Source organism: Anabrus simplex, chromosome 3 (genome assembly GCF_040414725.1).
Source record: "Anabrus simplex isolate iqAnaSimp1 chromosome 3, ASM4041472v1, whole genome shotgun sequence".
In the NCBI taxonomy this organism is placed as follows: Eukaryota; Metazoa; Arthropoda; class Insecta; order Orthoptera; family Tettigoniidae; genus Anabrus; species Anabrus simplex.
Genome location: NC_090267.1, coordinates 93,478,165 through 93,622,343, shown reverse-complemented (window position 1 = coordinate 93,622,343; position 144,179 = coordinate 93,478,165).

The window sequence follows — 144,179 nt, the reverse complement described above, 5'->3', positions numbered from 1 at the left end:
TGCTTTAGCAAAAAATATTCGTTCTTACGCTTACAGATTAACTTGAGTTAAATATTTTCCTACACTTCTCACAATTACTATCTTTAATACAGCTAAAAGCAGTGCTTCCTCTAATAACTTCTCGTTGCTTAAGTCAACACTATTCGTAGCTAAAGAGGGTGGAATAAATAAATAAATAAGTAAATAAATAAATAAATAAATAAATAAATAAATAAATAAATAAAGGATAAAGGATTTGGATATTTCTCCCCAAAACACTAACTTCCTCTCGTAAAAACCGTACCTACCTCACATTCGACTCGAATCACAGCATATAAAACCATTCCAACTTATTATAGACCACGTGTGTTCCCGTTTTAAATGCCCAACAAACTTTCCATACACCCTGTATGTTTCACTTATGAAATTTATACTAGCGTTTCATATTAGCTATGTGCATTACTTGCGATAGCCATTTAAGTTGACTACTCGGCCTGAAGACTGGTTGAAACCTCAATAACCGAGCTCGATAGCTGCAGTCGCTTAAGTGCGGCCAGTATCCAGTAATCGGGAGATAGTGGGTTCGAGCCCCACTGTCGGCAGCCGTGAAGATGGTTTTCCGTGGTTTCCCATTTTCACACCAGGCATATGCCGGGACTGTACCTTAATTAAGGCCACGGCCGCTTCCTTCCACTTCCTAGACCTTTCCTATCCCATCGTCGCCATAAGACATATCTGTGTCGGTGCGACGTAAAGCAAATAGAAAAAGAAAAAAAGAAAAGTAAAGGAACCTCAATAGCTCCTCAGTCAACTGTCATAGATGGCCTAGGTATCACTGAAGAAGTGTATCGAGCAAGCAAGCAAGAAAACAAGCAAGCAAGCAATGAATGAATAAATCAATCAATCAATCAATCAATCAATCAATCAATCAATCAATCAATCAATCAATCAATCAATCAATAAATGATCTGCATATAGGGCAGTCGCCCAGGTTGCAGATTCCAATTTTTTACCTCGTATGTATAATTGTTTATTTGGCTTTTTCTGAAACATTTTCAACGAACTTTGAAATGTCCCGAACATTTCCCGTGATAATTTATTCCAATCCATTTTTCCTCGTCCTATAAATGAATATTTGCCCGAGTTTGTCATCTTCAATTCCAACCTTATCTTCAGATAATGATCTTTCCTACCTTTAAAAGCTCCACTCAAGCTTATTCCTCTACTTATATCATTCCACGCCATGGTTCCACTGACAGCTCGAAACGTACCACATAGTCGAGCATAACATCTCCTTAATCCCAAGTCTTCCCAGCCTAAAATTTGCAACATTTTAAACACTAGTTCTTCGAAGAAAATCATCCAGAACAAATCCTGTTTCTTTTTGATTTTTTTCCAGTTCTTGTATCAAGTAGTCCTGGTGAGGGTCCCATACATTGGAGCCATACTCTAACTGCGGTCTTACCAGAGACTTATACGCCCTTTCCTTTACATCCTTACTAAAACCCCAAAATACTCTCATAACCATGTGAAGAGATCTGTAACCTATCTAAACTGCCTCGTTAATAGGATTATCCCAATGAAGATAATTCCTTATACGAACACCTAGGTACTTACGTTGTTCCGCATGAAGTAGTATCACCCCATCAACACAATAATTAAAACTGAGAGGACATTCCCTATTGGTGAAATTTACAACTCGACTTTTCATCCCATTTAAATTCATACTATTGGCTGCTGCGCGTCTCACTACGTTGTTTAATTTCCCCTGCACTCGCTCACAGTCCTGCTACTCATTCACTACTGTATACAGTATTAGCAGATACCCGAGCGAGTTGGCTACGCAGTATGTGTTTCCGCGGTTTCTGATTTTCGCACTAGGCAAATGATAGAAGATGTACGTTAGCTGTATTCATATTTTGTAAATTAACGTTTACATTCATAACGATCAAGTCCAAACATGCATAACTGTGATATCGTCATCGCTGCAGGTTAAAAACACGTGCTCACTCTAGCCTTATGCATACGATCGCGTCGTTATAGTAATGCATGCTTAAACTTAATTGATAGAGATATAAAGCTCTGCCTTGACAGAGCAGGAAGAGGAGGAGGGGGTGGAGGAGGTCATAATAGCCTATGTATAGACGCTATCCTGCACAAGCTGTTCAGTATTCTAGTCTTGTTACCATCGCAGTAGGCGATATTTTTTCTCTGTTCGAATCCATCTTCTTAGGACGAAGGACGAAGGACTGCTAAGCAGTACAACATATTAATTTGTGTTCTGAAGACAATTACAGTTCTAAACACCTGTTGTACGTAACACCATCGACTAGCACGTGGTTAAAGATAGCGGCTGTTATCTTGACACATATTTAAGAAAAAGCATGTAAAATGATTTAGCTACCTCAAAATGACAGCACTGAAGTTTGCGATAGTCTGTTGTTTAAAGATGGCAGCTGACAACTGTCAATAAACACGTGGCTTTTTTTACAGATTCAAATTTCGCGCGCGCCGAATTCAATTTTCCGCGCTGCTGATGTCAGCAGTCACGTGACCCACTCCACGGCCTCTGATTGACTCGTATTTAGAACCATCAGTGCTCCTCTACTCGCAAGATATGCTTGAAATTCTATAGCCATATCTATAGAATGGAGAGCGACAGACTCATCAAAAGATTATTTGAAGTTATAATCTGAAAGAAGGTCAACATAAACTGGCTAGAAGAAACTAAGGTGGACCTCCAAGTAATGAATATCACGGACGTGAAGCCTTTAGTACAATAGTAGCCAAGCACAAATTCGTGGAGAAGCCTAAAAAGAAAACTGATGGGATGTGATCCACAGAACGCAAGATGCAACTCATTGCGTTCATAAATAGATTTTGGGAGAATAAGAAGGCGTAAACCATCAGGCCAAGGAACAAGCTCAAACGCACTCTTTGAATGGGCATAACGAAAAATAAGAAGAATAGGAAGAAGTAATATTCAGTTGAGGGTTTACCATTCAGACAGTCGACGCCATCCATGAGAGAATCTATATCATTCAAGATTCAGTGGAAGGAAGGAAGGAAGGAAGGAAGGAAGGAAGGAAGGATTTATTGATTTATTTATTTCTGTGGTATGTTTTTAAGTTGATAGAAATCTACTGCGGAAACTAACTACTATACATTGTCGCGAAGTTCCACTTTCCACACATGAAATTCCAAATGATACGGAATAAAATAATCTTGGTACACATTCCCAACGTTGCACCTTCGATCACTGAGTTCACTTGTCGAGTTCGTCGGCGTTGCGTGACATTGATGGATGGACCGGATCCCACGACATCGATCGAGTGAATTTTGTCAATGTTTGTTTCTGTTTAAATCGTGATGGAATAACGAACAAGGAGTAGGCACTGGTTCGCTCTCCTGGAATGATTGCGGCTTGCACGTGCGACCTGTCTTCCCCAGACTCGAGAACATTTGCATACGGGCTTGTCGCAGTTAAATTGTACAACTTGGTCGTGGTAGCCCAGCTAATTTAGAATGCTGTACCTCTTCGGCTTCAATTTCCATCGCTAAGTGTGAAACTCTCTTAGGATATTCTATTCCTACAGATTTCAGCAGGGAGACAGAAGTTCTCTTTCTTCACTGTATCTTGTTACGGTATTGATATTTTGTATTAGCCCTAAATGGCTCATCTGAAAACCATTGGGTGGTGCGTCAGAATGAACATACAGTGGAAATCTGTTATAACAATTCCGAAGGGACCGCAAATCAAGGTCGTTATAGCCGATTGTCGCACAAACTGTGTTTGCTTTTATGTTTTCCTAAAAATGTCATATCTGTAAGTTTTAGGCTGCACACATATGATACATGGTTAATTAACACAATATTAAGTTAAAACTACAAAAAATATATCTGAAATAAGTACTGTATCTATAGTACAGTATTTGTGGAGTGGAACTAAGAGGAATTTCACTGGCTTTCGCTTGAAGAATAGGTTTATTGATCAGCACATTTTTTTCTAAGTAAAGATTCTTCAGTATCTTTGTACTCAGATGATGCGGCCCGCTTGATTTATTAAAGATTTTTCTTCGAAAAGTGACTTCTCTCTATCCTTACAAATTGTATAGATCGTTCAGTATGATGCACCTAATTCCTTCGTGTTGCTGATGTTTGTTTTCCCATTTGCCGGGCTGAGTGGCTCAGACGGTTAAGGCGCTGGCCTTCTAACCCCTACTTGGCAGGTTCGATCCTGGCTCAGTCCGGTGGTATTTGAAGGTGCTCCAATACGACAGCCCCGTGTCGGTAGATTTATCGGCACGTTAAAGAACTCCTGCGGGACTAAATTCCGGCACCTCGGCGTCTCCGAAGACCTTAAAAAGTAGTTAGTGGGACGTAAAACAAATAACATTATTATTATTATTATTATTATTATTATTATTATTATTATTATTATTATTATTATTATTATTATTATTATTATTATTGTTTTCCCATTTTCTAATCACCACTTTGTTTGACTTTTCTTCAGTATTGACCATTTGCATTTTCTTTTACGACATCTTCACATGGATGTTTGCCTTGACTGTTTAATAGCCCGATTTGAAATGTACAATCACTTTTTTAGTTTTTTAACAGGATTTAATATATATTTTTGATATATTTTTAATTATTTTTCTAATTCTCTTAGTTTTTCTTGTATTTTCTTTAAGGACGACCCACACACAGTCTACGGGCCAGTGGAAAGCACTAATTAAGGTTAAAATCCTCGATTCGGCTGCGAATCCAACCCGGGGGCCCCTTGAACCCAAGGCCACCACGGAGTCGGACGCATAATAAGCGTTACATTGTTGTCAGCGATCCCCAAACACGAAACACACAAACATCAATACTGGACCTTAAAGGAAACATTTTAATCCGAAAATGTGTTCAAATACGTCGTCTTATACTGAATGTCGTAATAAGCGACGTTGTACTAAACGATTTTTAAATGCACTGTTTACTTAGGGTTTAGACGGGCCGAAAGATTTCACCGTTATAACCAATATGTTAAAAGCGATCTCGCTATAAACGGTCTCGACTGTATATCAAGCGAGTTGGATATGCATTTAGAGTCGCTCAGCTGTGTCCCAGCATTTGAGAGATAGTGGGTTCGATCCCCACTGAAGATGGTTTCCCATTTTCTCACCAGGAAAATTCTGGGGTTATGTCTTCATTAAGGCCGTGGTCGCTACGTTCCTAGTCCTAGCCCTTTCCCCTTCCTCTCCGATGTGTTAGTGCTACGTTAAGCAAGTAGAGATAAGAGAGAATTTCTAAATTTAAAACAAGCTTATAGAATTGCATGGAACAGTTAAAACAAAAAAGTGAAAACTTTATGCATGAAACTCAATGTTGAAAACATTCTATGGATATGAGCTAAGAATTTTAGGTAAATAAAATGTAATCAAGCATGAGAATATATTTTTATTTATTCCTAAATATTACAATCCCTTTCTTAATTATCATTTTCCGATCGGTTAGATCAGCAGTTTACCTTTTTTTTACCACTACGAGCGCTAATTTGAGTCATTGCAGAGTTTCACTTAAGCCCTTATAACTACAATCGGTATGAACATTTTTCAAAAATCAAAAAACCTCAGTGTATTGAACCAAGGATCACACTGCAGAAAAAAATATTTGGCTAAAATTCGAATCATAAGAAAACTGTCGGGCTGAGTGGTTCAGACGGTTGAGGCACTGGCCTTCTGACACCAACTTGGCAAGTTCGATCCTAGCTCAGTCCGGTGGTATTTAAAGGATGCTCAGATACGTCAGCCGCGTGTTGGTACATTTAATGGCACGTAAAAATCTTAGGGGACTAAATTACGGCACCTCGGTGTCTCGGAAAACCATAAAAAGTAGTTAGTGGGACCTAAAGTCATTGGTAAGAAGTAAACGAGTAAGGAAACGAGCGATTTTAGGCTATTTCTTCGGAACTGCACTTAGGCCGGAAGTGATTTTCTAAATTTATCTGTTTACTTTGATGAAGCTATCCAAGACTCATAATTTGAAACCTTTAGCTCTTCATCTTTCGGTACAATTGAGGAAATTGCTTAAATTTACGTTTCTCGTAGTGTCAATATCGCGGAACACTAAATTAAAATACTATAACACGATAATTAAGCCTGAAGCATTATACGCATCAGAAACCCTGATAGTCGGAGGCAGTTGACTAATTAAGAATTTAAATAAACAAGAAATTAAATGCTTTCGGAAAAATCTTCGTCCTAGTATGCATTAGAATGTGGATGAGGGAGGAGGCGCTCTCATGAGTCATACCAGCGTTGTGAGAAAATATCAGACGGGAAGCTGTGAAATATAGATCAAAAGACGGATTGTTCTAGGTAGAGCTGCAATGGTTAAACTCGCTATGATCTGGCAGAAACTGCGAAGATGCACTTGGTGGAATCACTAGTGTTCTCAGTCTTTTTGTACGGCTGAGAGATCTGGACCGTGAATGCTAGAGACAAAAGTCGAATTGATGCCTTTGAGATATGGTGTTGGCGGAGAATGCTGCATGTACACTGGACGGAAAGAAGAACCCGTGTTTCCATTCTGAATGAACTGAGCATCAAGAAGCATCCTGCGTGAGGGAGTGTTACCTCCAGTTCCTTGGGCACATTTTCAGAAGAGAAGGGATGAACTTGGAAAAGACCATTTTGCAAGGTAAAGTTGAAGGCAGTAGACCACGAGGAAGATCAGAAAGTAGATGTTTGATCAGAATACTGAAAAAGAAGACCTGAGAGATTAATCCAGATGAGCCTGGCAAACACACTACAGTCTTTCAAGCGGAAGTGGTAGCTATCACAACATGACTTGAAAAAAAAAAATCTGAAAATGAACTATTGGAGTAAGAACATTTTCACTTTTACGGACAACCAAGCGGCCATTAAGGCACTAGAAGCAGTCCGGATAATATCCAGAATTGTCTGGTATTGCCATTCACTCCTCCTGAAGCTCTCAAAGTACAACTTTGTCAAAATAATATGGGCATGCATGTATAGAAAAAAAAATGAAAAGGCAGATAAACTGGCCAAAAGAAGGAGGCAGAAACACATTTTGTAGACCGAGAACCTGTATGCGGGATTTCCTATGGACAAGCCCGACACTACATAGGAAAATGGGTACAAAAGAATCAAATGAAGAACTGGAAAAATACACCTGGATGCAGGCTTTCAAAGGAATTGATAAAAGGACCAAACAAAAAAAAAAATACCAAAGAACTGTTGAAACTCAGCAGAGAAAATATAAGATGGGTAGTAGGACTGTCGACAGGACACTGCCATCTGAAAAGACACCTAAGTAGAATTGGAGTAATAAGAGACAATCTCTGTAGGAAATGCAATGAAGCAGAGGAATCAGCTGAACACATACTTTTGGAATGTGAGGTGCTGGGTAGAATCATTCTCTCCACTCTCTAGGACTACCAGGTAAAGAGAGAGAAAAAATCCAAGGAGAAAGTATGTCTAGGTGGAAATGAAGGAAAAACATGGTAGCAAAAGATCTTTGAGGTCAACGCTAATTAGAAACTAATATTTAGAGGGAAGAAGAAGAAGATGAAGATGATGAAGATGATGATGATGATGATGATGAAGGTTGATCAGGTGAACATCACTGGCCTACCTCTTCAGATCATGTTACGCAAAGCTGAAAACCGCTCTGGATGGAGTCTTCTCGTCAAGGTTGCAACGCAGAAATGAGAGAGTTATGAGGTCTCGACTCTCAGCAATGAGCAAAACGACTTACGGGAATTAGATATATACAATTGGAATTTTTCGGCCGTATTCGATGATAATTTAAATGATATTCAATCAAACCTCCTCACTAAAAGTCAAGAAAAATTAGAAAATGGAAATTGAAATTGAAGAAGTTCTTCACGAAATCAACATAACAGACGAAATTATATGGGGCAGGCCTAGCTTTAGAACGTTGGGGGACAAATATCTTTGCTGGAAGACGTAAACCAACAATGCATGGACGTAAGAATGAAAGAAAAATCATAGTAAGGGGATGAAGAGATTTTGGGATAATAATAATAATAATAATAATAATAATAATAATAATAATAATAATAATAATAATAATAATAATAATCATGTAGCCTTTATTGAAGGTTTCGCGTTTAGCTGGTGGAATTGACAATTTCTAACCATGTGTGGCTCATCTGGTAACGTCTTGAAAGTAGACATAAACGAACGTAACTCTATTTCTGGACATTAGAATGTGCGCGTGGAACCGCTCCCTCAAAAGCATCACCGCCACAAACACCTGGAGTATAACACACACGACATTGAAAGAACTGGTCGTTCATATCGTTCCACTGAATGCCCAAACTGAGCAACTAAAACTGGCCCGCAAAGCAGTTTCACCTTGTATTTCTCGACAGATTGAAAACTAATTTGATGATTAACAGAGGAGTTCCTCAAGGCAGAATTATTGTACCTTCGTGTTTTCTTATACATATCCCCACTGCGCTTGCAAAAACCGCTGTATAAAAATATTTCTGCTTAGAACTTTGGTTGGTAAGTATCTGTTATCTAAGTTTCTAAATTGTGCCGGGTGGGTCAGTATTTCTCCAATACATAGCGGTCCTGCAGCGGTTCTTGCAGACGCAGCGATGATATAAATGATAATGAGTAAGAACTGGAATAAGAGATAACGCTTTTGGATAAATTGACAGGATTGTGAACGCCTGCAAAAGGCCCTGTACAATGTTGTGAGATGGACATCAGACAGTGGCATGATAGTGAACGGGGTGAGAAGTCAGGTTTTCAGTTTAACCAAGAGGAAAATTCCTTTTTTTTTAAAGTCGCACCGACACAGATAGGTCTTATGGTGGCGATGGAATAGGAAAGGCCTAGGAGTGGGAAGGAAGTATAGACCCGCATTTTCCCGGTGTGGAAATACGAAACCACGGAAAACCATCTTCAGGGCTGCCAACAGTGCGGCTCGAACCCACTATCTCCCGGATGTAACCTCTCCGTTTTAATTACTGTGTCGATGGGGTGAAAGTACTTCATGGGGATCACTGTAAGTATTTAGATGTTCATATAAGGGAAGATCTTCATTGGGGTAATCAAACTTAAATCAGGATTATAAATAAAGTTTACAGATATCTTCATATGGTTATGAGAGTATTTAGGAGGTGTAATAGGGATGTAAAAGAGAGGGCATATGAGTCACTGGTAAGACTCCAACTAGAGTATGGTTCCAGTGCATTGGGACCCTCGAGAACTGGAAGAAAAACCCAAAGAAATGCAGCTATATTTATTCTCAGTGACATCCGACAACAGAGTAGTGTTACGAAAATGTTGCAAATTTTGGACTGGGAAAACTTGGGAGTAAGGAGACAAGCTGCTCGACTATGTGGTATGTTCCGAGCTGTCATTGGAGAGATGGTGTGGAATGACAATAGTAGACGAATAAGTTTGAGTGGTGTTTTTAAAAGTATCAAAGAGCATAATATCAAGTTGAAATTCGAGAGGACTAATTGGGGCAAATATTCGTTTATGGGAAGAGGAATCAGGGATTGGAATAATTTACGAAGGGAGATGCTCGATTTATTTCTAAACGCAGATTGAAATTGAACTGAAAGTTACGGGTCTTTCTTCGTGAAGGAACAGCTTATTTTAAGGGAGATATCGCTTGTTAACTCTCCGTTTAGCGCTAGAGAAAAGGGAAGAGATCCAACCTTTCGAATGAATTGTTGATAAAAGGGAAGCGTCACGAAGGCCGTGAAAATGAAAGATGGCGAGAAGTGCTGACCAAAGAAGGTCGGACAAGGAAGAGCCATGAGTAGACTCACAGGAAATGCTACTCTGTGGTATAAACACTTCAATTGCTGTCTCGAACTCCCATGAGAAAATGTCCTCGGTATCGTAGTCGCCTCTTACAACGAACGGAGATACCTTCGATGTATACTGTCCTTAAAGTCACAGAGGTTGCGTTTATACTAACATCACCGAACTCAATAGCTGCAGTCGATTAACTGCGGCCTGTATCCAGTGTTTGTGAGATAGTGGGTTCTAACCCCACTGTCGGCAGCCCTGAAGATGGTTTTCCGTGGTTTTCCATTTTCACATCAGAAAATTTGACATTCATTTATCATAAGAGTAGCCCAAATTCATATCAAGAGCTAACCGCGATATATTGGGAAGAAGAAAAAGAATATTTGTCGTAAGAACGTCGTGGAGGTGTGCTCTTAGGCATGATTTTACTCAAACATTATTTATTTGTATAGTGTTTTCGCGATGTTTATATTTCATACGGTATAATCTGTCATTGCAACTATTCTGTGTTGCTGTCTCTTGTTTTAAATGTATCCAACACGGGTATGATATAGAGTACGATATAGTTCATCCAGTTTTCTCATCCCCTTTTGAGACTATAGCTTTTCTGGAAATTAATTATAAAATAGCATTAGGAAGTGAGGTTAGTTGAGCTGATGCCACTCAGGACATTCAGGAACTTTTGCTTTCTATAGGCGTAGTGAATCAGTGAACCAGGCTCTGCGGCTAACTGGTCAGCAAGCTGGCGTTTGATCTAAAGGGAGTCGGGGTACGATTGCCGGCCCGGTCGAGAATTGTCTTCAGCGACAGATTTCGTCCTACATCCTCTTACATGTACAGGCCGCCCATAATTGTCAACTCAAAAGCTGCAGCAGGGCCTATCCGGACGTTGAAGATATAGTTTTTCTTAGTCTTCACTACGATTTTTCCATAATTTACTGGTAATAACATACTTTCTTCCCTGGCCTTTTCCAAATCATCTGGGTACTGCATGAATTGAATTAAGCCCTTCCTGACGCCAACCTTGTATGGAGAGATATATTCACTATTGCATGTTTCGTGTTGGTTAGTAATGTGATGTGCTGCGTGTAGATGTCTATTGACACGATCACAAACGCCCAGCGGTTTAATCCACGGCCCCGTCAGGAATAGAACACAGGGCCCATGGGATCAAAGACCATTCAGGCAAGGAGCTGAATAATCCACTGTTGATAAGCTGATCAGCAATTATTTACATAGCCACATGAGAAAGAGAGCCAATAACCTGAGATGTAAGGCGTGGATCCAAACTATGGCTGCCAAGAGAAGCCCTTGTCTTGCATTGGAACGTACGGAATAGTTAGTGTGAAGCACCGCAGTCACACTGAGCAGATGGAATTTTCCCCATTTGTACAGTGATTTTACTCAGATTCCATGACCGACCTGATTCCCGTTGTTTGATATATCAAAACTACGCTCAGATACGCTTCTCCTTGGATAGGACCAAAGCTGAGAATTGGTGTAAAGATCCATTCTCCCCTCCACTTAATTTAATTTTGAAAACATCTCTTAGCAGACAAAATAGGGGTCCCCAATACAACCCCTACAGTTAAATTAAGCAATTTCCTCAACTCTGCCGAAAGTTGAAGGGCTAAAGGGCTCGGAAGGGTTTCAAATTGTGAGTATCTGATAGCCCTATCAAATAAATTTCGAAAATCACTCCTGGCGTAAATGTAGTTCCGGAAAATTAGTCTAAAATCGCTTGCTTATTTACTCGTTTTTTTATTCAAATCATAGTCAAATTAACTTGTTTACATAAATCCTTCTAAACTATGTTTCTTGGTTCAATACGCTCAGGTTTTTCTTTCATTTTTTGAAAAATGCCCACAACCAGTGTAGTTATAAGGAATTAAGTGAAACTCTGCATTGACTCACATTAGCGCTTGTAGTGGTACAAATAGGCAAACTGCTAATCTAATCGAACGAATAGAGATGATTAAGGAAAGGATTGTAATTTTTAGGATCAAATAAAGAATATATTCTCATACTTTATAATATTTTAATGCCAGAGTGGGCAAGGACAACATTGTATGGAATGGTATCATTGGCAAGGATGTAATTGGCAGTGGAAACTCTAATGGTATTAGACTCCTCTCAAAGTGTGCTGAATATGATTTAACAATCATTAGCACCATTTTTCATCAAAATAATCGCTTGTAAACATAATGGCAGTAGGGGGGGGGGTCATTATTATATGTTACTTCCTACTTCGTTTCGTGAGAACGTACTACTGCATATTGTACACGTGTGTAGTCCCACCTCCGAGTGGGTGCAATTGTGTTTTTCTAGATCAACAATTCGCGAAAACGTATTATTACATTCTTGACACTCTACTCTTGACATTCTCGATTTTATCCACTTCTAATTAAGGACAGGCAACAGACAAGAAAATATGCAATATGTAATGTAACGTTCAGTGGATGCATGATAATGGATTAAGTTTAATTCCTTTTTATATTAGGAAATGGTCAGAGTCCAGCTCTGACTCCTGGCTAACCACAATATGTAGTGGTTTGCCGGATTCAAGCCTTTGGAGACAGCCAGTGTTGAGGAGCTTTGGGGTAATCCAACAGCCACCCGAGCTGTTAGTGTTGAGCGGTAATCTAATGGGCCAGATCGCATTCCGAGCACCTGCCGAGCCAGGTATGTTCTAAATGTCCATTATATGCAGGACGTTACGGGAACTGTGAACCACAACGAAATGACGATGATGATGTTGAAGAGGAGTATGGGGGATTTCCAAGTATATTATATGGTTATTGTCCCTAATAATAAAAATATAACCATTTAAGGTTTATTTATAACCGCATGATTTCAAAACTTAATATAAATACACAAATTAAAGACTTGAGAACTGGTAGGAAGATTACGAAAACAGGGAGGACGTTATAAAGACGGTTACGGACTTACCGTGGAGCACAGAGGTGAAGAAGTTGCGGGCGTGAACGGGTGGACAGGGAAGAGATCAAAATTTAAAACTCGAAAATTTGAAATTTTATTTCTTTCCTTGTTTTTTTCTCAATTCCAATATAAATGAACAACACCAAATAACAATTGGATAGACATAAGGCGAGCTCGTTAGCTCTAGAAGCAATAGTTATTTGAAACCTAAGAATAATCAGGTATAATAGACTTAACGATTTTTAAGAGATGAGTATGGTAGCTCAAACGTTACATTATTACAAATTAGTCAATTACAAGTTACGAGATGGGGCTCCAAAATTTACAACATTCCAGCCTCTCCAAGGCCCAGTTCTCTATTTTTACATTACATTAAATATAAACAGTTTTCACTATCTTACTCGCCCGACAGCCTAAGTCACATTTAAATATGGATAGCTAACCTCTAACTGGGGCAACAAGTGCCCATTCTACAGTACATGGCCTTAGTGAAAAAAGAAAATGATTAAATATCAGCCTTAAACCAAAATGCTGGGTGGCGAACACTTGCACTCGTTTGGAATTACATACTGAAACTCGAGGAACCCTATGTGGGCTTATGGCTCGAAGTTACAGAGGCAGCCTATACTACAGAGGTGACTAGATGGAGAGAAAACTTAAAATTACATAAGGAAGAGATGAATTTTAAAGTTTACGAGATCGTAGCCACCAATACCAAGTTGAATGGGAATTAAAGAAGGGTTCATACTCTTTACTCCCTTAGAATAAAGTCTTTAGACTGGTTTGAAAGTTTACATTGAAAGCTTGAATTTTACATTAAAAAGCATTTTGAAACCTTCCCCTCAAGTTAGCTTTCTGAGACTATTATATAATTAAAAATCTCTTCCATTACCTTGAGCTGGTGGGCCTTCCGGTGATGGGCAAGGCTTGTCCCTGCCTCCTCTAAGAACACAATCTAAACCTCTTGACTGGAGCGATCGAAAGATAACATGGCCCAAAATGTCCTAGTTTTTATGTTGTCTGGGCCGAAGCCCAGTACACACCCCCAATTGTGATTAATGTAATAAATATCCCAAAATTTTGACTGGCTAACATTCTAAGAAGGAGGGAAGAGGTAGAGGTGCTAGTAACCTTAGAACACCTAAAACAATCCACAAAGAATTCAGTTTAGAAAACTTATAAATTCCAAAATTCTCTTGAAAATTATTTGTCCATCCTCCCACCAGAGGGGACACATAAGTCGACAGTGGACACATCTGAAGACAATGTCCGAAACGTCTTCGGAGATGTTTTGGCATTCTAAAAGACGCTGACATTAATGAATGGAGTAGGTGTACCTTCCCGGTCGACAGCGCGGTGACAACACAGGAATGCCCACACTTCGCAGTTCAGGTCCGTGCTTAGAACGTGTATTAAGTGTTGAACTGTCGCTTCGACTCTTCTCAAGTTTTAAAGTGTTAATTCGGGCTATAATTCTCATAATGCCTCCACAGGGAAGACGTTAGGTGATTTTAACAATTTCTAGGTGTACGCTCTGCACGTAGAGACCGTGCCGAAACTCGTAAACAAATTGAGAGTAACTTGTTCTTCATTCTATAAGAAGCGAAATGTTAAAAAACGTGTACTTAAGGAGGAAGAAAGTAAATGAAATCGCAGAAACATTAGAACATACTCCTACGAAATCCCTAAGACGACTTGGACAAGAATCTGGGGTTTCGAAGAGCTCAGCATGACAGGCTATGAAAATGTTAAAGTTGAAACCAAACGTTGGACGTACTGAAAGCACATATCCGGAGAGATATAGCCTCAGTTACGGGAGACGAAGAAATTAAGCGTGTGAATCGTAGTTTCCTAAGACGATGCCAGAAATGTGTGGATGCAGGAGGAGAATATTTCTAACACTGGTATCATAAGGTACGAGCTTATTCTCTTAATTCTTGATTACTAATTTTCTTAATTGTTATCTCATGTCACGCACGTATAAAGTGAGCGAAGTGCTGTCCTTTTTGCTATGCCTCGGAGCGGGGAGTGATGAGTCAACGGGAGGCAGATAAGCTGGGCGCGCCTTCCGGCCAACCGATGAAACTCGCTATATCAGTTGTTAATAATAATAATAATAATAATAATAATAATAATAATAATAATAATAATAATAATAATAATAATAATAATAATAATAATAATAAATTTGTTAATATACCTGCAATTTTCATAGAACTTCTTATACACCAGGGTATCCTGCAGATGTTCTTTATTTTTGCAATTTGTTTTACGTCGCACCGAGGCAGATAGGTCTTATGGCGACAATGGGATAGGAAAGGGTTAGGAGTGGGAAGGAAGCTGCCGTAGCCTTAATTAAGGTACAGCCCCAGCATTTACCTGGTGTGAAAATGGGGAACCACGGAAAAGCATCTTCAGGGCTGCCGACAGTGGGGCTCGAACCCACTATCTCCCGGATGCAAACTCACAGCTGCGCGCTCCTAACCGCACGGACAACTCGCCCGGTCAGTAGTTCATTAAAGTACCACAAACAAAGAGACAGAGCTACCGTGTTTAAACATCCTCGTATGCTACTGATCAGGGCCATGATCAAATTTCGCTATCCTAGAAACGGAAGGGAAACGTCTAGCCAACTACGCCACTGAAAAATCGATGCGTGCCACCAACAAATGGCATGACCAAAGCCTGTTTTTATAAGTAAGATTAGAAAGAAAATGTATGCATGCGAATACCAAGTAAATTCTAGTCAGCACGACGGTTCTGCAATGAGATTTGCATAAATATTAGGTGTACCATCAATCAGATCCCCTACAGTTTATGCGTCCCCCACTACATAATCTTTTGTTATTCACGAAGCACGAATCAAAATTCGTACGATAGTTCTTAAATTCTACTGGTGAATATCGGCAATCTGTGTGGCAATATTACATCAAGTGAAGTGAAATGGGGAACCGTTTCTGTAGACTACTTTTCTGTTAAGAAACTTTCTATGACTGGAACAAGCTTTAGAAATTCTTTACCGCTGTGCTCTCACAGCATTCGCCGTCAGCTGTATGACGTCACGCTACTGTTCTCTCGAACTCCGTAACACCCGTAAAGCATATAGAGGCTGAGAGTGAGTTTAATATTGATCCTGCAGTGACGCCGATGAGGTTCAGCGTTAAGTATCCCTTAGAGGTTCGCTCAAGAATGCATGACCTCGGCTGCCGTGTGCAGGTATTTTAACTTGACGCCATTTAGCTGTCTCTATGTCAATTTCGACGTTCCGTTTACTCGACTAGAGGGGAGAGTAAACCGAATTTCTATTGAGAGATCTATGACTGATATTTCATTGATTTTATTGGGTAAAACGCAAATGCGTCGCGAGAGATGCTGTATATGCTGACATTATACGATACGAAGTGTGGAATGGACATTTTTTCGCCCTTAAAATATCCGACCACTTTTACCGGTCTTGAACCTGCGTCTTGGGATCCAGACGCCGACACTACTAATTATTCGTGGAAGGAACTACTCTGAAAGTTTTATATGATAGATTAAAATGCATTCCTTTTGCAGCCACTGTAATGTTTCTGATTTCATTCGTAATGTTTTCAGTGTGTAAGGGTTTGTTCGATACAATTTTTCTTTCACTTTACCCCACATGTAGAAATCACACACTGTTAGATCTACAGAACGAAGCCTAAATAGACCGTCACCGATCACTCTGTCTGCAAATACTTCGGAGATTGTACACTGACTGACAGTGACAATGCAACACCAAGGAGGAGTGGTTCGAAAGGGATGAAAGTTGGGGATAAAACAGAGACGGCACGGACGAATAATTGATGTTTATTTCAAACCGATATGCAGGTTACACAATGCGCACGGCATCGACTCAGTAGGATGTAGGACCACCGCGAGCGGCGATGCACGCAGAAACATGTCGAGGTACAGAGTCAATAAGAGTGCGGATGGTGTCCTGAGGGATGGTTCTCCATTCCCTGTCAACCATTTGCCACAGTTGGTCGTCCGTACGAGGCTGGGGCAGAGTTTGCAAACGGCGTCCAATGAGATCCCACACGTGTTCGATTGGTGAGAGATCCGGAGAGTACGCTGGCCACGCAAGCATCTGTACACCTCGTAGAGCCTGTTGGGAGATGCGAGCAGTGTGTGGGCGGGCATTATCCTGCTGAAACAGAGCATTGGGCAGCACCTGAAGGTACGGGAGTGCCACCGGCCGCAGCACATGCTGCACGTAGTGGTGAGCATTTAACGTGCCTTGAATACGCACTAGAGGTGACGTGGAATCATACGCAATAGCGCCCCAAACCATGATGCCGCGTTGTCTAGCGGTAGGGCGCTCCACAGTTACTGTCGGATTTGACCTTTCTCCACGCCGACGCCACACTCGTCTGCGGTGACTATCACTGACAGAACAGAAGCGTGACTCATCGGGGAACACGACGTTCCACCATTCCCTCATCCACGTCCCTCTAGCCCGGCACCATGCCAGGCGTGCACGTCTATGCTGTGGAGTCAATGGTAGTCTTCTGAGCAGACGCCGGGAGTGCAGGCCTCCTTCAACCAATCGACGGGAAATAGTTCTGGTCGATATTGGAACAGCCAGGGTGTCTTGCACATGCTGAAGAATGGCGGTTGACGTGGCGTGCGGGGCTGCCACCGCTTGGCGGCGGATGCGCCGATCCTCGCGTGCTGACGTCTCTCGGGCTGCGTCTGGACCCCTCGCACGTGCCACATGTCCCTGCGCCAACCATCTTCGCCACAGGCGCTGCACCGTGGACACATCCCTATGGGTATCGGCTGCGATTTGACGAAGCGACCAACCTGCCCTTCTCAGCCCGATCACCATACCCCTCGTAAAGTCGTCTGTCTGCTGGAAATGCCTCCGTTGACGGCGGCCTGGCATTCTTAGCTATACACGTGTCCTGTGGCACACGACAACACGTTCTACAATGACTGTCGGCTGAGAAATCACGGTACGAAGTGGGCCATTCGCCAACGCCGTGTCCCATTTATCGTTCGCTACGTGCGCAGCACAGCGGCGCATTTCACATCATGAGCATACCTCAGTGACGCCAGTCTACCCTGCAATTGGCATAAAGTTCTGACCACTCCTTCTTGGTGTTGCATTTGCTCTGTCAGTCAGTGTAAGAAGGGAATCTTCATCTGTACGAGCAGGGGATGAATCTTGTTGAAACTATCCACGCAATTTTTCTTCTTCCGTTATCTCATCGAAGATCGGCTTCAAAATGTCGTCTTGCTACCTCTCTTCGTTTACTGTCGTCTCGAAAAAAATAGGCCCAGTTATTCGTCTTGCAATAACAGTACACCAAACACCAATCTCCCTATCATAATGAGGGACTTCATGAACACCATTAGGATTTTGTACACACCAATAGCGAGAGTTATGACTGTTCACACGACCATTAAGATGAAACCAGAACTTCCACATACGAAAATACTGTGTTGCAATGATAACTGTCTCACTATGTTAACAGCGAGATTCAAACTGGCGACTAATGCTTGCTAGATCGAACACCTGCAGGCTGCTTGCAAGGTCAAGAACTATTCGTGAGCCTCCCATACTGCAGCGGCCGTAGCCTAGAGTACAGGCACTGTGCGTTCGGTCTGGGTTTATATAAGAGTTGTTGAGGAAGATGAGAAGAAACCAACACGACGTACTTGATCGGAGGAACAGAAATTACAACAATCGATGAAAATGAAGAGCTATTGGCAAGGAAGAAAACTCAATGATGATTTCGCGTGTTCCTGATTGACTCATTCGCGCAGAATAATATTGTTTTTTATGTGCCACTAACTATTTTTGACGGTTTTCGGAGACGCCGTGGTGCCGAAATTTAGACCCACAGGATTTTTTAAGTGTTAGTAAATCTATAGACACGACGCTGACGTACTTGAGTACATTCAAATACCAGCTGACTGAGCCAGGATTCAACCTGCCAGATTGGGGCCAGACGGCCAGCTCCTCAACCATCTGAGCCAATCAGCCCGGCTTTTCCAGTAATCACAATGTTTATAAAATAGCAGTTCTTTGGAACAGATTTTTCGTGTTGAAGACAAGGAGATATTGAAGGGAATGCCACTCTTACTCTCCACACAATCAGAAGAGAACGCAGTTACGGATATAACTAGGAAAGATGAGGAGAAACCCGTTTTTCCTTAATGAAACTAGGCGTCTATCGAGGCGTTTGCCTTATTACGTGCTTTGCAGACCGAAGTAAATAAGGGGAACCTACCAGAGTTTATGTAATCATTTTAGCATGTTCTTTCAATTTAAAATGAATATAAAATAAATTTAGTCGTTCCGGGCGAGTTGTCCGTGCGCGTAGAGGCGCGCGGCTGTGAGCATGCATCCGGGAGATAGTAGGTTCGAATCCCACTATCGGCAGCCCTGAAAATGGTTTTCCGTGGTTTCCCATTTTCACACCAGGCAAATGCTGGGGCTGTACCTTAATTAAGGCCACGGCCGCTTCCTTCCAACTCCTAGGCCTTTCCTATCCCATCGTCGCCATAAGACCTATCTGTGTCGGTGCGACGTAAAGCCCCTAGCAAAAAAAAATATAGTCGTAAGAATAGATAACACTACATCCATACTTTTCCAGAACAATTAATTCGACTACCGTTATGCGATCAGCCAGATCTATTTGGTTGCTAAGGGTTAATGAACAGTATTAAAGACGACGATATTCATAAATATGGGAAAGATCTTCATTTCGAAGAAGAACGTAGACTGTAGAGTCTTGCATGACTGGGTGTGGAAATCATACTGTAGATTGAAAGAGAGTAGTCTGACGCCAGGTCATGTAGGCAAACCGCCAAACGTTTCTGTGAAGCAGTATTGCATACAACAGACTGCTGCGAAATATCCCGCTAATCTGTTTGTATTCGGTCTTTCCTGTTCGTGTTAAGTGTGTCCTTTGAGGCTTTTCCTTTATTTCCCGCTGAGTTGTACCACCATCATAAACAACAACAACAACAACAACAACAACAACTACTACTACTACTACTACTACTACTACTACTACTACTACTACTACTACTCAATCATAGAGTATGGTGGTCTTGCTGCTTTGTCATTAAGTGTGCGATAATAATTTGCTTCTGTTATCGTATGTTGTTGTTGTCTGGTCGAGTCTTCAGTCCAGAGACGTGTTTAATGCAGCCCTCCATGCCATCCTATCCTGTACTAATCGTTACATTTTTACGTAGATACTACATGCTACATCTGCTCTAATTTGCTTGTCATGTTCATACCCTGGTCTACCGTTACCGTTCTTACCGCCTACACTCCCCTCAAAGCCAACTTAACAATTCCTACTAGTCCTTGATATAAAACCGAGTGAGTTGGTCGCACGGTTAGGGTTACGTAGTTGTGGGCTTGCATTCCGAGATGGTGGGTTCGAATTCCATCGTCACCAGCCCTGAATATGGTTTTCCGTAGTTCCCATTTTTCACATCAGGCAATTGCTGGGGTTGTATCTTAACTAAGGCCACGGCCGCTACCTTTCCAATTCTAGCCTATTTACGCACACTTTTGTCGTCGAAAACCTTCTGTGTTAGTGTGACGTTCAGTCGCTATCAAAACCAAATTAATATACATATAAATTAATATAAATATGTTTCTTAATACAATGAGAATACAAAATGAGCAATATTTAGATAATTTTGTCAGAACCCTCTACCTGATCTGATAAATCAGATATAACTCACTATAAGACATACACATACACAGCACACCTACCTGCGTAAAAGAAACCAATAAGGTTGAGGAAATTGAGATACCAGAATTAGAACTACTACATAAAGAAAAATCCTCGTCAGACATGTCACTCCAGAATTGTTCAAAGGATACCTTAGTGAAATATCTTGTCGGTAAAATTAGGAAACAAAGCGTTACTAATGACAAGAGTGATTGAAACCATGCGCTTTTACACGAGGTCAGGCCGCAGAGCGATAACGGTCATTTATGTAACCACTTAGAACAAACATGCAATTAATTCGTGACTGTCAACTGCTAAAATGTGCACTGGCTGTGCGAATAACCACTGTTCCTTCCAAGAATATCTTCAAGTGCATAAGAGACACTTTCATTGCAGATTAAGTGTAAATATGACCTTACGACCAGGTAGTTATTTAAGTGATAACCAAACTATATGAAATGGCGTGTGGCTTTTAGTGCCGGGAGTGTCCGAGGATATGCTCGGCTCGCCAGGTCTTTTGATTTGATGCCCATAGCTTACCTGCGCGTCGTGATAAGGGTGAAATGACGACACATACACCCAGCCCCCGTGCCAGCGGAATTAACCATTGATGGTTAAAATTCCCGACCCTGCCTGGTTAGTCACATGATAAAACCACAATATTCTAAACAGCCGTCGGAAGACCTTTTTTTTAGATACTTCGGTCAATGTTTGGATGTTAATACCCAAAACCGTAATATTCACCTTCATTCCAGACTCAGTATATTGACGATTGATGTCGCTAGGTTTATCATGATCAGCACGGTTTCATCACAACACTGAGTACAGTTATTTATTTGCGATCGTGTGGCTTAATCTTCTCTTTAGATAGTAAATTTTGTTTGAAAACCAAGGAAGGAATATCACAGAATTTGTGTGTACCTGCCATAGCTCTTAGTGCTATACTCGTATTTGTTCTAGGAAACATTCAACACAATATCGCTCAAACTCCAGACAGAATGGGATTCAGCTCGACATTCATACAAAAATATTTGTTTTAATTCCACGTCAAGCCAGAGGGCAGAAACTCATTTCCTCGCTGACAGCCTTATATTTGCGACTTACAGAAGACAACTCACTGAACTCATAAAAATGTCTTCCAGTGGGCAAGAAGAAAGTGGAAAAGTTTTTATCTGAGGTTTCCGTGCCACAAGTCTGCATTACCACCTGACACTGGGAAACGAGCTCTCCCGGTATATTCCGTTCATTACTTGAAGCCATACAATATTCACAATGAGAGAACGGATATGGAGAGATTGAGTACGAACCGCGCTTGTTGAGAAGAATGACGTCTGCGAATGGGATTTATGAAATAAATACACCTCATGGTTTAATCTTTCACCTTTATTAACTAGCTAAATACAGACAGGTGAACACTCCTGTTTTCATCAATACATATCTCCCTTTAGAATGCGTCACAAATATCTTGCTCAGCGTCATAAGTAGGTGGGCTTCAAATTGAAATTAAAATCTTAAATCGTGGTAGGCTATGCTTTCTCAAGGTTTCGAGAGCAGTATCAGTTGGAAATTAATTCTAAGGTAACAGAATATAGTCAAGCAAAGATAATAATTAGCCAAGTAATTCTCCCCTATGTTTAAGATAGCAAAATTAATAAAAATCGCCCTATAAATCTTCAATCATACTGCTGCCGCTAATGGAGATGGTAGTTTCCTCTCCAGGTCTAAAAATGATGTAATTTTTTTCCAGTTTACTATACATGACATACGGTTTTGTAAATTACCTCCTGATTACATGAGCTAAGGTACGAAAATTGCCTTCGCTTCTAATATGTATTCAATTCCATAATTCGCACTAATTACTCGTAAGGTTCACACGTATCCCACTGCATTGCGCTTTAGTTGGTTACTCATTTTGTGTATAAATAAGGTTTGCTTATTAGGCCTTTCATGTGTTATTGATCGGTCATTTTTCTCCAATTACACAATTGCTAATTAATTTTTAAGAATCACATGACTTTGTACTCTTCCTGCTTAACGATACATCACCTGGTGGAAACTAAACTTGTATGCGTCGATGATGAACTGCGTACCCTTTTCACTCAGCGTAGATTCCCTCACCATTTCCACCGAAAATATAACACACACTGAGTGATGAGCATGTACACCTTCGTATTAATACTAAAGATAAGAAACGGAGCGAGTACTAGACCGGTGTTTCGGGTTATATTGGCACGTAAAGCCAGCTGTTGGTGCAGGAGTAACCCTGTCTACTTCTTGTGAGTCTTGCGGCGCGTTGAGGCCGCGAGTTTGGGGAGTTTGATCCAAATGTACCCGTCAGACCCCGGTGGAGGTACATAGGTTATGACGGCAGTGGATATTAAACTACTACGTGTTTGTGAGAGTTTATTCCGGAATATCATACGAAAGTACAATGTTTGTATCGAAATGGTAAGTCGCCACGTCGAGCCGTTCTTGTAAGTGTACGCAGAAGAACTGCAAGAACTATATACGTACTCCGCTCCATTCATTAACGCAGCAGACGCGATACAATAAAACGAGCTCACACGAACTCCAAAACTTTCACCTGCTCAACACCTGAACTCCGCAACTTGCGCAAAACTGTCCTTACCACCAGTACACGAACTCCACAACTAGCAGCAGACCTGATCTTCTCTTGGCCACTCCCCACGACATACCAGTATGGCATAGGCCTATAATAACGAGCTTCAATTGCAAGTAGGATACTTTTATTCAGAAGATATTTTTAAGCTAATGACAAAACACAATTCAAAAACTGTAATATTGTGACGTACCGACTCTTACACACGGATTTGTGACAAATGTGTGACGTGGCGGGTCACCTTAATGTTAATATAAATAACATATCATTGTTTCTCCATAAACAATATCTCATGGGCGCCAGCCTTCAATCTTATGGCTTGAAAACGATAGTTGATAATTAATAATGATAATAATAATACGCAATGAGACTAAAAACTCCCAGGGGTGGGGTGACGGAACACTAACCATTAAGTACACTAACTTGTAAGTTAAGGATCATTAATAAGAATTTCCGAAAACACAAATTACAATAACTATTTATTAGGATGAAAAACGTGACCTAACGGCGTTTTAACGAAATCTGAACTTACGGAAGCAACAGAAAAATTGAATGGAAATAAACTCCAAGAAAATGAACTGTTACGCGGAGACTTGCAGTAATGTATGCCATTAGCTCACCATTTGTAGACTCTGTTATCTGGATACAATCTATGTAGCAGCTGATGTTTGATGGATCTCTCGTACCGGTGGCTTCACCTCTTGTTGTGGATTCCAGTCCTACTTCTGCTTTGTGCATAGTACACTAGCTGTACTACGACTTTCCTGCCTTTAACACTTCCTACTGTACTCCTTACATAATGTAGTAATGAATCCTAATTTTAATAGCAAAACCACCATGGGTTACGTTCATGGAGAGAATACATTTGTATTCTTCCGTATTACGGAACAGTAGCGTAACTAAATTCATAACAAAATCTCTCCTGCCTTATACCAGTCAAAACCAGTCTCCCGTTGACTTTAACTCTCGTCATTGAGACAACAGGTCCCAATGAGAATAAATTTTGAGTAGTACACTACTCAGATGCAAAGTGAACTAAGTTAATATCTCCGATGTCAAGACGTACAGCCCTCCTCCGAGGATAGATTAGAATCGTGCTTCTAAGTAGTTGTGTCCTTCCAAGTAAGAGTGTCCTCTCCAGCTCTTGTCGTCAAAGTATATAGGTTCCAAAGTCTCCCTCCATCAACTATATCACATGATCCAGTAAGATTTGATGTTTTATCCCTTCTCCTATCCATTGCTGTGAATACATCATGTTGCTTCATTACGTCCGTTCACATAGGTTGAACTTTCCTGCGGAAACAAAGCGTCAGATAGCGAACTTCGAAAAGTAGGCGTTAACAAGGTTTTAACTGTCTCTTCAGAGTGTGGAGAGGGTAAGGTCTCTCGTAAGCTTGATGACGTACATTTCCTGATAATGGGTTGAAATTAGCCTGCTGACTCCGGTCCCCTGACTTTGGCTGTTGGAAAATTTACTGCAAGCTATTAATACGAATGTTGTTGAAATACTTCACTCAATAAGTCGTTCGTTCAGAATACGTTATAGCCGCGATTCAAAGAAATGAAATTATGATGAGTAATGGATGATTAGAACCCTATATATATATATAATATTTTAAAAATGGCCTACCAGTGATTAAATATATACATCTTATCAATTAATTACACAGTTCAATAATTTAGTATATGTTGTGATGTGCCAAACATCACAATATATCCATTTTACCATTTTGTCACTACACAATTTTCTTCTGGATGTCTTTCTTTGGTTTTCTTGTCACTTTTTGGTACGGGACCAGAGCCAACACTATTTAGCCGAATGTAACTCTCTGTTTGTACTCTTATCAATATCGATCATGCGTGAGATTTCTCACGCGCCCGGACAAAACATGATCACTCCCCAGTGTTAAAACTTTGCAATTACAGTTCTCCTTCTTCGAGTATCTCCATCCCTGATCAGCAGTAGATTTCACTTTCCTATAATGTCGAATGTAAAGTTTAAAAAATAAAAACTAGGATTGTCCGACCCCTTTCACTATACATTGCATTTACACTTTTCCATCTTCAGTACTACTATCCTAAACGTCCAACAGCATTTTTCAGTACCGGTACCTTACTTTCTCGGTGCTATGTTCCCCGCTACTAATGCTTTTCTCTGCCGCCAGGTACAAGCTAGCCGGACGCACCTATTTTCCTACCTGAAAGGAAAGTTGCGGAATTAGGGTACGGCGATTAGTGGACACTTCCTTAACCTTTTCTGAATTGCGGAGTTCGTGTCAGTCCATTTAAACATTGGAGGTGTTTTGCTTCTAGCGGTGAAACTGTACGTTTTCAGACGTGTGTTTCTGTTCAAAATATTATCTACTTAATTATCTGTACAATTCCTCAAGTGTTGAATAGGACTTCAGATACAGCCTTTGCAGTATATAGTATTTTTGTTTTTGAGGAAGATCTTGAGTCACTTTTGGGAAAGGGTCAGTGATATTTGTTTTCGTAGTTGGTAAACCTACTTTACATACTCCCTCTGCACTATAATCGTTACACGAGTTGCAATCAAAGTTTAACCCCTACGTGGCTCTGCTACAGTGAATACTGCCGCCACTGTGAGGTCCAAGTTAACAAAGTTACTTCCCACCCAGTTGTTCCGGTTGGTTTTCCGACTTGCCTCGGAATTTAGACTCGTTTGAGTGGATGGAGAAGTCCTTGGGTACTTAATAGTGAAGTGACGGTAATAGTGGTTAAAAAATTTTCTCAGTCATCCTAGAAAAACGAATTATGAATTATCTGAGATTTCCTTCGTCGACACCAAAAGAATGTTGCAATAACACTTCTATACCACTGCTTCTCCAATATCTCAGTTACAAATAACGTAGACATAATCACAATTCAGATTGATATTATTAGATATAAGGGTCTCTTGACCGTGACATCCCATGTTTCTTACATGGAAGAATAACAAGGTTTTGGTTTAAGAGAAGTAGTGTCGTTTCCAACAAGGTCTGCTGTGTACGTATTCCTTTAAATGTCTTGAAATTAAGCCTCAAAACATCTCTAACTAAAATTATGTTGCTAAACTCGCATTTTCGGTATCAAAGGGTCATGAAGCGACAAGATCCGTCTAATACCGGCGGTATATTTTTTTGGTGGAATAAAATAGTCTAAATCGGTTATAACGACCACGAAGGCCCCGCCATTCAAGGTAGTTATAATCGATAGTCGCATAAACCGGCTTTTTTTGTAATAAATGTGTCATATCTGTAAGGTTTAGGCTTCACAGTTACATGGCTAATTAAAAGAATTAAGCTGAAACAACAAAAACGCAACTCAACTCAGTACTGTATTTACAGCCTGGTAGAATATTTGTGGAGTGGGACTGCGATGAATTTCATTGGATTTCGCTAGAAGAGTAGGTGCATTGTTTGGCACATTATTTGTTCTTTGCTGCTTAAATCATCTAAGTAAAGATTCTTCAATATCTTCATGTTAAGATGATCTGGCTTGCTTGGCTTAAGATCTTCGAAAAGAGACTTCATTTCCCTGTGTCCTTCCAAATTGTAGAAATCGTTCAGTGTGATACACACAGTTCCTTCCCGATGCTCACATGTCTGTCTGTCAGGTCAACAGCCCAGAGGCTGGTTGGATCCTCAAATAGCACCACCAAAGGTTATGCGGTTATAAGGAAACCCCAAAAACCAATAGCAGCACCAAAATGAGGTGTACTAGGCAAGATGAGGAGTGAGGTAGTTTGCCAATGCTTTCCTCACTGGGTCAGAGTACTATTGCACCACGACTGACCCTGTGAGCAGCACGTTTCATAACACTCAGATGCACTAGTTGTGCTCTGAATGTCATTACTCAGCACTACCCATACCCCAGAAGCTTCCATATTGTCACAGCCATGGATGTTGACTGGGACTTTGGTGGAAGCCACACTTTACTCTGGCCTGTGCCAAGAGATGGATGCAAAAGTACTGTATCCATGAAGAAATGACAGCAGGCAGTGATGCTCACATATGAATCCCCATTTTCTAATCGCCATATTATGTGTGAGTTTTCTTCATTTTTAAATACTTTCCTTTTATTTTGAGTCATCTTCACAGGAATGCCTGCCTTGATTATTTAACAGACAGGCTGATTTGAAATCTACAATAATACGCGTTATATTGTCGTCCGCAATCCCCAAATACATAAACAAATTCAACACCGGATGTTACACCCAATACATTTATCCGAATATGTGATCAAAATACGTCGTTTTAGACGATATGTCGTGATAAGCGATGTCGTACTAAGCGAGTTTTTAAAACACGGGACCGATTAGATTTCGCCGTTATATCCAGTACGACGTTAAAAGCAATTTCGCAGTAAACGGTTTCGACTGTGTTTATTTCGTTCGATGTGATGATTTTCTTTGTTTTACGAGGGTTAAGTCTTACGGAGCAGAGTGGCAGCGCGTGTTAATGCGCTACGGCTATGAAGCCAAGCTCTGAATTCGGGAGACAAGTCTGTTACACCCCACCATCGGCTGTACCGATAATGGTTTTCTGTTTTCCATTTTCACCACCAGGCATACGCCGGGACAATTCCTCTTCATATACCTTCCTTCCACCTCCTTATCCAATTTCATTCACAATCATTCATTTTATCCTCTATTGCATGAATTATCTTATGTTCGCGTTTGGTGATATATTAAAGATTTAATGTCCAACTTGATTTCAGTGTCTTAAATTTATTAATAGTTCTTAACTGAAGCTAATATCATTAAACACTCGCATGTGATGTTGTTTTCCATGCAATTTTATCTCGCTTTATCCTCGATCCGTCGTCGAGAATATGGACTAAGTGGTAGACATACACGAGGGTTAAGACTTTCTCTTGATTTCCCGGCTAGACGCAGTACTTCCTCGTTGCGACATGGTCTACCCATGGAATCTTTATCATCCTGAGAAACTTTCACATTTCAAAGGCCTACAGTCACTTCATTGACAAAGCCTTTAGTGTCCTTCCCTCGACACCGTAAAACAGCACAATAACTCATAACAATTCACGAAACAACGAGTTTCCTCACAGTTGAAAAAATATTTATTTACACTGGCGGAAAAAGTATCCAAACACCATGAAACAAGGAATTTAGAATACGGAAATGTTGGCAATATATTTGTCGAGGTAGCATACTTAATTGATTAAAGGTACAAGACTACAGGTTAATATCCGCGCGAGAAGAGCCATACTGGTCCATTAATGACCGGTGTAATCGCCTGACTGTTGAATGCAGGCATGCATTGTGTCGGATGTCAGCTTGTGGGATGGAGTTCCATGGCTTTTGCACTTGGTCGGTCAATACAGGGACGGTGAATGCCGATTGTGTATGATGTTGGGGTTGTCGTCCAGTGATATCGCATGCGTGCTCGATTGGGGACAGTTTGGGGGATCGAACAGGCCAAGGCAACATTTCGACACTCTGTAGAGCACGTTGGGTTACAACAGCGGCATGGGGGCTTGCATTCTCCTGTTGGAAAACACTCCCGGGAATACTCTTCATGAATGGCAGCACAACAGGTCGAATCACCAGATGAGCATTCACATCTGCAGTCAGGGTGTGTGGGATAACCACGAGAGTGCTCTGCTCTCGTAGGAAATTGCTCCCCAGACCAGAACTCCCGATGTAGGTCCAGTGTGTCGACGCCGCAGACAGGTGGATTGCAGGCGCTCACCTGGCCTCCTCCTAACCAACGCACGGCCATCACTGGCGCCAAGGCAGAACCGGATTTCACCGGAAAACACAACGGATCTCCACTCCATCCTCGAACGAGTTCTCGCTTGACACCACTGAAGTCACAGATGGCCGCGGTTTGGCTTAAGTGGAATTCACACCGCAGGGCGTCTGGCTTGGTGCTGTCCTTCAAGTAACCGATTTCGAACGGTTCGTTGCGTCACTGTGGTGCCAACTACCGCTCGAAATGCTGCTGCAGACGCAGTCCACTACGCCACAGCCATACGCCGAATACGGCGGTCCTCCCACTTGGTGGTGCCACGGAGACGTCCGGAGCTCGGTCTTCTTGCGACCGTACCTTCTGATGACCACTACTGCCAGCACGCATGCACAGTGGAGATTTTCCTGCCAAGTCGTTCTGCAATAGCGCGGAAGGTAAATCCACCTTCACGTAGCCCTATTATACGGCCTCGTTCAACTGCAGTGAGCTGTTGATACTGGCCTCGTCGTCGTCATAAAAGCATTCTTTACCGACTCACAGAAGGCAAACCTGATGTGCAACGTCATGGGGCCACTACATGCGCCACGCTAATGCGATTTGCGGGAAATTTGTACACCTGAAAGATGAAGTTCATTCAACCACGCCTACCAATGTTCGTTAATCTAGCACAACCCCTTCTTTGTGTTCGGATATATTTTCCGCCAGTGTATTTATTTATTTGTTTGTTTGTTTGTTTGTTTGTTTGTTTGTTTGTTTGTTTGTTTATCTGTTTGTTTATTTATTTGTTTATTTTATTTATTTATTTATTAGTGGCGAAGTTAGGGCCCGTAAATTACGAGATAATACGTATAAAAGAGATGTACTATTCTATTATAAAATCAATGATGACTAAACTATAACTGATATGGAGAACATATAATAAATAAATAAATAATAATAAATAATAAATGAAATCCAGGAAAGAAAGATAATGAGGAAGATACTGGGGCCAGTCAAGGAAGGGGACAGTTATAAAAGACGGCCTAACCAAGAGCTCTACAAGTACTGTGAAAGAATAACGAATGTAGCAAGGAAGAGACGCCTAGCATTCTATGGGCACGTCTACAGGATGCATCCTACCAGGTTGACCAACCGGATTCTCAGCTACTGGCAAAATAGGAAGACCAAGTCACCATGGTTGATGGAAGTGAATAAAGATCTACAGGAACTGGGAATAACAGAAAGAATCTTAAAGGATCGTACAGCACTCAGGAAGATGCTTAAACATAAGAAGTTCCAGGACAGATTATCAACAAAGAAGACTGGCGCCCTTTGGACAAAGGAGAGGAAGGAGCAACACAGCCTGAGGATGCGCAACTACTGGGCAAACATCAAAGCCCATTCCAAAATGCAATAGTTGAATGTCGTGGTCCTTAGCTGGCCTATACGAAACAAGAAGAAGAAATGAAAGTAAAGGCCAACAAATAAAAATAAAATACATCCGGAGCATAAAAGTAAACAAAGAAAGGGAAAACGTCATACTGAAAACGTTACAAACTGGAAAATATAAGCAATGCATAGACAAAACACAATACATAATAAAGTAACGGAAATACAAATATGGCCGTAACCAGTAATCTATGTACATGAGTTAACAGCAAAATATTATGTACGTTTATACTATAACAATAACCTAAACTTTATTAAGAATCAACAGTGTCAACTGTGCAGTAAAATTGCAATGTTACTAGCCTACCTACCACAATCACACAACCTATACGTCACCAATCACACGAAACAATCAGTGGTTTTCAACAGATAATCTCTGCATGCAGTTTTAAATTTTGATATTGACTTAAGAGTTCCTGGCAGCAACTGGAAGTGAATTCCAAAGTAGTGACCCGTTGCGCCGTTGCGTCTGAAAACACCACTATGCAAAATATTTTAGCTTAGAACTTTGCCCGGTAAGGTTCTATCATCGAAGGTTCAGTACTGTGCGAATATTGACAGGGAATTCTCGCTCTTCATAATATATGTGCTGCGGGTTAGCATTTCTCCAGGAGTATTGTCACATAGCGGTTTTCGCAGGCGCAACGACGATATACTTTAATTTTAGATATTATAAACTACTAATAGTGCCTCCGTGGCTCTGTCAGCAGCGCGTCGGCCTCTCACCGTTGAGTGCCGTGGTTTAAATCCCGGTTACTCCATGTGAGATTTGTGCAGGACAAAGTGGAGGCGGTACAGGTTTTTCTCCGGGTACTCCGGTTTTCCCTGTCATATTTCATTCCAGCATCACTCTCCAATATCATTTCATTTCATCTGTCAGCCATTAATCAGAGGAGTGCGACAGGCTTCGGCAGCCGGCACAATTCCTATCCTTGCCGCTGGATGGGGGGCTACATTCATTCCATTCCTGACCCGGTCGAATGACTGGAAACAGGCTGAGGATTTTCATAAACTGCAAATGCATAATTAACCCTAGAACTGCAGACTGCCTTCCAGGGAGATGGTGTGCTGCTTCACCAAGTGCGATTGTCTCTCTGAGAGACGGTGTCCGAATTCAAACTTAGATGTATTGTAAATCACCAGATAGCATTAATGTCAAGTAATGCTGGTTCTCGATAGCTTTATCCTTCATTTTGAAAGCCTTTTTGAAATAAAGGCTGTTACTTGGGTGCAGAAGTGGAAGTACATTCATGTTGACATTGAGGTTGTATTGAACAAAATGGCAGCCAACGCGATGTTTTTCTGTAACTTACGGAAATTGAACAGAAAGAATTGTAAACGGTTGTTGAGTAACGAGGGCGCCCATAGGATAGTTTGTAGGGGGGGGGGGGGGAGAGGGGCTAGACCTGAGCTATGTAGTATTGTTAATATTTTGGAAGATGAATGGCGACTTGTATTCCACGGTAGAATACCGCACACTGTATCCCCTACAACTTGTACCTAATACAGATTTTAAATCATTTTCTTGAAAGAAAAACACGTGATTATATTAGGTTTTTCCTTTCCCTGAAAGCGCGTCCCCTCCTTGCCCCAGACATGGGCGCCCATGTTGAGTAATGAAAAGCACACTTTGAATTTTGCCAGTATCATGTTTTTGAGACAAACTTTGTGTGAAAATACCCTGTTTTAGTGTAAGAAAATCAATTTTTATGAAAATGTTATAAAAATCCTTTTTTCATGCTTAACTCAAGAAATGATACTGATTTCGTTATTTTTATCAAAATGATATAGCTCAGTCCTTCGGATCTATATTGATGAATGAGGAGGTTAATGTATGATTACAGAATGCTTGCAGACACTTTTTTTTATTCTATGCATTGTTGAAAATTACTGCAGCATTTGAGAGATAAATCTCAAGCAGTTCTGGGATTAAAGGTTATTCTCGATATTCACAATCCTGCTGAGTTGGCGATTACGTCCAGTTTAACTTTGTGTTCAGTACGAAGGTAGTTCTTGTGGTTGTTTGCTCTTTCTTCCTTAACTTGAGTGCGGTTAATGTTGGAAGAGGTTCCGCATGTTCAGCTCGCTGTGTTGTTGCTGTATATTTCATAAGCAATATAAATATTAATTAAGCCTGTCTGACTTCGCCAACGTCTTAGACATAGCTCCTCACCTGGGTGTTTCCTGTTAATACTCGCACTACTTCTGAATTCAAATGAACTAATTAATATAACAGTCAGGACTGTATTGTTTTAACATTGATAATCTGGTCTCAGTGTACTCTAGTGGTATCTTATTCGCTTGCATATGATATAATATGCATTATTCTCTTTCTGTTTTAGGTAAGTACGTGCTTTGCAGAGCTAATTGGAGATGGGTAAGTTCTTGTCATTCCGTCGGATAGGTTCCTGTGATATCTATTGATCATGTTGTTAAGAAATGACATACAAGCAAACGATCGTTGGTTTTAACTCGGCAGTGGACATTGCCAGTTTAATCGAACTTGAAAGCAAAATTGTCAGGTAGGTATCTGCCTGTACAAAGTGTTTCCAAAATACGTCAAATTTATCTATGGGAACGTCAAATGATAATAAGTATGTCTTATGTCTCTCGGTCATGGCCATCCAACACCGGTTGCTAATTTCAGATAACCGCCCGCCATAAGATATAGACTGCACGGTTGCTAGGTAACATTATCCGTCCGTCCGTCCGTCCGTCCCTACCTCCCTCCCTCCCTCCCTCCCTCCCTCCTTCCCATCCATCCATTCCACTCCATCCAACAGGTATATAAAAATGTTTTTGGTCCTTTTTAATGTTTTATTTCGAAATCCACTCATACACATATATTTGTTTTCAGTAGCAGTGTATAGTACAGTAGTAATTGTTGCATTAATAATATTCGTATATATATATCGCTGCTAGGTAATTTAACACCACTCACGAGAAAACCATGTTTTTCCATCTGTCTTGTGAAGGCTTGCTGCGTTGCTTGAGGAGGGGACAGAAGACTCCGTGGTCGAATAATTGGGCTGTCATTAAGCAGTGAAAATTTGAAAATGCCAGGAACAGCTCACAGGCCATTGCTGACCGCTCAGTTTTGGACCTCTTCTCTAATCTTTACTCCGTAGGAGTTACGAGGTTTCCTCAGTCCAGCGACGATATACATACAAAACGTTATTGTTATTATTGCAGAACGGTGGTGTAGTGGTTTAGCTGCTTGCCTGTATTCGGACGATCATGGTGTTGCTGGGGTGTCCAGTGGTGTCAGGAACGACATGCAACCTTAAATCCCCGGCCACAACTCTTTCATGCCTCACTGCGTGCAGGGACCCTGAGCGAGCGGGATAAGCTAAGGGAGAATAAGAACAAGAAGAACAAGAAGAGGAAGATTATTTGGCATCCAGCAATAATAATTTGTTATTTCTGGTATAATGGCAATATACTCGTACTTTGGGGTATGAAGGTAAAACGATTGGATTTTGTGGGTACGCCAACCAGAAAGTTTGAATACCATTGCTTTACACCACAGCCTGCTGAGGGAAAGAAGAAGAGGTCGACACTTCGAACAATGAAGGTATCGGAAAAAGTAAGGGAAGAGTCACGAAGAGTGAAAATGAGTGACTCGCTAGACCTCGCAAACCTAATACTTTTGGGATCGGAAGAGGTTGAGAGTTGTCCAAGGAAGGTCGGAAACAATACCAGGCCCAGGTAGAGGCTGTATCGTCACCAACTCATGATCTCAAGCTAGAGTATGAACCCCTGTGGTTTCCCCTTCTAGTCACATCTTACGACAGGATATATTTACGCTTTCACTTTATTTCCTTGGTGTCCTATTGTAAGCAGAAATTGTCATCGGTACATCTCTCCGTTCCAGTGTATTGGCTAGTGCGCTTGCCTGGCTGAATTGTCAGTGTAAAAATAATAACCTTCGGTTCACAGGTCCCTAGGTTCGATTCACCGCCGGACGGTGTTCGTTCATTCCTCTAGCTCGGGAGCTAGGTGTTCGTGATCGTCGTAAGACGATTGGGGAAGCACAATCTTGACAGTGTTAATTTGTTAGAAAAGATATTCCAATTTTTCAGGAACTATTAAGGTTAAAGTTTTGTTCTTTTACCACGGACAATTACAGCTTTCCTCTAGGTACTAGACTAGAATGAAGTGGATTGAGTGAACAGCTGTAGATTTTTTTCCATATTTTAGAAGAAAAATATCATTAAAACTGCTCTAAATTAGAAACCATTCAAGGAAAATACTTTTTCTAGTTCAGTAGCGCATTAAGGCACAAAATACCTCGCTGAGAATAATTATATCCTTAGCTTGTTTACTTCATGAGATAATGGGTCAGACATGTGAAAAAAGTCAATTTTCAGAAACTGAGTTCAAAGTAAGACAGAATATTCACTCACACATTTACTCTTGTCAGCAAGAAGTCAGAAATAGGTAATGCCGACGTTGTAAAATTTGTCACTTGTCGTGTGTTGTTCCAACACATTAACATAAGGTTCCTTAGTTTTAGAAAAATACTTTGATATTTTACATCAATATTATAGGAGATTAGATAAAATTGTAGAATATAATTTAGATATAGGTTTCACCATGTTAATTGTAGCTTACCTGTCGTAGTTGCCACTGTAATTGGGACACTAAGTTCTGTAGTGTGCAATAAATAAATAAATAAATTAATTAATAATTTAGAACAGGGCCTCTCAGGGTGCATGCGCCTGGTGCAAGTACTGTGCACGGTGCAAAAGACTACTTCGCTTGGTTGACCAGAGTGCAACCCCCACTCCTCGATTTGGAGCAATAGCGCTTACTCTTCCTTTCCTCACGCCTGTCTCCTTCGCTCCTCCTATCTCCCTCTTCCACACTATGCTCCGCAGCGCTCCATATCCGAGCCGAGCTTAGCCGAGTAGCCCAGAGACGAAGCGTTGGTCCGAGCCAAGCCGAGCGGGACCGATGCACAGTGCACGGAACTCGTGCGCCTCGATTTGCACGCGTGAGATTTTGGGCGTTTGAGAGGCCCTGATCTAGAATATGTTTTGAAGTCTTTATGGGTGGCGTATTATAATACATTATACACCTTTTCATTCAACAGAGTCAGAATAATTTTATGAGACAATTTTTGGGAAAAGTAACTTAAAAATGTTTTCCCACTCCCCTTAAAAATATATTCCGTTTTATGCCACACAGTACATTGCCAACCACCACAGAAGTTCACAATAGTGAATGTGTCCCTCCACATACGGTTGGCATCAGGAAAGGCCGTAAACACTGGGCTTTATCTATATTAGTGCTGACCCCAGATAATAAGGAAAAGAGATGGGAAAGAAGGAGAAAAACTAGGAGAGGAAGCAATTATTCGGTGTGTATGTATGTTGGGTATTCAGCCCGAAGGCTGGTTTGATCCTCCCCCCCACCCCATCCGCCAACAGCTGTCATGGATGACCTAGGCGTCACTGAAGAGGCATACTAGGTAAATGAGGAATGAGGTAGTTTTCAGTTGCTTTCCTCACCGAGCCATGTTGCTGTTATACATCAGTCTGCCAAGCCCACTGAAATGCACGGACCAACCGACCGCATGAGCAATATTTTCATACCATTCATAACAGGGACTGGCTGCATAAGGAATGGTATTACTAGCATCGCTCATACCTCGGTCACTTTCATATTGTCAAAGCTAAGGATGTGACAGACACAGATCAATGAAAGTAACATATTTATTTTAGCCCATACCAGAAGACACTACATCTCGCCAGCAAGGGCAGATTCATTGGGTAATAGTAATATAAAATGGCAGAAATTTGCTTTAAGAATTGTAACTTTCGATAGGTCTTGCGTTAGTAAGTCCTGATTTAGTTATTGAATTTTTAATATGCCACATTCACAAATACCGTCAAGGGACCTCAAATCTCTCATGCGCTTGGCTCGATCGCTTTCCATATCGATAAAACTAGAATAGGAACGTTAATGGTATACTCTGATGTTCATGTATTATACATAAATATAAACTGTATAAGCATATTTTACGTTTTAATTTTACTGTCAGTACCAGCTTCATTTGAATATTGTTAACAGCGCTGCATTCAGTAAGCGAGGTAGCAATATGTGCACCCCCTTCCCCTTCTCACTCTCTCTCGTGTTTTCGATATTGGATTTTCTCAGTAGTAACGCCTTCCATGTAACCTTCCCGAGTATACTACATTCAGCGTTGCCAACCTCCAAAAATTGAATAACCCTACAGAAATTATAAATAACCGTACAGTGCTGATTTTCACCCAAATACACTAAAATTCATAGAATGCGTGCAATAATAGCAAACAGGAATAGGAAGTGCCTCGATGGTTATTGTTGTATGTCCGGCGCTCCCTTCTCGCTCCGCCAGCCAGCTACACGCGCGCCAAGTGTCATTCTTCTAGCCTCGACGCGCAGCCCTCAGTGCGCGTGCCTGAACCATCGTATGTGTACTATAAAGAGGAACTCCCAGCCTGTCCTGATGCCCACTTGCCCCGGTGTCCAGCTCCAGAATACACCCTACGTCGAGCACGGAGGCTACTCCTCTTGAAAATGTGCTTCGGCCAGGTGGACTAAATTTCTGGCAGTACGAGGTCTCACCTCTGGTCACCGCTCCTCTTCCGCTGCCCATATCCAGTCATTCTATTACATATTTCCCTAATTAATGCAAGCTCCCTTGGTTTCGCCAAGTAAGAATTCTTCCAACATTGAACTTGCCTTTATGAACTCAACAAGGAAGGACTTTCCAAAACATTTATGTCAGTACTTCTGATAGTTTTCGACTATCGACTTTTCATATCAAGGACTATCTTTTCGAGATAGAAGTGGATATAAATACTGTAAACTTGTATATAGTGTACAAAAGATAGACTCTTTCTCAAGATTCCTAATTCATTTGCTTCAAGTTAAATTTCATTTTTATTTGTGTAAATAGTGTATTTTGCATTTGAAGCGAATAATAAAGTTGTGTTTTGTAAATCTCAACCTTGGTTACAACAGTTATAAACAGTAAATTGTGTTCCGCGAAAAAACCGAGTTTTATTTGTGCACTATGTGCTAATTTCTGAACACTTACTACGTTACTCCCTTTGTTGAAAACAGCCTTGAAATTGCTCTGACGGGGTAACGGATACAGCTTTCATGCTTTTAATGTGTTTTCGCTTTTGTTGTATTTTTTACTATTACTTAATTCTGAGACAAATGTCACGTTACAAATCTTACACTTTGCCCTGTCCTCACATGTTGCATCAAGACGCAACCATTTGTTATTCTCTTCTATACTCTTCCACAACTGCCTGTACTTTTGTTTCCTTGTGGGTGTTTTAACAGAAAGTTTTATTTTCTGGGTGTCGAAGGACCTGCTTCACTTTCGGAATCAGGAATGAACACCATCTTTATTTATTTAACATAATTTATTTACATAATTAGTAAAAGGTAAGCTTACCCACACGAAACTGAAGCACCAGGCGAGTTGGCCGTGCGGTTAGGAGATAGTGGGTTCGAACCCCACTGTTGTCAGCCCTAAAGATGGTTTTACATGGTTTCCCATGTTCACACCAGGCAAATGCTGGGGCTGTACCTTAATTGAGGCCACGGCGGCTTCCTTCCCATTCCCAGGCCTTTCCTGTCCCATCGTCGCCGTAAGACCTATCTGTGTCGGTGCGACTTAAAGCAAATAGCAAAAAAAGAAAGAAAAAAAGAAACTGAAGCATTGCGCTGTCACGTAAAATAATTTGGAAGTACATCACAATATTATTCATAGGAACGACAAAATGCTGCACTGCTACCCGTTTCATCTTACACCACTCTTCATACTGTCAATGGTGGGGTTAAAAAAACAATTGACGGAGATCGGTGTGAGGTGATTCAAGACTGTGACTGGCAACACAGTATATAGGGCTAAGAGATCCACAGTTGGTAAAGTTTGAGGTAAGGTAATCCCGGCAGCAGAGTGAGACAGAAATCCCACATGTCAGATTATACACACGCATCATTGGATAATCTGAAACCATCTCACAGATGAAACAAAACATTCACAGCTTGGGAGTCCCCTAGAGAAACGGAGGCCACCTCATACACGTCCAGGAAATGAGGTATATACAGAGCTCGATAGCTGCAGTCGCTTAAGTGCGGCCAGTATCCAATATTCAGGTGATAGTAGGTTCGAACCCCACTATCGGCAGCCCTGAAGATGGTTTTCTGTGGTTTCCCATTTTCACACCAGGCAAATTCTGGGGCTGTACCTTAATTAAGGCCACGGCCGCTTCCTTCCCACTCCTAGTCCTTTCCTGTCCCATCGTCGCCGTAAGACGTATCTGTGTCGGTGCGAGGTAAAGCAACTAGCAAAAAAAAATGTATGTTCAAACAGGAGAAAAACATTTGCATAAAAATCTCAGTTTCCAATAATAAAAAATGTTCAATTCAAACCTTCGCAGAACCGTATATAACGCGTACGGTTTTGACATTCGAGCCGTACACCGTACGTAGAAAACTGAAAACTGTAAATGTCGATTCAAGTCGTACGGTTGGCAACGTTGCATAGACGTACAGTAACCCAGTTACTCTCGACATTCTAAGCTGTGAAAATAACAGATTATTTCATTTAATGTTCACAACATGTTAGGAGGGCTGTAAATAAAGTGGAGTCGACCCCGTGGTGTAGGGGTTCGATTCCCGGCCAGGTCAGGAATTTTTACCTAGACCTGAGGGCTAGTTCGAGGTCCATTCAGCCTACATGATTAGAATTGAGGAGCTATCTGACTGTGAGATAGCAGCCTCGGTCTAGAAAGCCAAAAGTAACAGCCGAGAGAATTCGTTGTGCTGACCACACAACACTTTGTAATCTGCAGGCCATCGGGATGAGCAGCGGTCACTTGGTAGGCCAAGGCCCTTCAAGGGTTGTAGTGCCATGGGGTTTGGGGGTAAATAAAGTGGTGGCAACGTAGTCCAGACACTCGCAGGAGATTGGAGATGTATGGATAGGGTATGAGGGCAGTCAGTTGGCACTGTTGTCGATGTGTAAGTGTGCATTTGACGGGCATTCAGTTTGGAGTGGTGTTGCTGAGTGGCGTTGAAGTTCATCGCTCTAAAGCAGGTTTTCAAAAGGTGATCAGCGCTCGTGGACTACGAGGTAGTAGTCCGTGGCAAAAATACATCAGAATGTTAGCAAGGATTACATGAAGCCTGTGACCAGAATGCATTACCGTATAGAACGGTTGAACAGTGGGTCAAGGCGTTTCGTGCGGGTCGGAATGGGACCGCGGATTGGCACCGCTCAGGTCGGCCGTCCATTCCTCAAGATCAGATTGACATCATGAATGTGGTCTCGTTTCCGTAGACCATCTATGGACTGTCCGCGAATTATCCGTAGAGGTTGGTCTCAGTCATCAAACGGTGTGGCATATACTGACGAAATGTGCAAAATTGCGTCCCGCTGGGTTCCATATCAACTCACCGACGTACAGAAAGTATACCGGTATACACTGGTTGGAATCCTCCTGGACAGGTACCGCTACGAAAGAGACTCATTTCTACAGCGTATTGTCGCCATTGATGAGACGTGTGCACGAACCTACGGGCCTGAATTAAAGCGTCAATTGAATGAATGGCGTCACCCAGGTTCGTCACGTCCACAGAGATTTCGACAGGAATCCAGTCGGGTGAAACATGCTGATTGTGGCATATGACTGTGAGGGTGTTATTCTTACGCAAAGGGTGCATGAGGGACAACCTAACAGTGACTACTCTTGCCGATTTCTAGAGCGACATCTGCGTTGTCATGTCGCAGACAATGTCAAGTTCTTAATGCAACGGTGGCATAGGGAGGTCTTATAACCCAGTCCGTACTCACCAGACACGAGTCCTTGTGACTTCAACCTGTTTCTGAAGTTGAAGGAACCCCTTCGACGCCGCCGATTTCCTAACGTGGCATCTGTACTCCGCGTAGTACGGCGCTCCGTCGCTGTCATCAACAGAGAACACCTTGCCGACGCTAACGGCATCCCGACACTTGGCAAAAAGTAATAGACCTTGCTGGTGACTACACTGAAGGAGTGTAATGCAATTGTACTTGTTAGTTCATTATTTCCAGCCCTCGTATTAGATACTGGCTAGCTGAACGCCCGCTCTTCTCACGGGACATTGCATTATTTTGGGATAAAGGGAGGAATATTTGTTCGAAGGTAAATAGCATGGTTCTTAGCCCTACGCGAGGAACATCGTGAGGAAGTAACTATGGATCGTTTCGCATGGCGATTTTTATTTTAGACAGGTCCCCTTGCCCTCTGCCTGGGGAGGATATTTTGGACAGGCTTCTTGCCTATTACCGTTTTCGTTTAGCAGCTTAATAGCATGGCGCTTAGCGCTACTCGAGAAACACTGCGAAGAGATGACTGTGTATCGTTTCTCACAGGGAGTTCGTTCCCCGCTCAAGGTGTTCAAATATGTTACCCTGGTGTAAGTGGATTTATTAGGCACAGTATATATATGTTTACAATTGGCTTTGCGTCGCACCGACACAGATCGTATGGCGACGATGGGATAAAAAAAGGGGCTAGGAGTTGCCTTAATTAAGCTACATCCGCAGCATTTCCATGATGTGAAAATTGGAAACCACGAAAAACCATCTTTAGGGCTGCCGATAGTGGGGTCCGAATCCACTATCTCCCGAATGAAATATCACAGCTACGCTCCTCTAACCGCATGGCCAACTCGCTCCCTTGGGCACAATATAAGCGAATACCTATCTGTCATAAGAAGGGGAAGGAAATCTCTACGTAGTGCATTACGTTGGCCGCCTGGTGTAGTGATTCATTCGACTATATCACTTACGAACACAACTTGTTTGATAAACTTCAAGATTCATCCCTCTTCAGGTTTGAGAACAGATTCTCTACCCCGTTGTCTAAATGCGGCTCATTCTTAGCATATTTATAAGTAACGGAGCATGCCTCTCTCAGGACGATTGTCAAAGAACACTGTCGTCGTGATCGAAATCACTCGGCATCGCTTCCGAAACATCTCGTGCTGTGTGCAATGTTCATCGCTAAACAGGTCGATATTTTCAGTAGGAGACTTGTGCGGTATTCTGGAAAGCTCTTTCGTAAATATTGCAAAGGAAAGCAAACTCGCCTCCACCGTGGCCCTGGAGGCCCATTTGAGAAAGAGATAGTAATGGCTTCCCCTGCTCTTAACCTCGGTACAAAGTGGGTTAGTCTCGTCCTGTCAGTCCTCGGCTGCCTCTACTCTCAGGGATTATATTGACACTCATTTCTGTTCTGCGCAGTTCGTTTATCGTACCGTCCTGTACTCAAGGTTGCAGGCTCGAATACCATCTCTATTGGTTAATAATAATAATAATAATAATAATAATAATAATAATAATAATAATAATAATAATAATAATAATAATAATAATAAACCTGCAAGGAGAGATTGAAGATTGACATGACTTATAAACCTACATAACACCTTTATAACAAACTATCGATATTGTTCCAGGCAAAAATCAGGCTCTGGTCATCTGTAATTAAACCAGAGGTATTATACGGATCAGAATGTTTATCGTTAAAGAGGTGAACAAGACTAACTGTGAAAGAAAGGAAAATGCCTAAGGGAATTTTTGGTCCCCAAGAGATTGAAGATATTTGGATGAAAAGAAAACATGAATACCTCTATTGAAATATAGAGAAAATTATACCCACAAATAAAAGACGAAGACTACACTTTTATGGTCACCTTCACAGAATTAACAACCACAGGCTAACTAAGATTATTGTTATTACATCTCCAAATTAGAACGCACCACCGGTTGGCTGAAAGAGATACGATGAGATATGTTGTAGGTTACAGTAGTCTTGGCAGACAAATGAAATAGCACCTTCTGGCACGGTGAGGAGCGCAATAAAGAATTCTTTCTCTTCACTTCTCTCGCACCATCACAGGCAAAGGAAACTTTTTTCTCCTCTCCGCAGTGCAGAGATTTCTAGTTTTTGAATAGACTTTTCAACCGTCGCTTCGTTATCTCGTCGAGTATGGGTCCGGGTGATGAATGCGCCATTAGCTTGGAATGAAACTATACTTTTAATAGTTTGCCTCTTTTGGTTGCAAACTATCCCATGATTTTGAAAATGTGCTAAAACGATTAATGAACGAAAATCATTTTCGAATTTAGGAAAAATCTGATTTTCATTACGTTGTTTATACTTTTCTCTTTTAGGAAAGAAGGGATAAGAATATTTATTTTGGCAGTATGCCTGCCCAATTAGCAGAAGACGACCTGAACTTCTCTGAGCAATCGTTGTGTTGCTGTACAATAACGCCAGACCATAGCACCCGTGAATTGTTACGGATCTTCCTGGCAAAGGTACCGGATCCTTCCTACAGCCCCGATCTGCCATGTAGTGATTTCCATCTCTTCGGACCGTTGAAGAAGCACCCGTATGTTAAGGGATTCGACGATGATACGGCCGTCATGAGATGGCTTCAGAGAATGGACACTGACTTCTTCCATGTCAGTGTACAGTTCTTACAAGTGCTTGGACAATAATGGTGATTATGTTGAACATTAATGCGTATCAGTGCCCTGATGCTTTACTATGTATCTCCTGTGAAATTACTCTTGTCCGTGCGAGCTCTTTTTACCCTACTTTCTGAAGCGCTTTTGAAATTATCAGTAGGGGGCGGATGTTGTTGAAATGTCGTTTTGTTTCCTCTGCATTAGAAGGTAATAACACGTATTTGTTTTGCATTTTTTTGCATTTCCGCATTCATCCCAAATGGGCAAAAATGCAGAAAAATAAAATAAAAACGTGTTCATTATAGTTTGTTACATCGCAGAATGAATTTCTACACAACTGAGCAACGTCCTAATAAAAAGGGAAAAGAAATGACTTTTCATGAACATCCACCCCCCTGGTTATTAGATACAATTGCAGTACAGGAAAGGTAGTAGATTGGACCTCACATGTTGGCTTCGTTATTTTCCTCATAACCTCCCGAATCAAGAGTGGTCCGCCTCGACAGCGTAACGGTTAGTGCTATTAACTGCCGGCAGGTTCAATTTGCGGTACTGTCAAAAATTTGAGTGACAGGAAAGCTAGTATGGTACATGAAGTTCCTCTCACAGATTCAGATTTACACGATGCCTGAGCGATGGCAAGAGTAGTGACTGATGTCAGTCATGGCGTGTATTTAGCTGTTTATACTAAAGTGCAGTATATTGAGAAGTGACAGGAGAAAGGATTCTGCAACATGTGCTACAAACTTCCAATCTATCGAATGATGAAATGGCGAGTAGTCACGACGTCATAGAAGAGCCTGTACCGACCACGTTTGAAGCTTTCAAAATGTTAAGAAGTTGAAGCTCAATCAAATGTTTATGATGACTCGTTACAAGCTTTAAATGAACTATAATATGTTGTCTCCTATGTAAAACTAAAGTAACCCGATAAACACAAACCACTAAGCTTTTTAAGTGAGAAATGGACTTTATGTATTGTTACATGCGCTAAATTGTGTGTGTATACTGTAAATGCTGTTGTTTTAATAGTGTTTATACAGTATATTTTCGTGTGAAAACTTGCGTCTACATGACAGACAGCATGGTAGCTGACAATGTACGGTAGAATGCATAACGTCCGCCTCTGTGGTGTAGTGGTTAATGTGATTAGCTGCCTCACCTGGAGGCTCGGATTCGATTCCCGGCTCTGCCACGAAATTTGAAAAGTGGTACGAGGGCTGGAACGGGGCCCCACTCAACCTCGGAAGTTCATCTGAGTAGAGGGGTTTCGATTCCTACCTCAGCCATCCTCGGAGTGCTTTTCCGTGGTTTCCCACTTCTCCTCCCGGCAAATGCCGGGATGGTAACTAACTTAAGGCCACGGCCGCTTCCTTTCTCTTCCTTGTCTACCACTTCCGATCTTCCCATTCCCTCCCCCACAAGGCCCCTGTTCAGCATAGCAGGTGAGGCCACCTGGGCGAGGTACTAGCCCTCCTTCCCAGTTGTATACACGACACAGAGAGTCCAACCCTGGACGGTAAGAATGCATAATACTGTAATAATTATTCATTATAATAAATTTATTAAATGCTGTGTATTTATACAGTACTGTACTATAATTTCGTTAAACTATTCGTTCTTGGTTAATTCGAATTTTGGATAACTCGAACTTTTTTCTGATTCCTTCTGGAGTTCATGTTGAAAAGAGTCCACTGTGTTGAAGCTATGGACAATTCTTTATAGACAATCACAATTATTGCTCTATTTTACAGCTTGGATTATATTGTTTGATAACGAAGATCCTGTGGTCCCAGTAAAATATATACCTCGGTCATTTTAGTTATTATTTTAATGCCCCCTCTTAAATCTTTACTGTGTACACCCGCTCAGGCTTAAAAGTCTTTAATGGATAACGTCTGGTTGTGACAGCACCTTATGTTAAAAAATCGGCATTCCTTCGCTCCATTGACTTCGAAGGGAAGGAAAGAAAAATGAACTACATGTTGTTATTGAATATCGGAGATTAAAATGTATGGGCGAACTATAACCGCTACTAAACATAATTTGTAGGTTCATTTCCCACGTATTCAATTAATATTTCATCGTAAATTTGTAAGCATATGCATGGTTAATATCCATAGCAAATCCTACATTTGATGTCATAGAAAGTTTATATATCACTGAAGAGGCGCGCAGCCCAGGAGCAAGAAGAAGAAGAAGAAGAAGAAGAAGAAGAAGAAGGGCCGGCTGAGCAGTTCGGATAGTAGAGCGCTGGTCTTCTTCCTGAGTCCAGCGGTATTTCAAGGTGCTTAAATACGTCAGTCTCGTGTTGATGGATTTATCGACATGAAAAAAAAAAAAACGTAAAACCAATAACCTTTATTAATTATAAATAGCAATAACAAAAATAAATAATATTATTAATTCATTACATGTTAGGCCACCGAGCTCGATAGCTGCAGTCGTTTAAGTGCGGCCAGTATCCAGTAATCGGGAGATAGTTGGTTCGAACCCCACTGTCGGCAGCCCTGTATATAGTTTTCCGTGGTTTCCCATTTTCACGCCAGGCAAATTCTGGGACTGTACCTTAAGGCTACGGTCGCTTCCTTCCCATTCCTAGGCCTTTCCTATCTCATCGTCGCCATACGACCTATCTTTGTCGGTGCGACGTAAAGCAATTAAATGTTAGGCTGCTTTAAACAAAGAAGCATCATCATAATCAATAATAAAGCATTTAGGTTATTGAGGTTGTAAGCAACAGACGATGGGTGCATAACTTCCTGGTATCGATATTGCATGCATTTTTAAGGCTGCATTACAATGAATTACTTACTGGTTTTCGTATCCTCGCAATTGTGGGGTTGACAGTTTTATCAGAAGGTTTCTGTGGTGTCCGAGAAGAACCTGACCTTAAAAGCACAAAGCATGATTGTAGGTTTACGTGACTGTCGATATCGTTATTACAACAATCGGACCTCTGTTTATGCACGATCAGGGCCATTGGAATGAGACTTTTCATTTCTAAAATTCCACATGATTGGACTTGATTCGAGCCGTGGTTACCCTTGTGAGAAGGCAGTGACTAACCCACTCAGCCAAACGATTACAATTGTTGATAATCACAAAGACTTAGCAGTGCATTTTGACAGTAATTTGTTGTTTGTCTCGCGCATAAACAGGGTCACCTCACGTGCTATGTTACTCCTTGATATACTCCACAGGTTTTCTGACATCGCAGACGTAAATGTCCTCAGAGCATTCTACGTTTCCTGTATCTTACCGATTGTTGGATACGCCTCTCCTGTCTGGTCCATTTCTGCTTCTTCAAATTTCAGCCACCTTAACCGTGTACAATCTTTCTTCTGTGCTATCGCCAGGGGCAGGGTCCCTGCCTGTCGCAACTTACTCACTAATCAAGTGTTTGGGACATTAAAACTCAAAACTCTTTCTGCTCAGAAGAAAGTAGCTGACCTTCAGCTGCTATACAGACCAGCTAATGGTTTATTTAGGTCATCAGAATTAGTCTCCTTATTCCCCCTCCACGTCCCATCCCGTAGTACCAGAATGAAGACCCTCTTCCATATTACCTACTTCGGGCTTATTCTCACCCAAAGGTCTTCTGTTCGTCATCCAACAATGTTTAATCCCTTGTCTATCTATGTATCTATCTGTCTGTCTATCTATCTATCTAGATGTCTTCCTATCGTATCCTTTCTTCTGTAATGATATTTCTCAAATAACTTAATTTTCCTTCTGGCTCTTTCCTGTCTCTTCTTTTGTATTTAAGTGTGTTTTCCTTTATTTATGTCGTTGTTTATGTCAATATGTAATATATAGGATTGTACAGTTTTTATTGTGTATATTTGTGTCCGTATTAAATATGTGTAGCCTATATCTTTCATTTTAGATTAATAACTTCTGTACATATCTCGGAACTTTGTAATTCGGCGTTTTGCTGTTGCTGATCCTGAATGAATAAATGAATCACGACCTTGACCTTAGAACCTCAGCGGCAATCCGATTTGTGCCTGTGTAAATCTACCAACCGCAGATATAACTGGAATAAGCTGGACATCCTACTTAATGCCCGTGAGAATTAATGCTGCTGGCTTTCGATAAGCTCTTGTACTAGTTGGTGTCATTTCATTTCATCAAATATATGTAAGTCAGTCTTGGTTGTGTACATTCTCATTTGTTACGGTTTCCATATACCAATTACAATGAATTAAGTAAAATGACAGTAGTATTTATTGAATCCCAAAAATCGCTCATCAGTAATGAGATTAGAGCTTTACTCTCGACAGAGCTAATTCAGTGTAATTATACGCAGTAATACGTAACAGTTGAGGCAGTAATGTGTTCTAGTAATTGGTGACTGGATAGGAACTCACACACTGGCATTTACAGATAGGAGGATTGTTCCGTCAGATCTAGGTCACTGCAAATACACTGAGCGATCACCTGCGAAATACCTGCATGTATCCATATCACACCATTGTAACGTGGCATTGATTTAACAGCATTATTGTATCTTGGGCAAGCAGATTCAGCGTAATACTGGATTCAATTCTATAATTATAAGAAGTTCCTTAAAATAATCTTCCCCGAGCTCGATAGCTGCAGTCGCTTAAGTGCGGCCAGTATCCAGTATTCGGGAGATAGTAGGTTCGAACCCCACTGTCGGCAGCCCTGAAGATGGTTTTCCGTGGTTTCCCATTTTCACACCAGGCAAATGCTGGGGCTGTACCTTAATTAAGGCCACGGCCGCTTCCTTCCCACTCCTAACCCTTCCCTGTCCCATCGTCGCCATAAGACCTATCTGTGTCAGTGGGACGTAAAGCAACTAGCAAAATAATAATAATAATAATAATAATAATAATAATAATAATCTTCGATGTTAAGGTCGAGTGAGTTTGGAGGCCAGTAAGATGGTTGCGATCGTGGCCAGATGTTTACTGAGTTAGTTTTGCGTATTCAAGGTTAAAGTATTTTTACCTCTTCTGTACCAAGTCTTATATACCCTTATGCATGCCCGTTCTTGGCATTTCTGGATTTTTTTAGCAATGTCTGAAATGGGCTAAGTAATTGAAAAAGTAGTACGAAGTTACTGAACAATCATGTAAGGAAACCATTGACAATTGCCTCTTTCACCGGAACTGAACAGTTCCTACAAATGCATTCACTGCAGTCTCGTTTTCACTATCGTCGTGAAAGTCACACGTGCCATCATTCCCGATAATATCTATACTCCACCTTGCTTTTACTACGCCTGGAGTAGAGGATCCATATTTCGCCCCCTTAGCAAATTTGGACTTGTAGAAATTCAGGACCGAGTTCGATAGCTGCAGTCGCTTAAGTGCGGCCAGTATCCAGTAATCGGGAGATAGTGGGTTCGAGCCCCACTGTCGGCAGCCCTGAAGATGGTTTTCCGTGGTTTCCCATTTTCATACCAGGCAAATGCCGGGGCTGTACCTTAATTAAGGCCACGGCCGCTTCCTTCCACTTCCTAGGCCTTTCCTATCCCATCGTCGCCAAAAGACCTATCTGTGTCGGTGCGACGTAAAACAAATAGCAAAAAAAAAAAAAAAAAAATCAGGAATACCATGGACAGGGCTAGAAATATATTCTGCACTTACGGCCTGGTTACGATGAGACTGTTATAACGTAAGGTAGTCAACATTTGACATAAACACTACAAAAACTAAACTACCAAAAATATGTTCGTAATTTATTCCCCCACCAAATTTATGAAAAGTAAAATTAATTTTCTTTCTAACCTTACCAAACACTTTCCCTATAATGAATTACTTGAAGTTCGTCCGGCTCCATGGCTAAATGGTTAGCGTGCTGGCCTTTGGTCACAGGGTTCCCGGGTTTGATTCCCGGCACGCTTGGGAATTTTAACCATCATTGGTTAATTTTGCTGGCACGGGGGCTGGGTGTATGTGTTGTCTTCATCATTATTTCATCGTCATCGCGACGCGCAGGTTGCCGACGGGAGTCAAATCGAAAGACCTGCATCTGGGGAGCCGAAGTTGTCCTCGGACACTCCCGGCACTAAAAGCCATACGCCATTTAATTTTTTAAATTTCACTTGAAGGCCATTTGTGAAAAATATTTTCTTGATATTCATTTTAAAGCAGTCTTTTGGCGTTGCTCGTGGGATTTTAAACTCTTTACTTGCATGTTTGTAACCCAGTATCTTGTCCCTCACTGACTCAATAGCCTTTCTCATAGCCTCTTTATCTCACTGCTTGGATTCTCCCACCTGAAAATAATAATAAATAAACAAGAAATAAAATTGAAGGAGACGAAGTTAACAACATTCCCTGATTTATTATAATGGCCGCTAAAGTAACTCACGCCAACCACCTCAATGCAGCGACTACACGCCAGAAACTACACCACAGACTGAAATACAGTCCAGTATTTCCCACACATATCAGTGCTTACTCTAGGAAAAACGGGCTCTTAATGCGGCATTGGTTCAGCTCAGCATGAAAAAATAATCCTCCTTGTACACGGAAACTCAACGTGGGGCACACAACCAACTCTCACAAGAAGACAACGGGATGAGGCTACGCGTGTGCGCGCGGCTAAACATTAGGTACCAACCGTGCAAACTGGAAATCTCTAGGGGGGCGTAATTTACCCCCCCGCCCACAAACTTGTAGGAAGACTGAACACATTCGCCAACGTTGATCACAATGCATGGAATTATGATAAGAATATTGTGAAGTTATGAATCTAACAAACTTGTCTTAACAGGGTGCTGCCCAGCTACGTGGCTAATGATTAGCATGCTGGCGTTATGGCAAGGGGCCCGGGTTCGAATCTCAGCAGGGTCGGGGATTTTTAACATTCATGAGTTAATTTACCTGAGTCGTGGACTCGGTGTTTTTGCCACCTTCAGTATTCGATTTCATTGCAAGTAGGGCTCAATCGTTACAGACGTGCAGGTCGACCATAGGCGTAAACTAGAAAGAATCATCACCGGGCCTCTCCGGAGACCACACACCATGATTATTATTATTATTATTATTATTATTATTATTATTATTATTATTATTATTATTATTATTATTATTATTATTTATAAGGCACCCCTCGTGTTGAACAATGAAGGTTAAGTACTAGAAAATCCGTAGTTCAGCACCCAAAGGAATGTTGGTATACGTACAAAGTAGTCACGCGACAAAAATTACTACACTAGATGTTCCAATCCCAAATCATAAAGTTCGGAACAATACTTGGAGTCTTGACTCTGCCGTTAATTATGTCAACGTGCTCTCTTCAGGAACTCAGTATATCCAATGTGACGTACTTGTTGCTTATAGGGCACTCTAAAAACTAGGTATGCTCGCCCGCCATTATGGTTCATTCCTGCAGTACGTTGGTAAGGCAGTTGACCGCCCCAGCCTTGTATATCTCTCTTTCTTACTGTTCTCCGCGCTAGAAAATAGTGGTAAACTAGCATACTATAAAAATACTCATTCTCAGTATTACTCAAACAGTTACTCAACATAAATATTAGTATATTTCTTATATTATTGCGAAATTTTTACTCGAGATTGTGATTGTAAAAGCAAGGTCGTTGATAATTTGCCTTTCAACAAACAAACTCGGCATGTACTCTCACTGGAGAAATATTAGAAAAAATAGCTTACTAATTAATCTGTTTATTATTATTATTATTATTATTATTATTATTATTATTATTATTATTATTAAGTAGAATAGGTTATTCGTAAGCTATGCACCGCAGTACCGTCAAATGAAATGAGGGACACCGTGGTATTGATATAGGCTACTGTCTTTCTAAAATCGTGGAATTTGGCGTGGTAATCGGTCAGTGTCGAATATATATAAATTGTGATAGAATATTTTGGTACCATGTGATCTCAGTCGGTATTTCATACTTGCGTGAAACTGATTCAGCGCTATTTTCAATGTTGTCGAAATAATAAGAAAAATATTCTTCGAACAAAAATAACGCTGAAATGTAATGTACGAAGACGAACACACCCAAGTAACTGGGAGTCTTTATATCTTTCTTCTAAAATTTAGACCCTTTCCTTATTTACCAGTATTAAAAAAATACATTATATGTGCAAAAGAAACTTAATTTTTGGTAAGTGTTATGAATCTCATCATCTTATGCAGTTATGATGAACAGAGGATTTTAGTTTATTCAACTGAACATTCATGAAACAAATGTTATGTTATTATAAATTACATTCAGGAAGAAAATAGGAATAGAGTAACTACTAACAATTTTCTTCATTTAAATTACTGAAAGTCGGAGAACATTTACTGGTATATTTATCACTTAAAATTTTCTCCATTACAAGTCCCTATAGAAGACCTCACAGTTACAAATTAATTTCATAACTTCACAATTTTGTTTCTTTAGACCACCACATTTAAAAAAAAAAACGAGTGTTTCAGAACTTGAGTCAGAAAGCTCATAGTTTAAAACCTGTCTGTATATAGGCCTAACAGATCTTGGTTTTCAATAATTCCATTATTGTTGTACTAGGTAAAATGAAATGGCGTATGGCTTTTAGTGCCGGGAGTGTCCGAGGACATGTTCGGCTCGCCAGGTGCAGGTCTTTTGATTTGACGCTCGTAGGCGACCTGTGCGTCATGATGGGGATGAAATTATGATGAAGACGGCACACACACACACCCAGTCCCCGTGCCAGCGGAATTAACCAATGATGGTTAAAATTCCCGATCCTAGCGGGAATCTAACCCGGGACCCCTGTGACCAAAGGCCAGCACGCTAACCATTTAGCCATGGAGCCGGACGTTGTACTAGGTACTACCAGTGTTAAACAAAATTATTTCTGTCATATTAAGTTAGTTTTGACAAATATTGTAACTGTGGTGTTTGGATGTTGAACTCCTGTTGCCGGACTTAGGAGGGGGCAGAACTGACTAGTGAATGATCGATGTTACTGAGTTAAGGGGTGTAGTAATGTCAGTGGGAGCTGGGTGCTGGATTAAGTCAGTAGTTGAAGTAGAAGGTGTAGCAGAGAGAGTGGAGGCATAATGCAGATCAGAAGGGAACCTAAACAACCTGTATCCTGAAGTAGACACATTACTAAAATTAGGTGCTGAACAACCCGCCATTATGTAATAAATATCCACACAAAAATATAGCACTATTCTGTCCATGCAAGCGGTGATTAAAACAGTATATTCGAAGTGACGAAGCGAGCGCTCGTAGGAGAAACTAGAGTTTGATCACACAGCCCATTGCGCATGTATGAACCAAAATGGCGGCTAAGCATACCCATCTTATAGAGCCTTAGTTGCTTAATTAGCATCAAACCGAAAGCTTGGGAGAGACGTGGTTACGAATACCTTACAATCTTCTAACGATCTAACCGGACTTTCATGCATAAAACGTGACCCAGTGGTGTCTCAGACATTCGGGAATGAATGTTACATGCTTATATGCCCCGAATTATCCACAATTATGTCATGGCAGACGAGGACTATAATACGTTCATCCACATTTACGAAAGCTACAAGGGCTACCAGTTGAAGCATGCACTGGAGAGTGTCGGCGGGATGAAAGATGACGGGGAAAACCGGAGTACCCGACGGGAAACCTGTCGCAGCACAAATATCACATGGAGTGATCCGGATTTTGAACCACGGAATCCAGCGGGGAGAGGCCGGCGCGTTGCCGCCTGAGTCACGGAGGTTCTAAAATTCATCCTTGTTCTATGATTACCGTATTAAAAAATGTCATACATTATTTCTGAATCACTCACAAATGTTTATTTATTACTTCAGCATCTCATTCCTGCCGAAAACTGCGATATAACCTGTAACTAAACACCTCGGAGATAGGTGGCAAACAGTTTGCCTACCGTGTCAAACGACAACTGCCTCTTTGTTTGAAACATGAAGGTTGAATGCAATAAAGGGAGATCAGCTTGACAAGATGGAAAAGAGGGCTGAGAACAGGATTAAGTTAGCAGTTGAAGTACTAACCCAATACGTGAGAGGCCGCCCGCTAGCAAACGTCCAAGTTGAACACAAAGTTAGGAACAAGACAGCAGTTTAGAACTTGTAAGGGAACAAAGCTGCTAGTTACGTTTCTTTCAACTCAAACCATCCATCACTTGTTCTGTAAGGCCAGTCATCGCCGACGTACAAAAGTGGTACTGTGGAAACATCGAACAACATGCTACGATGTTAGTAACTTTACAACAAATTGTGTTATCTGAAGCCATCTCTTTTCATTCTCGACCGAGTTCATTTATAACTGTTAGGCTCTTCAATTTGCTGAAGCTTTGATAAATACGTTTATAAACTACAATCGAAATCGTCGGAAATCGAACCCGGGGCCCCTTTGACCAAAGACCAGCACGCTAACCATTTAGCCATGGATCCGGTCACTATATCTACTGAACACGGCCAAATGCCTTGAAAGTTTATTTCAAGTATAATGCGGTCATGAAAATTAAATATTAATTTTGCTTGGTATCGCGCTTGCAAATATCACCACCCCTAAGCATAGGCCATTGGTCTGGAGAAGGGGAAGAGTCAGATAAATTATCTAAGATTTCGTGGCACTGTATGTTAATTCAGTGTGAGGGTAATAGCTGTGCATGATGTAAGGTCAGGTTGTCTGAGCAGCTCCATACAGCCCACTGAACTCTTTGAGCAGTCGTAACAAGCTGAGATGAAAGTGTCGGTAGTTTCCAGCGCGGTGGACCGTACTCGGGTGCAGCGGACAGCCACTCTCTATCCAGCTGCCTGTTCCATTTTGAGATTAACTTTATCCTAATCAATACGATTATATTTAGTGTTTAATAGCTGACCTAATATAACCATTCGAACCTTGAATGGCCAGCGTCATCTGTTACCAGTTAGTCTACGCAGCTCATGTCACAACTGGTAGGGAGAGTTCTTTTAATTTCAAAATCATTTTCTAAAACAGCTGGAAAAAATATTCGTCTACTGCTGAATAAGAAAACTCTTAATATTGTATGAAATTACTCTTTTTATTGTTATTTTACAATTTGCTTTCGCACCGACATAAATAGATGTAATGGCGACGATGGCATAGAAAAGGCCTAGCAGTGGGGAAAAAAGCGGTCGTGGCCATAAGGTACAGTCCCAGCATTTACCTGGTGTGAAAATGCGAAACCATTTTCAGGGCTGCCGACAGTGTGGTTCGAACCCACTATCTCCCGGATGCAAGCTCACAGCTGCGCGCTCCTAACCGCACGTCAATTTCCCCAGGTAAGCTCATAATAATACCAAAAAATGTTTCACGAAACTAGAACATTGCTGCTACACTTGCAATAATAATAATAATAATAATAATAATAATAATAATAATATGTCGTAGGTACGACATCGTAACCGGTGAAATACCTTCAATTATTATGTTTAATGTATTTTAATTATAGTTTATTTAATGCTAAATTATCTTTTATTAAATGTTAAACATGACTAGTACACGGTTTCCCTGTAAATATGTATTATAAACTTTGTATAACCTCAAATACGTATTGTGTATAAGCTTAACCTCAAAATCTATACAGTCGAAAGCGGTAGAACATTCCATAATGTTCGTATGTTAGACTTATTGTACTATAATTTGGTATATATGAAGGGTTCTGGAAACTTACTGTAAGGTTTTATTATCCAGATACATGTAGAGACATCACGAATGTTATAGAGATTTCCATGTGTACTGGTAAACAGTGAACGAAAGTTAGAGTACGCATTCGACTACCTGGTCTATCAATGTTTCGAGTGTGTTCCATTAGATTGTTGTAAGAACTCTTCCAAAAATCGATAATTGTAGATGGTTGATCGGATAATATATATATCGAGCTGTCAGTCAGTGAGAAGTCAGTTCTTAGGACTCAGTCAAGTGTTGGACTCGGAGTCAGGTTGGACTCGAAGGCAAGTGATGGACTGCGAGTGACTGTTGGGCTCCGAAGTGGAGTCGGTGAGTTCTAGAGAGTGGATGTTATAATGCGCGAGTCAGTGTTCTTGATATCTGTACTTGTCAGAATCGACTTCAGGGTACTCCGGTATTAAGTGTTGTAGTGTCATTTGCTACTGTGTATAATTGTGTGTTGTGACTTACCGTGTTCTTCTTCTTTTTCTACCGCTTATCCCACACCTGTGGGGTCGCGGGTGCGAACTGTGTCGCACATGTGGATTTGGCCCTGTTTTACGGCCGGATGCCCTTCCTGACGCCAACCCTATATGAAGGGATGTAATCACTATTGCGTGTTTCTGTGGTGGTTGGTAGTGTAGTGTGTTGTGTGAATATGAAGAGGAAAGTGTTGGTACAAACACAAACACCCAGTCCCCGGGCTAGAAGAATTAATCAGGGACTATTAAAATCCCCGACCCGACCGGGAATCGAACCCGGGACCCTCTGAACCGAAGGCCAGTACGCTGACTATTCAGCCAACGAGTCGGACTGTGACTTACCGTGTTAATAAAGTAATTTATAAAAGGAAGTGAACGTGTTCTCGTGTGATATTTATTTACGTAAAATAAAATCGCATCGCAGAACGATAAATAATATTACTGTATTTTGCACTAACGTTTACGTACCCTGCCCAGACACCCCGGGTTTGATTGCCGGCCAGGCCTGAGATGTTTACCTCGATCTGGGGTTTGGTTCGATGTCCACTCAGCCAACATGAGAACAATTGGAGGACCTGTCTGGCGGTAAAATTGGTGCACCGGTCTAGAAAGCTACGAATAACCACTTCGTCGCGCTGACGCCGCAACACCTAGTAAACTGCAGGTCTTCTGGCTGGGCAGCGTTCGCTCGGTATACTAAGGTCTGGTAGAGCTGAAGTGCCTCGGGGTTTGGTTCGCTGTGTACGTATTGTTGATCGGTTAGTTTTGTAATTACAGTAGTAATTACCCTCGCGGTGCGGCTAGAGAGGAAAGTTTCTCGTGTCCCGTTCCAGAAGCCCACAACGAAACCAAAAGAAAGCACAATACTAGGAAAGGCCGGCCATGCCCTCTTTTTTTTTTTTTTTTTTTTTTTTGCTAGGGGCTTTACGTCGCACCGACACAGATAGGTCTTATGGCGACGATGGGATAGGAAAGGCCTAGGAGTTGGAAGGAAGCGGCCGTGGCCTTAATTAAGGTACAGCCCCAGCATTTGCCTGGTGTGAAAATGGGAAACCACGGAAAACCATTTTCAGGGCTGCCGATAGTGGGATTCGAACCTACTATCTCCCGGATGCAAGCTCACAGCCGCGCGCCTCTACGCGCACGGCCAACTCGCCCGGTACCATGCCCTCTAGGCCGGCTGTGAACTCCCCGGTCTGACTCACTAATCCCTTCTAGGAAGTACCAGTAAGGGCTACGGCGGGGGTGGCACGTAACAAAATGTACAATCTAAAACCAGCCTAATTACGTTTTGCTCTGTTTTTCACCTCACTCGACTGAGAGCATAAATCTCGGTTACGACACGTTTATAACGACACATGTCCTTTTGAATATCGTTATAACTATACCTCGGATTTTTAGGTGGTAATAGGTTAGAATGCAAGGTAATTTGGTTTGTAGGAAGTGTCATGCAACCTGTTGTACCACAATGTAGGAAGAGTAGCATAAATTCCAGGAGTTTCATAGGCTGCACTCCTAATATATATGCAAATCTCACAGCATAACCGTTGTACAGTGTAGGGTATACTTGTTACTGGCTAAAGCATGTTTGCATTCTAACCTATCAGTACCTAATAATCCGGACTCTAGTTATAACCAAGTTCTACTGTTAATTACCTACATGCATAAAGAAGTTAGTGTAGGAATACAGTTGCATATTTTGGAAGAGAAATTGAGTTAAGATTTATACGGCTGAGTGCAGCTGACAGTGGTACGTAAAAATTAAAAAACACCTACGATTTATCGCGTAGGGTATGTATTTTATGAGCGTTTCTCTTTCGATATAGACTCGTCTGTATTATCTCTCCGCAAGGATGGAACGCTACTTTATGATAGTAAATTCACACGAGCCTTGACCTGCGCCTTCTCCCTGTGTCTGATTTACGATTGACTACAGAACGAATTGGGATGATATTCAATTCTGCCGAGTACACGTATTACTAATGCATACACTTTTATTCCCAATTCTCTCCGGCTTCCCGCCATCGATGATCCCAATTCTGACATGAATATTAAGAATTGAGGGACCTTTCTTTAAACTTTCGTTGTGTTCTTTGATTTGACTAAATTTGAAGGAAGAGTGGGTGAAAAGCTCACTGTCGGCTATCTAGATGTTGTCTTTAATTTTCCCAATTCATATTGAAATGAAAAGCCACAGCCTGTTTCCAGTCATTTCGCTGGGTCAGGAATGGAATGAATGAAGCCCCCATCTAGCGGCGAGGATAGGAAATGTGCCGGCTGCCGAGGCCTGTCGCACTCCTCTGGGGCAATGATAAATGACTGACAGATGAAATTTTAATGGAGAGTGTCGCTGGAATGAAAGATGACAGGGAAAACAGGAGTACCCGGAGAAAAACATGTCTCGCCTCCGCTTTGTCCAGCACAAATTTCACATGGAGTGACCGGGATTTCAACCACGGTATTCAGAGGTGAGAGACCGGCGCGCTGCCGCCTGAGCCACGGAGGCTCAACGGAATTAATTATACGTACGTGTTTAAAACAGTTATTTATGTGCTTCTTTTTGCTGAGTTAAAATATGAAAAATTGATCATTTCTAAAAGGAATGGAAAAACGGTGAGAGTGAAAATAATTTAATAGGACCAATAATGTAATTTTTCAAATAATTCCTGTAATTATTCATATGTTCTTAAAAACTACCACAAAAAATTTGAAAGTAAAAAGTGAAAAAAGTCATACGAAAGGGATGTTTGTAAATTATTAAAATTACTTTTATAAAATGCGTATAAATCTGAAACTGTGTACCCAAACTGTTCTACATTTTAGAATAAGCTTAATTTTAGGATTGAAAAAACATGGTGAATATCGGATGAGGATTGCAAGACTTACAAAACTCAGTTGCCTCCTCCCTTTCATTTTCCCGAAAAGCCGTATTTCTTAATGGTAGTTTTCTCAGATAAGTACACTGGTGGAAAAAGGAAAAAACCTGCTATTCACAAGCGATGTTACACGTAGTTCACCATTGATTGCAACAGAATATGATTACAAATTCAGACCAAATGAAACACATGTCACAGTAAAGGGTGCCCAAACAGTCGTATCAATACACAATGTACCCTCCTCTGACGGCAATTCAGGTGTGTATTTAGGTATGCAAACGATCATAAAAGTGTCGATTGGCATCCTGCGGTAGATTGTTCCAAGTATCCTGCACTTTTTGATGCAATTCGGCAATGGTTCTTGCAGGCTCTGAAGTTTCTACGGTACTGCCTGGCCGAGGCGGTAAAGGCGTGCTCAGTTCGCCCGGAAAGACGTGGGTTCGAATCCCCGTCAGGAAGTCGTAAAATTTAAGGAACAAGATTTCCACTTCCGGAGGTGCATATGGCCCTGAGGTTCACTCAGCCTGTAACAAAAAGGAGTACCAGGTTAATTCCTGGGGGCAAAGGTGGCCGGGCGTAAAGCTTACCACTCTACCCCATTATGTGCCGAGGTTGACAATGGTGGGGAAGCCTTTACCTTCCACTCATCCAAGGGCCTTGATGGCCTGTACGGAGGTGACTTTGCTTGTTTTTTTTAATAACGTGAGGAAGATGATGACAAAGACTTGGTATAGGCGAGCACTGGTTGCCATTGTTACCACGGTATCGGTTTTATACCCACGCTAATGTCCGGATCCATGGCTAAATGGCCTTTGGTCCAGAGGGTCCCGGGTTCGATTCCCGGCCAGGTTGGGGATTTCAACCTTAAATTGTTAATTCCCTTTTCTCGGGAACTGGGTGTTTGTGCTGTCCCTAACATCCCTGTAACTCACACACCGCACACACTGTCCTACACCACAGTAACACGCAGTTACCTACACATAGCAGATGACACCCTCCCTCATTGGAGGATCTGCCTTACGACGGCTACACTCGGCTAGAAATAGCCACACGAAATTATTATTACCCCCGTTAATTCCAGGTAGACCCTTATCCTAAACCATACTCATGTTAACTATATAATAATAATAATAATAATAATAATAATAATAATAATAATAATAATAATAATAATAATAATAATAATACCGTACCGAGCAAGTTGGCTGTGTAATACGAGGCATACAGCTCTGACTCTGGCGTGTTAGCCTTGGGTCCCGGGTTCTATTCCAGGCCGGGTCGGGGATTTTAACTTCATTGGTTAATTTCGATGGCTCGGGGACTGGGTGTTTGTGCCGTCTTAAGCATTAGAATTCATCATAGGCAGGGCCCCATCCTCACAGACGCGCAGGTCGCCTATAGGGCATCAACTCGAAAGACCTGCAGCAGGCCTCTTCGGAGATTACACGCCGTTAATTAAGCTCTGATCTGGCAATCGAGAGATTGTGAGTTCGAAACACAGTATCAGCAGTCCTGGAGATTGTTTTCCTTGATTTACCGTTTTTCACTCCCCAATGTCGCACTGTTTCAGAAAGGTTTTCCATGAAAGTACGAAACGAATCTAGAATGGGAAGGAAGTGGCCGTAGCCATGGTTTAGGTTCAACCCCAGCATGTTCCTAGTGTGAAAAACTGGAAAACACGCAAAACCATGTTCAGGGCTTACAGCTACACGGCGCGTACCACACAGTGGAAGTCGCTTGGTGATCCACTCTAAATGTCACTGGCAGTCGCGGTAATCAGATTGAAAGTCACACTACGCTGGACTGTCAAGGAAGGCTAGCTACTGTATCGCACTCGGCAAGGATATTAGATTACATTGATCTCCGTTTGGTGTTCTATTTCGTTCTTAACTTCGTTTCTATTTGAGAGACCGATTTCCTTTTAACACGGTATAGTGTTCTGTTTCGGAATAGGACGTAGTTGTTGACAGCAGACATGTCCAGTTCCTTACGTATTACCGTAATGTGTCCGGCTGAAAGGTCAGCGTAGTTTCCATCGGTTCAAATGCCCACGGGTTCGATTCCTGATTGGTTCGGAGTTCACCTGTGCGTGGGGGACGCAGACGAAGAATACACCCACGATCTCCCCTGCCTGTCATAAGAGGCGACTAAAAGAAAAGACCAAGGTATGATAACATCAGAACCATGATACTACTTGTCATTAGTACCATTACGTGCGGAACACCATGGGTCTGAGTTTCCTGAGAGTAGTACCACTATGTGAGCGATACCATGAGTATACGTGGCCTGTGATTAGTTCCACTAAGTGAGGAACACCACTTGAATACCGGCGCCCGTGATTGGTCTCCCCTCCCTCCCTAATTGAGGAACACCATGGGTTTGTGTTGCTTGTGAGTAGTGCCCTTATGTGCGAAACACCATAGGGTTGTGTTATCTGTGGGTGGTGCCATTGTGTGTGACATAACACGGGTCTACGTTACCTGTGATCAGTACCACCATGAGAGAAACACAATGAGTCTACGTTAGCTGTGATTCGTATCACTATATGAGGAACAGCACAGTTCTGTTTTATTAGTGATTACTATTACGAGGGACCGGTGACCTGCACAACAAACATCATCTCTGAAAATAAGGAATTGTGAATTGGATCCACTGACTGTTTTGTATTCATGGTCATTTTTTCCATCATCATCCGTTCTAGATTATAGTCAGTGGATACATTTAGAAGTTTTAATTATCGTGCCATTTCATTGCACCTCGTACAATTAGGGGCCTGTTTAACCTTAAAATAGTTGCCATCGATGTTTTCACGGCCCGTTCTTATAGACATGATACCGTACTGTACAGGCTTTTGGGCTTATGCCGTGTCAAGAAAATAAGGTGAGATTCTTTACGTTTCGAAGAGAAAGCTTTCTCGTGGTCAGTCGAGATTTTCTTCTGATGACACAGAGCACAATTCTCTTCGAAACGTAAAGAATTTCACCTTATTTTCTTGACATCGCATAAGCGCAAAACCCTAGACAGTATGTATGTTCAGTCTTCAGCCCTAAGGCTGGTTGGATCCTCAACAGCTCCGCCGTCAGCTGTTATAGATGGCCTAGGCATCACTGAAGAGGCGTACTAGGGAAATAAGGAGTGAGGTAGTTTCCCGTTGCTTTCCTCACCGAGTCAGAAGTTGCTATTACATATCAGCCTGCCAAGCTCACTGAAATGCATGCACCAACTGACTCTATGAGCAACATTTTCACACCATTCATAGCAGGGACTGGCTGCAGAAGGAATGGCATTACTAGCATCACTCATACCTCAGTCATTTTCATATTTTCAAAGCCAAGGATAAGACAGAGACATATCAATGATAGTAACAAAATTACTCTAGCACATACCAGAAGACATAGTGCACGCCTAGACATTATCATGACTTAAAATAGTTATTTCTTCTGGGTGTTTGTTCTGTCCCCACCATCACTGTAACTCATACATCATACACAACACTAACCTCCACTACAAATAATACCCAGTTTCCGTACACAGTAGATGTCGCCCACCATTATATTGGGGGATATACCTTACCAGGCTAGCAATAGCCACAAGAAATTGTCATTACCACATAATATTAGAATGAGTTGTGTCCGTGTCACGGCCACAAGCAAACATGTCATTCAAACTGTTAACTTGAAAATAGCTGGCACATCACTCGAGCAAGTGCAACGTTTTAAGTATCTCGGTAGCGTACTTGATCACTGCTGGAGCAGTGCTGTTGAAATAGGGTCCTGGATTGAACAGGCAAGGACAGTATCCAAGACAATGAGCAAACTTCTCTGTAGCAGGGAAAGATCACTCTCTGCCTCCGTTTACTTCGTTGTTATGTATTTTGTGTCCTATTTTATGGTGCCGCGACTTGGAACCTAACAGAGAACGCCACCAAAAACACTTCGATCCTTTGAGATGTGGTGCTACCGACCGCAGCTCAGAATATCTTGGGTTGACAGAATTCGTAACACTTAAGTACTCACACGCCTGTTCAAGGAGCTAGAAGACATGCACAACTTCAAGGAGAAGAAGAAACGACTTGAGTACTTAACCATATCATTCGAAATGATAAATATAGACGATTTCAACTTATCTTACAAGGTAAAATTGAAGGAAGGAGAAGTAGGAGAAGGAGAATGTCTAGGCTACGGAATCTACGAGAATGGTATGGTCCCAGTACCCCGAACTGTCCGACTCGTTGGCTGAATGGTCAGCGTACTGGCCTTCGGTTCAGAGGGTCCCGGGTTCGATTCCCGGCCGGGTCGGGGATTTTCAGCTTAATTGGTTAATTCCAATGGTCCGGGGGCTGGGCTTTTGTGCTGTCCCCAACATCCCTGCAACTCACACACCACAAATAACACTATCCTCCACCACAATAACACGCAGTTACCTACATATGGCAGATGCCGCCCACCCTCATCGGAGGGTCTGCTTTACAAGGGCTGCACTCGGCTAGAAATAGCTACACGAAATTATTATAGTACCCCCAACTCTTTTCCGAGTTGCTGAGAACAAGAACCAGATCGCCCTGATGACAGGCGACATTCAATGATGATATGGTACAAAAAGAAAAGGAAGAAGACACCAGGTAAAGCTGGGGCTGTACCTTATCTAAGGCTACGGTCGCTTCCTTCCCACTCCTTGCCTTTTCCTATCCCATCGTTGCCATAAGACCTATCTGTGTGGGTGCGACGTAAAGCAACATGTAAAAAAATAAATATCGCTGACATTTTTAAATTCTAAACAAATTGCCACATATTCAAGAACGTGACTTTCAAATCATTTTCCACCCCTGGGTGGGCAGATTTTTAATAAAAAGTAGCCTAGAGAGAAAAGTGGCAGAGAAGTATAGGACTAAGACTACGATGATGCGACTCGCCCTGAGACGCCCGGCTGCCTAAGCTTTGAGACGTTCTCTTTGAGCCTTCTGTCGCTCATCATTGGCGATTTTGACTTCTTGTAATATGACAAGCCTTTCTATTCTCTCGAATGTGTTTTCGATAATTGTAAAACTATTTATTGACCTAAAATTGGCACTCTACGAAACAGTTTCTTAGCAGACAAAAGTAGACGTCCCCATACTACGAAGAACCTAAAATTAAGCAATTTCTTCAATTGTTTCGAAAGTTGAAGGGCTAATGGGCCGGGAAAGTTTCAAATTTTGAGTCTTGGATAGCTCTATAAAACGAAGAAAAATAATTGAGAATCACTTTCGGCCTAAATGCAATTCCGGAAAAACAGCCTAAAATCGCTTATTTATCTACTCGTTTCATTTTTTAAATTCAAATCCTAGCTAAATTTATTTATTTTTTATAATTCCTTTCTGTAATGAGCTCCTTGGTTCAATACACTCAGTTGTTTTTTGATTTTGAAAAAATCCACACCGAATGTAGATATAAGGGCTTAAGTGAAACTCACATTAGTGCCCGCAGTGGTGCTTAAGTGATACAGTGCGTTGACCCACATTAGTGCTCGTAGTGCTGAACTCAACAATAATACCTTCTATCGGAGATGAGTGGCAGCAGAAGAGACAAATCACATCACAGTAATGGCCGGAGTAATACTATTGTTAATCAGTTTCATGAGTTTTCGATATTGTAGGCGTTCACATTTAGTTTTCTTCCAACTCTGTGCTATTAAGGCATCAAATGTAAAGGGAGTCTTTCCTTCCTTCATGACTCCCTTTTGTCTTATTCTTCAAGAGATCGTTCCTTTACGGTTTCTTTCTCATTTACCCTCTGTGGGTGGGGGGACGCAGATGAAGAATACACCCACGATATCCCCTGCCTGCCGCAAGAGACGACTAAAAGCGGCGATCAGGAGATGAGGACATTGGCTTTAGTGCCTTCTATCCTAACTTTACATACCGATTTTTCATTCAATTCTGTTCATCCATTTTCTCGAGGTTCGGCGTTGATATGGATTTAGCAACAAAAATCGAAAAAATCGAAATTCGTGAATATATATGATATCATAGCTGGTATGGTAAAAGTGTATGACATAAATGACCGGAAATTTAATCCTGTATAACCAATAATAAGGAAGCCTCCGTGGCTCATACGGCAGTGAGTAGGCTTCTCACCGCAGGGTTCCGTGGTTCAAATCTCGGTCACTCCATGTGAGATTTGTGCTGGACAAAGCGGAGGTGAGACAGGTTTTTCTTCGGGTACTCCGATTTTCCCTGTCATCTTTCATTCCAGCAACACTCTCCACTGTCCACTATCATGTCAGTAATTAATCATTGCCCCAGAGGAGTGCGACAGGCTTCGGCAGTCGGCACAATTCCTATCCTCACCGCTAGATGGGGGCTTCATTAATTCCATCCCTGACCCGGTCATTGACTGGAAACTAGGTTGTATGTTTCTATTTTCATTTCCGCCACTAAGAACCACTATACAGTAGGACCACTAATAATATATATTTGTGATAAGTGCATTTTAAGCCTTCCCCATATCTACCATTTCACTAGGCGTGAATAAAATTATGTATAGCCTAGGTTATAGTGCCTTTCCCCACTTCACACGCCGATTTTCATTAAATTCTCTTCAGCCATTTTCTCGTGATGCGCGTACGTACGTACGTACGTACGTAGCCTACATACATACATACATACATACATACAGAGATGACGAAAAGTGCACTTCCTTGGTATAGTACGCGAGCCTTTTCTTGAGCCCTAAGCTCCATAGTACCGAATGGGAACTAGGGCTCAAGAAAAGGTTCGCGTACTATACTGTGGATACGACCAATACAGAAATACCATTATTTTTTAATTCTTAGCGATGTACAGGCAAAACTCATCATCATCATTATTATTATTATTATTATTTATTATTATTATTATTATTATTATTATTATTATTATTATTATTATTTGTCTCATGCTAAGACACCGAAAGTTTTTGGCGACGAAAGGATGTGAAATTTGACTTAATTTTAACTATTTCAATCCGACTTCGAAAGCACAATGGGTTAATCGTTGTCCTTCTGGTACTAAGAAAGCGCATTCTATTCAATGTCGTTAGCTTCCATCAGATCAAAAATGAGACTACAATTTGACAAATCTCGTCACAGGGATTTAGTCGTTGCCCCTCCTGACTTGGTGCTTCCCAGTCAGTCAGGGAATACGTCACTGGAATTCAGGCATAATGTCAAATATACATTTCACGATATAGGATGACGGTGATGAAATTTTGAATGGTGTTGACAAGTGCTCCTCAGTATTTGCTCTTGTGGATTGCTGCGCGGGGTGATAGTCAACTGTTCCCACGACTGTAACCTCTAGGGATCGCAGCTATGTTTGATTATCCACGTTGTGCTCTGTATCATGGTTACTGTGCGACACTTCATGAAGCATTCATATCCCCTAACTCCCACGCCCAATCCACCCTCTCACTCTGGAATTCGGTGACCGGCCTTCAACTTTGTAACTTTTAAGCATTGATAATGAAGTCAAATTATCGTAAACCTGCAGGTATAATAATAATAATAATAATAATAATAATAATAATAATAATAATAATAATATGGAGAAAAGCAGGTGCACCATGTCACCAACTAGGACCAAAAATTAATGTTATTGGCATACAATAGGCTGTCTAGCATTTGCTGTTAATATTGCACTAATAATAATAATAATCGTATGGCCTCAGCTACCGTGTGCAGACATTTCAATTTGACGCCATCTGGCTGTCTGCTCGTCAATTTCGACGTTCCGTGTTACTCTAGGCCCCCACTAGATGGCAGACCGAGTAAACCGAAACTCTCTTGGGCGTCTATGGCTGAGATTTAATGAATTTTGTCGGGTAAACACCAAATGTGTCACCAGAGATCTTTTACATGCCGACATTGTACGTCATGGAGTGTCGAATGGACTTTTTTCCGCCCTTCAAAAATCCGACTACCTCTGCCGGGTTTGAACCCGCTATCTTGGGATCCGGAGGCCGACACTCTACCGCTGATCCACAGAGGCAGCTAATATTGCACAAATTGCCAGTCATCTCTGTGGCACAGAAACAGATAACTGTACCGGACGAGCAAAGGTAAAGGAATGGATATACTTAGGAAATAATTTCGTGTGGATATTTCTAGCAGAGTGCAGCCCTTGTAAGGTAGACCCTCCGATGAGGGTGGGCGGCATCTGCCATGTGTAGGTAACTGCGTGTTATTGGGGTGGAGGATAGTGTTGTGTGGTGTGTGGGTTGCAAGGATGTTAGGGACAGCACAAACACCCAGCCCCCGGGCTATTGGAATTAACCAATGAAGGTGAAAATCCACGACCCGGCCGGGAATCGAACCCGGGATCCTCTGAATCGAAGGCCAGTACGCTGAACGTTCAGCCAACGAGTCGGACAATTCAGGAAATGGAAATTGCATTTCAACACACAAAGAATGTCTATAACAAAAAATATTTGTCCTGGAACAGTAAAATTCGTCATTACTTAACAGCGATCAAAACTGAAGCTCCTTATGTTTCAGAAACGCTCAATTTATATCATAGAAACTTAAAGTAACAATTGGAGTTTAAAGAAAGGAAAATCGTGAAAAAAATATTAGGACCCAGAATTAAAAATGGGATACTTTACCCCAAACCCAACTCGGAAATATATTTTAAAATGTCTAAACTTACTGATGCAATAGGGCTGCGACGATTTTTTTAAAGCGATCTGGAATTTCTACAAATCAAACTTATGTGATCAAAATGGTACAAGCAAGTAGAGGAAGATCTCAGTGAATTAGGATCACCAAATCTGCAGGATAGAAATGTAATACGGAAAATTGTTCACCCAAGGGTATTTGAAGAAGATGAGAAGAAACCAACACAACGTACCTGGTCGGAGGAACATAAAATACAACTATGAAAAGCTATTGGGCAAGTAGGAAAGCTGAACAAACGTTGGTTATGCGTGGTCCTAAGTGACCCATTCGCGCAGAATAATAATAATAATAATAATAATAATAATAATAATGTAGGCATAGCGACTTCAGCATAGAGAATCAAAGCGAAGTGTCTGGCTTTGCTGATGATCTATCTATCAGTACGAAGATTAATGAAGAAACCATATATGCCATAGAGGAGTTACATGAGAGTGCATCAAAGACAGACCTCCAAATATCGTATGATAAAACATACTTGAAGAAAAATGCATATCAAGATTCCTGATTCCTGATGCGCGCTACAGACGAACTATGGGATCATTTCATAGCTGTATTGTTTCAGATATATTTGAGAAGTCCTACTACCATCTGAACTGGACATTAAAGCCAATGTAGAAAGAGCCACGAAACTCGGGAAAGCGTATGGAGTCACATAGAATCACTACAATAAAAGAGTTATATCGTGTACTGCGAAACTTCGTCATTACAGGACAGTTTTTTTTCCGGAAGCACGATTTGCCTCAGAAACTACATATCTAGGAGTCCACTCTAAAAGTGGTGAAATTGGAAAGCAAGAACGAAAAAAATCGTAGGAAAATATATGATTCCACTCGTGTAAATGACATGTACACAGCAACTGATAAGTTTACTTATGCCATACGTAGGAGACGCTTGAAATTCTAGGGTCACATCTGTAGAGTGAAAATAGATTTACTAAAAACTATTAACTGTCATCAGTTCATCCAAGGTCATGAGCAATTGGTTGGTAGAAATTAAACAAGATTTACAAGAAATAAACGCTACGGACGTCATGATAAAAAAGTTGTAAACTCTTTGGAATTCTAGTTGTAAATCATACATTTGTGGAAAAAGCTAAGAAGAAAACTGGAAAACAGTGTACAGAAGAACGTAAGAAAACACCACAGTGAATTCATGAAGAGATTTTGGTAGGAGAGTAAGAAGGAGAAGCCGTCAGACCAAATTATTAAGTTCCAAGAAAGAAAGAAAGAAAGAGAGGAATAAAGAAAGAAAGAAAGAACAATAATTATTTGTCATATTATTATTATTATTATTATTATTATTATTATTATTATTATTATTATTATTATTACGATTATTATTGTTGTTCATTAATAGAATAAACTTACGCACGAATATTTAGGCACTGGTTAAGATAAATTGACATCTTCTTGAACAAAGGCCGCATAATAGACTCGACGTAAATGTACGAGACTGTGCACGAACAGCCTAGGATGCAGACCTTTCGGACATGTATCATTTATATTGTGGCTACTCCAACCACTACTCATACCTTCATATCTTCCACATAATATAACTAACATTTGTTTGAGCGCCAGTTGCTTTTTTAAGAAAAACAACAAAATTCGGTAGAGCATACCTCTTATATCAATTATCTCAAGGCGTGAGGTGATAAACTCACATTTTTGGCAATATACAGGGATATGGATCAGGAAAATATTAAATTACTGTTGCATTTCCACAATTGAAGATTGTACATGGAACTGGAATCACTTATTATAATTAAAATAAAACTGAGTTTATGACTATAATTTACGTCACAATGAACAATCATTGACGTCTTTTAATTTAACAAAAGAAATATATCGTGAGATTTGCGGTACTAATAAAAGGAAAATTTAATTTAAACAAAAAAAAAAAAAGCTATTGGCATGAACTTGAAGTGAGATGTGATATCGCCGCTGATTACATTCTTCTTCATGTTATGAATGCATAACATGTCTGATGCTTTAATTACCTGATGTCGGCATACACCGCTGTTGAACTTGAAATTCTTGGGAAAACCTTTGAGCTGAAGTCGGGAGCCGTCTGCTGTTATCTTCTTATATAACAAGGAGTTGGCCTACATACCATGTACGCGTGTAGGGAGCTCCAATGTAATTACGTCCACTCAATATATTATAAGAAATTGGAAAATATTATTGAAACATCTTGTGAAGTCCATCCTCACAAGAAGATGATGTTTCTTTATCTGCATAGTACCCGTCTCTGCTCGGATACAACCACCACTTGTAGACCTCCTCGATTATTACTTCTTCAAACACAACTCTTAGCTCTGACCATCACACTAAGACCACTTCTTCCATTTGATACATCTGACTGTTACCTATGATCTGAACGATATGAACTGAACGATATGATCTCAATACCTCTCACCACCGTCGCCTCGACTTATATAACCTCGCGATGACGACTCATCTCCCTACTCACTGTCCATCCCTTCCACTTCAACATACAGTAGCTGGCGAATACTGACACTTGGTCGCAATCACGTGCCCACGCACTGATGTCATCAGTCAAGTGTTGTCTAAGCGTACCCAAGCGGATTGAGAATGACTAAGCTGAATGCGTCACCGGAAAATCTACTTGCACAGTTAAACATAGCCTCGATTGCAAAATACTATGCCAGCTCATCCAGCCAGAGTTACAAGCCACAGCATGACAATATGAAACCAACAAATCTCACTTACTACAATACAGAATAATTACAAATAAATTTCACTTAACCTATGATTAAATACAATAATATACGTGATACCTAATTATTACAGTCTAAATGATGAGAAACAGAATATATAAAATCTAATGAATCGGGTTAATAATAATAATAATAATAATAATAATAATAATAATAATAATAATAATAATAATAATAATAATAATAATCATCATCATAATAATAATAATAAATACTGAATGGAATCTGTAACCCTGTTGTACGGTTACAATATATGTCCGACGAATTGTTACTCAGACTAGAGTGTCCGAGACGGGAATCTACACGACACAAAATAAAATAATATAAGCAGAATAAACACACACTCACCCTTCATGATGCATTCAACCTGGCGACACACAGTTAAGACGACTTAAAGGAATGTAAGCTATATATTGCTCTGATGTTATGGCGGGGGGTAGTGGGGAGAGTTACATTTTCTAGCTCCGTTCGCAACAAAGGAATGGCTATATGCTGCTGTCCTGCTGAGAGGTATAGCAAGGGTGCTGCCGTATATTAATCCAATCAATCAATCAATCAATCAATCAATCAATCAATCAATCAACACTGATCTGCACTTAGTGCAGTCACCCAGGTGGCAGATTCCCTATCTGTTGTTTACTTAGTCTTTTCTTAAAGAATTCGGAAATTTATTGAGCATCCCCCTTGGTAAATTATTCCAATCCATAACTCCTCTTCCTGTAAAAGAATATTTGCCCCAATTTGTCCTCTTGAATTCCAGCTTTATCTTCATATTGTGATCTTTCGTACTTTTAAAAACACCACTCAAACTTATTCGTATGCTAATATCATTCCACGCCATTTCTCCGCTGACAGCTCAGAACATACTACTTAGTCGAGCAGCTCGCCTTCTTTCTCCCAAGTCATCCTTATCGTAACGCCACTCTTTTGTCGGAAATCACCCAGAACAAATAGAGCTGCTTTTCTCTGGATTTCTCTAATCAGTTAATCCTGGTGAGGGTCCCATACACTGAAACTGGGGTCTTACCAGAGACTTATATGCCCTCTCCTTTAGATCCTTACTACAAACCCTAAATGCCATCATACCATTTGCAGAGATATATACCATTTATTTACAGTACCGTTTATGTGATTACCCCAATGAAGATCTTTCCTTATATTAACACTTAGGTATTTACATTGATCCTTATAAGGAACTTTCACCCCATCAATACAGTAATTAAACTTGAGAGGACTTTTCCTATTCACAATCTGACGTTTAACCCCGTTTATCATTATGCCATTGCCTGCTGTCCATCTCACAACATTGTTGAGGTCTTTTTAGCGTGTGGTATGCTAGGGGAAAGACTGAAAGATGATAAGAAATGCACTTGTGAAGATTAGTACGGGGTGGTCTCGTTTAAAATTCGAAATATAAATACTGCTACATAGATGTTGCTATACTCAAATTTTAGAAAGGCAAGTTGACACTAACAAACAAGAACATGAACATCATACCGTAAGAAGATGATAAATCTAATAAACGAGCTCACCTATGTTTGTACAATCACCAGATACACAGGACTTTCTCATAACGTGAGATTTGGTTGGTCACTGGGGAAATAAACTTAAGTTTCTTAACTTTCCATTCCTTGGTTTCTACATGCCAAAAGTAATATTATACTTCATTTATGCTATTATTCTACATACATACAGAAGCATTTGTGAAGGAATATGGCGACAATTTAAATCGTTTATTTATTTATTTATTTATTTATTCCGTCTTCTCCAACTGGAGATACAAGATACATTTTAAAACTAGTGAGACCGAGCTCGATAGCTGCAGTCGCTTAAGTGCGGCCAGTATCCAGTATTCGGGAGATAGTAGGTTCGAACCCCACTGTCGGCAGCCCTGAAAATGGTTTTCCGTGGTTTCCCATTTTCGCACAGGCAAATGCTGGGGCTGTACCTTAATTAAGGCCACGGCCGCTTCCTTCCCACTCCAAGCCCTTTCCTGTCCCATCGTCGCCATAAGACCTATCTGTGTCGGTGCGACGTAAAGCAACTAGAAAAAAAAAAACCTTGTGAGAAGTTGATTGCATAATGGCTTGTTGGTACATTTGGCATAATTATGTTGTTTCATTAAAAAGTTTAGGAGATATGGTTCTGCAGGATTTTGATTGAATATTTCAAGGCAATCACTTCTGCTTCTCTTATTAATTCCTGATCGAGGTTAAATAATTTGCAGAACTTGACGAAGAATAAAGGAATGATTCCTTTAGCGTATATCATTAATCCGATGACTTCGATATCATTTATAATGTAATGTAAACATCGGTGTGAGTGAAATGTTCTAGGCCTCACATGGTTTTACACCAAGCTCGTGGTACTGCATAACATGAGTTCAACTTTAACGTTGTCGGATCGAACACGAGGGTTTCCCACTGAAATTCAGTCTCCCTAATAAAATTCTGTGCTGCGGGGTAGCTTTGAAGAACAAAGTGCATACCTTCTCTGAAGAGGTTAAACTGTTTCAACTAGGTATTCCATGACTGTGATCATAAAGTTTGAAACATTCGTCGAAAGCTGAAACACAGCTTCCTTTCCTATGCTTGTAAAATTCAGAAAGTGAGTTTTGGTTGGTTGTTGATGAAATTAAATTTCTTAACTCTCTGTTCCTTGGTTAACGTAAGAAATTTCATTTTTCCATATTGAACCAAGAATTACAATAAATAAACTTGATATTTCCACCTATTCAATACAATTTTTATGCTGTTATTCAATTACAACATATTAAATTTCACAGGACTAGTTTCAACGCGTACTTGCGTCATCTTCAGCTTTTTCGGAAAATAGGCAACCTTAAAATTCATGACATGTCTTAAAATGTTTGGCATGAAATTCCATTAAATCTGTAACTAAAACCTTAACTCATTAAAAACTATTATGACAAGTAAAAGACTTGCAAGGAAACATTGATTTCACAGTCCGACTCGTTGGCTGAACAGTCAGCGTACTGGCCTTCGGTTCAGAGGGTCCCGGGTTCGGTTCCCGGCCGGGTCGGGAATTTTAACCTTAATTGGTTAATTCCCATGTGCTGTCGTCATCATCATTTCATCCTCATCACGACGCGCAGGTCGCCTTCGGGTGTCGCACCTGGTGAGCCTAACCCGTCCTGGGATATCCCGGCACTAAAAGCCATACGACATTTAATTTCATTTCATTGGTTTCACAAACATCACAAGAAACTACTTTAATGTTTCCACCTCATAGGCCTAAGACATAGAAGATTTTATCCAGAAAATTCCATATGACCAACCTTCACGTTTTTCGAGACGGTTCTGCAGTATACAATTTGTAGTGAAATGGAACACAATATTTTATCAATCGCTCAACAAATTTAAGGACTCCACAACTGCTTGTTCCTAAGAATATCATTTAAGCAATGAACTTTTATTATACGACTGACTTGCAAGTCTTTTACTTGTCATAATAGTTTTTAAGGAGTTAAGGTTTTAATTACAGATTTAATGAAATTTCATGCCAAACATTTTAAGACATGTCATGAATTTTAAGGTTGCCTATTTTCCGAAAAAGCTGAAGATGACGCAAGTACGCGTTGAAACTAGTCCTGTGAAATTTAATATGTTGTAATTGAATAACAGCATTAAAATTGTATTGAATAGGTGGAAATATCAAGTTTATTTATTGTAAATCTCTGTTCCTTGTTTTGTATATTTAAGAATTTATACAATTATTATATACTTATCAAAATGGTCACCATTTTCTACATAGGATGTTCTGAAACACGTAGGAAGTAATTGAGGGGCTGGATATACAGGTGGATTCATTTAAGTTTTCCACCTCAAATATCTTGTGATCTGTTTAAGATATAGACATTCTGTTTTCAAATGAAGAATCGTGTGACAAATTCAGTGATGTGATTATTTTGCAAATCATACGAGTATTTTTGAAAATATTGAGGGGTTTCAAATGACTCACGCTTTGTTAATAAACGCACACACGGAACGTAGGGCCTATTCCTTACATAGCGTATTGTGATGATATTGTGCAGTCAAAATATTTGATGGTCAGGCACACTCGTAAGAATAAAATTAGAAGAGACGTTCGCAAGAAACTAAATGGGCGAGTAATGTTTCATTTTAAATTCTAATGTGTACATTAATTCAATTCTCTTAGGTTCGCCAGTACTGTAAGAACACAGCCTTTATAATTGCAACTCGACCACTGCCTGTTGCTAACGTACACCTATCTTACATGTTGGCTTCAAGGAGGACCACAGAAGCCAACAATAATGTTGTCCGTTAAGTTCGCATCCATTCTTCCCAATGATCATATCATTCATTGGATTTTGAAGTAGTTGATTTCATCTCGTGTACTATGTACGCACGAGAAGGACAATAAATCACTTAAATTATTACACTTTCATTGTATTATCTGGTCTTTTTCTGGTTAAACGGCAATGAAACAAAAACTTAAACTCCGAAATGCTGTAGACTTGCATCATACTGTTTTACCTCCGGCCCCCTTGACATACGTGTGTTTATTAACAAGGCGTGAGTCAAGCACGACAACTACGCGCCCTATATCAAAAGGAGTGGCGCATCTCTTTCTGTCTAACACCCACACATTTGAAACCCTTTAATATCTCAAAAAGTACTCGTCTGATTTGCAAAATAAAAACGTCACTGAATTTGTTGCTCGATTCTTAGTTGTTCTTTTCGGTGGAATTAGTATATTCCCACTATAAAAAAACAGTTGCTGCCGATTTCTCGGTAATTACGTATGTGATGGAAAGGAATAGGGAAGTATTTTATGAGCCCCTTCATAAAATTTAAGAAATTGAAAACATACAGTCTATATCTTTAACGAATCAGAAGATACTTGAGGTGGACAACATAGCTGAATCCCCCTGTACTACACTCCGAAACAACATAAAAAGTCTCTATGAACGGTTTATGGTATACAAGTTAGGCCTGTTTTAGTTATAACCCGGAATGGGGGGAGATAGTTCGTATATCGGTTTAAGTTAGTCAGGCATGGTGTTACGAACACTGCAGTACTTTGCCAGCGTGTGAAACAAGTTGCCATCGATGCCTGGAGTGCTTGAACCTGTCCGACAACCAGGCGTGTTCAGGAGTGCATTCAGGTGCATGGTGGACATTTTGAAGACCTCTCGTATTTTGCGTGTTGTGCACTATCATATGTTTCTTTTAATTCAACATTTCACAAAAAAAAAAAAAAAAAAAAAAAAAATTGTCAAAGATTGTTCACCATTGCTAAAGGTTTTACAAGATTTAGATAGATTTAGAAAAGTTGGATAGCATTTGTCCGCCTCTGTGGTGTAGTGGTTAGCGTGATTAGCTGCCACCCCCGGAGGCCCGGGTTCGATTTCCTGCTCTGCCACGAAATTTGAAAAGTGGTATGAGCCACTCAGCCTCGGGAGGTCAACTGAGTAGAGGTGGGTTCGATTCCCACCTCAGGCATCCTGGAAGTGGTTTTCCGTGGTTTCCCACTTCTCCTCCAGGTGAATGCCGGGATGGTACCTAACATAAGGCCACGGCCGCTTCCTTCCCTCTTCCTTGCCTATCCCTTCCAATCTTCCCATCCCTTCACAAGGCCCCTGTTCATCATAGCAGGTGAGGCCGCCTGGGCGAGGTACTGGTCATTCTCCCCAGTTGTATCCCCGACCAAGAGTCTGAAGCTCCAGGATACTGCCCTTGAGGCGGTAGAGGTGGGATCCCTCGCTGTGTCCGAGGGAAAAGCCGACCCTGGAGGGTAAACAGATCATGATGGATAGCATTTTGTTTTAACACGACGAAAGGCAAGCAGCAGCTGTGGGCCTTGGACTAGCAGCAGTGGCGAATTTCCCATACATGCGATTGATGCGTTACATCCCTTGTATTTTCTACGAAAAAAAATATTGATTTTTCATTTTTTAATGGAAGTTATTTATTAAAAATACAAATGCACAGTTATCGATATTCAAAAATTGAGGAAATGACGTTCGCCGGCTAGTGACTGCTACTAATTGTCGAACTGCTCCAGGGATGGCACCACCAGCATTAGACCCTTCTTGTTTGTTGATCTCTTTCGTGGGGATGTAATGCGGAACGAACAGCAACATCCGTCAAGAGGGCGGTGCAAGGTGGAACCCTGTACTGTAAGTGTGGCCGGGATTTATTTGCTCTTTCGTGAAATACTGGAGTTCTTGCTTGTGAATGGTTCTTTTCTTGTGCTATAAATGACAAATGTATGTCGTTGTAATATAAATGATTCAGTTTCGTGCGCCTATTTTAGTGTAAATATCAAACTAAGAAAATGTGGGAATGATGCGATTTTGAAATGACATCACACCGATCAGAGAGTAGTTCAGTAGGCATGGATGTAGGAGCGCCAGGGTCACGCGTTTATACCGCGCAATCCGAACATAATTCTAACCATTATGTAATTGAACGATTATTAAGAGAACAATTTAGTATACTTTCTTTTACGGAGAAAAGTAGAATTATGAATGAAGGACAACCGCATCCAACTCTGAATGTAACTACACAATTTAAATCGTAAGTTGTGTGTTCATCCTTTCTACAGAGATGTTTATGAAACAGACCATTGGAATAGTGGATGTGAGATCTTAAATAAATTTTTCTGTTGGCCTTTTTTTGTTTTCTCTTGAAAACATGTTTTGGAATTGCGGTCTGTTTGCGTTGATGTTTGCAATTTTTTTCGGTTACATCCCCTAAACCAGAAGTAAGGAGTCGCCACTGACTAGCAGTGGGATATATTCTTAAAAAGAAGTGAAACATGCAATAAACCATAATTTACAAGGGGAAGATATTAATGTGTTTTTTCAACGTATTTTTGCTATGTAATTACAGCCATAACAATAATTCTAGAAGGCCGGGCTGAGTGGCTCAGGCGGTTGAGGCGCTGGTCTTCTGGCCCCAACTTGGCAGCTTCGATCCTGGCTCACTCTGGTGGTATTTGAAGGTGCTCAAATACGTCAGCCTCGTGTCGGTAGATTTACTGGCACGTAAAAGAACTCCTGCGGGACAAAATTCCGACACCTCGGCGTCTCCGAAAACCGTAAAAGTAGTTAGTGGGACGTAAAGCAAGTAGCATCATCATCATTATTATTATTATTATTATTATTATTATTATTATCATCTCGTATTCCATGAACGTTAATATTGTGCGAACACCTGTAGTATTTATTTACATATTTGTGTATACTTACTTAATTTACTGTAGTTCTTTATTCTCCTATGTCCGATGTAATGGTGGTGTACACGGTCTTTGTGCCTCTGTGTGTCACTGCTATTGTCCTGTAGAGCGCACATCCGTAACTGTCGATTTCATTGTTCTAATGGACAATTACAGTGTAGTTTTATTCTTTGTCGCGAGCGATACGATACATGTTAAAAGATTACTTGATAGTACAGTATAATGGACCGTTAGCGAAAGATATTCCGAAAGACAGAGTCTGAGAGAGATGCAATTTCACGATTACACGACAATCTCTTCTATATCCGTTTTAGTAAGGGCAATAAATGCTGCTACTCATAAACGAAATATCATTTTTACAAGTAACATCTTAAGGGAAGAAGTTAATAATAATAATTGCATGGCCTCGGTTTCCCGTACCGCGGTATGGGGGTAGTGAGCTTGCCTGAGATTTAAGGCCGCTGGTTCGAGATCGACTCATCCTTCGTCGGAACAGTATGGAGGAATTATCTGACTGCGAACTGGCTTCCCCAGTCTAGGAAACCAAGTATAATGGCCGAGAAGATTCGTTACACTCACCACGCGTCACCTCGTAATCCGCAAGCCTTAAGGCTGAGCATGCCCCTATGGATGGGGATGGTAGAATAAAATTCATGGTATCCCTTTCCTGTCGTAAGAGGTGACTAAAAGGGCCCCAGGGGCTCTTAACTTGTGAGAGTGGGTTGGCGACCACTAGGCCTTTAGCATTGCTTCCACTTGCTTGTGCCATGCTCCTGGCTTTTATCTATCCTATCCGATCTCCCGTAATTAACTCTTCTTCTTTTCCAACCCGAGTCTTTCATTTTCAGCCCCTCCGTGACCCTTGTATTTCTTTGGCCTGTACCAGGGCCTCTCAAACGCCCAAAGTCTCACGCGTGCAAACCGAGGCGCAGATGTTCTGTGCACTGTGCATCGGTCCGACTCGGCTCAACTCGGAACAGCGTTTTGTCTCGGGGCGACTCGGCTAAGCTCGGCTCAACGCTGCTCGGGTGGTGGAGCGCTGCATGGCAAGTAAGGAAGGAGGAGTCATACGGAGCGAGCGAGACAGGCGTAGGGAGCAAGAGAGAGAAAGCGAGAGAGAGAGAGAGAAAGCGAGAGAAAGCGAGAGAGAGAGAGAAAGCGAGAGAGAGAGAGAAAGCGAGAGAGAGAGAGAAAGCGAGAGAGAGAGAGAGAGAGAGGTATTGCTCAAAAGAAAGGGTGGATCTGCACCTTGCGCCGCGCAATGCACCGGTGCATGCACCATGAGATGCCCTGGCCTATACCTTCATTTTCCGAAGTGTCAGCCTCGTTCCAATTTTCCTCTCTGATTAGTGTTAATAGAGGATGGTTGCCCACTTATACCTTCCTCTTTTAACAATAACCACCACCAGGCTGAGCTGTAATCGCTTGGCAGGCGAAGGCCGATCAGAGCTTTAGTGCATTAGGATTTGTTTTATGACTTTTGAGACTGTATGCAGGCATTTTGGTTGCCTGCGTGTCAGTTTGAAATTCATATTTACTCTTCCCGTTGACAGAGGAAGAAACGCACTGTTGGGTCTGAGTTGGCAGGTTCGATCCCAGTTAAATCCACTGGTATTTGAAGATGTTCAAATACGCCAGCCTCTTATCGGTAGGTTTACCGGCACGTAAACATTCTGGCAATTCGACGTCTCTAAAAACCATAAGAGTAGTTATAAAGCCAGTAACATCATTAACTCTGTTGGATATTTAAATTTTTGAACTTGAATGTTTGGAATCTGAAGCTTACTACTATACTGAGATCCTGGGACAGCACACATTTGTCCTCTATACCGATGGCATCATTCTTTGGTCCCAAAATAGTCCGCGTTCCCTGCTCTTGTACGCCGATGACATGAAAATCTACGTCTCATGATTGTGACGAATTACAGACAGTTCTCAATTCGTGTGGTGACTGATTTAAGAAATGGAATATTTCTCCCAATGTTAAGGAGTGTAGCAGAATATCTTTTTCATTGCTAAAGAGGAAATGAACACTGCCTGTACCAGACAGAGAAATACACTGCAATCGGCTTCTCAGGTAAGAGATTTGGGTGTTATAATAGACTGTAAACTGACCTTTTCTGCTCATACCGAGTCAATAAAATCCCGAACTATGCGTAGCGTAGGCATTCTTTACAGATTCACTGATATTAACGCCTTAAAATTGTACTTTGTCTCCTATGTTCTACCCATTATTGACTTTTGTTCTCCTATTTGGTCCTCATGTGCTATCACAAGCATATCTCAATGAAATAGCATTTTTAACTTTTTCACTTTTGTTGTAAAAATTTGCAATCCTGTTTTTAAGAACAAGACTAAATCTAATATCTTGAAATACCCGGGTATATTTGACCTGAGAAGGCGTTTACAGCTGTCCGATCTGTGTTACCTTTATAAAATAATCAATGGCTATACCAAATGTCATATTCTTCCAACATAGTTCCCTATACATGACCCCCCTCCCTCGCGCGCCCAACACGCAACTGTCATATTTATCATATGTCCCATCCGCGCCTAACCTGACAACAACGCTCTATCTTCCACCGCCTCCCAGCTCTTGGTAATTCACTGCCCGATATTGACATATTCACACCCTTCGCGTTCCTCAAACAGAAAATTAAAAGATTCCTTTGAAGTCTTCTCCAGGTTTCCATTTTCTTCCGTTCTTCTAACCCTTGACGTTTCTTGCTAACTCTGCAACCGGCCTTTGCCATTGTTGCTACATTGTTATTGTTGTTAATTTACTGTTGATACTTGTTACTGTTGTTTATACCTATTGTTATCTTATTATATATTTAAATTTGTTATTTTATTAGTGTAAAATGACTCTCCATAGGTTGTATCTAATCTATATAAATAAAATTGTTTCTGTTTGTCTGTTTGTCTGTCTGTTTGTCTGTTCCACCATCACGTCGAAACGGCTGGATAGATCTCAACCAAACTTCATATTTAGAGTATACTGACCCCGGGGAAGGTTTCGATATGCATATCATTTTAAAATCTTTGAAAAGACGGGGGTTTTATAGGAAAAACGGTTTTCCTCCATTTTCTCTTATACTATTATAGGCAAAATATCGAATTTGTCGTATAAGGACGAGACAAAGCTCAATTTAATCCTCTTGACGCAAAGAACAAAACTCGGTAAGCCCTACGGGCCCGAAAACCATGTTTTAAGGCCCTAAAACCAACCGTTACGGAGATATTGGCACCACACTACCCCTGATCTAGGAATCGGATAAAGAAATGAACTGCCGTAACCATGGCAACGTCAGCTCCAGGATTCTAGAGCAGTGAGATTATGCATGTACGTTTGGGCATAGCTGTCAACCAAAATAGGTACAAATAAGACTTAATATCTGGGAAAAAAATATACTGTTGTGTAAGGCACTCATAGGACTCCTTTGGGCGGGGATAAATAAAATTGTTTCTGTTTGTCTGTCTGTTTGTCTGTTCCACCATCACGTCGAAACGGCTGGATAGATCTCAACCAAACTTCATATTTAGGGTATACTCATCCAGGAGAAGGTTTTGATATGCATATCATTTTAAAATCCTTGAATAGACAGGGGGTTTATAGGAAAACCAGAATGGTTTTTCCACCATCACGTCGAAACGGCTGGATAGATCTCAACCAAACTTCATATTTAGAGGATACTCATCGCGGGGAAGTTTTCCATATGCATATCATTTTAAAATATTTGAATATATGGGGGGTTTATAGGAAAATCAGAATGGTTTTTCCACCATCACGTCAAAACGGCTGGATGGATCTCAACCAAACATTGTATTTAGAGTATACTAATCCCGGGGAAGGTTTAGATATGCATATCATTTTAAAATCCTTGAATAGACGGGGGGTTTATAGGAAAACCAGAGTGGTTTTCCCACCATCACGTCGAAACGGCTGGATAGATCTCAGCCAAACTTCATATTTAGAGTATACTCATCCCAGGAAAGGTTCCGATATGCATATAATTTTAAAATCTTTGAATAGACGGGGTGTTTATAGGAAAACCACAGTGGTTTTCCTCTATTTTCTCTTATACTATTGATTTTCTGTAAACTTCGTTTACCGTACGTGAAACGTCTCTTCATTATAAACAACTTTCGTTATGTTCATAATTTACCTTACTCTTCACATGACGGAGAAATTTACAATTTTCTGCTGGTATCATGCTCTGCATGTAGTGACCGACAGACCGACAACGAACCTACAGGTTACCATGGCAACGTCTCTGACTGCATGCCAGTAGGGAAGTAACGTATTGCCATTTTCCTCATCATGCTTTTAAATTCGTGGTTGTTCCTTGGGTAGATGGCAAGAGAGGCATCAATCGGCTCATCTGCGGGATATTGGCGGAATATCGTTGGAGGTTATAACCGCCCTCGAATAGATTAAGTAATAACACCATTAGTCATCTTCATATTTGTTTACCTAAGAATCACTGAACCTAAATTTCTCCTCTGTTAGCGCTTTATTATATCCATAACTCACGGCATTTATTTATTTGTCGTTATCCGGCTGTCCTCAGTTATAATCCATTTTCTATTAGTTTCAACATTCTTAACTGTATTATTTTCTTCCTTAATTACGCCGTATGTACGTGAATGCTAGAAACTACTGGATGCATTTCCACCAAGATTCGTATTTAGAATACACCTGTCCTTGATAGGTTTCAGGGCAAATATTGTTTCTAAATCCCTGAACTAACTGGGGGTTTATACGAAACCGAAACAGTGATTTTGCACTTCCAAAAAATATACACAACAAAAGTTTATGGAAGTCTACCTACCTTGGTAGAAATTAATGTCTAAACCTTTTTTTCTCATGTGCATCATTTCGATACGAGGATCAATAAGGGAGATATCATTAAAGGACCGTTTTTCTGTACAAGTCCCATCGGACTTAACTCACGAGCGGGTGCGTGTAAAGCGTATTCCTTACAACTTGAAAACTACTGAAGACATTCGAAACAAAATTTATATTTAGCATCCACCTGTCCAAAGGTAGGTTTTAAACGTAAATAACATTTCATGTTCCGGAATGGACTGGCGGTTTATAAGGAACCGAAATGGTGATTTTACTCTTCCACAATATATACAGAACAAGACCAACCTGACTGGAAATCGACCAAACCTGATGGAATTCCACCTCTAAACCTTTTTTTTCATGTGCATTTTTTCGTCAGGAGGATTAATAAGGGAGATATCATGAATGGTCACTTTTGCAGGTTAAGTCCAGCGGACATAGCCCAAAAGGTGTTTTACATGGAGCAGATTCCTTATCTATATAAATCAAATCGTAACGACTGTGTACCTCTACACTGACTATTTTGGCGAAATTTTCCTACAGCTTTCCGTTTAAGGGGTAATAATAACAATCTCCATAATTTTTGATTTCCTGAAAGTCCTAATTTTTACCCGCCTCGCCCAAAATCCACATTGTGGCATAATCTGCCAGAAGAATAAGAAGATAATTGAAATTTGACAAAATTATACGTTTTAGCCTGTAACGAATGAAAAATCCTATATCATTAAATTTTTCATTTTTTATCCCCGAAGAATATCGAAATATGCAGGCAATTTTAATGATGGTGCAGACCTTCGGAAATTCCTATCACGTAACGGATTGCACAATCTCCGTTCAATTTGGAATGATCTACAACCTTGGTCTTATGACTTTATGCCGTATCTGTATCCCTTTTACGTTTGATTTTTCTCTATTAATCGATGTTAAGTCAATTTGGAATTTTCACATGCATTATTCATACTTTCAATTACTTATATGAAATACAGAATCATCAAACTCTTCACGAAAATTGGCCCACTCAGTAGCCATATGTGAGCCAAATGCTACGTATGTAGCTGTCACATTATTATCCGAAAAGTAATGTAATGTGAGATGATCTTACAAAACCTTTACCCTGTTCCACGTTTCTAAATCTGACCCAAGAATAGATGACATATCATTGGACCAGCCATTTAGGCCACTAAATCCGGCGTGTCTTATGGTATAATCCTTTGTCGATATGACGTACGTTTAGTAGCAGTTAATCTGTAAATGAAGGTCTTCAATATTGTAAACACGCATATACTTTCGTATGTCGATCTATATATATTCACTGATGTCGATTTAGCGATCGAGAAAGGGTCGGTCTGCTATTGTAATCAGTACTCTCCACACCGACTTTGACTGGCAGTAGGAAAGGGTTCCTTCTCCAACTCCTGTGTAACTGTCATTAGTAAGGAAGGCCTACAATTGTAATGAATAGTTCCCTTCTCGATTTGACTTGCAGAAGGTAAGTGAGCATGCAGTTTTGTTTAAAACTCCCCTACCCGATTGTGTTTGGCAGTAGGCAAGGGTGCCCGCCATTATAAAGAAATGTACTCATCTAAAATGTGACTGGCATTAGGCATAGTGGCCTGCTATTTTGATGGAAACTCACCAACTTGGTGTGACTGGCAGTACGCTGGCTGGCAGTAGGAAAAGGGGCCTGTCATTATAATGATAACTGCACAACTCAATTTCGAGTGATAGTAGGGTAATTGCCTGCCATTATAATAAAAACTGTAATCTGTCTGGAGGTAGAAAAGGGGGGCTGCCATTTTAACGAAAACTCCCCAAATCGATTCTGTCCGCATAGTAGGCAATGGGGCCTGCAATTATAATGTAAACTTCCCAACCTGATTGTGAATGCCAGTAGGCAAGTGAGCCTGCCGTTATATCACAAATCCGTAACAAACACTTTACATTGGAAACGTACGGGGACCTCCCCATGCTCTTTCTCGGATAACGCTAAGAGACATGCAATTTTAAAACTATCTTATTTACTGCATGTACACTATTTACTTCGATATTCGAATACAATGTAGAATACCGTACCATGGCAACGTCAGCTCCAGGATTCTACAGCAGCGAAATTATCTATATAAATAAAATTGTAGGGGGTCCGCTGTCTGTAATTTCTTTTGTTTTGCCAATTTTTCAGATATTTATCCGTTTTAGGTCAACTCAAGACCGAATCGGTGGTTTTTACGTTTCGTGTCTGTTTGTTTGTTTGTCTGTTTGTCTGTTTGTCTGTTTGTCTGTCTGTTTGTCTGTTCAACCAAACTTCATATTTACAGTATACTTATCCCGGGGAAGGTTTCGATATGCATATCATTTTAAAATCTTTCAATACACGGGGTGTTTATACGAAAGCCATCACGTCGAAACGGCTAAATAGATCTCAACCAAACTTCATATTTAGAGTATGCTCATCCCGGGGAAGGTTTCTATGTGCATATCATTTTAAAATATTACAATAGATGGGGGGTTTATAGGAAAACCAGAATGGTTTTCCTCCTTTTTCTCTTATACTATTGATTTTCTGTAAACTTCGTTTACCGTACGTGAAACGTCTCTTCATTATAAACAACTTTCGTTATGTTCATAATTTACCTTACTCTTCACATGACGGAGAAATTTACAATTTTCTGCTGGTACCATGCTCTGCATTGAGTGACCGACAGACCGACAACGTCCCCCTGTGGGTGGGGGCGGTAGAATAACAAGAGAGGTGTCAATCGGCCATTCTGCGGGATAATGGCGGAATATCGTTGGAGGTTAGGCCTATAACCGTTCTCGAACAGCTTCAGTAATAACACCATTAGTCATCTTATATGTTTACCTAAGAATCCCTGCGCCTAATTTGCTCCTCTGTTACGGCTTTCTTATATCCATAACTCACACCAGCATAATTTATTGAGGGGCATAAGTAAGAGCAATACATTCACTTGGTATTTACATATTTGTCGTCATCCGGCTCTCCTCAGTTATTATAATCTATTTTCCATTAATGTCAGATTTCTTAACTATTATTTTCTTCCTTAATTACTCCGTATGTATGTTGATTGATTGATTGATTGATTGATTGATTGATTGATTGATTGATTGATTGATTGATTGATTGATTGATTGATTGATTGATTGATTGAATCCCAGCAGAAAGGCGTAATTGTTCAATACAATCCTCCACATTCGGTTGGCCTCAGGAACGGCATACGATCTTAAAATTGGGCCAACTCCCGAGATCTCTCAAACATAAGAACACAAGTCGGATGAGAGAAGAGAGTGGTGATGGTGCTGATTTTTGTTTCAAGAGGAACTACAACGGGGCAACCATCCTATATTAACAGTAATCAGTGACAAAAATGGAGGAATCCGACTCTTCCGAAATTAAGTTATCCGCGAAGGGCGTGGAAATGAGGCCTCGAATGTTCTTATGCCGTCGGAGTCTGCAAAGAACAAGAATAGACCACGGAAGTTCGGATAATATAGCTAAAGTGAGGAGCGTGGCATAAGTAAGTGCACCTAAAAGGGTCCGTGGTCGCGAGCCCACCCTGCCAAGTTAAGGACCCCTGGGGCGATTTCAGTCACCTGTTACGACAGGCAGGGAATAACCCGGATGTATTCCTCCCCCCCCCCCCTCCCACCTTCACCACGCAACAGGCGGTTCACAGAAACGAACTACGATGCACACGCTACGCAAAATACAGTAGGTCACTATATACACCAACAGCAATATAAGGAAAGAAATTACGTACAGATGTTACATGGAAATCTTTCCTTTATAAGAGAGACAGCTATAAACAAAGAAATAAGATACACGTGCGGTTGTGTGCTACACAGTCACGGTGCTCCTGTGGGGAAAACCAACATCTACTGTCGTTCTCTATATGCGATTTTCTATTTTACGCAATAAAAATATCACACGAGAACACTTTTACGTATTCTAAAAGCAACTTTATTATCGCTACGAACTTATCCTGTCAGATAGAAGAAAACATTCGGTGCCTCTCTCGGAATACAAAAAAGAAAACAATCGCTCTCTAAAACAATCTACATAGAATTTATACATGTTTTACATCAGAGATCTAATGGTGCTGTTCCTTGACGCCATATTGGAAATCTGTGTGCCGTACGTCCGCACGTTATACGTCCATGGACACGAAACATAAATATAATAACATAATAATTTCGGCTCATCATAAACCTTCAAAATACCAGTATTGAAGGTTTTATCCTAATTAGGATACCTGTCCTACGACACTACTGCGCAACCAATCTGGGCCACCCGTGAGTCACAGGCAACAGCTACTTCGGTCAGCTTCAGCAGTCTATATCATCCATGTCGATAAGCGTAACCGAAATCAATATTGCTCTGAGCAAAAGGAACTTGACTGCTTAATGGTATTCACACTGGTGGCGCTTAGTTCTTCTCTGTATTACATTGTTACTTTCTAACTGAGATTGTTAACATATCTATGTGAGTGTTCATGTCAGTTATTGCGTTTAAAAATATCTGAAATATTGTTTCCTGTTTCAGAAGTGTTGCGACGGTACGTTAATTTATTTCCACTTTAGAAATTTTCGGATACTCTAATTTCATTGGGAACCACTGCATCTGAAATTCTTTTCTGGGCGGGGTTTGTGGTTGTTATTTGGAAGCATTTTGCGGCCTTTCCCTTTCTTTTGCCGATATCTTCATTCTTCGAAGTATCGGATCTCTTTCAATTTCGTTCTGATTAGTGATAAGGCAGGATTGTTGAGGAGTTGTCCTTCCTTTTGAAACAATCACCAATACGGCCATTTCAATTCTGTTGCTGATTGCGATTTTTAACCCCTTTGTGGACTTTATCTTCCTTTTCCGATATCTTCATTCTTCGAAGTATCGCATCTCTTCATATTTCGTTCTGATTAGTGTTAACAGAAGATTGTTGCGCATTTGTACTACCTCTCGAAACAATAATCACAACTACCTCTATTTTGTTGACTATTACCCCTTAGTACTTCCTGCCTTCCCAGTTTCTGCTCTGGGAGGGGTTTCTGTTTTTGATATTTTCGAGCTCATTGCGGCCCTTCCCTTTATTTTGCCGATAACTTCATTCTTCGAAGTATCGGATCTCTTTCAGTTTTCTTCTGATTAGTGTTAATAGAGGATAGTTGCCCCGTTGTACGTCCTGTTAAAACAATAATCACCAACACCACCGTCACCAACAGAAAATAATCACCACCACATGCACTTTGCTGCCCATTACAGAGTTACTGATTGAGTTTCGACACTTTTGTGACTGTTCCTTTGACCATGCCTGCTAGGAAGCGAATTAACATTGGACGGTCCATATCAAAAGCTAAAAAAGTTAAGATATTGAGGGCTTCCGAGACTGCTTCAGACCGCGAGGCCAGACTCAATGCAGACAGACTGAGGAAGAGCACTCACCGTGATTCGGAGAGTGCTTCTGAGCGCGAGGCCAGGCTTAGCTCACAGAGAGCACGCCAGTCCACATCTAGGGCGTCTGAGACTGCTTCAGACCGCGAGGCCAGACTCAGTGCAGACAGACTGAGGAAGAGCACTCACCGTGATTCGGAGAGTGCTTCTGAGCGCGAGGCCAGACTCAATGCAGACAGACTGAGGAAGATCACTCACCGTGATTCGGAGACTGCTTCTGAGCGCGAGGCCAGGCTTAGCTCACAGAGAACACGCCAGTCCACATCTAGGGCGTCTGAGAGTGCTTCAGACCGCGAGGCCAGACTCAGTGCAGACAGACTGAGGAAGAGCACTCACCGTGATTCGGAGAGTGCTTCTGAGCGCGAGGCCAGGCTTAGCTCACAGAGAACACGCCAGTCCACATCTAGGGCGTCTGAGAGTGCTTCAGACCGCGAGGCCAGACTCAGTGCAGACAGACTGAGGAAGAGCACTCACCGTGATTCGGAGAGTGCTTCTGAGCGCGAGGCCAGGCTTAGCTCACAGAGAACACGCCAATCCACATCTAGGGCGTCTGAGACTGCTTCAGACCGCGAAGCCAGACTCAATGCAGACAGACTGAGGAAGAGCACTGACCGTGATTCGGAGACTGCTTCTGAGCGCGAGGCCAGGCTTCGCTCACAGAGAGCACGCCAGTCCACATCTAGGGCTTCTGAGACTGCTTCAGACCGCGAGGCAATACTCAGATCGCAAAGATTTAGACAGATGCGTTTAAGAGAAACAGAATCAGAGGATCAGCGGATGGCTCGAATGGAGCATGACAGAGAGCACCATTCCCTCACACGCGAAAACCTAGCTGCGGAGGAATATTCTCAGGCGTTAACACAACGACGAAGTACCTACGCATCGTTAACCGAAATGCAAAATGTCCAGCAGGAAGAGAAAAGACAACGTGCAGCAGAAAGACGTTCATCAGAGACCACTGATGAATATCTCAGACGGTTAGATGAAGATAGAGTGAGACATGCCAATGTTAGAGAATTACATTCAACGTCAATTGAATCTAGGTGTCCTAATATCATTCCATGGCATGAAAAGCAGCGAAGTGCATTTGCTTATAACCCTCTTATCGACTACCATCCAAGAGCCCATATAGGGTCTTTGAGTAAAGTGTGCCCTTTCTGTAGGGCTCTCAAATGGAAGCAAGAGCCAGAGGGAATGTGCTGCTCTTCCGGAAAAATTAAATTAAATCATCTAACTCCTCTACTGGAACTTCTTATTTCTCTCTTAAATGGGACGCATACTGACTCTCGCCATTTTCTTCAATTTGTACGAGCCTACAACAGCGCATTCCAAATGACAAGCTTCGGAGCTACTAAAGTAGTGGAAGGAAATTTTATGCCAACATTCAAAATTCAAGGACAAGTATACCACTTAATAGGTTCACTTCTCCCTGCAAACAATGAAAATTCTAAATATCTTCAAATATATTTCATTGCAGACCACAAAGCACAGGTAGATCAAAGAACAGCAATAATACCAAATTTAAAAACCCATTTAGTTAATGATTTGCAGGGCATGTTACATGATGTGAACCCATATGTCAAGGAACTGAAGACAACTCTAGAGACAATGCCGGACGGTGACACCCACAAGATTGTGATCCACGCCGACCGAGTTCCTGCTGGTGAGCACAGAGGCTGTTATAATCAGCCGACAACAAACGAGATAGCTGTCATATTGGTTGGACACGAATGTGATAAGCGAGACATCGTGCTTCGGACAAGAGACCAGGGCCTGAGACGAATATCTGAAACCCACCGATCATACGACGCTCTTCAATATCCCCTGATGTTCCCTCGTGGAGATGATGGCTACCACTTCCTACTGTACCACGTAGACCCACGAACCGGAGAACTAAAGACCCCTCTCAAGAAAACATCTTCTCTTCAGTTTTATTCTTATCGTATAATGATAAGACAAGGCGAGGTAAACTACTTACATTGTTACCGTCAACTGTCCAATCAGTTCTGGGTAGACATGTATGCTAAAATAGAGACTGAAAGGTTAGTCTATATCAGAACACACCAAAGGGAATTAAGGGCTGAGAGCTACATTCACCTTAAAGACGCCCTGAGGAAGGACGAGGGTAACATGGCAGATTTGGGACGGTTAGTCATTTTACCGTCCACTTTCACTGGAGGACCCCGATATATGCACGAGCGATCTCAAGATGCACTCTGTTATGTGCGAAAATACTCATGTCCAGATCTTTTTATTACAGCTACAACTAATCCAAAATGGGAAGAAATTGGTAATGCCGTATATAATGGTCAGTCAGCGAATGATCGTCACGACATTATTACACGTGTATTTCACATGAAATTAAAATCTCTCATGGACTTACTAACCAGAGAACAAATATTTGGGCCAACTCTTTGTTTTATGTACTCTGTTGAATGGCAAAAGCGTGGCTTGCCTCACGCCCACATATTATTATGGCTTGAGGACAAGATACGACCCGTCGATATTGATAAGGTTATTAGTGCTGAATTTCCAGATCCTGATAAAGATCCACAGCTTTTTGACATAGTTAAATGTCACATGGTCCATGGACCATGCGGATCTTTCAACGTAGGCTCACCATGTATGAAAGGTGGACGATGCTCAAAACGATACCCACGAGCATTCGTCAATGAAACTGTCACAGGGAACGATGGGTACCCATCCTACAAGCGCAGGATTCCTTCTATGGGTGGCTTCACTGCACGCCTTATGATAAATGGACAGGATATGGAAGTGGATAATAGATGGATAGTGCCATACTGTCCTGTTTTGTCTAGGGTATTCAAAACACACATCAATGTTGAATACTGTAGCAGTGTTAAGTCCATCAAATACATCTGTAAGTACATCAACAAAGGAAGCGATCAGGCAGTCTTAGGTTTGCAAGACAAAAATGATGAAGTGTGCCAGTATCAGAGCGGAAGGTACATATCCAGCTCAGAAGCAGTTTGGCGAATTCTTTCATTTCCTATCCATGAAAGGTATCCTCCAGTAATGCATTTAGATGTTCATCTACAAAATTTTCAAAGAATTGTCTTTACTGCAGAAACGGCTCATGACATAGTAGAAAATCCACGTAACACCACCTTAATGGCATTCTTTAACTTATGTCAGACAGATGATTTTGCTAAGACACTGTTGTATGAAGACGTTCCCTCTTACTATACGTATAACAAACAGCAAGGTACATTTGTAAGAAGAAAGAAAGGAGTACCTGTGGTAGCATTTTCGGGCGTTAGAAAGCAGCACGTAATTAGCCGAGTGTATGCAGTCCATCCTAATAATTCCGAGTGCTTCTATTTACGCATGCTTCTGTTCACTGTCAGGGGACCAACATCCTTCACTGACCTTCGCACCGTCAATGGCATACTTCACCCTACATATCGGAGTGCATGCAAAGCCCATGGATTACTCCTGGATGACTCTCAATGGGAAGAGACACTGAAGGAGGCGATAGTTTCACAAAGCCCAGCAAAACTTCGCCGGCTTTTTGGCATATTGTTAGTCTTTTGCAGTCTCTCTGATCCGTTGGATCTGTGGAACAAATATAAGGAGAGCCTAGCAGAAGATTTCTTACGACAACTTTCCCCCTGTAACGACGGTACTGCTCATGAAATGATCGCCCATGTGGAAGACAGATGTCTTCAAGACCTCGAAGAATACGTTCTATCGATTGGCGGTCAGCCTTTGAACATTTACGGCCTTCCTTCCCCTCAGATCTTACAAACGTTAAATGCTGACTATCTCAGGGAAACAAATTACAATAAAGAAGCGTTAAGGTCTTTTGTTCTATTAAATGAACCAAAACTTACAGATGAACAGACTGTAGTATATCGGGAAATATTAAACTGTGTTAGAAATAAGGAAAGTAGAATGTTTTTCTTAGACGCTCCGGGCGGAACTGGAAAAACATTCCTGATTAACTTACTGTTGTCTAAGATCAGACAGGATAGTAAGATTGCTGTAGCAGTAGCCTCTTCGGGGATCGCAGCCACTCTTTTACCCGGTGGCAAAACTGCTCACTCGATGTTTAAAGTGCCTATAGATCTTGACTGCACAGAGTCACCAATATGTAACATCACAAAACAAAGTAATATATCCAAGGTTCTGCAAGACTGCAGTCTTATAATTTGGGATGAATGCACTATGGCTCACAGAAAGGCGATTGAAGCAGTTGACCGAACGCTGCGGGACATCCGAAACAGTGATAACTTCTTTGGAGGTGTCCCTATCCTCTTTTCTGGTGATTTTCGTCAAACGTTACCGGTTGTTCCAAGAGGGAGCAGAGCAGATGAAGTGAACGCTTCATTAAGGAGATCATCACTTTGGCCAAATATCAAAAAACTGTCTCTGACACAGAATATGAGGGTACATCTAGGTGGTGATGAAAACATACATACATTCACTGAAATATTGTTGTCGATTGGGAACGGCTCACTGGGAGACAGTAACGGGATCATTACTCTTTCTGATGAATTTTGTTTGTCGCTTTCTAACCTTGAAGCTCTCATTTCATCGGTGTACCCGGACGTAGAAAATATTAGGAGCAAACCCATCTCATGGCTCTGCTGCAGAGCGATCTTAACTCCAACTAATGAACAAGCGGCGTACATTAATTCGACTATCCTCACAATGTTCCACGGCGAGGAGACAGTTTATACGTCTGTCAATGAAGTAATCAACTCTGACGACGCAGTTCACTATCCTCCTGAGTTCCTGAATTCTATAACGGCTCCGGGGCTTCCATCGCACAAAATTACCTTAAAGATCGGCGCACCAATCATACTCATGCGCAATCTCAGCCCACCTAATTTGTGCAATGGGACAAGACTTCAGGTAAACGCCCTCCACAAACATGTGATAGAGGCAACTATCATGACTGGATGCGGTGAAGGAGAGTCAGTTCTTATCCCGCGGATACCACTAATCCCAACCAACTACCCGTTTGAGTTCAAGCGTCTGCAGTTTCCAGTCAGCCTCTGCTTTGCGATGACTATTAATAAATCCCAGGGCCAGACGTTGAGTATTGCTGGACTTGACCTCAGATCACCCTGCTTTTCCCACGGGCAACTGTACGTCGCATGTTCCCGAGTCAGCAGCAGCAAGTCCCTGTTTATATGTGCACCAGAAAATAAAACACGAAACATTGTTTATCAAGAGGTTCTTCAATGACTCTGTTCTTCCTTCGCTTCAGTACGTGTACTGGTGACAAATTAAATGAAATTGATCCCATAAACGAATAGACTCCTAATTATGGGAAGATCATCAGTGTTACTTAATTTTTCCAAGCACACTGTTGATTATCTGGAAGTAGAAATGGGGGCATGCCAACATAATGAAAACTGGCCAAATCGACACTGACTGGGAACAGGGAAGAAGACCTACGTTAAAATGGGAATTCTCCGAATTGACTGCGATTGGCCCTAGGTAAGGGGGTCTGCCCTTAAAATGAAAACTCTCGAGCTTGATTGACACTGGTGGTAGGCAAGGGGGAGTGCTATTATAATTAAAACTCCTCAACTCGATTGTGAATTGCAGTAGGTAAGGGGCTTGCTATTATAAAAATCCTTCCCAATTCGACTATGACTGGAATTTCTAACTTCGTATATTCTTGAGGTCTTGACTCCGAATTGAAGGGACATTGTGCCATCCGTTTTGTGATACGACTTACCGTTTAGCCAAAAAATAGCTCAAAAGGAATGTCTGCACAGTCATTAAAATTGCCTCCATATTTCGATATCTTTGGGGGGTAAAAAGTGAAAAATTTGAACATCTTGGAATTTTTCCGTCGGTTAGGGACCAAAATAGGTACAAATAAGACTTAATATCTGGGAAAAAAATATACTGTTGTGTAAGGCACTCATAGGACTCCTTTGGGCGGGGATGGAAAGGGGGTGAAGAACGAGTGTAAAAATCTATATAAATAAAATTGTTTCTGTTTGTCTGTCTGTTTGTCTGTTCCACCATCACGTCGAAACGGCTGGATAGATCTCAACCAAACTTCATATTTAGGGTATACTCATCCCGGAGAAGGTTTCGATATGCATCTCATTTTAAAATCCTTGAATAGACAGGGGGTTTATAGGAAAACCAGAATGGTTTTTCCACCATCACGTCGAAACGGCTGGATAGATCTCAACCAAACTTCATATTTAGAGGATACTCATCGCGGGGAAGTTTTCCATATGCATATCATTTTAAAATATTTGAATATATGGGGGGTTTATAGGAAAATCAGAATGGTTTTTCCACCATCACGTCGAAACGGCTGGATGGATCTCAACCAAACATTGTATTTAGAGTATACTAATCCCGGGGAAGGTTTAGATATGCATATCATTTTAAAATCCTTGAATAGACGGGGGGTTTATAGGAAAACCAGAGTGGTTTTCCCACCATCACGTCGAAACGGCTGGATAGATCTCAGCCAAACTTCATATTTAGAGTATACTCATCCCAGGAAAGGTTCCGATATGCATATAATTTTAAAATCTTTGAATAGACGGGGTGTTTATAGGAAAACCACAGTGGTTTTCCTCTATTTTCTCTTATACTATTGATTTTCTGTAAACTTCGTTTACCGTACGTGAAACGTCTCTTCATTATAAACAACTTTCGTTATGTTCATAATTTACCTTACTCTTCACATGACGGAGAAATTTACAATTTTCTGCTGGTATCATGCTCTGCATGTAGTGACCGACAGACCGACAACGAACCTACAGGTTACCATGGCAACGTCTCTGACTGCATGCCAGTAGGGAAGTAACGTATTGCCATTTTCCTCATCATGCTTTTAAATTCGTGGTTGTTCCTTGGGTAGATGGCAAGAGAGGCATCAATCGGCTCATCTGCGGGATATTGGCGGAATATCGTTGGAGGTTATAACCGCCCTCGAATAGATTAAGTAATAACACCATTAGTCATCTTCATATTTGTTTACCTAAGAATCACTGAACCTAAATTTCTCCTCTGTTAGCGCTTTATTATATCCATAACTCACGGCATTTATTTTTTTGTCGTTATCCGGCTGTCCTCAGTTATAATCCATTTTCTATTAGTTTCAACATTCTTAACTGTATTATTTTCTTCCTTAATTACGCCGTATGTACGTGAATGCTAGAAACTACTGGATGCATTTCCACCAAGATTCGTATTTAGAATACACCTGTCCTTGATAGGTTTCAGGGCAAATATTGTTTCTAAATCCCTGAACTAACTGGGGGTTTATACGAAACCGAAACAGTGATTTTGCACTTCCAAAAAATATACACAACAAAAGTTTATGGAAGTCTACCTACCTTGGTAGAAATTAATGTCTAAACCTTTTTTTCTCATGTGCATCATTTCGATACGAGGATCAATAAGGGAGATATCATTAAAGGACCGTTTTTCTGTACAAGTCCCATCGGACTTAACTCACGAGCGGGTGCGTGTAAAGCGTATTCCTTACAACTTGAAAACTACTGAAGACATTCGAAACAAAATTTATATTTAGCATCCACCTGTCCAAAGGTAGGTTTTAAACGTAAATAACATTTCATGTTCCGGAATGGACTGGCGGTTTATAAGGAACCGAAATGGTGATTTTACTCTTCCACAATATATACAGAACAAGACCAACCTGACTGGAAATCGACCAAACCTGATGGAATTCCACCTCTAAACCTTTTTTTTCATGTGCATTTTTTCGTCAGGAGGATTAATAAGGGAGATATCATGAATGGTCACTTTTGCAGGTTAAGTCCAGCGGACATAGCCCAAAAGGTGTTTTACATGGAGCAGATTCCTTATCTATATAAATCAAATCGTAACGACTGTGTACCTCTACACTGACTATTTTGGCGAAATTTTCCTACAGCTTTCCGTTTAAGGGGTAATAATAACAATCTCCATAATTTTTGATTTCCTGAAAGTCCTAATTTTTACCCGCCTCGCCCAAAATCCACATTGTGGCATAATCTGCCAGAAGAATAAGAAGATAATTGAAATTTGACAAAATTATACGTTTTAGCCTGTAACGAATGAAAAATCCTATATCATTAAATTTTTCATTTTTTATCCCCGAAGAATATCGAAATATGCAGGCAATTTTAATGATGGTGCAGACCTTCGGAAATTCCTATCACGTAACGGATTGCACAATCTCCGTTCAATTTGGAATCATCTACAACCTTGGTCTTATGACTTTATGCCGTATCTGTATCCCTTTTACGTTTGATTTTTCTCTATTAATCGATGTTAAGTCAATTTGGAATTTTCACATGCATTATTCATACTTTCAATTACTTATATGAAATACAGAATCATCAAACTCTTCACGAAAATTGGCCCACTCAGTAGCCATATGTGAGCCAAATGCTACGTATGTAGCTGTCACATTATTATCCGAAAAGTAATGTAATGTGAGATGATCTTACAAAACCTTTACCCTGTTCCACGTTTCTAAATCTGACCCAAGAATAGATGACATATCATTGGACCAGCCATTTAGGCTACTAAATCCGGCGTGTCTTATGGTATAATCCTTTGTCGATATGACGTACGTTTAGTAGCAGTTAATCTGTAAATGAAGGTCTTCAATATTGTAAACACGCATATACTTTCGTATGTCGATCTATATATATTCACTGATGTCGATTTAGCGATCGAGAAAGGGTCGGTCTGCTATTGTAATCAGTACTCCCCACACCGACTTTGACTGGCAGTAGGAAAGGGTTCCTTCTCCAACTCCTGTGTAACTGTCATTAGTAAGGAAGGCCTACAATTGTAATGAATAGTTCCCTTCTCGATTTGACTTGCAGAAGGTAAGTGAGCATGCAGTTTTGTTTAAAACTCCCCTACCCGATTGTGTTTGGCAGTAGGCAAGGGTGCCCGCCATTATAAAGAAATGTACTCATCTAAAATGTGACTGGCATTAGGCATAGTGGCCTGCTATTTTGATGGAAACTCACCAACTTGGTGTGACTGGCAGTACGCTGGCTGGCAGTAGGAAAAGGGGCCTGTCATTATAATGATAACTGCACAACTCAATTTCGAGTGATAGTAGGGTAATTGCCTGCCATTATAATAAAAACTGTAATCTGTCTGGAGGTAGGAAAGGGGGGCTGCCATTTTAACGAAAACTCCCCAAATCGATTCTGTCCGCATAGTAGGCATGGGGCCTGCAATTATAATGTAAACTTCCCAACCTGATTGTGAATGCCAGTAGGCAAGTGAGCCTGCCGTTATATCACAAATCCGTAACAAACACTTTACATTGGAAACGTACGGGGACCTCCCCATGCTCTTTCTCGGATAACGCTAAGAGACATGCAATTTTAAAACTATCTTATTTACTGCATGTACACTATTTACTTCGATATTCGAATACAATGTAGAATACCGTAGCGAAGCACGGGTACATTCGCTAGTAATAATAATAATAATAATAATAATAATAATTAAATAAACCAATGCAGACAGAAGCAACCAGGACTTAATATATTTTAGCTCAAGCAAGGTAAGATTTTCTAAAAAACTTAGTTTCCATCAACATTCACTTTCAAAAGTTACCTCTGAAGACCTTTGTTTCGAGTATGCTATTGTATGGAATTATGAACAGTGAATGGGTCGGGACGAAAGGAGAATGGAAGCCGTTGTAATGTCTTACAGGGGAATATTGAAGCTGAGATGGATAAATAGGTTCACAAATGAAGAGATGTAGACTATAATTTGTAAGAAAAGAAGGAATTTATTCTGTTTGACTGGCAGAAGAGAGATTGTGATCGTTTGCATCTACACGGCTTCTTCAGTTAATTTTGGAGGAAGGTGAAGCAGGATACCAAGACATGAGGATGGTGAACAATTTCTTCTGATAAACTGAATGCAAGTTCGTCTTTGTGACTGATAGATCAGTGTTTTGGCATTCGAATCTAGAGAACTGGATGTTCTTGCTGTTTCCCACATTCCCGCAAATCACAACACTGACAGGCAGTTACCTATACAGGTACGATGTCATCACTTTCTTCTGGGGGGTGTCCGTCTTATTAGGGCTGCATCGGACTCCAGTACCCTAACGAAATAAAGTAAACCTAAACAAGAGAAGTAGAAAATGGTGATGTTATATTTGCATATAACCTTGTCAACGCTGAGTTTTATAGGTAATGATTTTCTCCTCCTCGAATAATTTTACTTTGAACCGTAGATTGGAAGGGGATTAACTCAGCCTTGTACTGAGCAAGTAGCCGTGCGGTTAGGGCTGAGCAGCCCTGAGTTTGCCTTCGGGAGATAATGGGTTCAAACTTTACTGTCGACAGCCCTGAAGATGGTTTTCCGTGGTTTCACACTTTCACACCAGGCAAATGCTGGAACTGTATCTTAAGGCCACAATCGCTTCCTTGCTACTCCTAGCCCTCTCCTATCTCATCGTCGCCATGATACCTATCTGTGTCGGTGCGACGTAAAGCAGTCTGTAAAAACAAAACAAAAAATAACCTCAGCATTGTGACACCAACTGAGGAGCACAAAGACGTTGAACACATGGCACTTAAACACCTGAGGGTCAACTGGATGGTTTTTTATAAGCCAGTCAGGCCAAAACGGGCTGTACGTGTCACTTAGGGGTAGGGAGTGGGGAGAGGTCTAACCACAGGCCGGCTGAGCGGCTTGGACGGTTGAGAAGCTAGTCTTCTGACACCAACTTGGCAGGTTCGATCCTAATAATAATAATAATAATAATAATAATAATAATAATAATAATAATAATAATAATAGAGGAAGAAGAAGACACCGCTTGTGATAGCAAATGATGCCAGTTAAACCATACAAACGGCGCGACATAAAGTTTGCGAAGGACTGCTGTAGAGAATGATTAGCCCTCTACACAGCCGGCATCTCCTTCCACCTCCCACCAAGAATTAACCAGGCACTCACTTTTTTTAAACGGCGGAATGAACCTGGCGGTCATGATCCTTTCCGGAGATAGGAGTCTTAGTTCTAAATTTCTCCTCTTCCTGTCGGGCCGGGCTCAGTGGCTCAGACGGTTAAGACGCTGGCCTTCTAACTCCAACTTGGCAGGTTCGATCCTAGCTCAGTCCTGTGATATTTGAAGGTGCTCAGATACGTCAGCCTCGTGTCGGCAGATTTACTGGCACGTAAAAGGACTCCTGCGGGACTACGTTCCGGCACCTCGGCGTCTCCGAAAACCGTAAAAGATGTTTGTGGGACGTAAAGCCACGTTATTTATCTTCCTAGCGGCAAATTGAATCGACGTTATTCTAGATAATCAAAGTGTGCCCGTACAGCTTGATTGAACAGTGTTATTATTATTATTGTTATTATTATTATTATAATTATTATTATTAACGGAGCTGTGCAAATTTACGATATTCAACGAGCAACAAATATCTTCGTACGAAATAAGTTTCGTTCAATGCGTGCGCAATATTTACAAAATATATTATTAATTTTAAAATCTGTGGAACGAATGAATATCTGCATTTATTGGAAATTAAATCACCCACTCGCATGAATAAAATTGGCAAAACGCCGTGGATTTATTAATTAAACAGTACATAGATTCAAAGAGAGCAAAACATAACAGATGATAAATAATGGATTACAAATAGTACTCCCACATGAAATGAGATAATACTCTTCGGAATTATATAACGCGCGCCCGGACAGTAACGAGGACCATAGGATAGATTAACATTGTTTTAGCTTTGTGTGTCCGAAATCGCGTTAAGTTAAGTATAACGACTAATTAAAATTAAATTTGTTTCTTTAAAGGTCAGCACTAGAATTTCATGGCAGTGGGTTTCACTGTGCCAGACCTGAGATACGACAGCGTGAGCGGAAGGACCAGGGTTCAGTCACCGACAATACGAATGATTTTTGTCCTAGAGCGAGGGCTGTAACAGAGTTCTCCCAGTTTGTGGCTTCAACTGAGGAACTGTTGATGTGTGAGGCAGTTAATCCAAATAATATGGCTGCGAAAGTCCTCGCCCTGACCACGTTATATTCAAATATCTGCAATTTAATTTGCCAGGATAACAATCATATTTGCGAGCCAAGGCTCGGAAGAAGATAAGCTTGTGGCGTTACATGTGACATCCGAAATGCCACGGGTATTATAAGGCTTAGTTATACCACAGTATCCTTTTGTATGTTCATTTGAACTTTTCACTAAGTTTTCCAGGAATTCAAGGAATTCGCCAAGCGCTCAAATAATGATTGACGAGGAACGTACCCCGCTTCCAGGATGCGATATTTTTATTTATTTTTTGGGGGAAATTAAAGTGATCATAAGTATGTCTTTCAATAAAATGTGTGACACGGTGTTACCTAACAACCGTGCAGCCTGTCATGTGAAATACCGACGGATGACCATGACATTCAGATCCACGACATGTGCAGTTCTCAAGGTACTGTTGCTAGGTAACATCGCGTCATACATTTTAATAAAATTGATTTACAAAGACATTTGATAAAGTTCGCTGTGGTGAAATGTCTACAGGATGGCCCAGAAGTCCGTTAACATTTGACAATGGAATATTGGATGTAGATAGGTAATAATTGTCAACTATGATTGGCATCTCATGGGATTTTGACTCCAAAATAAAGTACAGAAAATGACCGACAGAGAAGCTGGACATCAACACGTCAGGTACAAATGGCCACACATGCTTGCCATGGGGTTTTATAGGCACCAACGAGCTAGAAAGAAAACTATCGAGTGGCTAACATGGCTGCCACAGCGCTCTGGGTGGTGCCAAGGCGAAATAGCGGCTCCATAGTTTAAGCACCATCCATATCATTTCTTCCGCTCTCATTGCGTAATTTTTAATAGATTAGATCGCATTATGCTCTCTACTTGTGCGGCACGAATTTACATAAATTGTAGAGAAAACACGAAGAATATATCATATTTCAAATAAATTTTCTTTCTTAAGGTACACAATTTGGGGCGAATAGCAGAATTACATTGCCTGTGTAGCACAATCCAGCACGTGTAGAGTAGGCCTACTTTTGTTTTCTTGTAGGATATGACCAAACAGTGAAGCACGATAAACGGTGTCCTGCCTGGCTGAGTGGCTCTGACGGTAGAACACTGGCTTGCTGAGCCCAAGTTGGCACATTTGGTAGTTGAAGATGCTCAAATACGTCACCCTTGTGTCAGTAGATTTACCGGCCTGTAAAGGAATTCTGGAGGGACAAAACTCCGGCACATCAGCTTCTCCGAAAACCATACAAAGTAGTTGGTTGGAAGAATAAACAATAACACTATTTATTATTAAATGATATCCTATAGAGCACAGTTCCCCGAGATTTTGAAAATAAAGATATAGAGAACAACGACGATAAAACACGCTTACTGTCCAACACCAAATCTACAGTGTTTTGAACTTCTTAGTCACCTCATCGCCTCTGTAATTGCTTCATCACCACGCCCACTTTATTTGATCGCTTACAATATGGCGGTCCAGTAGCCACTCTATAGTCCTCTTTCTAGCTCATTCATTGACACCAACAACGAGTGCACAAACAGGCCAACAGATGGCGCTGGACAGCTACACATCAGTGATTTCACATGATACCCGTGTATGATATAAAAGGAGATGTCGTGAGAGCGCCTGCAATCGCGGCATGTCGTGCTTGATCTCCCTGGTTCTCCGACCTCAGTCCGTGTGATTATTGGCTGTGGGGTCTACCGCGATCGTCCGACTTCATTAGGGATGATAAAAGATAACATCCTAGGGCAGTTACTCACAATACGTATGGATATGTTGTACACTGCTGTTCACAACATTGTCTCTCGACTAGGTACGGTACAGGTATTGTTGATGAATGACTGCCAACATGTGGAACATGTGTTATAAAGAACATCGTCTTTGCTAAACCTCCATTGTTATGCTAATTATTGTGTGCTTCTAATAATATTACAATAATGAATAATCCCTCCATTCGCATAACGTACATATACCTGCTGTAATTAAGTGTATATTAAGTTATATTTGAAGGGGTCCGTATCACATTCGGTACGTCCGTGGTGATTCATGTCCAGAAGTTCCCGAGCAATCTGGTGTGAGTGTGCCCCACTGCGGGTTGCACTATACATCATGCCATGGTATTATTATCACGCCCTGTTGCGGAAGCTACTTAATGTGTTCTAGTGCTTGTTTAGTTCCCTTTCTAGTGGTGGCACGAGGTAAGCCGTGATCACCTCCCTCTGGGACCCGCTATCTCCTCTAACTACTGTGTAGCCACACAGTGCCTCTGCATTTAACCATCGTTATAACGTAATTACGATAATGTCTGCATACATTGTGCTTGTACCTAATAATCCTTTTGTCTATCATTCCACTTCATTTCATGTCTTCTATAAATTAAGAGTGCTTATTTCTGAAAACTAAGATCACTGTAGTAGCTTATACTACTGAGGAGCGAGTTAGCTGCGCGAGTCGGGTCACATAGCTGTGAGCTTGTATTTCGAAGATGGTGGGTTCCAACCCACGGTCGGGAGCCGTGAAGATGGTTTTCTTTGGTTTCCCATTTTCACACGAGGCAAATTCTGGGATGTATCTTAAAGCCACGAATGAAATCCTAGAGAAATTCGGGAAGGGAATCATAATCCAAAGAGAGGTAATCAAAACTGAGATTTGCTGATGATATAGTTATTTTATCTGAGACTGCAGAAGATCTGGAGAACTTGCTGAATGGTATGGACAGAGTATTCGAGAAGAAGTACAAAATGAAAATAAAGAAGTCTAAAACAGAAGTAATGTAGCGCAGTCGAACTAAGTCAGGTGAAGCAGGAAATATTAGATTAGGAAGTGAAGTCTTAAAGGAAGTTGATGAATATTGTTACTTGGGTAGTAAATTAACTAACGATGGCAGAAGTAAGGAGGACATAAAATGCAGACTAGCACAAGTAAAAAAGGCCTTTCTTAAAAAAAGAAATTTGTTCACTTCGAACATTGATATAGGAATTAGAATGATGTTTTTAAAGACTTTCGTCTGGAGCGTGGCATTGTATGGAAGTGAAACATGGACGATATCTAGCTCAAAAAGAAAGGATAGAAGCGTTTGAAGTGTGGTGTTACAGAAGAATGCTGAAGGTGAGATGCAGAGATCGAATCACTAATGAAGAAATAGTGAATCGATTTGGCTAAATTTGACCAAAAGAAGATATAAAATGATAGGACACATCCCGAGACACACAGGACTTGTGCAGTTGGTGTTTGAGGGAAGTGTAAGCGGGAGAACGGTAGGGGTAGACCAATGTATGAATATGACAAGCAGATTGGAGCAGATGTAGGATACCCCAGTTACGTAGAAATTAAAAAGGTTAGCGCAGGATAGGGTGTCATGGAGAGCTCCATCAAACCAGTCTACGGACTGATGACTCTAGCAACAACATTGTGTTCAGCATAGTTCTTTCTGAAATGGGTTCGTGTGTCTAGTCCTAGTGTGTAGATTAATGCAATAGTTAACTCTACCAGGACAGGGCAAAGTATGACAGCTTTACTCTTCCGACATGGATGACACTGTTTACTACACGGGCGTTGTGCTAATTTCCTGATGCTTCTGCAAGGTATAGCAGGAATTCTGTTTTTTCTTTTTTATGTTAATGCTACCTTCTTAAATGCTGTTATTTAACTTTGAAATTTCGCAACTATCCGGCTCCATGGCTAAATGGTTAGCATGCTGGCTTTTGGTCACAGAGGCCCCGAGTTCAATTCCCTGCACGATCGGGAATTTTAACCATCGTTGGTTAATTCCGCTGGCGCGGGGGCTGGATGTACAGTATGTGTCGTCTTAATGTTTATTCCATCCCCATCACGACGTGCAGGTTCCCTACGGGAGTCAGATCAAAACACCTGCACCTGGTGAGCCGAACATTTCCTCATATATTCCCGACACTTAAAGCCATACGCCATTACATTTTTTTGTAAATTGTAAATGGAACAAGCTTGTAGTTTTACATGAGGTACTTTGATAGACAGGACATGATTGCTGGCCTCACATCAAGGTAGGTGTGAGTCGAATCCTGGTCATACACGTGGGATGTTTGGGATGATAATTCACATCGTTGTGATTGCGATTCCACGCAGAACTAGATGTCAAGTGATTATAGTCGTGATCAACAGTCCAGTGAAGCTACAACCTAGCTTGCTTATGTCGTGATAATAGCCACGGGACCTTCCGTTTTATATGAAGGATGTGATATTTTATTTCATATACCATGAACATTGGCTGGGATTCGAATTTCGGCCGTCTTGATGTGAGATTCCAATGACGACTATCATATCCTTATTTGGTAAATAATTATAATAATATGATCTCAGCTACAACGCGTAGACATTTTGATGGAACACTGTTTTAGAGTTCTTGCTTCTCATTTTCAACGTTGAGATTTCTACTACTAGATGGCAGAGAAACCTGAATTCTGTTTGCTGGGTATTGATTATCTTTGTTGAAAAACCTCCGAATGTGTCACGAGACCTTTTACTTGCTAGGCTGTACCTTAATTAAGGTCATGGCTGCTTTCTTCCCAATTCTTGGGTCGCCGAAAACCTTCAATGTGCGCCGCCAATCCATTAGAAAAAAAGAATACGCAACAATAACTTGCCGACATCGTACGACATGGCGTGTCACCCCACCAGCACTAACAAATCCCGATATTAAATATTCCCCCACCCTTCCTCCCCACTCCAATAAACCAAGATACAAATAACCTGCTACTTCTACTCCTCAACCTCCCCAACAATCACCAACGACCTAGTTTCGGAGCCCCCTCGTTGGATCGAGTAGCCGAGACCCTCAATATACCAGTAATACCCCCCACCCTAAATTCAAGCACCCCAATGAAGTACCCCGCCACGATCCACCCCCCGCTTTCCAATACACCCGAACAAAGACTAAATTAAACAAATCTCGCATTCTTTCCACTGCTAAACAACAACTAACGCCAAACCAAGCTATTTAGCGCCTTCTCCAGGAATAAATCAACCCAATAACATTTAGATGCACTAAAACACAGGAAACAAGAGTCGCGATGCGCTGCTGCTAAGCCGAATATATATGCTGCAATTCGGTTCTTAATTCAAATCTAATGTGTAATAACATCCACATTCGAGGGTAAGTGAGGAAGCCGAGTTGCACTTAAGAAAGCAACATTGGGCGTGGTGGGTACCTGGTTGGATAACAAGCAGGTCCTCCACCTCACCGCAGGCAGTTAAATTCTTCAATAATACGTCATCAGTGCTGTCCACGGAATGATCGTTTCTTCTCCATATAAAGTCAACCATAAATAATAACTAGTCGTAAGTTCTTCTAAAATCACTATAAATAAAAACCGAAGAAAATATAAAAATCCAATACTTTACCAAAACAATCAAGTATATTATTTTATGATTCACACTCTTTACTGCTAAATAACTTCCGCAAACGTTAAACTATGTCCCTATTGCGCTGCCAGAGGAGCACGTTAGAGCACCAGTGCCAATGATGTTGCAAAGTTTGGGCTGGGAAGACTTGGGAGAAAGGGGACGAACTGCTTGACTAAGCGGTATGTTCCGAGCTTTCATTGGAGAGATTGCGTGGAATGAAATTAGTAGACGAATAAGTTTGAGTGGTGTTTTTAAAAGTGGGGAAGATCACAATATGAAGATGAAGTTGGAATTCAAGAGGAAAAATTAGGGCAAATATTCGTTTATAGGAAGAGGAGTTAAGGATTGCAATAATTTACCAAGGGAGGTGTTCGATAAATTTGCAGAATCTTTGCGATTATTTTAGAAAATCCAGGTAAGAAAATAGGTAGGGAATCTGCAACCTGAGCGACTGCCCTAAATGCAGATCAGTGGTGATTGATTGATTGATTGATTGATTGATTGATTGATTCCGAAGGGGTGGGTTGCCAATTCCTCCTGGGAGATATTTCTTTCGAGGTTGGAAAAGAATCCATCCTGCCTCTGTTAGGTTTTTTTTGCTAGTTGTTTTACGTCGCACCGACACAGATAGGTCTTACGGCGACGATGGGACAGGAAAGGGCTAGGAGTGGGAAGGAAGCGGCCGTGGCCTTAATTAAGGTACAGCCCCAGCATTTGCCTGGTGTGAAAATGGGAAACCACGGAAAACCATTTTCAGGGCTGCCGACAGTGGGGTTCGAACCTACTATCTCCCGAATACTGGATACTGGCCGCACTTAAGCGACTGCAGCTATCGAGCTCGGTCTGTTAGGTTTTGGCCCGCAATCTTGGGATGAGGCCGACACCCTATAACTGATCAGTGAGCTATCTCCATTTCGTTATCTCTGATTTGAGGAGGCTGAATGAGGTATTAATTACGCTATCCATGTGGTCGAGTAGATTGGATTACGGAATTCCTTATAACTAACTAACGAACTGACTTGTAGTCACCCTTATACAAACTACTGTAGAATAATCCATGTTTAAATTGGTAACTAGGAGTGAATCTGAATTGTAGACAATGCAGCGCCGGCAAACTTAAGGTCAAGCCAATTACAGTCAAGACTGTGGAGGTACAACTGCAGCAGGCCTGGTCCCTTATTTTCTTACTCAAACAGAAAGTTGCCTGCTCTCCAAGGACTCCTGCATTGGGCTCTCTTCTAAAATCAATATCTCTTGGGAAACATTCTTCTGTTTAATAAAGAGAATCGTTTCGTTTAAAGTAGCATTCCAGAAAATAATAGCTTCTCGGTAAAATTCTCTACGACTAGTTATTATTTATGGTTGACTTTATTTCCGTTCCAAGGACCGTTGCACTTTCTAGTGCCTGCCAATTTAATTGGTGGATGCTGTTCGGTGGAGAGCACTGCTGACATCCTAGTTTTATTGCTAATGACCGCCTGTCACTCGGTGGGAAGGGAAACACATTGTGTAGCTCGTTCGTGGAAGTTTCTAAGCCGCAGTTCCCGGCCATTTCTAGCATTACACTGTCGCTCATTCTTTCCCCTTGATTGCACCAGGAAATGAGGACCTATAAATTAGTGGCTGAGAATGCTTGTATTTACTGGTACGGAAATTCTGTAATAAGGAAACTTCCGCAGACTTTTCAATTGTAATGTGAACAAATTCGCAGAAATATTTGTTTTTCTTTCCTTTTCGTTGGTGCATACGTACATTAGCTGGTAGTGTTGATAAGTGTTCTATGAAGACATGCAACTAGAACACCACGCCTTTTATTTATTCCTACTCTTTTTTCTCAATTTATTGGGGTTGGCACTTGATTTTGCCCAGTTTTTACGGCAAGGAGTCCTTCATCATACCAACCATACGTGGAGGGATATGTTCACTATTTCCTGTTAGCTTCAATGATAGTTTTATTTTTATTTTTAGAATTTACTTTACGTCGCGCCGACACAGATAGGTCTTATGGCGAGCATGGGATAGGAAAGGGCTAGGAGCGGGAAGGAAGCGACCGTGGCCTGAATTGAGGTACATTTGCTGACTGTGAAAATGGGAAACCACGGAAAACCATCTTCAGGGCTGGCGACAGTAGGATTCGAACCCACTATGTCACGAATGCAAGCTGACAGCTATGTGCCACAAACCACGGAGCCACTCGCTTGGTCAATAATCATTAATCTGCATTAAGGGTTGTAGCCCAGGTGGCATACTGCGTTACATAATCCTTTCTTAAATGATCTCGAAGAACCCGGAAATTTCCTTTGGCAAATTAATCGCCCTCCTATCAATGAATATTTGTCGCAATATGTCCTCTTGAATTCCAACTTTATCTTCATACTATGATCTTTCGGACCTTTAAAAGCTCCATTAAACCGTATTCGTCTACTAATGTCATTCCATGCCATCTCTCCACAGACAGCTCGGAATATATCGCTTAGTCCAGCAGCTTGTCTCCTTACTCGCAAGTCTTCCCAGCCCAAAGTTTGCAAGATTTTTTCTTAACGCTGTTGTCGAAAATCGCACAGAACAAATCTTGCAGCGTTCCTTTGGTCTTACCTAGTTCTCGTATCAGACAATCCCATACACTGAAACCATACTCTAATTGGTATCTTATCAGTGACTTATATGCCCTTCTTTTACATCCTTATCATCATCATCATCATCATCATCATCATCATCATCATCATCATCATACACTGAAGGCTAAACCTTGTCGCCGCAACCATTCACTTCGCATCAAGTTTCTCACATTCTTAAAGTATGTCTTCCTTTGTCTTCCTCTTCCTTTCTTTCCTAGTATTTTTCCTTCAAAGACGTTTATTAGGAAGTCACCATGTCTCAGGATATGACCTACGAGTATTAACTTCCTTCTTTCCATATCCTTTATCAGTCTCCGTTGCTCATTGATTTCCTTTAGAACATCTCGACTCGTTTCTTCGTTCATTTCTGCATGTCCTCGTCATTTTCCTCCTGATCCATATTTCAGTTGCTTCCAATGATTCTCTTTCCTTTTTTTCCCCAGTAGTCCAGCTCTGCAGCCTCCGTGGCTCAGACGGAAGCGCGTCGGCCTCTCACCGCTGGATACCGTGGTTCAAATCCCGGTAACTCCGTGTGAGATTTGTACTGGACAAAGCGGGGGCGGGACAGGTTTTTCTCCGGGTACTCCGGTTTTCCCTGTCATCTTTAATTCTAGCAACACTCTCCATTCTCATTTCATAACATCTATCAGTGAGTAATAAATCACTTTGGGAGTGGCGACCCCATCGTACTAATAGCCTATATAATGGTTCATTCACTATATCCCTCCGGTCAGAGACTGGAAAACAGGTTGTAGGTTTTCATTTTCAGTCCAGCTCTGTCAACCGTAAACTAGTACATTGGAGACAAAGGATTTTTCAAAACCCTTTCTTGTTTCTAATCTTATAAGAGTATTTGTTAAAAGACAGGCACATCCTTACTACAAACCCTAAATAATCGCATAACCATACGAAGAGATCGGTAACTCTTTTTCAGTCTCGTGAATGTGATTGCCCCAATGAAAATATTTCCTTATATTAACCCCTAAATGCTTACAATGATTCCCTTGAGGTACATTCACCTAAACAACACAATAATCTGACAGGACTTCTCTTCGTGAAACTTATACGCTGACTTTTCTTCCCGTTGTCTGTTGTCCATCTCACAACATTATCGGGGTCTCTTGTTTTGCAGTCGCTCACAAGCCTGTAATATTTAATCACAGCTATTACCTTAGCTGTGATTCCAGTTATTTACTCGTATCATCTATATACATAAGGAAACATAAACTTATAATATTACAGCTCTGTGGGAAGTCCCTCTTAATTGTTGCACGATCAGGAAAGGTTCCACCTACTCTAATTCTCTGAGTTCTGTTTTCTAGAAATTTACGCACCCATTCAAATACTGTTTCCTCTAGTCCAGTAGTCCTTATTTTCGTCATTAATCTCTCATTATGTACTCTATCAAAAGTCTTCGATAAGTCAATAGCGATACAGTCCATTTGACCTCCTGAAACTATCTGCTATATCTTGATGGAATCCAACAAGTTAGCCTCGCTAATATAACCTTTCCGAAACCCAAGCTGCCTTCTTTCAAACCCGTTAGTAATATAATCAGAAGCACCGAGCTCGATAGCTGCAGTCGCTTAAGTGCGGCCAGTATCCAGTAATCGGGAGATAGTGGGTTCGAGCCCCACTGTCGGCAGCCCTGAAGATGATTTTCCGTGGTTTCCCATTTTCACACCAGGCAAAAGCCGGGGCTGTACCTTAATTAAGACCACGGCAGCTTCCTTCCAATTACTAAGCCTTTCCTATCCTATCGTCGCCGTAAGACGTATCTGTATCGGTGCGACGTAAAGCAAATAGCAATAATAATAATAATAATAATAATAATAATAATATAATAATAATAATTGTTACGGAGATATCCGTGGTAGGCGGAGGTGAAAGAAGGTGCGGGCTGGAATAGGTCTCAACTACAAAATTAAAGTTAATTTAAAACTTTAACAAAGGTTATATTTTCTTTTCAAAATCAACAAATAACAGAGTATAACAGGTACCAAGTAGCAGATCAACAAATTAAGAAATTACAGTTTGTTACAATATTTGGGCTTCGAGTCCCAAGTATCATTTCTGAGCTCTTAGCTCACAACCACAAATTATCAAAGGGCAGAAAACCCCTAATTGCCTGGAGCACTTGCTCCCAACTTTTAACCTCAAGCCTCCCAGAGGCACCTTTCACACACCAGAAAGAGCTGACCCGCTCTCAGTTTTTCAAGCCTATTTAAGAGGCCATAAACGGACTTTACACTAACTGCCCTCAAGGCACACTTACAAAGAAACAGGGGTATCATGTACCCAACCTACTGGGCCTTAGTGTGCAAAAACTAGGTTAATATAAATGGCCCAAACCAAAAGGATGGAGGCGTGAATTTGCACTCCTAAATCTACATTTTAAAACCTAAGTGGCTCTAGGCCGATACACAGGGGCTAATCCCAAGCTAGGGAGGTGACTCGTATGAGAAAACTTTAATACATTATGGAAGAGAAGAAACGGTTATGAAAACGTAGTCACCTCAATTTCAAAATGAAGGGGAGCTCGAGAGGGTAAAGCACTCTCTATCCCCGCTTTACAGTAAAAGATATTTGTAGTTTTTACATAGACTGAAACGGAATTTACATTTTAAAGAGATGGGTTACATATTAAAGGTTTTGAACCCTCCCCGAGAGTTAGACTGCTGAGCTAGCAAGAAATAAAGATGTTAAAAGGCCATTACCTTGTTGAAGAACTGCTGTCTGAAGAACGAGGTGCTTCCCGCCCCCTGCTACATATTCACACACTGAGTAAGATGTTATACGAGTGGCGCGGAGACAAGAAAATCAGCAGTTGTTATGCCCTCGTGGAAAATTCGAGACCTTTCAGGGGTAATTAAGACCCGCCCTCTTAACTTTATTGGATAGCTTAGAGCTACATATCCATATCGAAGAAGACATACATGATTGGCTGAGAACTAATTAAAGAAATTCGGGATTGGCTAAGTTCAAACTTGGCGGAAGGAAGGATTAATATTGCCAACCCAAAAATAAAAGAACAAAATGTAGTAAAGACAACAACTTTTGAATACAAAGTTTCTTCAAGAAGGTTCATTCCTTTGCACCAGAGTGCATGATCATAGTTTTTTTGTAGAGACATCTGGTAGAGAACGTCCACACTTCTTGATCAATGACAAACAAAAACACATCAAAATTCACACAGAGCCATCTTCTGAGAAACTGTTGAGTTAATACAGTTTCTTAAAGTTCAGGCTTCCTCCTGTAGAGGAGTTTCAATTGGCGCAATATTTGAACTAGCGGCGTGTAGGTGTACCGCCCGGTACAATAATAATAATAATAATAATAATAATAATAATAATAATAATAATAATAATAATCGGAAGCAATGTTTCTCAGAGTTTACATGTAACAAATGTCAAGCTGACTTGCCTGTAATTATCCTTCGTATGTTTCTCACTATTTCCCTCGAACACTATATCAATTCTCTATTCATTTGGTCCGGTTCTTTCTTGCATACAGTTCGGCTCCATAGTTAAATGGTTAGCGTACTGGCCTTTGGTCACAAGGGTACCGGGTTCGATTCCCAGCAGGGTCGGGAATTTTAAGCATCAATGGTTAATTCCGCTACATGTATGTGTCGTCTTCATCATCATCACGCACAGGCCGCATACGGGCGTAACATCAAAACAGTCGAACATGTCCTCGGACACTCCCGGTGATGAAAGTCACACGCCATTTCATTTCATGCAAACAGCAATCAAATAATTATTTCAAATATGGCCATTGCGTTTAGTATATCCCCGGAAATCTTATCAATCCCACCTGCTTTCCTAGCATTCAACTTTTGTATATTTTTAATATCTTTTTTTTTTTTTTTTTTGCAAGTTGCTTTACGTCGCACCGGCACAGATAGGTCTTATGGCGACGATGGGATAGGGAAGGGCTAGGAGTGGGAAGGAAGCGGCCGTGGCCTTAATTAAGGTACAGCCCCAGCATTTGCCTGGTGCGAAAATGGGAAACCACGGAAAACCATTTTCAGGGCCGCCGACAGTGGGGTTCGAACCTACTGTCTCCCGAATACTGGATACTGGGCGCACTTAAGTGACTGCAACTATCGAGCTCGGGTTTTTTAATATTTAACTACGTATTTTTACATACTGCTGACTGAATACTTCTGGCTTGTGTAAGTCATCACATATACACTTCGCTTGTTCATTAATGATCCGTGTTTCTGTGGCAATTAGCAGTGTGGTGTATTATGTGTAGATTAAGAGAAGTGCATTTGAAAGCACATGAACACTCATTCCCTAGGCTAGATACATAATCATACTCAGTTTCCCTGACCTCGTCAGGAATAGAACTCAGAACCGGCGCATTAGCTGGTCAGCGAAGGAGCGTAACAAACTACTCGTAGATCAGCATCGCTACTGAACAGTAATTATTATAAGAGAGGGGCGACAGGTCCGAGCCTTTGATGAATGGATGAACGTTAGTATCTGAAAAAGAAGGGAGAGGCATGGAGAGCGTGAAAATAATAGTCTCTAGGCCTCGTGAACCTCCTAACGCCAGCGGAAATGAACACACGTTGGACACGGGAAATCAGATACGAAAGATGAAGATGAAAAGCCTTATACAAGTAAGTGGAACTAATGCCAGCCTCAGATGTGACCACTGTGATCATAAAACTGACTCTCTCAAAGTGAGAGCCTCTGGGTAGTCGCTCTTGCATTTGGGAGATAGCAGGGTCGAAATCCACTGCCGGCAGTCCTGAAAAAACACTTTTAATGGTTTCCCAATTTTACACTCCGAAAATGCTGTCGGCCGCTTTTTCCCCAATCCTAGCCGTCGCCTGTACCATCGTTGCCAATAACCACTATCAAAAATTGAAATGAAAATTCACAACCTGTTTGCAGACATTCGACCGGGCCAGGAATGGAATGAATGAAGCCCTATCTAGCAGCGAAGATAGGAATTGTGCCGGCTGCCGAAGCCTGTCGCACTCCTCTGGGGCAATGGTTAATGAATGACAAATTAAATGAACTGATAGTGGAGAGTGTTGCTGGAATGAATGATGACAGGGAAAACCGGAGTACCCGGAGTGAAACCTGTCCCGCCTCCGCTTTGTCCAGCACAAATCTCACATGGAGTGACCGAGATTTGAACCACGGAACCCAGCGGTGACAGGCTGGCGCGCTGCCGCCTGAGCCACGGAGGCTCACTATCAAAAATTAAATAAATAAATAAATAAATAAATACATATAAAATAAGAGTTTTGGCTATACATTGCTCAGAATGCAAAAATAATGGTACTACTGTATCGGTCGTGTTCACAGTAACAAGGAACTGTATTTTTAAAATTTTCCGCCATCTCTGTCTGTACGCGCATCACGAGAAAATGGCTGAAGAGAATTTAATGGAAATTGATATGTAAAGCGGGGGAAAAGGCACTAGAATCTAGGCCATAAATAATTTTATTTACGCTGAGCGAAATGGTAGTTTAGGGGAAGGACTAAAATTCAATTCTCAAAAATCTGTTAACAGCCATCCTATCGATAAATACTAGATAACTAAAGTCCGGCTCCATGGGTAAATGGCTAGCGTGCTGGCCTTTGGTTACAGGGGTCCCGGGTTCGATTCCCGGTAGGGTCGGGAATTTTAACCATAATTGGTTAATTTCGCTGGCACGGGGGCTGGATGTATGTGTTGTCCTCGTCATCATTTCATCCCCATCATGACGCGCAGGTCGCCTACGGGCGTCGAATCAAAATACCTGCACCTGGCGAGCCGAACATGTCTTCCGACACTCCCGGCACTAAAAGCCATACGCCATTTCATTTCAGATAACTGAAGTTAAATCTCCGATAATTTATGTCTTGCACATTTTACCATACTGGCTATGATAACAGATACGAATTTCGAGTTTTGTTGCTAAGTCCATATTAACGCCAAGCCACGAGAAAATTTGTGAACATTATTTAAAGAAAATAGGTATGTATAGTCGGGGAAAAGGGCACTACAGTCTAGGTTATAAATAACTTTATTCACGCTGGATTAAATGGTAGTTGATGGGAAGGCGCAAAAATTAAATTTTAAATACATTTGTTATAATGCAATTTAAGAAAACCTTTTTCACACCGTGTACACTACTTCTCTAGAATTCTATATATAAAGAATTCTGTAGCAAAGCGCGGGTACACCAGCTAGTAAATAAATTAGGGACCAATTTAACATATTCTCAGCTTTTCAGAGCACAATCGAATATTCATTTTTGCTCCTTGTTTTCTGCTGCGACTTTTGTAGAACATCCGTTCAGTGATGGACGGTTACTCTATATTCCTCGTCACTATGAGTGTCAACCACTGTACTGTAATATTGAAGCTGACTTGTTCTCTTGATAGATGCGATGTCACGAACGCGCTGCCGTCCGTTCAGTGGAACATGGACAGGTGGACGGCTTTCTAATTGTCAACACGTTGTAGATATTCATGACCAAGTATTAGCCCAGGTACCACACATCGGCCACGTTATTTCCTATTACAGGTAATAGACCAGGTCTCCATTTATGCTAATGACTGATTTATAGCTTTGTCTTCAACTCCAGCACAAAAGCGTTCCAGTAGTTTTTAGTTGGAAAACGTTTGTACAATAAGTTCGAATATTCCTGTGGCATTCGTTATTATAAGCCAGTAACGGTTTATAAGGTTAAATGAACCATACGTAGACTACATACATACATACATACAAACATACATACATACATACGTAAACAGCTGCGTATTTTCCAAGGGCCCTTCTTTATCATCATCATCCTCTTCATCACCATCATTGGCAATCACTCGCGAGCGAGTATGATAGTCTGATGGCTGAAAGGTGTACAAGATGAATGCATGTACAGTATATATAAGATTTTTACAGCTTATATGGGCTGGAGGGCCACGTTCGAAACCCTAGGCATGTTCGCGGGCCGCACTTAAAAAAAAGGCCATTTTCGTAAAATTCAGCAAATGGAACAGAAGTACCATTATGAAACAATATTTCTATTTTTTTTAACGAGTTGCTTTACGTTGCACCGACACACATACAGTAGGTCTTATGGTGACGATGGGACAGGAAAGGGCTAGGAGTGGAAAAGAAGCGGATGTTGCCTTAATTAGGGGCTGTCGACAGTGGGGTTCGAACCCACTATCTCCCGGATGCACAAAAATGATTACTCCCTCCCTAGTTTCAGGTGATCTGAAACATGGGGAGGAGATTATTCTATTCCATTCCATTCTATTCAGTGCTACCAACAAGAGAACACTGAAGATCTGAAACCGAATTTTACACCTATGGGAATGAAAGTACTTTTTGGTTGTCGTTGTATGCTTGGTTGCATAAATTTTCCATGGCTAACGATGATAGGGACTTCGAGATGTGGACTGGATCCCACAGCCATTTTTACAATGTCTTTGACCTAACACTGACATTTGTGAGGGATCATTTCCCCACCATACGTTGGGTTTAATTTTTTAATGCCAAATATACTCTATTTAGACCAAGTGAATACATAAAAAAGAATGAAGGGAATGAATTAGTTCTCACTCGGGTCTGTAATATGTATGAAAATTTAAATATTTCTGAACGACCTTTGAAATACTTTTCGTAAACTTTCTTAATATTTCTTAAAATATTTTCAAAAGTCTTTCGCGGGCCACAAAATGTGGACTCATGGGCCAGATGCGGCGCGCGGGCCGGCTGTTGGAAACCCATAGTATACATGTATGTATTTACAACATAATATTAATTAGTTTTGTGCGTTGCTTGTCAAATGTAACTTACCAATCACCCATGAGAATCACATTGACGTATGTATTATGCTTAGCTGTTAGCATGTATTACATCTTTCTAAGATATGAAATATTAGCAAAAAATAACAACAAACAAACAACAAATTATTGAATTTCGAAATTATTTAAAAAAATTGAAACTATTCGATCAAATAACTAGCATCCCGCTCCAGCGCGGCAGCGAGCATATGGTTGAGAACCTAGAATACTTGTAACTTAAAAGCTTCTTCATTGTGTCGAACGCAGAGGTTAAATATAAATATTATATTACAACATACCTGTAAGAAACAGTATTAAACAAGGGATAAAAATACACACTCTTAAACAAATAATGATATGTTTCGTTCTAACAAGAACATTATCGGATTCTATCAATTCACACTCAAATATTTAGAAATATTATTTATGTTTATCTCTGTATTAATGCTGGAGTGGAAACAAAGCAGGACATTATTAAGATAAGTTCTAGTATTTAAGTTCCTAAGTATTAAACATATGCTCGACGATTTCTAAATATAAATATTATATGCCAGAAAACTGAATCTTAATGAGGCTCATTTTATAGTTCAAGTTTCATCATGATACGGCTTCTCCACCAGATTCAGAGTTTCATTATGATACAACTGTTTGACCAATTAGGTGAGGATAGCATCTCAGCTGCGCTCAAAGCACCAGCTTCGCACTTGTTTCCAAAATCAAACATGTCGGACACACATCAATACATCTTCTACTTCCAATATCCCGCAACCACATGGCATATTCCCGCAAGTTCGCTTAACCAACTGTACGATAAACAATTTGTATTTGAAATAAAGCTAGGTTATGATAACCTTCTGTCAAAGCTTTGAAAACATATGTCATTGTCAAGGTCTCTGATCTACTCACGGATAATCAATAGCCCAGAGCATGCGTTCTGCGCTCTGTTCAGTAAACTCAACTATCAAGCGACATATCGACAGAAATGCATGAATATTTAAAAAATACTTGTAATTATCGTCGGGCATAAACAGTCGTATGCAAATTGTAAAACTCACTTCGCTCGTTTTATAAACATACTCGATTCTTAATTATTGTCACTATAGGCTTGTTACTTAATGTACTATTACAGGTGTGTTATAGTAGGCTATAATATTTATATTCAACTTGTGTGTTCCGCAGACTGAAGAGCTTTTAAGTTCCATTGAACTGAGTCGGCACAGGAAGGTACGGCTTCCTTCTTAACAAATAACGCACCTAGAATACTTTCAATTTTTGTTGATTTCATATTTTTTAATCGGTGAAATTAAATGATCGGTCCCAACTAGAAACTTAATTTCTTAGTACAAATTTCTTGTTTAGAGGAAGTTCAACAAATTTAAAGCATATATAGGACAATTAACACCGGGCGAGTTGGCCGTGCGCGTAGAGGCGCGCGGCTGTGAGCTTGCATCCGGGAGATAGTAGGTTCGAATCCCACTATCGGCAGCCCTGAAGATGGTTTTCCGTGGTTTCCCATTTTCACACCAGGCAAATGCTGGGGCTGCAACTTAATTAAGGCCACGGCCGCTTCCTTCCAACTCCTAGGCCTTTCCTATCCCATCGTCGCCATAAGACCTATCTGTGTCGGTGCGACGTAAAGCCCCTAGCAAAAAAAAAAAAAAAAAAAAAAAAAGGACAATTAATCCGGATTTGTTAGACCATTTCAAATCTTATTTCGTTTTAATTCTGCATTGTAAATAGATCGACTGTAACGCTCGAGATTGATTTGGGTGAAGAAGTGCACTAATCGTCACACACTGAAGAAACAGCTGCTTGTTCTCAATTGGTTACCATGACGACCAAAGTGAAACGCACGCTTGTGGTAAGACCCGTATCTGAGTGTCTGATACTCGGCTCGTCCGCAGTGTCTGTGGTAGCCGGTGGGCCTAAAGTCTCAGTTGTTCCTACCACAGAATTACACACTTAGGCCCGTATTGAACAACGTCTGTTACTTTACCAAAACTAAATTTTCGTTCCAGTCTGAATTTGAACGTTAAATTTTTCACACCGACGCACGAAAAACAAGCGACTTTGTGCTGCCGCCACTGTCGAAATGTAAACCAGTTCTTAATTCCATTAGCTCATTGCAAATAATTTATCGTAAATTACGTTCGCTAGTGACCAGAAACGAACAAAGATGCCTAATATGACTCTCCAAGAGAAGGAATTGTTATTGAATTAGTTGGCAGAAAGCATTGGCATAATAGAGAATAAGAAAATAGATTATAGCCTACGGATTGTATATTTCCCTTAAAAAATGAGGAACAATTCCTTAACTCCTCATTAAATATCATCCAGTCGTGTACCGTACAAGATAAAAGCTATAATCCAGAATTCAGCTTAGGTCTACCTATGTGTAGGGAATTCCAGGTTTTGTTTGATCGTGGATAACACTGGCAGTGTTGAAACTTGAAATAACCTGAAACGCGTTTCAAAGTCAGTGTCGTCGTAGTCCTCAAAGTATGTAGTGTGTTTGTTTTTTATTCACCTAGGACACTTAGTACACGCGAACACGACTTCTGTACAGGGCGTGTTGCCGTGCGGTTAGGGGCGCGCAGCTGTGAGCTTGCATCCGGAAGATAGTGTGTTCGAACCCCACTGTCGGCAGCCCTGAAGATGTTTCTCCGTGGTTTTCCATGTTCACACCAGGCTCTACCTTAAGGACATGGTCACTTCCTTCCCACTCCTTGCCCTTTCCTGTCCCATCGCCTTGTCGCCATAAGACCTAACAGTGTCGGTGCGACGTAAGTCATATTCTAATAAAATAAATAAATAAATAAATAAATAAATAAATCAGTCAATTCCTTATTCTCTTTGTCTGCAAAAACCGCCCACCAGAACTGGGACTTTTCATTCGAAAACATACAACTTGTTGCACGATTGCTTATTCAATACGCACGTCTCTCTTTCGTATGTCCTTACTGGTCGTATCACAGTTGTATAGATCTTCAGTTTTATCATCCAAGTCAAATTATAATCTTTCAGCAAATTACTCAAAGGAAAAGATGTCTCACTGGCAGAAGCAATTCTCCGGCTCCAATGCTTTACTGATAACTGTCAAACCCAAATATATAAATAGTTCCACTTTTTCGAAATAACATCCCTCCTTTGTGTTTCATCTTCTAGATACTGGCATTACCATAATCTTGCTCTCATTCACTGTCGAACGTTGTTGAACCGCGTACATACAACAATATACTAATTTCCTATAAATTCGATTTTAAAATATGAAAATAATGCATGTAAAATATCACGCACTTTAGGCTAGGGCGACACTCGCGTGATTTCAAGCTGCGTTACTGCGTGTTTTTCACTCAAGTGGACGACCTTCGAGGTGGGTGGTCACTCTTCAGTTTTTTTTTTTTTTTTTTTTTTTTGCTAGGGGCTTTACGTCGCACCGACACAGATAGGTCTTATGGCGACGATGGGATAGGAAAGGCCTAGGAGTTGGAAGGAAGCGGCCGTGGCCTTAATTAAGGTACAGCCCCAGCATTTGCCTGGTGTGAAAATGGGAAACCACGGAAAACCATCTTCAGGGGTGCCGATAGTGGGATTCGAACCTACTATCTCCCGGATGCAAGCTCACAGCCGCGCGCCTCTACGCGCACGGCTAACTCGCCCGGTCTCTTCAGTTTTGTCACGCTGGACATTTGCATGGCCACACTCACGTGTTTGCACGGCGTGATTGTAAAGTGGCAAAGCATCGCCATTGCACTGCATACGCAAGGAATTCCATTAAATAATAACACCATTGTTGCGTTATGTGGTACGTTGGTTGTTTGTCGTCAAAGAAAATATTGAATCCATCCTATAATAAGTGGCAGGTCATGGAGTGGACAATTTATGCTCTTACACAATAAACTAAAAGATAAGCAAGATTTTTTTAGTATTACAGAATGCCCGTGCACTTATTTGAAATGCTCTTCTCTCTCTCTCTTTCTTAGCATTGATCCCGACTTGCAGGGTCTGCTGCTTTGCTACATCTCCTCCATTTCTGTCTGTCGTTGACATCTTCTGGTGTTAAGCCAACACCGTGCATGTCTGCCCTGATGTTGTCAGTCCATCTCTTTGCCGGTCTTCCTCGTGGTCTTGTTCCCTCTGGATTGATGTGGAGCGCTGTTTTGGCAACTGAGTCGTCCTGTTTTCTCATGATGTGGCCGTACCAGCGGAGACGGGCTTCCCTCACTTTGTCTATGATGGGCGCGACAAAAGAAACACAACGTCTCTCCCCCAATACAGCGTTGGTTATTGATAATCACGCACCTCTCTTCATGTGTCTGTTTCCGAATTCTTGGTCCTTTGTATCGTAAAGGCAGGGGTACTTTTGTACCTCCAAAATTATTAATTCACTGTCTAATTCCCTTTTGCAAAGTGAAAGTACAAAACGAACACAGATGGACCACGCGCACTATTCAAACAAGAGCACAATAATGCAGCGTCTTAATTTCGCAAGTGTGGCCAGTCACTGAACAGGAAAACACGCAAACAAAATGGTCCTCGTCCCATTCTCGAGCGGGCGACCTTGAAGACGCGCCTTGTCTCGTGTCCCGCGGCGAGAAATCACGCAGTAACGCAGCGTGAAATCAGGCAACTGTGGCCCTAGACTTACAGTTGTCCTGACACAAAACTGACTTTTTGCCTGGAAATAAATATTTGTAATTTTATTGCATATAATAATGGTCTTATATTTTACTGTGATATGTAATTCTGATGGATTTCCTTTTTCTTTTCACAGGTAAGTGGTGATTTTATCAAGCTGATTGGTAAGTTTTGACCTTGCATATCGTGTTAGACATAGTTTACAAGCCAATTTGAACATTAGAGAGAGACAGAGGGAGAGATTTGACATGCAAATTTACATGGTAATTCTGTCTCCCCTAAATGCTGTGTTGTGATTTGGTTCATGACATACCTTCTGTCTCGAAACAGTAGTAAGCAGCTTAACGCTAGTTGGATGGAGGAGAGGAATCATTAAACTCTCTTAACACAGATGAGCTCTTTGATTCCTGCTGAAATATTTTCCGTAAACCTCTGTGTCTGGTATTCTCATTACTGTTTATTTGAAAATCCATTATTGGAACAGTGAATCAGACTGGATTAAGGGGATCCTGACGTCTGAAAATGGCCAGACTTTTCATTTTTTAAATGATACCTCCAGTGTATAGATGAAATAGCCGGAAAAGTAAAGCTTTAAAGTTTTTGGTCTTGGGTCTAACTGAAATTAGCGTGGACAGTTATGCGTGGTCAAAAACCAGTCAACCAGTGTACGTCATATGGATGGAAGAACGACTCCATTTTGGTGGTCAGAAGGAAATGTTTGTTGGAAGATATTGATGTTCGATCAGGCTCTGTGGCTCAGACGGTAGCGCGTCGGCCTCTCACCGCTGGATACCGTGGTTCGAATCCCGGTCACTCCATGTGAGATTTGTGCTGGACAAGGCGGAGGCGGGGCAGGTTTTTCTCCGGGTACTCCGGTTTTCCCTCTCATCTTTCATTCCAGCAACACTCTCCATTCTCATTTCATAGCATCTATCAGTCATTAATCACTTTGGAAGTGGTGACCCCATCGTACTAATAGCCTATATATGCTTCATTCATTACATCCTTGACCCGGTCAATGAATGGAAAACAGGTTGTAGGATTTCATTTTCATTGATGTTCGATGTATTAGACCTATAAGGAGATGACGTAAACAAAGCAATGGCGAATAAGTTTCACGGTAAAACATTAAAATTAAAATTCTGAAGACATAAAATCATGCGCCCTGGATCAAAGGAACGTTCTATTTCTCATAATAAACAGGGCTGTGGTCGAGGGTATGCGGGCAAATACGTTATATTCCCTCTGCTTAACTCCACTTATTAGAGCAGTCATTCCCGAAAATTGTGGTCCGCTGACCCTTGGAGTACCGCGACGATAACTCAATGGGTCCGCAATACCAATGTCGGTTTTAAATATTTGAAGATTGAAATGTTATTGTACACGCACAATCATAGGTCATTATACTGAATTCTGTGTTGTATAACTTATATACAATATATGTAACTCTTAACTTGGCCGATAGATAGTGCAATTTAGCAGAATAAATACTACGAGGCAGTGCATGTGATGTAATTGTGCGACACTTCCAATTGTTAGTATCCACATTCAGACCATATCTTCTGCCTCTGTTGGAGAAAATCTTGTGGACCAGAAATTCCTTCTTTGAACCTGAACATCAGTTGCCATCGCTTGAGGATGATAAACTAACCGAAGTACCTTGGCAGAGAGAAAATGAAAAATAAATTGAAATATGATGTGTGCAGAATCAGATGGAGTGGCATGTTTTGCTCCAGGAAGTTCCATGAACGTCTCACAACTCCACGTCTCTGATTGATTTTTGTGTCCATGACATCCCATATACCTTGCAATTTGTAGAAAGGAAATACTGCGTCTAATGCCTTTCATGACAATACACCCCTGTCATTGTGCTTTTTCTGCTCTCACACAAATAAAAACGAAGTACAGAAACAAAGCTAATGTAGAGGCTGGCCTTCGGGTCGGGTGACTACGCTTGTAAAACATTTGGTCTTTGGAAAACAGCACCATCCGTTCCATTGATCCAACAACGGAAACAAGTGAATTTTTTCAAGTACCAAAGTTTCCAGATCCAGACTGTTGTAATTATTAGCCAAGTATTACACTGTTCAATAATTTCTGAGCATATGAACTATCTTTATGTAAATTAAATTTTCAAAGAAAGAGGCTTCAGAGACTAAACGTTTGGCAAACCCTGCACTAGAGTATGCCTCCTGATTTCCCGCGTATACCTTCTTACTTTGGCTTCTTTTCTTTTTAATTTCGCCATTGTGTCAGTCAGTTTTAACTCTCCAGCTACACTCATAATCATTAACATCAAGGCCCATCTTGATGAATAACGTTATCAGCCATCACTTATTTAAGGTCACCACTTCGTTGCTTACGTCTCCAGCCTTGTGATCATGCATTCAAATGCCTCACCAGTTGACCGATTTAAGCCTTAGAAGTTATTGAAGACGTGGCTGCAACACCACCGTACTGCAACATACGTCACTTTGTTCCAGTGGAATTAAAATAGGCATCTTGAGTAGTTTTCTAATAAATAGCTGGAAGTAGATCTAGTAGAAAACTACTGTGTGAGCAAATAGAGATTTATCAAACAAATATGGATTTCTTCTTTGTCATAATAAAATGTCTTCTACCCTCATTTATGCCAAACTGAGGGACGTTTGTTGTAACTTGCTGTAACTAATTTTAAAGGTTAAGGGATTTGTCATGCGCCAGGGGCGTATCGTTACAGCCTGCAGGGCCTGCAATGCAGGTGGGCCTGATCCTTTAACGAACCCCACAGACTCTTCGCAAAAATAAAAAGGTGATAGATAGATAGATAGATAGATAGATAGATAGATAGATAGATAGACTTATGTCATTCTGAACGGAAATGGTCTGATAAATTTTGTAGTATCACAGGATCAATTAAATAAATCAGTCCTTGCAAGCTGTCAAGTATGCAATCTCACCACATCCCAGGCAACTAGCTGTTAAAAAAATTCTTATGTGGGATTCGAACCTCCTACCTCGAGCACTGTCCACTATCGCATATCTCTCCGGCCACTTGCCATGTGAGCAACTGCGATACTCGACCTACGCCACCTACTTCCCAGCCTATACAGTACCGCACTCACCGTCTGTGTGTCCACCGCCTGTTTTAAAGTACGTGTTCTGTGTATATGTACTCGTTTTACGGGTTCATTCGACGTACCCATAATGAATGAATAATGGCGCTTCCGATTCCTGCTCTCTTCTATCCCGTAAACACATATCTCGTTATATTATCCGAGCTTTACAGAGAGGGACCGATGTCTTTCAGAATTGGGAACATGCAACATTTTCAAAAATATTTTTTTTGAAAAGTACACCAATGAAATAGTACGTAAACTTATTACATTGTGGTATGTTGCCTTGTTTTCTACCATTAAAAAAATATTTAATAGTGCCTTTCCGCAAGGCGAGTGAAACGGCCTCTGACGTAAGCGGCGCGCTGTGACGTCACGATCCAGTACCGCATGGAGCTCTACCAGCCGTTGTGCATCAGCCGTTGCTAAAAGCCGATTGTTTATTATTCATGATCGCGAATAACTTCAAAATGACGGAATAAAGGTTCAAAACAGCACAATCAGACAATCTATCATGTGTAAATGTCATCATTCTTGAAAAATAGTGACTTTTGTGGCCGCAGAAATTCGCGGATAACAAGCAAGTTTGTAAGTGGCGACTTTTATATACGTGCAATGTACTGTAACCCATAGTATTAGGATAACAACGAACCTGGATAGATATCACATCACTTTCAACATTTCCTTCTAGACTGATTCCCCTATTAAAGAATAACATTACATTTTCGGGCTTTCAACATTAGTAAAGTAAGAAATCGGATTTCAGCACTAACATAAACATATAGGTAGCATTATAGTACTAGTCCGCTTCTGCGGTGTAGTGGTTAATGTGTGCCACTCCCGGAGGCCCGGTTTCGATTCCCGGCTCTGCCATGAAAGTTGAAAACAAATAGTACGAGGGCTGGAACGGGGTCTACTCAGCCTCGGGAGGTCAACTGAGTAGAGGTGGGTTCGATTCCCACCTCAGCCATCCTCGAAGTGGTCTTCCGTGGTTTCCCACTTCACCTCCAGGCGAATGCCGGGATGGTCCCTAACTTAAGGCCACGGCCGCTTCCTTCCCTCATCCTTGCCTATCCCTTCCACTCTTCCCATCCCCCTACAAGGCCCCTGTTCACCATAGCAGGTGAGGCCGCCTGGGCGAGGTACTGGTCATACTCCCCAGTTGTATCCCACGACCAAGTGTCTGAAGCTCCAGGACACTGGCCTTGAGGCGGTAGAGGTGGGATCCCTCGCTGAATCCGAGGGAAAAACCGAACCTGGAGGGTAAAAAGATGATGATGATGATGATATACCACTCAGATTATTATCCAATGTATAGACCTCGAATTTAACCATACTATACACTAACGTAAAGTAGAAATACGCGAAGTGTATCGTGCTTCTCACAGCACACTATGTGTTATTTCGTCTGCTAATTCAGTCAACCTGTACGATGACGTCAGGCCAATGAGATCGCGTACTTGCGTGACGTGACATTTTCGTAGATTTTTATCATGTTTGGAGTTATTATTTGTACATTCTGATCACATTTTTGAATTCTGCATGCAATTTTGAATCAGATTAGCATTTTTTAAATTAAAACCCCGGATCATGCATGTTCCCTATTGTAGTAAATGTGAAGGGATGCATAAAACTGGATCGCAAGGGGCTGGTGGACCACCCGGTATATTAAGTTTGCCTCCGGAATTACCTGCCGGTGAATCATGAAGAATTGATAGGTTTCTAAGTTCAGTCAACTTTGAGAAATTGTTAAATGATCACTCCAATAATTGCAGGTGAATGTATACCCTAACCCGCAATACATTCTATGCTCAGCGGGTTTCTAAGCGACTTACACTTTCATTAATATTCTGATACTAGCAAATTTGCTGTTACTATTACTTGCCGGACTGAAGAGAAACCACTCTGTAATAGTACACACAAGCAAGTATATTACATGTGTGCGCCTCTGTGGTGTAGTGGTTAGTATGATTAGCTGCCACCCCCCGGAGGCCCGGGTTCGAATCCCGGCTCTGCCACGAAATTTGAAAAGTGGTACGAGGGCTGGAACGGCGTCCACTCAGCCTCGGGAGGTCAACTGAGTAGAGGTGGGTTTGATTCCCACCTCAGCCATCCTGGAAGTGGTTTTCCGTGGTTTCCCACTTCTCCAGGCAAATGCCGGAATGATACCTAACTTACGGCCACGGCGGCTTCCTTCCTTCTTCCTTGTCTGTCCCTTCCAATCTTCCCATCCCCCCGCAAGGCCCCTGTTCATCATAGCAGGTGAGGCCGCCTGGGCGAGGTACTGGTCATCCTCCCCAGTTGTATCCCCGACCCAGAGTCTGAAGCTCCAGGACACTGCCCCTGAGGCGGTAGTGGTGGGATACCTCGCTGAGTCCGAGGGAAAAACCAACCCTGGAGGGTAAAGAGAAGAAGAAGAAGAAGAATAATATATTACATGGACATATGACGCAAATCAATAATACACAAAGGCTAAGTCTGTAAACCGTACCAAAGTCGTGACGAGGCAAGCTTAGGTTATGTTGATAAAGAAATTTCCTTCCATTTGAACTGAACTCATCTTTTATTTATTTTATTTTATTTTATTTTATTTTATTTTATTTTATTTTATTTTATTTACGTCGCACCGACACAGATATGTCTTATGGCGACGATGGGACGAGAAAGACCTAGGAATGGAAAGGAAGCGGCCGTAGCCTTAATTAAGGTACAGCCCCAGCATTTGCCTGGTGTGAATATGGGAAACCACGGAAAACCATCTTCAGGGCTGCCGACAGTGCGGTTCGAACCCACTATCTCCCGGATGCGAGCTCACAGCTGCGCGCTCCTAACCGCACGGCCAGCTCGCCCGGTGAACTGATCTTTATAGACGAGGTATTTTTGTTTTCCTTTTAAGAGGAGTTCTTGCAGATTTTTCTTGTTTCTTAGACATCCTAATCGAATTCTGTACGTAAGTATTGGGCGAAATAAGACCGTAATTAATAAAATGCTGCGTTCGTCATTTCACACGAACTACGTTATTTAAATACATTATTCGAACCTGCCACAAATCTACTTATCTAGTATTACCCAAACAGATTTACAGTCCCACAGAAAAAGAAAATATGCTTCAATTATACCCGCAAATGTAACCCTATTCATTTTAACAATACGACAGTGGCAATACTTAATTCTCGCAAGTCACGATATAAACTATGACTGTTTACTGCCAACGTGCCAGATTAACAGTAACTGTAAGGCGTCGTATCGGCAAGTAGGGTCCCTAACAAGTATGGTTGGTGACACTGAATGGAACCCAAAGGTTAAAAAATTACAACTATAAATCACTACCTTCAGTATAAACAGGGGAGAAAGTGTGTTAGTTCTTAAGCCGGGCTCCTCAGTTTCACCTTAATATCAAGTTTTATTCGCCTTCCCAAAGTTGAAGGGTGAGCGCAAGGGGTGAATGCACCTGCCCTATCCCGGCCGGCCTCAACATTTTGCGGTGTTGTGCCGTTGAAGTTCGCGAATACATGCCATTAAAATGTCAGCGTGACCTTTCCAAATAATCACTGCAGTGCAGATGTTATAAGATAGCACTAGTAACCCCTTAATATAATACAGCTGACAAAGCTACTGAAATGGAAGTAGGACTGCCACAAACCTTGTTGTTGTTGTTTTTGTTATTATTTTACAACATACGGAAATCAACAACACAGAACAGCATTGCCAAGTCCGACTCTGGCTGAATGCTCAGCGTTGAGGCCTTCGGTTCACTGAGTTCTGGTTCAGTTCCACACCGGGTCGGGGATTTTAATCACATCTGATTAATTCTCCTGGCTCGGGGACTGGGTGTTTGTCCCAACAGTGTCCTCTTCATATTCAGACAACAAACCACGCTACCAACAACCACAGAAACACGCAATAGTAATTACATCCCTCCATATCAGGTTGTCGTCAGGAAGGACATCCAGCCGTAAAAAGGGTTCATTCAACATGTGTGGCACAGTTCGCACCCGCGACCCCAGAAGCTGTTGGAAATGCGTATATTATTATTATTATTATTATTATTATTATTATTATTATTATTATTATTATTATTATTATTATATCAGTGGTTTAAAAACAGCTTTGGCAAATCCGTCCGTCCGTTCTACTGGACCGATTTGCTTCAATTTCTTTCTCTCTCCGAAATAACCTGCCGGTGAATCATGAGACATATATAGGTCTCTACGTTCAGCCAACTTTGAGCAATCAGAAAATCAAATTATTAAATGATAACTCCAAAAATTGCAGGTGGAGGCTTACCCATTCTGTACTCAGCAGGTTGCTAAGCGACTAACACTTTCATTAATATTCTGATATACGTGATTTTCATCCTTAGTAATATCATTGCAAGCAGCCATGTTTGATTACTACTACCTGTCAAGCCAGAAAGTATGCTACACCGAGCAAGTGGCCGTGCGGTTAGAGTCGCACAACTGTAAGCTTGCATTCGGGAGATAGTGGATTCGAACTCCACTATCGGCAGCCCTGAAGATGGTTTTCTGTGGTTTCCCATTTTCACACCAGACAAATGCTGGGGCTGTACCACAATTAAGGCCACGGCCGCTTCCTTTCCACTCCTAGCCCTTTCCTATCCCATCGTCGCCATAAGACCTATCTGTATCGGTGCGACGTAACACAAATTGTAATAAAGTATACACTTCCTCTGATCATGGAAGAATATTGTTCTGTGCTGTATGCTCTTTGATTCTCTGACCTTCCACAGCTTCTCAGTGTACTCAAGAGATGGCAGAACTTTCCTAATAACTGACAAGCTGCTGTTAGAAAATATCGCCGGGCTGAGTGGCTCAGTCGGTTGAGGCACTGCCCAACTTGGCAGGTTCGATCCTGGCACAGTCCGGTGGTATTTGAAGGTACACGAATACGTCAGCCTCATATCGGTAGATATACTGGCACCGAGCTCGATAGCTGCAGTCGCTTAAGTGCGACCAGTATCCAGTATTCGGGAGATAGTAGGTTCGAACCCCACTGTCGGCAGCCCTGAACATGGTTTTCCGTGGTTTCCCATTTTCACACCAGGCAAAAGCTGGGGCTGTACCTTAATTAAGGCCACGGCCGCTTCCTTCCCACTCCCAGCCCTTCCGTGTCCCATCGTCGCCATAAGACCTATCTGTGTCGGTGCGACGTAAAGCAACTAGCAAAAAAAAAAAAAAAAAAAAAAAAAAGAAAAAAAGATATACTGGCACGTACAAGAACTCCTGTGGGACTAGATTTCGGCTCCGTAAAAGTAGTTAGCGGGACATAAAACCAATAAATAATAATAATAATAATAATAATAATAGTTTTACGTCCCAATTAAATATTTTTTTTTCGGGTGTCGGAGACGGCGAGGTGCCATGAGTTCCCTTACGTACCGGTATGATTCTCTACTGACGCGTGCCTGACGTGTATGAGCACCTTGAAATTTCAGCTGTCTGATCTAGGATTGAACTCGTGAACTTGAGTTTAGCTTTACAGGCCTAGTACCAAGATTAGTGGAGGTCGTGCAGACTCGGCTGCAGTCGCGGTGGTAGTAACTCCACACTCTCGGGTTAAGGGTCTTTGAAATAATTCGAAAGCACTACATCGCAAAGAGCAACATACAGTTCACTCCAGCATGACATAAAGTAGAAATCACCCCTGGGGAAAAACAGCACAGCAGCCTGCTTGTATGAGACTTGAGTTATTGATCTCACTTAGGATGAGAGTTTAATCCAGCGAAATGTCAATGTAACCTCGTTTCCACCCCACTGCAGGACTAAAGGCTAACCTTGTAGAGGTTCGACGAAAAAATATGGTTAAGGCCTAATGCAGTCTGGCAATGAAAAGCAGGAACATTTTCTGCTGATATGTTCTGGATGATGAAAAACTAACTGCCATAATCTTGTGCGGTGAAAAGGAAATCCGGTTCCGACATTCGAAGCAGAGATTCATGGGTCAGCAATATTCGATTGCCTCGGAACGGGCAACTGTAGGCGCTTGCATTTATAGAGGGGCCAGCAGGTGATTGGAGCGTAGAATTTAAAATAAAGTGCACATATTAATGGTAATGATCCAAGTCTGTTAAATTAACATAATCTGTCTAATATGTGTACGGACTCGAATAGTTAACGAAACCGTGACTTTGAGCTCCGAAAATGAATCTCAACTAACTTCTTAGCCCGTTTCTTTGTGGCGCAAGACACGATGAAGAAAGTGCGGGTATAGTTTTAGAAGTCTTTATCTCCATAACATCGTCCTCGTAGATCGGTTATCATCAGTAAGTTGTGGATGAAATTGTCCTTAATATGCTGTGGAATTGATGATACTTGTGTGTTAGTAGAGTAATATATGCATTCATTTTTTCCCGATCCGCGCGGTGGTTCATAAAAGTTCGTTATGTCTAAAAACATGAAGTGGAAACGCACTTCAATTCAACAGAAATTTGAACCACAAAAAATGATCCTCTTGATTAGTGACGCATGCATTTAGTGATTCAATAAATACACTGTTGTTTATCTTGTAGATGATAGGTCTGACAGTTTGTTTTAAAAATTGTCAGTCTCCCGTCTTTCTAAAGTTCTATACAAGAACTCTCTGTGATGTTGCTAACACACTGAGTCAATAGAGCTCGTTATCCCTGCAAGCCAGCAGTTATTCTAAATCCTTTCTACTGTTTACACAGTAGTTGGTAACATCTGAAGCTCGCTTGCTTTATAGATTAACTCGCGGAGGTGACTCTCATTCGCTATTTACAATCGAAGTTGACACCAAGTCACTGATGTGTTGTACTTCAAATTTAATTTAATAAGGAGATTTATCATAAAAATCATAATAATAATGAAAGGAAGAAGACTTGATGCTCTCTGCATCTCTTGAATTACTATTGGTTTCAAAAACTACGGAATATCGGCACTGGCCCCGCGGTGTAGGGGTAGCGTGCCTGCCTGTTACCCAGAGGGCCAGGTCAGGTATTTTTACCTGCATATGAGGGCTGATTCGAGATCCACTCAGCCTACGTGATTACAACTGAAGAGCTATCTGACGGTGAGATGGGATCCCCGGTCTAGAAAGCTAAGAATAACGGCCGAAAGGGTCCGTTGTGCTGACCACACGCCACATCGTAATCTGCAGGCCTTCGGGCCAAGCAGCGGTCGCTTGTTTGGCCATGGCGCTTCAGGGGCTATTACGCCATGTTTTTTTTATTTCGGAATCTCATCCGGGAGATAGTGGATTCGAACCTCACTGTCGGCAGCCCTGAAGATTGTTTTCCTTGGTTTTCCATTTTCACACCAGGCAAATGCTGGGGCTGTACCTGAATTAAGGCCACGGCCGCTTCCTTCCCATTCCTAGGCCTTTCCTGTCTCATCGTCGCCATAAGGTGTATCTTTGTCGCTGCGACGTAAAGCAACTAGAAAAAAAATCTGAATATCAGGCACTCGAAAATTGACCCATGTTGCATGTCGCCACTGGAGCACCATCTGAATCTGGTATTGCTTCACCTTACTTCAGTTAGTCCTTCTTATCGTTTCTGTTCATCATCTATCCTGTCCGACTCGCTGGCTGAATGGTCAGCGTACTGGCCTTCAGTTCAGAGGGTCCCGGGTTCGATTCCCGGCCGGGTCGGGGATCTTAACCTTAATTGGTTAATTCCAGTGGCCCGGGGGCTGGGTGTTTGTGCTGTCCCCAACATCCCTGCAACTCACACACCACACACAACACTATCCTCCACCACAATAACACGCAGTTACCTACACAGGCAGATGCCGCCCACCCTCATCGGAGGGTCTGCCTTACAAGGACTGCACTCGGCTAGAAATAGCCACACGAAATTATTATTATCATCTATCCTTATTCTCTTCCCATTCCAAAATCAGGTGCGCCTTTTATAGCACTCATTCTTTATTTTATGCTGCCAATTGATGCATTGTGTTCCTCATACAGTTAACACGAACACGATTGATAATCTGCTTTAATGCCTCTTGAAAACGCAGTCCTCTTAGTCATCACTGGAGTGTCAGAAATTCACCATTAAAAGGCATGTTTTAACGTACCATTAAATCTACTCAATTGGCTCGTGTGCTTGGAACACTCAGCTATGTCTGTGCTGAGATTGTCATGGCCTATTTAACACTAAATCCTTGGATACACATTTATTTGCCAATTTTTTGATCGCAACAGATAAAGGAGGAGTTTCTTCAGATATTCTTAAAATTTTCCTTCAGGATCGACACACAATATTGTGTCTAAGACAAACTTAACGTAGACGTCTTCTTACAATGTCAATGGCCCAAAAATCTCCATTTCAGACGAAATTAAGTAGAAGGACAGAACAGAAACTAATTGACATCTGTGACAGGGAAGATGCGGCCATTACAGGGATGTTACGTAAGAACTCCCTTTACGACAGCGAAATTGACAAATGTGATGGACATAAAGTGAACTTACTGAAGGCAGTGCAAAGCACGCCCCATCCCAGCCGCTAATCAACTCGAATACGTCGCACCATTGCGTACAATCGACGTCCGCAATACCCGTACCCGTTCAGAGTTTTCCCCCACCAGTCGACGAAGATGTGATCCGATTAATTACTTCTGCACTTTTCGATCTATTCCTTGCAGGTCCTAGAACGGAAACCTCTGTCGGCATTGCCGGAGGGAGATAAACACGTCCTCATATTTTGCGATCTTGCCCTCATGGAAAGATGCTGCTGAACGCAAGGTATAGAAAGATTCGGTCCTTCGTAGTAAATTTCCTCGGAAAGAAAAATAGTAGAGTCGGCGAAATGATATCCGGACTTGCCGATAACAGTAGGTGCAGGAGAATTGACATCATAGCGTACAAGTAATCAGAGGGTGGCCAAAAGTCACGGGAAGGGGTGTCCCATCAGAAAATGTGACGTGTATGACCCCTGAGCGTTGCGGATAGCTGCGGTGTAGCTGAGCAGTCTGTCACAGACACCAGTGTTGTGAAGATGGCAACACGTCGCGAGTTAACAGACTTTGATCGTGCGCACGGCGCATGGGTCGTAGCATTGCGGAGATTACACGCGATTTCGGGTTTCCGATGTCAACAGTGCTGAGGGTGGATCTTCAATATCGCAGAGAGAATTTTACCACCTGCGTAAACCGCCGCACGGGAAGACCACAGGTGTTTTAAAAAAAACGGACATTACGTCGCCTCCGCAGAACCATACCGGGCGCTCAACGGGCTACTGTGAGTCAGATCGCCGCCCAGTTGAATGATGGGAGTCAGGAACCCATTTCTACCAGGTTTGTAAAGGCCCGCTCACACCTAGCGGAAGCGAGAATGCGGCGCGAAGGCGGAAAATATTCTTTCACTACGTATTAGATGCAAACAAACTTTACGTCTTTTTTTTTTTTTTTTTTTTTTGCTATTTGCTTTACGTCGCACCAACACAGATAGGTCTTATGGCGACGATGACAGAAGAAAGGGCTAGGAGTCGGAAGTAAGTGGCCGTGGCCCTGATTAAGGTACAGCTCCAGCATTGCCTAGTGTCAAAATGGGAAACCCCGGCAATCCATTTTCAAAGCTGCCGACAGTGGGGTTCGAACCCAAAATTCCCGGATGCAAGTTCATAGCTGCGCGCCTACTCGCCCGGTAAACTGTAGTTTAAACTCCTCTGGATCCACTCCGGGTGCTGTGATGTAGGATGCCACTGCATTATATCCACATTATAACGTTGATAATATAATATTTCGATTTTACGGTAGAGGTAAAGTTTGTTTGTATGTAATGCTGGACGCAATGAACAAAACTCCGTAAGCCCTACGGGCCCGAAAACCATGTTTCAAGGCCCTAAAATCAACCGTTATGAAGATATTGGCACTGCACTACCCCTCCTCTAGGTATCGGATAAAGAAATGAACTGTCGTAACCATGGCAACGTCAGCTCCAGAATTCTAGAGCATCGAGATTATGAATGTACGTTTGGGCATAGCTGCCAACCAAAATTGGTACATGTATAATTCACTATCTGTAAAAAATACACTCTTGTGTAAGACACTCATACGACACCTTTGAGCGGAGATGGAAAGGGGATGAAATATAAAATATATATATATATATATCATTGCTTGTATGTATGCATGTATGTATTACATCTCCTAAACCACTGGAGCGATTTCAACCAAATTATGTACACTTATTACTTAGTATCAGTAGACAAACCTCGCGGGGGTAAGACAAATCTAGCGCCCTTATGGGCAGGGGGCGAAGGGGATAAGGTATAAAAATAACCTACAATAGTATAGAATCCATACTTGTCGGGGTCGCGAGATGAACAGTGATACTCCGACATTTTTAAAGTCCAAGTTCAGCCCCCTTTGGGGTGGGAGCTAGGGGAGAGTGAGATATAAAATAATCTAAAATAGTGTAGAATCCACAGTTTTCGGGGTCATTGAGATGAATGGGTGACAATCCAGATTTTCTATCTCTTAGGGGTAGGTTTGGGGGCGAGAGGGGAGCAGTCTCATTGACAGTTGAAATCCTGTACATCGTATCTAAAGTGCGACAGCTAAACACATATAGTTATCACTTGTTAATGTTTGACAGGATCAAATAATTCCCGGTTAATTCGAGCTTCCATAAGGACAAAGATTTACTGGAAAATTAAATAATCTAAAACTTGAAATCAAACACATCTAAAGAATTCTAAAACTACATAATAAATCGTAAAATATAAATCAACAAGTCAAAAAGGAATTCTACAAAAATTCACTTCACACATAACTGGTAATACAAATATGAAAGGTAAACATTCAAAAACTATCCGGACAACTTTCCGTATTACAGCTAGTAATATAATATTTCGATTTTACGGTAATATATAGTTCTTCACTTTTACTGACGATTCTCAATGTATATTTAGCCATAATTTTTGTGAACAGTACGCAGATGCATGCTAATGAGACGCATTCTTTTGATTCATAATTCCTGTAACTTTTCAATGAAACTGATGATTCTAGTAACACGTGACAACTATCAGCCGAAATTCAGATTCTCGATTTTTTTCAGCGCAAAATAAATTTTAATTCTCTTTGAGCCTATTTATGTTGGTTACAATGCTAACATGGTACTCAAACGCACGTAATATGTCCAATACAAACCGGTGTGCATTGCTTTCCGTGCGTAGGCATCGACCAGTGTATGTTTGATGCAAACACCGCTAGCTGTAGCCGCAAAAATATCTTCCGACCGATAAACTGACGCACTCGCGGGTGGTTTACAATGTGACATGCGTAGTGTCGAAAAGGTATTTCCCATGAGAAGTCATCTGTTACTAATTTGACGAACATCTCTCTCTGTGTGGTGGGGGTGGGGAAGGGTAACATTCATATTCTCGCCGGTTTGAACGTGAGCACATAATCCAGGGGTTCTTAAGCTTCCTTTAGCCAGTACTGTACGTCAACTAGATGACCAAATTGACTATAGCACGCGAACCTTTTCTTGATCCCTGAGCTCCATAGTGCTGAATAGGAACTTGGGTTCAAGAAAAAGTTCGCGTACTGTACTCTGTACTCTACTGTACCTAGAGTGCTGCAGTAATTCTGTAATACCTTATAAATAGGCAGTAATAAGTTTAGGTTAGAATGCAAATTAATTTGAGAGTAGAGTGCGTAGTCTAGCCCGTTCTTCTGTAGTGTAATGAGGGTAACATAACCTGTACGGTTCCAAGAGGCCATATGGTCAGTGTGACGTCGTGCTGTACTGGTTGGTTTCCTTAAATAGATCTGCTGGCTCTCAAAGCAGACAGCTCTTCAGTATGCCTCCTGAGGCTGAGCGAATTCTGGTTCAGTCCTCACTCCACAATTAATCCTTGGAGTGGCAAGGAATCAATACACTACTCCAACACCGCGAGGCTGACTCCAGAAAGATAACAGTAAATATAAAGAAATATGCGAATATCGCCAAAGAAACCGAGCACAGTACATACAACTAAATGTTCGTGATCAGTGAGAACACGACACAGCTGTTGAAGAAAGAAAACACCGCCAATGGATATCGTCACGGTATACTGTAATGTGTCCCACTCCCAGCGGGGCCGGGAGAGAACACGCATGTTCCGAGTGGTATATTCATAACCTCCCGCGTATTCTGTTACCGGTATTGTTTCATTTATTGCTTATTTATACAGCCATACCCTTTATCATGCACTCAGTAACCTTTATCATGAGTACTAAGGTTTTGTTACGGGCGGTATTGAAAGTACCGGCCCCGTGGTGTAGGGGTAGCGTGCCTACCTCTCACCAGGAGGACCCGGGTTCGATTCCCGGCGAGGTCAGGGATTTTTCTCTCGACCGGAATGCTGGTTCGAGGTCCACTCAGCCTACGTGATTAGAATTGAGGAGCTATCTGACGGTGACATGGCGGCCCCGGTCTCGAAAGCCCAGAATAACGGCCGAGAGGATCCGTCGTGCTGACGACACGACCCCTCGTAATCTGCAGGCCTTCGGGCTGAGCAGCGGTTGCCTGGCAGGCCAGAGCTCTTTGAAGGGCGTTAAGTGCCGTGGGTTTTTTGGTTTGGTATTGAAAGTGGTGCCTGTCCTTCAGCATTCAAATATTCTTGGCATCTTCTAATGAAATTGCTATTCACACGCATAAGTCCCTGTTGCGTAATTATCCTAATTACTGTTGATATATTAAAGTTCATCTATGGTGTGAGGATTATTTCTTTGCCAGTGGCTTTACGTCGCACTGACACAGACAGGTCTTATGGCGACGATGGGAAAGGCCTAGGAATGGGAAGGAAGCGGCCGTGGCCTTAATTAGGTACAGCCCCAGCATTTCCCTGGTGTGAAAATAGGAAAAAACGGAAAATCATATTCAGGGCTGCCGACAGTGGGATTCGAACCCGCTGTCTCTCGGATGCGAGCTCACAACTGCGCGCCCCTAATCGCACGGCCAGCTCGCCCGGTGATTATTTCTTAAAGGTAGGTGGGGGGCGTAACCCTTTCGATATTATCCTATTATCAAAACCGCCTCTATGTCTTACAAAGAATCATGTGCGGGATGATCTGTATGAACGTATCACTTTACGGCTTCCCTTGACACACAGACTCGAATAACTCACCGCCTCGTGGCTATGCGGTTAGTCAGCATTAGGTTATGAATATACAGCTCGGAGCGTGCGTGTGCTTGTCGACTGTCGGCCCTGCTGGGAGCGGGACACACTGTGCAGTATTTCGATATCGATTGCCTGTGATTTTCTATTCACGAGAATTCTATCGGTCTTCCTTGTAACAGCTAGGTAACACTCAAACCAGTCAGTGAAAGTAACAAATTTGATCTAGGTTATGCCACGCACTTTGTCTCGTTAGTGGTGCATCTATACAGTACTCTTACAATATTAAATTAATAAACAGTTAAATATAGTATTAAACATGGACACAAACACAGACACAGCACTAAACCGATCAGTCACGATATTGAGACAGCATGTACAATACATCATCCTCACGTTAACACGCTCAACGTGCTGCACATTATAAATATTTATTTTTAATATTTATATTTCATCTTGATTATATTTGCTGTAGGCCATTAATAATCTTGCTGTAGTACTTTGAATCTTTGTGATCACCTGTAATTTCAGGCATTTTAATAAAAAATAACAATATAGTCCACTTAGCCACTGCTATGGCTCACTTCATGCATTATATTTTTGTATTACTATTGCAAATTTTCTTTAGCCTGTACGATTGACAGTAATTCAGTTACCACTTCTCCCATACTTCTGTGAAGAATACCTTCGCCACCCATCTCCCAAATAATCTTAGAACGTTAAAAGGAACTACGAAGGTATGAGAAGACTTCCCTTCGTGTTTCTCGGAGAGAATCAGTGGTATTATGTCGTCCTCTTAAATGATTTCAAAGAAATTGGATATTTATTGAACATGTCCCTTCGTAATTTGTTCCAATCCCTAACTCCCCTTCCTATAAACAAATATTTGCCCCAGTTTGTCCTCTTGAATTCCAACTTTATCTTCATATTGTGATCTTTCCTACTTTTTAAAGACACCACTCAACCTTACTCGTCTACTACTGTCATTCCACGCCATCTCTCCGCTGACAGCTCGGAACATACCACTTAGTCGAGCAGCTCTTCTTCTTTCTCCCGTCTTCCCAGTCCAAACTTCGCAACATTTTTGTAACGCTACTCTTTTGTCGGAAATCACCCAGAACAAATCGAGCTGCTTCTCTTTGGATTTTTTTCAGTTCTTGAATCCAGTAATCCTGGTGAGGGTCCCATGCACTGGAACTATACACTAGTTTGGTTCTTACCAGAGATTTATATGCACTCTCCTTTCCATCTTTACTACAATCCCTAAACAGCCTCATAACCATGTGCAGAGATCTGTAACCTTTATTTTGAATCCCATTTATGTGATTACCCCAATGAAGATATTTCCTTATATTAACACCTAGATACTTACAGTGATACCCATAAGCAACTTTCACCCCATCAACGCCGTAATTAAAACTGAGAGGACTTTTGATATTTGTGAAACTCACAACCTGTCTTTTAACCCCGTTTATCATCATACCATTGCCGGCTGTCCATCTCACAACATTATCAAGGTCATTTTGCAGTTGCTCACAATCTTGTAATTTATTTATTACTCTATACAGAATAACATCATCTGCAAAAAAGCCTTATCCCTGATTCCACTTCTTTACTCATATAATATATACACTGACTGACAGAGCAAATGCAACACCAAGACGGAGTGGTCAGAACTTTATGCCAATTGCAGGGTAGACTGACGTCACTGAGGTATGCTCATGATGTGAAATGCGCCGCTGTGCTGCGCACGTAGCGAACGATAAATGGGACACGGCGTTGGCGAATGGCCCACTTCGTACCGTGATTTCTCAGCCGACAGTCATTGTAGAACGTGGTCCAAAAATACTGCCTTGAGGAATTCCCCTTTTAATTATTACGGGGTCAGATAAAGCTTCGCCTACTCTAATTTTCTGAGATCTATTTTCTAGAAATATAGCAACCCATTCAGTCACTGTTTTGTCTTGTCCAATTGCACTCATTTTTGCCAGTAGTCTCCCATGTTCCACCCTATCAAATGCTTTAGACAGGTCAATCGCAATACAGTCCATCTGACCTCCTGAATCCAAGATATCTGCTATATCCTGCTGGAATCCTACAAGTTGAACTTCAGTGGAATAAACTTTCCTAAACCCGAAATGCCTTCTATTGAACCAGCTGTTAATTTCGCAAACATGTCTAATATAATCAGAAACAGTGCCTTCCCAAAGCCTACATGCAATACTTGTCAAATTTACTGGTCTGTAATTCTCAGCTTTATGTCTATCACCCTTTCCTTTGTACACAGGGGCTACTATAGCAACTCTCCGTTCATTTGGTATTGCTCCTTCATGCAAACAATAATCAAATAACCCATTGTAATATATTCCCGAAATAATATCATTCCCAGCCGCTTTTATAGCTTTCAAATTTTGTATGTTATTGTAAATGTCATTGTTATCATATGCAAATTTTAATACATCTTTAGCATTAGTCTCCTCGTCTATCTGGACATTATCCTTATAACCAACTATCTTTCCATATTTGTACTGCTGACTGAACACTTCTGCCTTCTGAATATCCTCACATACATACTCCCTTTGTTCATTAATTATTCCTGGAATGTCCTTCTTGGAACCCTGTTCCTGTCTTTAAGTACCTATACGTACCTTTCCATTTTTCACTAAAATTTGTATGACTGCCAGTTATGCTTTCCATCATGTTATCCTTAGCTGACTTCTTTGCTAGATTGTTTTCTAGTAAGTTCCTTCAATTTATCCTTATTTCCACAGCCATATCTAACTCTATTTCTTTCCTATCTACACCTCCTCCTTAGTCTCTTTATTTCTCTATTATACTAAGGTGGGTCTTTACCATTCCTTACCACCTTTAGAGGTACAAACCTGTTTTTACATTCCTTAACAAGTGCTTTAAATCCATCCCAGAGTCTGTTTACATTTTTATTTACCGTTTTCCACCGATCATAGTTACTTTTGAAGGAGTCCCTCATGCCTGGTTTATCAGCCATATGGTACAGCCTGATAGTCCTACATTCAAGACCTTCCTTTCTATCACATTTATTTTTACCTACGACAAAAGCATCTTCATGATCACTAATACCATCTATTACTTCGGTTTCTCTATATAGCTCATCTGGTTTTACTAGCACCGCGTCCAGAATATTCTTCCCTCTAGTTGGTACCTTCCCAGTTGACATTTGGTAAATTCAGATCTCCCACTACAATCTCATTCCTTTCCATGTCGTTTCCCACATAGCTTATTATCTCATCAAATAATTCTGAATCAGCGTCAGCGCTGCGCATTCCCGGTCTGTACACTCTAAAGACATCAAGTTGCCTATTAGAAATGAGCCTTACACCTAGAATTTCATGTTTGTCATCTCTTACTTTTTCGTAGCTTACAAATTCGTCTTTCCCCAGAATGAATACTACCCCTCCTACCATTCCTATCCAATCTCTGCGATACACACTGCAGTTCGTTGAGAATATTTCTGGATCTATTCAATCATTTCTCAGCCATGATTCAACCCCTATTACAATATCTGCTAAGTATGCATCTATTAAATTACTTCTATTCCTTTCTTTACAATACATATACAGTTCAACACTAACAATTTTATGTCATCCCTACTTGACTTCCAGATCTCTGTAGCCTTATCACCGCTCCCTAGACTATCCCGTTTCCCTCGTACCTCCCTATAACACTTCCAGACAAATTTCCTAACTTATACGTACCACTGCGGTTTAGGTGAAGGCCACCTGAGCGCAGATTATTCTGCCTTAATTTAATTTTCTATCATTTTATAAGAACATAAGGCATTGTGAATTAGATCTACTGATTATTTAAGATTCATAATCGTTTTTCATCAACATTTGTTTTAAAATCTAGTCGATGGATACATTTTAAAAATTGTAACCATCATTACATTCGTTCCCCATCGTACCATTAGAGGCCGATGATCTAGATGTTAGGCCCTTCAAACAACAAGTGCATCATCATCATCATCATCATCATCATCATCATCATCATGTCCGACTCGTTGGCTGAATAGTCAGCGTACTGGCCTTCGTTTCAGAGGGTCCCGGGTTCGATTTCCCGCCAAGTCGGGGATTTTAACCTTCATTCATTGGTTCATTCCAGTGGGTCGGGGGATGGGCGTTTGTGCTGTCCCCAACATCCCTGCAACTCACACACCACACCTAACACTATCCTCTACCTCAGTAACATGCATTTACCTACGCATTGCAGATGCCGCCTACCCTCATCGGAGGTTCTGCCTTACAAGGGCTGCACCCGGCTATAAATAGCCACACGGAATAATAATAATAATAATAATAATAATAATAATAATAATCATCATCATCATCATAATCATCACCATCATCAAGAATACTTATTTAAAACTGATTTGGCCGGGCTGAGTGGCTCAGACGGTTAAGGCGCTGGCTTTCTAACCCCAACTTGGCAGGTTCGATCCTGGCTCAGTCCGATGGTATTTGAAGGTGCTCAACTACGACAGCCTCGTGTCGGTAGATTTATTGGCACGTAAAAGAACTCCTGCAGAACTAAATTCCGGCACCTCGGCGTCTCCGAAGACCGTAAAAGTAGTTAGTGGGACGTAAGGCAAATAATATCATTATTGTTAAAACTGATTTGCATCCTTTCAAATATCAAGAAACTCCAAACGTCTGTATATCAAATGCACCGTAAGATCTGAATTGGTTTCAAGTAGTCAGTCTATTTTAACTTGAATTTTCTCATATGTCCACAGCTTATACATTGAAAAAAACCACTGCGAATTTATGTACAAAAAGCATTAAACAAAATACTATAATACTGTGTTATTGTTTATGTACCAGGCGGTACACCTCCACGCCGCTTATTTAAAATTTGCGCCAATTGAAACTCCTCTGCTGGAGGAAGTCTGAACTTTATCTACGGAATTAATTTTCAAGTTTCTCAGAAGATGTCACTACTGGGAAATTTTGTAGTTTCTGAACTGGGTCGTTTTCGACGCATTTTTGTTTCCCTATTGTAAGAAGTGTGAACTTTCTCTTCTAGAGGACACTACTGAAGATCAACAATAGTGCACCCTAGTGCGAAGTGAAAGAACTGTTTTTTGGAGAAAATTTTTATTTCAAAAGTTTGTTTCTTGTTAGATTTCTTTCTGTTATTGTTTAGGTTGGCTGTATACCCCTTTCTTTCCCCTTGTTTTGTATTTAGCCAATCCCGAATTTTTAGAATTAATTTCTAACCAATCAGGTGTATCTTCTCCAAAGGGGATATGTTGCTGTACCCTAGCCAATAAAGTGATTGTGGGCGAGTGTTTTCTTACCTGAAACGCCTCGAACTTTCCGCGAGAGTATATAAACTGCTGATTTTAGGGTCTCTGTGCCACTTGAGTAACATCTTTCAGTGTGTAAAGTACGTAGCAGGGGGCGGGAAGCGCCTCTTCCTTCGGGCAGCAGTTCAACAACAAGGTAATGGCCGATTAATAACTTATTTTCTTGCTAGCTCAGCAGTTTAACTCTCGGGGCGGGTCCGAAGCGTTTCCACCATGTAACTTTCCCTAAAATGTAAAGACACCTTGTATTTATTCTATCTTTTAAGCTACATATTGGGATAGAGAGTGCTTAACCCTCTCGAGCTCCCACTCATATTGTTTTGAGGTGAACTTATTTTTCATAACCGATTCTTCCTTAACGTAATGTAAATTGTTTCCTTCCTAAGTCACCTCTTTAGTATGGGATTAGCCCTTGCATTAGCGGCCTAGAGCCAGGTTAGGTTTTTAACAAAAGGTATTAGGAGTGCGGATCGCCTCCTCTCAAATTGTTATTTTAGAGGTCATGTAATTAATCTTTTTCTCACTTAATAGACCTCAGTAGGTTGGGTATTTTACCCCTGTGTCTATGTCCTGAAAAGACAACTTGAAGGTGGAGTTTGGTGTGGCCTTTGAGAGGCTTAAAGTTTGAGAGCGAGTGGCTCTTTCTTGAAAATTGAGTGTGGTATGCCTCGAGGAGGCTTTTCTGTGTAATTTGGAGCAAGGGCTCCTGAGCATGAATGGGGTTTTCTGCCCCTCTGGTAAAACTTATTTTGGAGTAAGGTTGGGCTGATTGCCCAAGAATTGTGAAGTCGGGGCGCGAAGCCCAAATCCGGTAAATATTGTAACTATACTTTTGTTGCCTTGCTACTCTGTACCTGCCATGCTTGTTATGTCTTAATTTTGAAAAGAAAATATAACCTTGTTAGATTTTACATTAACTTTAATTTCGTAGTTTGAGACCCGTTCAAGCCCGCACCTTCTTTCACCTCTACCTACCGCAAAAACACGGTAACAGTTTAGATGAGATTGGTCGCGTGATTTGACACGCCAAGACAGGAACATGCAAGCGTTCTGGCCGTACCTGGCGGGGGTGGGGGGCACGACTCCGGAAACTTTTTCGGCCAAATTAGGACGTCTGGTCACCGAATCTAGGTAAAGTCTTAATATTGGAACTTGAAAAAAATGGCGTATTCAGTAACTGGAGCTAATGTTCAGCGAATTTGAAATATTTGCTTTATCTCTATTGTGGCTAAATATCATGAAGTACAGCGGAAATGGAATGGAATGGAATCATTCATTGTATAACGGTATTAAATGCACAATAAAATAAATAATACTATTGCGTCAAATATAAACTGCAATATAAACTTGGTAAATTAAGTGGAAATGAGATAATTATAATTTATCATACATTTAATGATATTATAATATTTAAAACCTGTTTAGAGAGTCGGCAGTAATAAGTAACGAGTTACATATGATGGGCAGTGCCCTTCAAAATGGACCGTATCAATTTTGAATGGACACATATATCGCGTTTTCTGTACCGTAGTTGTGAGGAAAATTCAAATTACCCCTGTGAGTACACCCACGATATCCCTTGCCTGTCGTAAGAGGCGACTAAATGTGGCGACCAGGGGATGATATTAAAACCATGACACTACTTGTGACTAGTACCACCTTGCGAAGATAACTATGGTTTTACGTTACATACAACCATTATACGGGGAACACTACCGTCTTGGCGTTGTTTGTGACAAGTGTCATCGTGTGCACTACACCGGTCGATTGCACTGTGTTCATAATGGGTCTGTGTTACCGATGAGTAGTACCAGTTTATGAGAAACACCATGGGTCTGCGTTGCTTGTGATTAGTGCCACTGTGTGAGAAGCAACACGGGTTTGGCTAGCACCCGTGATTGGTACCACCGTGTGAGGAAATCCATGGGTCTGAGTTGCCTGGGAGTAGTAACAGGATAGGAGGAACACCATGGTTCTGCTTTACCAGTAATTACTGTTCTGAGGCGCCGGTGACCTGGATTTTGGACAATAAGCATCATCTCTAGGAATTGTGAATTGTATCCACTGACAGTTTTGGATTCATAGTCATTTTCTTCATCATTCGTTCTAGATTCTAGTCAGTGGATGTATTTTGAAGTTTTAATTATCATGGCATTTCGTTACACCGTTAGGGGCCGATGAACTAGCTACTAGGCCCCTTTAAACTAAAGCAGTCATCATCATCGTCGTCCTTATCATCATCATGAAATTCATACAACCTACCGAAATTGCCACGATGTGGGGCCGTGGAGCTCTTAGCTTGCATTCGGGGGGTGGTAGATAGGTTCTATCCTTACTGTCGGTGGCCCTGATTATTGATTTCCATAGTTCCCTATTTTAGCCCCCGACATATGCCGGAGTTGAACCTTAATTTTGACCACGTTCCTTTCCTTCTCAGTCCTATCCCATCGCCACCATAACACCTGGTTCGGTACGACGTAAAATCACTAGCAAGGAAAGGAAACATCAGGTGCTGTGTATGTAGGGTACAGTCTCGAAATGAAGAATTTATCATAACTGAAGAAATATTAGAAAGATTTTAAAGTATTGTATTTAATCTCGCGATAACGAACACATTCTTCCCCATAGGTTTGGCGTCAGGAAGGGCATCCGTCTGTGAAACAGGGCAAGTCTGCATGTGCGTCTCGGTTCATACCCTAGACCCCATCAGGTGTTGGGAGGAGAATATTATTATTATTATTATTATTATTATTATTATTATTATTATTATTATTATTATTATTATTATTATTATTCAGAAGGCGATTTTTAGTACGGTAGATGTACATTACTGTACTCTTTGTTGTAACTCTGCTATCACGAACAGTTATTACGTATATTGACGAGATATTGAGATAAATACTGTAAATGCATTGTGACGATATACCTCTTACTGATCACTACACCGAGCAAGTTGGCCATGCGGTTAGGGTCGCGTAGCTGAGAGCTTGCATTCGGAAGATAGCAGGATCGAATCCAATTGTCGGCAGCCCTGAAGTTGGTTTTCCGCGGTTTTCCATTTTGACACCAAGCAAATGTTTGGGTTGTGCCTTAAGTAAGGCTTCTGTCGCTTTCTTCCATTTCTAGCCCTTTCCTATGCCATCGTCGCCATAGGACCTATCTGTGTGTGTGCGACATAAAAAAATATTAGAATATGGAAGATACTGGGGTATGTGTGTTGCTGAGTAGTGGGGTTCTGAGCACGGCTATTGCGTCTGAGTGTTATGGAAAGTGCTACTGTTAGGCCAGTCGTGCCGTAATAGCACTTTTTGGCTCAGCGAGGAAAACAATGGCAAACTAACTCATTCCTCATAATTTCTTATATCCTACGCCTCATTATGACGCCGCCATCGGTTTTTCCAGTTTCCCTGTAACTAATAACTGGTTCTGTATGAGTTGCGCCGAGTAAAAGTTGGGCTGAGTAAAATTTGCGCCGTGGAG